Source organism: Pleurodeles waltl, chromosome 1_2 (assembly GCF_031143425.1).
Source record: "Pleurodeles waltl isolate 20211129_DDA chromosome 1_2, aPleWal1.hap1.20221129, whole genome shotgun sequence".
Taxonomy (NCBI): domain Eukaryota; kingdom Metazoa; phylum Chordata; class Amphibia; order Caudata; family Salamandridae; genus Pleurodeles; species Pleurodeles waltl.
Window position 1 is genome coordinate 1,317,900,091 of NC_090437.1, and position 144,179 is coordinate 1,318,044,269.

The window sequence follows — 144,179 nt, forward strand, 5'->3', positions numbered from 1 at the left end:
TGCGCAAAATGACGCCTAAATGTTTAAATTATTGCATTGCCCTTTTAACCACCTTACATCAAGCAATAAAACATTGAATTTTGCTCTTACTTCTGCTGTGTACATTGCTTTGTGGGTGGAAACATTGCAACTGGTATCATTTGCCACTATAATCCCATTCATTTTTTATGTTATAGAACAATTATGACTTTTCAATGATTTATTTTCTAATGAAAAACTCGAAAAGAACAATCGGGTTTACAGTTAAAAAAAATTCAGTTTATTACTGCTGCTCAGATACTCGAGAAATCAAACACAAATATGCAGGTAAAAGGATCTTAGGAAGGACGTTTAAAGAGTAATTTCTTTATCGAAACAAACAATATCAAACCGTTAATTTTTGTCTCATGCTTTACTCCTATAAAACAGTTAAGATGTTACAAAAGTTGGAGGATAAAGATACAGAATCATGTTTACATTTTATCTCAGCCATAGTTCTTTCACTAAAATTGAACCACTTTAGTACGCTAAACTCTACTCATGAATAAAATCAGCGGTGTGACCATGGATGCAAACCCTACATGGAACATGTACAAGTTATGTCCCACTACATGAAACTTTGATCATGCAAGTAACATTAAAAACTAAATTTTAAAAGATGGTGTTATCAATCAAACCAAGAGGAAGTCGCAGGAACTTAATTTATGTTGCACTTACATATTTGTTTGGAAGTAGGACATTAAAAAAAATGCATGCATGAACGGTAGAAATTGTACTTACCTTTTATGTCAGCTCTGGTACCCTTCCCAAATGTAAATCACAGTTTGTGCTGCTGACTCACTATTCCTAAAAAGAAAACTCCAGGTATCCTACCATGCATTGCATGTAGGCTTCTATTACTTAAAGAATATATAGACACATCTTAGATGAGACATTGAAACACAATCCATACTCTTTGCTATATATTAAACCAATCTATGTTTCATGTTTTCAGTTATACTTATGAGCTCGCCTGTTTGGTGACAATTCCAGCTGAATAACGTATTAATCATTGGCATTTGCATCTCAGTAGCATATATGTCTAGCAGATACAATAACTGCTGTGTAACGTTTTAGCAGGTTCTAGCCTGTATCAGTTTCTTATGCTTTGTATTTATTTTAATTACTTTGTTTCCAGCCAGTACAACTTTCCATGTCTTTTTGATGTGACACATTTATACATTTACAAATCAATCTTTATGTACAACTGTCTACATTAAAAATAAACCATTTACAACAGGTCAGCTGGAAATTCCAGTGGAGATATCTTCCAGAGGACGTGTGTCTTAAAAATATTTTATTTTAAGTCATAGCGTCATTTTTTTCCTTGTCAGTGATAACTTTGAAGTATGACTGGGGACAGGCAAAGAGAGAGCTGAAAGTGACCTTTACTTGTAAATGTAAACATATCTTTGAGCCAGCATTCGCATGCTGTACTGGTCAAAAAAGCATAACTTTCCATTCGTCTTGCTACCTTAATTTATACAAAACTTCATTGTATTCTCTAATGATTCTTCTTTTACCTTTTTAAGCTTTCTGCTACAGGTAGGCTTCACCATTGGTTAATTAGTACAAAAAAACATGCCGGTGCCCAAAGCTCTCTGGTGAACACACAGCTGCATCATTTAGATGTGCGAGAACAGAAAACTGATGCAGCATAATCCTAAAGCCATCTCGGGCCACTTTAATCCATTTATAATCACTCCCTGTCCCTTCAGCTCACTCTTGCAGCTTTCTGCTTGCTCCTTTTGTGACGCTTTCCCATCTTTCTCTGCTTATTTATTTCTCACTTGGGCCTTTTGCTTGCAGTAATTGCCTGATGCAGAAAAATAAGTGCCCCTCCACCCACTGGCAACCACAGGCTCAAATTAAGCATTGGAATTCACTAAATGTACATTCACTAGAAATTCAAAGAAACTTCTGCTAAATTCATAATTTATTAAAATACCAAAGATATTCAGTTGATAATTTAAACATTCCAAGGAAGCTGTACACTGAACAACTTAGAGGATCAAATTAAATGTGCTCATGTTTGATTTTTACCCTGGTTCCTTTGTCAAAAGTCCACATCAAAGGTTTCTCTTATGCCCTAGTCATAGCAGTGATGATGAACCCAGCCATCAGATCTAATTCAAGGTAGTCAGCAGTTCATACGGGATAGATAATCCTTCCAGGGACATCAGTGTTTAGATTACCAGGTTAGTGTATATACATATATATATATATTCATAAAGCTTTATCCAATTCTTTTAAATAAAAATCCTAACTGCACAATCATTAAAAGAATTACATGAAACTGGTTACAGATGCCCAATAAAACAATTCCTAAAAATACAATACAAACACATATTATTTACTGGTCATTATTCATTCTTCATTTTACTGGTTAATCATCTGTTTCAATCATGTCCACCTTCAATTAATTTAATCTCTTTCTAGTGTTGAATACAGTACATAGAAAATTTGAGAGACCGCAGCAAATTTCAATGGTCGGGAGAGTTTGTAATTATAAGTAAGCGGGGCAGCATTGGCATAAGTGGGAGGATCTTAATAATGGGATTACAAAGCGCTTCCTCTGACTGACCTACAGTTTCCAAAATAAGACTACATGCATTGTACTTTGTGGTGAAAGAATAATGTGATTAATGTTGCCTTCCAATCGTTCATACAGGAAAGCTACTCAAGCGGTGGAACGTATCCAATCTTAATCGAGTAAGAACCAACGGATGCCAGGTATTCATTACATGCAGTAAGTAGGGCTGCTTGTCATACATGGTCAACATAAGTTGATTCCTTAAGACAGGAGGGGCCATATGTATCAAAGATCTGGTTTGCATTACTTAAATAGCAAATTTTAAGAAATTGCTACTTAGGAAATGCAAAATGGGATGTAAGATTTTTGCAATTCAGTAATAGCGATTTCTTAAAATTTGCAAATGCTATTACTGAATCGCAAATGGAGAATCCGACCCCATTTGCACCTATGGGCCTGATGCGAATGGTTTTGCATTTCCCATATTGCAAATTCCAGTTAGGAATTTGCAATTTAGGAAATGTAAATCCCAGGTTGCTGGGGGCCTAAGGCCCCCTCTGTTGCACCCCAAAAATATTTTTACGGACATGTTAAGCACACACGTACCTTGGGGGCATGTGTGCGCTACATGTCAATTTTAAAAATGCATTTAAAATGCATCTTTAAAATGTACACATGGTTACCACCAAACTTTAGTTTGTGGTAATTACATTTCCTAATTGCCCAATTCGCATTTAGGAAATGCTTGATACATGTGCTTAAGAAATCGCACATATGGATTCCTTATTTGCGATTTCCCATTTACAGAATCGCAATTTGCGATTCTCCAAATGGGGTCACAATTTTAAGGAATCGCTATTTACTGATTCCCTAAAATTGCGCTGCGAATGCCTTTCATACATTCTGAAAGGCGTTTTTGCATTCGCAAACGGCTGAATTTTGCGATTCTCAACAATTCCTCAAAATGGCACGATTTAGACCCGCATACTCTGATGTCCAAACTTTCTACCATAAAGGAACTGGCTATACCAATATTAAGTCAGTTAAAAAGGTAAACCCCATTTCTGTGTGGCAAACAAACAATGAGGTATCTTTTGGTACAGATAAAAGAAATTTCAGGAAATCGTTTTTCACTATTTGTAGCACATTACACTTGATATATCCCTAGTCCCCCCCATATGTGGCAATGGGCACACATTTTGCTCTATAGATTTTTAACAAATCTTTGGGGAAATTTATCCCCAACCATTTGGCAAAGTTCTTTATAGCAATGTTAGCCCTTATCAGCTGTAGTTCTCTGGTATCCACACACTGCGACCAGATGCCTTCCCTATCAAACAAAATTCCCAAAATGAGAAAGTTGCTGTGATGTCAATTTTTCCATTGTTTATTATTATATCATGAGCACTTAGCTATCTTACTACCACATTTCATGACGTAAGTTTTGGATCGATTGACTCTAAGACCTAGATTCAGCATGTGAGTAACAAAGCCTGTAAAAAGTCGCTGGAGGGCCATTGGAGTCCATGCCATAAGAACCAGGTCATCTGCATAGAGGAGAGGTGGGATTGTGCGACGCTCAATTTAGGGGAGATCCTTGCACTTCTTTACAAACTGTATCCCTAGACAATTTATGTATAGTAAGAATAAGAAGGGAGCTAATACGCAGTCTTGTCGTACCCTTCTCTCTACACTAAATATTCTTGTACACTCCCCACTTGCCCCTTATCTAACCTTTGCTCTACATCCAGGATACAACTCCCTTATGAAATGGATTAATGTCAGGTCTACCCCTAGATCTGCCAAGATACTCCATAGGTTGCCATGAACAACACAGCCGAATGCTGATGACAAGTAAACAAAGGGCAGATACAGATTCCCTTTCTTAATCTTAGTATACTTTCCAATAAGGATGCTCAGGTTCAGACCCTGTTCCACCACCCCTAGCACAGGGCGAAAGCCATATTGCAGATCCGACAGAATGTCATTCATTACCACCCAATCCTGTAATCTATTCAGGATAATTCGTCCAGCTATTTTAGCTAGTGAGTCAAGGAGCGAAATGGGTCTGTAGCCAGCAGGGTTGAGGTAGTCACCCTTTTTACATTTAGCAACAATGATAGATTCTGCTCAAGTCGATATAAACCCTGAGGTGAAACATGACCTCAAGACCAAGGTCAACAAAGGGCCCTATAGTGGTATGTTGGTCTTACACACATCCACTGGGACTCCATCCTGGCCTGGGGCTTTCCCACTTTTACTTGCGTTAATGGCCCCAACAACTTCCTCCAAGCTGAAAGATTAGTAGTGAAAGAAATATATATGTCGGAGAAGTGGTCAACCCACTCTCCCTCTGTAATGGCAATCTCCATTCTAGGGGATTCCATCTCCCCCAGCGGTAGTGAATTGACTACCTTCCAAAATACTGTGTTGTCGTTTCTAAGACACGCATCATGCAACAGTTCTCATGCTTCTTCTCTTAAGCATTCTTTTCTTTTTTTACAGCCCTCATACACTCTCACCTAAGTGCACCGACCTCATCCTTACATCTATGTGGTTTACTTAAGTCCTCCTTACAGCTTTTGTGGGCCGTCGTACATGCAGAGTCAAACCATCCTTTCATTTTGGGATGCCCAGAGCTTCGCCCGGTCAAACTGAGACCCTCTTTCACCCCTTTCGTAATCACGGTAAAGGCCCTGATGCACATAGATGGATCTACAGCTGTTTCAAGAAGCCTTGGGGTTCAATCTGGGACCAACGTAAAGAATATCTATTTTGAGATGCCAGTTTAATGTTATTAACCAACTCAGGGCTTTTCTTATGGCACCGCTTACCTGGGAATAAAGAGAGCTGTAAACTCTGAGGGTAATAATCGCTTATCACTATATCATGTATTTGATGGTTACACACACTGTGGGAGAAATGGTTAGACATTATGGCAAAATCTATTACAGTACAGGCACCTCTACTATTGAAGGTGGGTTTAAATTGTGGATTAGTAGTACACATTTCATTAATAAATGACAAGTCAAATGTATGCATTAATTCGTTCATGGCATTGTCATATTGGTTATGTATAAAGAGGTATTGTGCCCCCTTCAAGTAGACCACAGACTTTTTTCGGAAGGTATGTTACATAAATGAATATTAAAATCACCACCCCATAAGATAATCGACTCTCTCCTAGTGCTGCCGTAGACATTCGATAAGTCGTTTCTTATAATGCTAGGGGCCTCACACAGAGAAGCATTGTTATAAAACTTAATGATTACTAGCTCGATCGATCTTCGTGTATTACAAACACTTGTTTGGTAACATGGATCACAAGTTATCATATTTATTTTAGTTAATGGAAGGTTATTTGAGATGTATGTCCATAGCCCCCCTTTGGCCCACCATGTCTAGAAGCAATAGCTGGTGTCTGATATGTTCTGAATCCATTAATATGTATGGGGTTCAGGACAGCAAGAATCTCCTATAAATTGCACCCACCCTGTGTTGGTAATCTTATTACAGAGTCCTGCCACATTCCAGTATAGAAAACGGGATTCTGTTATTGCTAATCTCTCTGTTTAAGTGTTAAAAGTAGCCATCTTTGCCTCATCATATACAGTGGGGTGGATACAATAGAGGGGCAACCAGCTTTACCCTCTGCCCATCCTTCAAGTACCCTGTCATTCCTGCCATGCATGATCGTCCTAGTTACATTTTTGTTACAAATCCCTGGCTTATCACCACTCAGTCAATCCAGTCCTTCTAAGGATGATAATAATGTTTGATATCTATTATAAGTAGGTATTGGCTATTAATAACATTCCTTTCCCCAGTTAATAACTGTGGCCGGGATCTAGGCTGGTCTCCCCCTGCATTTGCTTGATAGAACTATCCTAGCAGGAGTAATGAGATGTTATATGAAGATACTTGCCCAACACCAACTTTATGCAGAATTTGTTCTACCAAGCTTGGGGTTTCAACAGAAAGCAGCTCACAATCTCCCAGTAAAGATTTCTGACTCTTGCAAACCCACTTGATTCTACTCACCATCTTCATATCTTTAAAGAGGGGAGCGACTATGCCAGTTTACATTCTGGATCTAATCCAGTTCAGGGACTTGTTCCTCAATGCAGTCCATGTTTACCTGTTATGGTCAGGTAGAGTAGGAACGTTAGCCAAGATCACTACATAAGGTGTTGCTGCGAGAGGGAGATGTAAGAGATCAGCTGGCGAAATTAGTGTATTCAAGGGTGAATGCATCATGTTTTCCCTACCAGGATTACTCAAGCTATTATTTAAGCTAGTGGGCAGATATAGCGTGCTTAGGAATACCTCCTTGATGCTGTATCGGCCTGGGGTTGCCTCAATAGGTTGGATGTTGGCAAGGGTTGTATGTCAACTGTATGCGTTGACTTTGAATGCCCTTTGAATGCTTGTACCATTGTCTTGTGCAGATGTCTTTAAAGTCCCTACTGACAAGATCTTTAATAAGTCCAGGCCTTTTGCAACATTGCGCTTCTACCTGATTTAGTCGGTTGGACAAATAGTCCAATGTCGATTTGACCGACAATTCCAGGGCTCTAACCATATTAAAAATGTTTGCGAGGAATGCTGGTGTGCTTTTAGTTGTTCTTTGCGAATTTTCCTTGTAATATTTTTAGTTAGAGCTGCTGGGTGATTTGTTTGTTTCACTCTTCTTCTTAATCTGGACTACCCCTAGATCTGCCAAGATACTCCGTAGTTTGCCATGAACAACACAGTTGCAACCAAGGCTTTCTGGTGGTTTAGATGGGGTGATGAATCTATATCAGAAACTGAGATTGTATCTGTAGTGATTGTACACACCCATTGATATCTTTGTCGATGATCGTTCTCTCAGTTACCTCAACCGGGCAGCTCTGCGCTATTGGAACCGATAAGCAATCCCCACACATCAACAGCCTTTCTTCCACACATGGTATTTGCTTATCAACAGCCCCCATAGCCCCTCAGATGTATTTTAATATAGATGAGTGTGCTTTAAAGAGAGTTAGTATATGGATGCTTTCTCTTGCTCATCCTTGGTTTTCAAGCTTGGGGACGTTTAGCAGATATATATAAGTATTGCATGTACGACCATACACACTCAAGCCTGTTCCTGCGCCAGGCCTGGGAAATTCTCCCTATTAATTTGCCAGGTCAGGTATACCAGTAGTGCTTCCTAGGACACCATGAGATAAGTATACATCAGTAGGCAATGAATAAACTCCGCAAATCAAGTCTGCAGTAGTCTCTAAATTTGTGAGGCAGTCAGTGCAGCATTCTGCTGGCCCGTTTTCCTAAGTCCAACTATACCTTTAACAGTAGCAGAAGATCTTAAGGGGGTGGCCCAGCCTAGTCTTCTCCAGGCTCTGACAGGCGTAGATGGGCCTGCCTTTGGCCCGGGTTCTGCCCGAGCACGGCCCGCACTGCAGTGGTTCTGTTTGCGCTTTGAAGCGCCTGTCGAGCAACTCCTCCCCCTCAGGCAACACTTCCTGGTGCTTCCTGGTTTGGGACCGGGAGTCCCCTTCTGGTCCTTTGGCAGCAGTGGTGGGAAGCATCCTGTGCTGTGGTAGTCCTGTTCACGCTTTGAAGCACGTGTCAAGCAGCTCCTTCCCCTCAGGCAACGCCTCCTGGCACTGTGAGGTCTGGGGCTAGGAGTCCCGTTGCTGGTCCTCTGGCAGCCGCAGCGGAAAGCGTCTCGCACTGCGGTGGTCCTGTTTGTGCTTTGAAGCGCGTGTCAAGCGGCAGAAAGCATCCCCACCGATTACCAGGTTAGTGAATCATCACTTAGGGTTTCCATCAATAATTATATTGTTCTAAATAGGATTGCTAATGTCACTATAGATTTGAAATTTTAGCAAGCAAGCCAGAATGCCAAACACCTGGTGAACTGCAGTTGAAAGGGTTTTTGATTATTTCCTTGGAAAGAAAGAAGCCAACGCTTTTATTTGTAATTTTTACAAAAGCCACTTCATTGTACCTCTTCTCTTTCTTCTGTGGAAAAGCACTAGGAAATCTACACCTTGATGTTTGGGGATTGTAAACAGAAATACCTAGGAAGAGTAAATCCTGGATCTCTGGTAGCATTCTGTCGTTCTTCAATGGAAGATACTTTGAGACAGTTTGCAAATAATCCCATATCTAAGCTAAGGAGTTTTCTGCCAAGTCATCTTGATGCATTCAATGTGGACATGGCTGGGATGCTGCAGTGACAGCCTTCAATGGAACTCACTACTTTACTAATGTACAACTGGGGTTGAATGCTGCTGAAATGGCCAAGTTGATGGAAATTAAATAAATGTGTATTCTAGGATTGTTGTTACATAAATGCTACTTATGATATCCAAATGTTATGGAAAGACAGGGTACACACAACCGATTTGGATGTTTGTAGCTTTTGAAACAATTTGTTTAGTAATCAAAAATATTCAAATAACGTTCTTCTTTTGTGAATGTGCGTCTAATGATGGTCGAGTAGCAAGGTGGAGTGTGGTTAGAGGACAAGGTTGAATAACCTGCTACGGCCGGATTGTGAGGTATGGAAGGCCCAGAAGCCTGACTCTTTCTTGATGCTTGTGCCGAGGATTGGTAAAATGTAACAGATATTTAGGCCCATATTTATACTTTTTTAGCACCGCATTTGTGTAATTTTTTTACGCAAAAGCAGCGCAAACTTACAAAATACAATTGTATTTTGTAAGTTTGTGCCGATTTTGCATCAAAAAACGACGCAAATGTGGCACACAAAAAGTATAAATATGGGCCTTAATCTATTATCCAGCATGGAATTTAATATGCATCTCTGGTGTGTATGGGATACTTGTGCCCAAGGTCTGTCCAACTGAGATAGAAATATATGGGTTTTTCAGAAAGATCAGTTTTTTATCATTTGATGCTTTACAATTTTTTAACGTGTTAGTTATGCATATAGGATTTAAAAACAATATATATTTTTATTGAAGATATTTATAGGGCATTGACATGGCATCTGAGGATAGCTGAGAGCTTTAAACAAAAGCTGAACATATGTGCCAGGCACAGACAGGGTTGGAAAGAAAAATAGTGCTCATGGCAGTGATTTTCAGAATACTGATTATTGGAAATGACAGGCTAAAACATGCCTCAAGAGGTGTGATGCAACCCAGTTCCTGAATTGCCACAACCAACCAGTGCTGACCTAATCTGCATTTCCCTGGACTTCCTAACAGTCCGGTTGGACAGCAAGTAGATTAGATGATCACAGCACCCACTACACAGAATTACATGCCTTACATTTGCAAAAAAGTGTCGCAAATTGAGCACTGACGTTTCACACATGCAACATGATTTTGCAAATTGACCTCTGAACCAATAGGTTAGTTCACAACCTGCCAGGGGTCACAGAATGGCTTTTCTAATTAATAATATTTAGGAGCATACAGCTTGACACTCACTGTGATTTGCTACAATCACAGGGATGGTAGCTTCCATTGGAAAGCAGCCCACTATCCCTGTGATTCCTTTCCAAAATGGAAAAAACTTTTTCTTTTTCTTTTAGAGCAGCACAGGTTCTTTAAGGGTACCAGGGCTGCTTTAAAAAGAAAAACATGTTTTTTTTTTAAAAAGCTTCGGTAGAGCAGGCGGTGCCCCCTTGGACCACTGCCTCTTCCACTTGAAGCTGCCAAACCAATTTCCAAAAGGGGAAAGGGTGGGTCCAAATGGAGCCTTTTCCCTTTTTTACTTAAGTCTGTTGCTTGAATGTGGAGTTTGGCAAAACAGGAACAGTTTGTTTAATTAAACATTACAGCCAGAAGAACAGTTACAGAACCGGGGTGTGAGTGTTGTATTAAAGAACATTTGTTCTGAGCAGAGTTTTATACATTTCTCTGAGTACCATAAAGTAATTTAAACATTCTTTTCTTGGTCAACAATGTGAGTGGTTGTCTAGGAGTCATAAACAAGGTCCTGATAACAAATGCAGGTTGGCCTCGACATTGCGTGGACGCCATGAAGCCCAGTGGATAACGTGTCCAGATGTCTGGCATGAGGTGCGCATGATCGCTGCGTGTTACTGTGCGTGCTGTGTTCTGATTGGCCAAGTGCTCCTAACTACATGTGGCTTCGGACTTTTATGGTGTTTGGGGATGCACGCACCTCTCTGGTCATGTGTATTTTATTGGGGCCAATCTCCTGGGACCATTGTGGTGTTGCTGCACCTATCTGCGGGACTGACCTGAGTTTCCCGTTTGCATGTTTGTCTGCCATCTAAGTGCTGCCCCACCTCTGATCCCCAATCAGTAGCTTAGCCATAGGTCTCAGAGCCTTCTTGACCACGTAGCTTGGAGTCGGAGTTGACAGAGAGGTTCTGATGGGTGAATTTGACAATAGCAATGTGATTTTGCTATTATGTGTAAACGTATCATGGTATACATCAACATCAATTTTTCCAATATTAACAAGTTTCCACCCCAAATTGGGAGTTAGTAACAGATCAATAGTTTGTGACTGGAATTACGGTTGCAAACCATGTGTCCTTTGCTGGTTACAACATAGAATGGATCGGCATCAAATGGAGCATCACACTTACGTCTTCTCAGCTGACGGATGAGCACCGGATCTCCTCTTGTGAAGACAATGGGGCTCATTATGAGTTCAGCGGATTATGAGTTCGCCAAACTTGAGACGGGGGGGGTTACCGGCCCCCTTGAGAGTTTCCCGCTAGGTCAAGGGCGGAAACCTGAGTTTCCGCCCGATGGCCTAGTGGGAAACAGCCTACAGCACTGTCTCCAGCTCGAAATTGAGCTGGCAGCAATGCTGTAGCACACAGGGTGCACACGCACCCTTGCAATGTTCACTGTCAGACAGTGAACACTGCAAGGGTGCTGGGCAGGGGGGCCACTGCACTGCCCATGACAAGTGAATGGGCTGTGCAGGGGCCCCCCTGGGCACCCCTACACCCGTTCTACACCAGCCTTTTGATGGTGATGGTACTGCCATGGAACCGCTGTAGAGAAAGGGGTTGCAATCCCCAGGGTAGTGCTACTTGCAGTGCTGCTGTGGCAGATTAGGACCACTGCCACCTCCAGACCCCCGGGATCTCTGATTCTGGCAGAGCTGGTGGTTCCATGGTGGCCCGACCGCAATGGCTGTGATGGGGTGCTCAGACCGCCGCATTGGCAGCGGTCCGACCGCCATCCATGAGTCTGGTGGTATAGTGACCGCCATACTCGTAATGAGACTCAATGTATTTTGCATGTTGTCTCTTATCTGCATAGACCTTCATTTTCCTTAAACAATCCAAGTCTTTTGTATTGGTCTCTTAATCAGTTCTTGATCTTGTGTTTGTCCATTAAGGTAATTTGGTCATCATTGATCTCCTAAACATCAAAGTTTCAAGGCTTTCATCGGAGGTCGAGCGAGGAGTCGAAAGGTAAGCTCATATGATAGAATTCAAATCAATCTTGAGGTTGAGCTTTTCCAATGTAGCACATTGAATAGCCTTCTTTAATGCACCCATGAAAGGTTCAATAAGGCTATTAGCCTGTGGCCAAAGAGGTGTGCTCTTCTGATGCTTCAAATTAAGCAGGTATAGAAAATATCTGAATACTCGGCTATTGAAAGGGGGGCCATTATCAGATTTTAAAATCGCACGAATGTCCCTCGTCACAAATATGCCATCTAATCACTCAATGACTTTCTCCTGAGTGATAGATGAGAGATCTTCTATTAATGGAAAACGGGAATATTCATCCAGACTCACGATCAGTTGATGTCTATTGCCAAGTGGCCTGAAAAAGTCAACAGCAATTCTTTCTTATGTATGTTTTGGCAGCTCTGACATACTGAAGGGGTGTTGAGTGGTTTTCAATGACAGGCAGTTGCATAGATGACAGGCCTTCAACTCTCTTCCAGCTCTTTCATCAAGATGAGGAAACCAGACTCCATCTCAGAGAACTTGTTTTGTGGCAGCGAGTCCACGATGTCATTAATGGACAACTTCAATTATCTGTGTCACAGGCTCTCGGGAATGACAAATCTCAAACCTCTCATGATAATAGCTTCCTCTGTCATGGACAGTTCCTCTTTGACATTTGCAAATTTCTGGTATTCACTGTCACTGGTAAGAGATGGAGTATGTGGGTTCCATGACTGATGTGTAATAATTTCTTTCAGGGTTAACATGTCACTATCTTGACTCATGGCAGTGATAATTTGTTCCAACAAAATGGCAGCTGGTATGTTTGATTTCACAATGAAGTTTATGTAGGCTTCAGCTGTCTTAGACGGGGTACCTTGACACTGTAAAGGCACTCTGGAAAAGTAATCTGGAGATGTAGTCCACAAGGTTTTGATCTTTCCCTGGACAATCAACAATTGTGTAGTTATACTCTTGTAATCATACACTCTATTACTCAGTACATGGAAGCATCTTGGCCCTTGGATTGCCAATCAGCAATGCTTGATGATCTGTCCCAAGCATAAAAGTTGTGCCATATAGATACAATTTGAAATGTTAACAAGTCCACACCACTAGTAGGCTTTCTTTTTCATGGGTGTGAATAAGCTTGTTCAGTCTAGGACAAACTTTTTCTTACATATGCCACAAAATGTCTTTGAGGATTTGGGTGTCCATTGTGTTGTGCAAGGATTGCACCTACCCCAACTAGGCTAGCGTCAACAACAGCTGTATGGAGCTTTGGATCAAAATATGCCAATTCAGTACCATTTTCAATAGCTTGTTTGATTCTCATAAAACTTTGCTCGCATACATGTGACCAGTGAAATAAAAAAATCTTTTTCATAAACCTATCTCAATGAAGCAATTACAACAGCAAAGTCTTGTATGTTACTGAAACAGTAACTGACCATGCCAAGGAATGATAATAACATGAATACATCTTGTCGGGACTGGCAGTTGAGAGCACTTGAGATTTAGCTAAATCCTGGGTCATGCCACCATTAGAAAAGATATCGCCAACAAATTTTAGCTTTGTCTTATTAAATTCACATTTCTCAGCACTCGGCATTAAACCTGCATCAACAAGTAAAAAAACATACTTTCTTGAAAGCTTTATCGTGTTCCTTCTGTGTAGCTCCAAAACCTAATAAGGCATTGCTGTAGTTGAAAGCATTCATGACAGACTGTATGATACGTCTGATGACATCTTGAACAATCTCTGCAGCAGATGATGCACTGAAACCTAGTCTTTTATAAAGAAACAGACCGATAAGTATAGAAAAGGTTGTAATGTACCAGCAAGTTCCAAATGATAGCCTTTATTTAAGTCAAGGAGAGAGATGATTTTTGCACCATTCAATTGGGTTATCATGTCAGCAATGTGTAAACCTGGATGTTGTTCTCTTTCAATTACCTTCTTCGCTTGACGTATATATACACATATGCTTGCAGCTACGTCAATGTCCTTTTTGAACACTACTAGCATGGGAGAAATCTAAGGCGTCAGACCAGTAAAATGCTCAAAGATATCTTGCTTAAGCACTGATTCAAGTTCTTTTTCAACAGCTTCTTGTAAATGAAATGCAATTATTCTGTGTCTTTGAACAGGACGGACATGCTCGATAATATGCAATTGTACTTTCATAGTCTTAAATTTTCCTAACCCATGAAACACTGGGGGTAACTGACTTACTTTTTTGTGATGAACATTCATGTTTTAGTTCAGTGTTCACTGTTGTCCTAGATCAGAAACTGTGCTGAAAGTGAGTAAACAGGCAAACCTTGAAGCACATGGATTGGCGCTTGCACTTTTGTTTTCTTGTGAATCATAGTTGCTACAAATGAACCTTTACGTTTCAAGGGTGTTGATGCAGTCCATGTATATACTTTGGTTTACGATGGCGTCAATCGTGGCAATAGAGATAGTTCATTATATTTCTCCTCTTGCATAATATACATGAACACTACCCTGTCGATGATGAAAGGTATAGAACAACCGTTTATTTTCAGTGTAATCTTCATACAATGTTTGAATGACTTTGGTGCTTTTTCATGTCGACTCTTCTTTGACTAGTATTTCTCCTCATCTGCTGTCAGTTGAAATTTGTTTCAGAAAAATGATGACATTGCACAATCATCTTCTTCACTTTCACTTGATACTGATGAACTTTTCGATAATGTTTTAGATGATGATCAATTTCGTTTGGTGTCGATTTGTCCCAACTGATGTTGTCGCTTGGCCTTGTGGGCGTGTCAAGCATTGCTTCTTGAATAGTTGGTCAGCCATTTTGTTGTCTCGCCATGGAAGACTTACTTTCCCCTTCGCCTTGCATACCGTTACAAAATTTGCAACGGTTTGCATATCTGCCCCATTGCTGGACACTTACCTTCATGTGTAAACGACAATCCACATTGGAAACATCTGAAACACAACCTTTTTTTCTGTGTAGACATCACATTGTGTACTTCAGCTTTGGGTTTCTGCTTGCTTTTTATGTTCATGGCTCTCTGATTTTGGTCATCTCCCTTCTCCATGTCAGCAGATTGCCGATCAGCATTCTCTCCATCAGCCATGAGAACTCACTCCAGAATAAGTTTCTCTCAGCATCCGTCATCTGAATGAATCTGACAGGCATCCATCAATAACTCTGAGACATATTGCTTCTTCATCATTAAATTCATTGAATCTAAAGTGTTTGATGAGAATATCCAGTCTCTCAACAATTTTGTCTATGGTTTCACTAACTCTTTGCCGTTCTTGACTGAAGATTTGCCTTTCGTAAAATACATTCAACATTGGATTGACCTTGAGATTCAAGGCTTCTTCAATTTGACAGTAAGTAACTTCATCAGCTCACACCATTCTCTTTATAACGTCTTTTACACTCTGGTCACTGGTGTGGTTTTCTTGTGTCATTACTGTTCTCATTCTGATTATAATTTGGCTAGCATGTTCTTGCAAGGGCTGAAAAAGGAAGGGCCTGCAGAGGAAGGAGTTGCTTTGAGAGCCATTATTCAACCTATAAATAATTTTGAGGCTCCATTTTCTCATCCCAGGAATTGTTTCCATATTATGACAACATTTTTCCTTAAAAGAGGCAGGAAGCTGAAACACATTGGGGAATCCTAGCACTTAAGTAGGAGCAGCGTAGTCAAACTTAGGGTTAAATTAGTGAAGCCTATTCCAAGAGCTACGTCTTCAGCTTCTTGCAGAATTTGAGAATTAAGTGGAGGTACTAATGTACATTGGCAGGATATTCCAGACTTTAAGAGCAATGTAGAAGAAAGACCACCCACTGGCTCCCATTCTACATATGTGTAAGGTGTGTGCATGAAGGGGCTCAGGCTGAGCAGAGGTTTATGTTACGTTTATTGTGATTTGGTCATTGAGGCAAGCTCTGCCTGATGATATGGAAGGCCCTGAAGGTATGTGTAAGGAGTTTTTGTAAGGGGAGCCAGTGGAGCTATGACAGATGTGATCCGATGTGCTTCTGAAATGGAAGTTTAAGTGTGATCTTGGCTGCTGAGTTCTGAAAGGGTTGGGCAGTTGCATTGGGTTCCAGGACAGAGGATGTTTCTGTAGTCCAGGGTGCTAGTGATGAGGGCTAGAATAAGTTGCGCTTGTGGGGAATGATTTGAAAATCTTGTTCAGCACACAGCACCTTCAGGGTGTGGAAGCAGGAGGTTTGACAACATTGTCTTGGGCTTTCATTGTGAGTTGATTGTTGATGACAATGCTGAATTCTTGGCATGGGTGGTGGAAGTGTGACCAAGTTATGCTGGTCATCAGGTGGTGCCCCACACTGATGTTTTTGTGCTGAAGATCACAACTTTTGTCTTGCTGCCTCAAGTTGGTACAGTTGATTTCCATCCAGTCAGCGATGTCGGTCAAGCAGAAGGCAAACTTGGTCTTGGTTTAGGTGTTGTGGCCTAGTCATAAACCTCAAACATTTCAATTTGTTGCCTACCATCAATTCAACATGGACACTATCATTCACTTAAAGGATTTCTTATTACAATGAGACTGGATGGTCCTTCTAGATCTTCAGGGTGCTTATCTTGGTTACAGTTCATCCAAAGTATAGAACATTCCTTCAGTTCCTATGGCACAAATTAACTTATCAATTTATCTGTCTTCCTTTATATTTTTCTTCAGCACTATGGTGCTTATAAAGCTAATGATATTGGTGGTTAGAGTGCTCATGTTCCATTGAATACATTTAATATCTTCAGTGCAATGGATGTGCTGGAAATGCCCATAGCACCGCCTCTCAGGTGCTATGGGCATGTCTAGCGCATCCTGGCACTAGACGCAGCAAATTTGTTTGGTGCTCATATGATTTGCTTCTTTTTTTTTGATTTTTCTATTTTTTTCTTTTAAATAACAATCATTTCTCATGGTGCACTGATGTCAGTACATAGAAAGTTAAAGTTAAATGAGCTGAATAGATCATTTACTTTCACATACATAATTGCTCAGAGTATGTCTCAGCCCAGAGCACCTATTTAGATGGGGGAGGTATCATTGGAAAGGGGAGAATCTCCCCTTTCCATTGTATCTTTCTCTTGTGGATGCCTACTTAGAGACCACTGAAGGAAGGCTCCCATTGACCCTTGTTTGATCTGTGCCTGTCCAGTGTCAAGTGTCCTCTGCCACTGGAACCAAACTAACACCAACTGATAAGCCATAATAAGGGATAAACCAGTCTTGGGTTGCTTGTGCTTAGGTTCACTGAGAACCTGGCCTGGCACGTCAAACTGGACTGTTCCTATTGGTGCAGGGTCAAGAACGATTTGTAAATGGCTGGGTCTAAACTGAGGCGGCATGGTGTGCAAAATAACAATGAACTAAAAAGCAGCCCTAGTAATTACCAGTATCTGAGATTCATTCAAACATTCCATCCATCTCTTTTTTGTATACTTCAGTGCCTGCTACAGTGGTGTCATCAGTAGTATACTGCAGAATAGATATGTCACACTCTATGACTCTATAGGACGTGGCTACACAATTGGCTGAGGGCCAAACCAAAGGCATTTTCAGATTGTAATAGAACACAATTCCCAAGCAGCAATGATTACAAATAATCATCAAATTCAGGACTTAGCTATTGTATTACTTAATAATGTAATAGCTGGCACTAGGGTACACCCAAATGTCCTGAGTTCTGTTTTAAATACCCTCCCAAGAGCTGGAGTCAACATCTAACATGTCTTGTACCTGAAGATGTCCAAGCTGCATATTGGGCTGCTACCCTAAGGGAAATATATAATATACCATAATTAAGAAATATGTCTTAGATAAAATAAGATGGGATACAAAAACTTATAGAGTGAAGTTTTGGGGAGAGAAATTAACATTTGTCAGAAAGTTCTCAAACCGTCCATTACAGCTTAAAGGATTGGCGGGATTATTGGCTTCAATCAACAATCAGCATTACCAATGTTGTAGATAATATATATTTAGAACTTCTCACCCACACACTGCCCAAATTGACCCAGAAATTGATAAAATAACCGCTGCCATATAATGGTCATGTACATTTCATAGGTCATCAATTCCAAATCGAGATAGAGATGTAGTCCTCTCTCTAACCCATCCATAATTATTTAAAATATGGTGCTAAAATAACTCCCCCCATGCTTTTATGCTTACTAGGAGTTGGCAGTAAACTCTGCTTTGCTGACAGACTTGACAGAGCTTTTGCTACTGCATGCTCTGCTTGGAGTTTGACAAAAACTCCGCAAAGCACCATGTTGCGGAGTTTACCGTCCATGAGGAGAAGTGTCCCATCAATGTAACTGACCAGACCCTGTCATCCCGACCTGCATTTCAAGCCTCACTCTGTCATTGGATGAGAGGCTCAATGATAGGGTAGTGTTTCACATGCAAGGAGTGGGATGCTATTGGGCAGGCAGACTAGAGGGCTCGATCTGGGAGGATGGCAAACTTACCAGAGCTGTGGTGGAAATGGCAGGAAGAGAGGAGGCGGAACCAAGCAGTGAAAGTACTTGTCCGATTCATCATGAGGGAAGGTGGCAAGACTTGTTGCCGCCTTGTGTTGTGACCGGGTCTGCCTTCACATGAGGCGGCAGACCCGGTGGAATGCAGGGTGGTGAAGCACTATGGGGTATGTAGTTCAGTTATTTCAAAATTATCAGGATAACCAGGACATTACGACTACATACATTTTTTGAGGATGGCAGTACATCAAAAAGTGTTGGTCGTCCTCCTGTGGCTAAATGGTGTATTTTTTTTAATGTTTTTGCTGTCCCGCTTAATGTCCTATCTAGCATGGCAATGCAGTATATAGTGCATCTTTACACAATGTGATATTGCATGTTCACACCGTATAATTTCACAATCTGAACATAATGCATGTTCACTCTGTCCAATCTGACAATCTCACCAAATGAAATATCTACATTGCTGTCTCTATTCCAAAGGAGGAGAATGTTGTTTAGTTTAATTAAATGTAATTACATGAGTTCAGTAGTAGTCACACTTAATGAGACAGGGTTGTGCAGCTGCTCACGCTTCCTGTGCTTCAGTTGCCTTTTCCTCAAGCCTGTTGTTCCTTGTAAGTAGCTTTTGCTCCTGTTCATACTCCTTCTTCTCCATGATAAAGTCTTGGTGCTCGCAATAATCCCTAGCATGCCACTAATGTTTGCATGCTAGAAAGTTTGGCCAGTTGTCTCTCTTCATTAGGTGGTGGGCACAGTAATCCTGCTGCCCTAACGGGAGCTGAACAGCATCCATCTCTGCTTGGGTAGGTATCATCACTCGCTCCTTACACTCCTCTGGGAAGCCCAGCTCAGAACTAAAGATAGGCATGTTTAGTGGACTAGGTTAATATGGGTATCAATATAATATCTAATGACAATGGATGGAGAAATAACAATTGTACTGCGACGGGGCTAGGTCTCATGCTAGCGCAAGCCAACAATCCAAAGATAGCATTGTAAGGTTATTGTATCTTTGTTTTAAAAAAGTAGATTCTCCTGCATCAGCTATTAGACTAATGCTTTTCGGTGTGGTGGTCCGCATCACTGCACTGAAATGCAAAGTGATGCCTTATAGTGCCTCCTCAGCTGTCAAGCCCAAGCGCTGCTATAACAGCCATAACACTTATACCTCATTCATACTCAGTTAAACCAGACTCAACCCTACAATCCTAAAAACCTATATATGATATAAATTCTAATATGAAATTCATCCCTGAAACAAATACATATATACACATAAAAAATAGATTACAATAGATTCACTGATTCTATATAGTAGAGAACACACAATATGATAGAACAGTGTTAATAAAATCAATACAGCAGGCTGTCAGAACCCAACAGCCAATGCACGTTTTGGTATTCCTCTCATTAGGTGTTATGGCTGTTTATAATCTCACGTGGGGTGCTATATTGGTTTGTATTGTTTTGCATTGCCTTTAGCTATTCCTTGGATGGTATTGTGTTTGATTTATTAATGTCACTTGTGATAATATATAATAAACATATCAATGAAATATAAGATTGATCTAATGATATATTGTCTAATTCACTGCACTAATAGAAATATAGTGCCATCTTGCACATCCTAAGTTGGGATTTGTGAGATAATGAGTGTTTGTCATACATTTTAAATATATATTGACTATACTTATATCTTTGCGGTTTTCTATATACATCCTTTGAGTGTTGTTCAATAGTAGCTCTATATATATTTTTTGGTTTCCTAGTGTTTACTTTCCTGGATGAGCTACTTTACCAAAAACCTCTATGGTCTTGTCTGCTTCTGAATCCTGACTGAGAGGGGTCCAGGATGTTGTTGATTTCCAGGGAGGTGGTGAGTTGTTTGATGACTGCCTTCTCGATGACTTTGGCCGGAAAGGGGAGCAAGGAGATGGGCTGGTAGTTCAATAGGGCTGTCGGGTCGGCGGTGGGTTTCTTCAGTAGAGGCTTGATCTCGGAGTGTTTCCAACTCTCTGGGAAGGTGGCAGATTCGAAGGAGCGGTTGATGGTATGCCGGAGTTTGGGTGTGATGATGTTGCTGGCTCTGTGGAAGATGTGGTAAGGGCAGGGTTCGGGGGGAGCTCCTCAGTGGATGGTTGCCACGATGTTGCGGGTCTCTGTGTTGGTGATGATGTTCCAGCGGAGGAGGGTAGGTCGGTGGTGATGCTTGGGGGGGTGTCAGGGAGTTGGTGAACTCTTTGATGATGGAAAAAAGTTCCTTGCTGTTGTGGGCATTTTTATTGATGTGTTGTTGCAGGGCCAGTCTCTTGGTGGTCCTAATGAGCTGGTGGTGATGTTTGATGGTGTTCTTGAAGTTTTTGTGATTTGCAGGGGTCTTGTCGGTGAGCCACTTCCTCTCCAGACATCTGCAGACCTGTTCTGATTCTTTGAGCCAGGGGTGAACCTGTTTGCTTTCTTAGCTGTGCTTCTGTGGTGGGGCGTCTCAAGCGGGGTGAGGGTGTTGGCGCAGTCGGTGATCCATGCATGGAGGTTGTGTGTGGCGGTGTTGGTGTCGTCGTCGGCTTCGGGGGGTGTTCCGTTGAGGCTGGCAGTGAGCTGGGCTTCAGTGACTTTGTTCCAATTTCTGCGGGAAAGTTGGACAGTGTGGTGTCGACCGATGGGTTTGTTGAAGGTGAAATGAATGCAGAGGGGGTCGGTCCATTGGAGTTCGGTGGTGTGGATGACGGAGACATGGTTGCTGGGGGAGAAAATGGGGTCCAGAGTGGGACCGGCTGAGTGGGTGGGCGTGGTGACGAGTTGCTTGAGTCTGAGGTTGGCGAGGTTTTCGATCATGGCACAGAATGGGGGGGCACGGCGGCCTGTAGATGAGGGTGCCCCGCAGAGTGGTGTTAGGGTTGGTTCTAACCTGGAAGTGGAGGAGTTCCATGTTGGTTGCGGAGTCTTCGGTGCTGGTGGACAGGCGTAGGGACTCTTTGTGGATGAGGGCGATGCCTCCCCCGGGGCGGTTCGTGTGGTGTCTGCGGATGAACTTGCAGTTGTCTGGGATGGCGATGTCAGGCGATGTCAGGAGCCAAGGAGGGGTTAAGCCATGTTTCTGTGAGGAATGCGACGTTCATGGATGTGGTGCTGATGAGGTTCCAGAGTTTGATGGCGTGCCTGTGGATGGAGCGAGTGTAGATCAGGATGCATCTGAGGCTGTGATCTGCTTTGTGGGTCCTCAGGGGTGGGCTTGAGTGACGGAGACTGGTGAATCTGCAGTGGCGACAGGTGAAGGGTCCATTTGTTTTGCTTGGAGATGCCTTCTTGCAGTTGTTGTTGTGTCCTGGGCTGAGTGCTGGAGTGTAGTGGTGGTGGGTGGGAGGTCCAGGGGTCCTGGCACTGGTCGCAGATGGGTGCAGATGGCCTTGCCTTTGATGCACCAGCAGCGCGGCCGCACAGTGGCCCCCATTAAGTAGAGAGGTGGGGAGGAGAGGACAGCTGGGAGGCGGGAGAGGGAAAATGGGGCGGGCCACGAGGGCAGCAGCGGCGGGGATAGCGCACGAGAGAGAGGAGTGGAGCAGGCGGCAGGGGAGAGAGGTGGGGAGCGAGAGTGGGGAGAGAAAGAGCAGAGTGAGGGGATAAAATATAGAAGAGGAAAATAGGTGCAAAAAGCAAGAGGAACAGCATACAGAGAGTTAAAAAAGGCAAAAGAGGAAATAAGAGAAGAGCGTCAGAGGGCAGCCTAGCAGAGGAGCAGAGCTCTCCCGCTAGACACCAGGGATGAGGCACAGGCAGAAGCCTGTGATTGTATGAGGGCCTCGAACTCCTGACAGAGGTCAGAGTTCAGAGGAACAAAGGGCTCTACTTGCCCGTGGAGCTACGAGGAGGCAGAGCTGTTCACTGACTAGGTCAGTGATGATTCTCATCCTACCACACAGCGGCCGCCATTAAGTAGGGAGGGAGGAGGACAGGACAGCTGGGAGGCGGGAGTGAGAAACAGCGTAAAAAAAGGGGGCGGGGCAGCAGAGGCGAGGTTAGAGTGTGAGAGAGAGGAGAGGTGGGGCCACAGGGGCAGTAGCGGCAGGAGAGAGAGAGGGGGGAGCAAGAGTGGAGAGAGAGAGAGAGCAGAGTGAGGGGAGAAATCGCAGAAGAGAGAAATAGACACAGGTAGCAAAAGGAACAGTACACAGAGAGTGAAAAGAGGCAAAAGAGGAAATAAGAGAAGAGAGGCAGAGGGCAGCCTAGCAGAGGAGCAGAGCTCTCCCACTACACCCCAGGGATGAGACGCAGGCAGAAGCCTGCGGGTGGAGGAGGGCCTCAAACTCCTGACAGAGGAACGTAAGGGCTCTACTTGCCGGTGGAGCTACAAGGAGGCAGAGCAGTTTACTGACTAGGCTGCTAAGCAGACATTGACTCCAGTTAGTGCTCTCAAGTCAGGGTTATGGCAGGCACAAATCATGCACTATGAGTATGTGCCAACAATCCTAGATTTGCCAAGCTCACAACCTTGAGGCTTGTGATATCATCAGCTGGGCAAAGCCGTTGCATTTCTTCCTGAAGGACCTCCCACACCCACAAAGTTATTATGGGGCACTGTGGAGTTCAGCTCTTCAGCAACGAGGGATACACATTAATCACAGTTAACCCCACCCTACCCTGTGATGAACCAAACAAGAACAGGGTTAATGTTAAAAGAATGAAACTGCACTCGCTGTTTATGCACCTCAGGTAAGAGAATTTGAAATTTAGATATTTCCAAAATAAACTGCTCAAAATGCATGTACCTGTTTCATCTCTCAGCCGGTCATAAAAGTGTTTAGCAGTGATCAACTGTGTGAGTGCCATTGTGCTGTGCATCAGTTGCTGTAAAATGGTAGTCGCTGACGTTCAGATGGATTGATAATAAATGTTAGTTTATATTAACTACTAGCATAGTGTGCACCTTAAAATTAAGTGTTTCACATGTGCTTTCAATTTGGCTGTTATTAAGAAAGTAACTGCCACAGTTTATGGCTCCTTAAGGTCGAAAGAAGCAATCATGCACTTCAGGATTTAGTACTCGGTGTCAAAAGGGAAGATACAGCATGGGATGGGCACCAGAGATGCCCTGACTGTTGACCCCTGGAGAGTAAAAAAGGGGCATGTGGTGGTGGGAGGGAGACAGCAGTCTGAACTAAACAGCTGCTATGAGTTGCCTTGAGAGTTCCAATTCATATCCACCAATGACATGTAAAGATAAAGTAGGGCAAAATTCCTTTCTTATTTGGGGTTATACTACTTACACCTGAAGTGGCACCTAAGCTAACATTGATCAGCATTACATGAACCGGACTGGTGCAAACAAGGAAAGTGACATGCACGCATCAGGATGTTGAGGTTAGGGTATGTGCAAACCACTGAAGTCCTTACTTGAAGATGCAATAATGATTATAATACCTTCAGCGGCTTCATCCCAGTTTTTTTCAGGGAGAAAAAATTGAAGTACTCTCGAGGCCAGGCTTACATCACCCCACCCGAAAGAAAAGTGGCATAATGTGGAGCTGAGGGCAATGGCCAATAGGTCAAGGGAGACACGGGCTGAAAATTTTAGGCAGAGAGCCTGATAATAAAATGTTGCGGGATTCTGAATCCTGCTACTCTGTCGCCAATAGTGGGTAAGGGAACCAATAAGATTGTGAGGGGAACCACAATTGTCTTGATGTTACTGAAGTGTGCACCAAGCTGAGACTCGATATACGAGATTAACCATTACCTGAATCCGATTTTGTTCTTTATGTTGATGTTTCATGTTTGAGAGTCAGTGGAGGAAACGTAAGAGCAGCCTATGCTGTGTGTTCCCTTTCTGGAGTTGTTTAAGCTTCCTGGCTTCAAGTAATATTCTCTGTCCAAGTGGCCAAGTCGATTGCTCTTACCAGTCTTTACCAATAGTCAATACGGCTTTGGTGTTGTTCATGAGTTTGGAAAACTGCAGTCTGAGTAAGGGTTAATTAATTCCTCTGGATCTCTGAGCAGTGAGAAACCCCCTCAATGCACTACAACTGCCTGAACAAGCAGCAGTGGTGAAGTTCCCTGCCCATTGTTCTGGAGGTGATCATGTGAATTTGGGCAATAGGTACGCCGACGAGGTTGTCATGTATTGCGCTCATAATGTTTTTACATTTGATGGTGAATTCACAAATGATTGAATGGATGAGACTACCTTTAACATCTTGTGGACAACAGCTGATACCTGGGATGAGATGAAAAGGCTTCAAGAGTAAGTGTCTGAAGTGTATGATGAGGAACAACAGAGTTGATTTAGATCAGGTAGTGTCAAAAGAGTTGACAATATTTGGGTTTCAATGGATGGGCGAACAGTGTTACCAAATAGCTTGTTATCTCTCATGGCTAGACATTTCCATGATCCAGCTCATATTGGTAGAGGTGCAATGGTGAGGTTGTTCAGTCAGACCTGGTTCAATTCGAAATTCAGATTGATGGCTGAGGCATTATGTCACAAGTGTGTTGTGTGTCAACAGAACAATGTTGAAAAAAGAACTGCAGTCACATTGAGTCAGATAGGAACGTCAGAAGGGCCTTTTAATAGGACACAGATGGATTTTATTGGGATGTGTTGGACCTGGCCCTTTTTGCAGGGTCATCCCCAAACATTTTACTTCCGTCCTCCTATTATTTCTGACCTGTTTTTGTTGGCTTTAGGACTCTGGACACTTAATCACTGCTACCAGTGCTAAAGTGCATATGCTCTCTGTCTAATTTGTATTAGCGATTGGTTTATCCATGACTGGCATATTTGATTTAATATTAAGTCCCTAGTAAAGTGCACTAGAGGTGTCCAGAGCCTGTAAATCAAATGCTACTAGTGTGCCTGCAGCACTGATTGTGCCACCCACATGAGTAGCCCTGTAAACATGTCTCAGACCAGACACAGCAGTGTCTGTGTGAGCAGTGTGTAATTGCCAGATCGATCTAGCAAGTGTACCCATTTGCCAGGCCTAAACCTTCTCTTTTACTACATGTAAAGGGGGCCCAAGGCAACAAAGCAACCCCCATGCATTGTATTTAAAAGGTAGGACATGTACTAGTGTGTTTTACATGTCCTGATAGTGAAATACTGCTAAATACATTTTTCACTATTGCAAGGCCTATCTCTCCCATAGGGTATCATGGGGATTGTCTTTAAATATCTTTTAAGTGCAGTTTTCCATTGGAGAAGATAGAGATATGGAGTTTGCGGTCTCTGAACTCAACTTTTGGTGAAGTTGGTTTTCAGATTGTAAGTTTGAAAATGTCACTTTTAGAAAGTGGGCATTGTCTTGCTTAACCATTCTGTGCCTCTGCCTGCCTGCTGAATATATCCCTAGGTCAGACTGACAGTTGGACTGTTTGTGAATTCCCTGTAGACAGTAACACAAAGGCAGCTGAGGTGTGTCCTGCATTTCCTGATGAGTCTCCTGGGCTATAGTGGGGAGGGAGGAGTTGACACTTATACCTGAGAGGGCTGTGCCTGTCCTCACACAATGGAGTCTCCAAACCCTTGGTATGTGTCTGGGGCCAGACCTGGGCAAGGCAGAATCTTGTGTACAACAGAGACTTTCTTTTTAAGTTTGCCTACTTCAAAGGCAGAAATGAGTATAAGTAATGAACCCAAAACCCCGGACTTTTAGAATACTTCTGGATCAAGAGGAACTTCCGCCAAGGAGAAGAGCTGAAGAGCTGGAGGAGTACTGCCCATTTGCTTGCCCAGCGTCGAAATAATCACCGCACGATCTCACCTGCGAGTAAGGAATCGACGCTGCTTGACTTTCTGATGCACGCTCGCTAGTGTGGCTTTATTTTTGACGCATACCAGGTACTTTATGCTAAAACAACACATCCATTGTTTTTTATGGATTAAGACTCATTTTACTTTAGAAATTCATATCTTTGCTTGTGTATGTTGTTTTTTTTTGTTTTGGTCTTGTTTGATTTAGATTAATATTGGCTATTTTTCTAAACTGGTACTGAGTCCGTTTATGGTGTTTTCACTGTGTTACTGTGTGTTTTGTTACAAATACTTTACACATTGCCTCTGAGATAAGCCTGACTGCTTCTGCCAAGCTACCAAGAGGGCAAGCAGGGGTTATCCTAGGTATGTATCTCCCTTACCCTGACTACAGTGAGGTTCCCTAGTTGGACAGAGTACAAAGTGACTGCCAACCAGAGACCCCATTTCTAACAGCAATGATTCTAGTGACTACTTAACATGGAGGTATGTAACATAGGGGATGATAATCTGAGTCCCTGATAACAAAAACCAGTTTTGCCTGATTGTCTGGGATATATTTCTCACTGTGTAGCTAAGTACAAGCAATCAAGATGGTAATGTCGCTACATTGTTCTAAAATCACTACTGAATAGAGATCATCAAACTGAATCAGCCCTTCACTTCAGCAGATCGCAGGCCAGAACTCAAAGTGACTAATCGCCATGCAGTTACATCTACAAGTTGACTTAGATTTCTGGGCATTGAACTGTACTTTCTCAGCAACCAAAAATCCAAGGTAAGATATTTCTTGACACCAATAAACTCAGATACATTTATTACAGATTTCTTGAAATACAAATCACTTGTTGTATTTCTAGAAGATACAGGCATATTAGTTTAATCCAATCATAAATTACATGTGGTTTACTGTGGCTAAAGCTTGCATAAAGACAAGAGTCTCTAGACTGGTACATGCTGGAGTGCCTCTGTGAATCATCACCATCATCTGTGAATCAATTTCAGTCTCAGAAATGGAAGGCAAAAAATATTTTGGCTCTTCGCTGGCCCACAAAGGCAGCATCACACTATGGCCCTCAATATGAACACGGCGGTAACAATCGCCGTGTTCATAATGGCCGTCAAAACACTGACCGCCAGCGTCCTCAGATCCCCGCCAGCCAAATAATGAACCTTCCTCTAGGCCGGCAGGTGGAACCATTGTTTCCGCCCGCCGGCCCACAGGAAGGCCTGGCCGGGACATTGACCGTGGCTCGACATGGCGTCGCCGCCAATGCCTCTGTGCGGCGGGTGCAGCTGCACCCGTCGCGCAGATCACTGCCAGAAAATCGGGCAGTGACCTGCGTGACGGGGCACTGCACCGGGGCCCCTGCACTGCCCATGCAAAGTGCATGGGCAGTATGGGGGCCCCCAGTGGTTCCCCGGGGTACCCCCTCCGCCAGCCTTTCCCTGGCGGGGAAATCCACCAGGGAAAGGCTCGAGGATTCTGAAACATTATCCGAGGGGTAGCACGGCTGCTCTGTCTGATGATGTTTCCACCCGCCGCCAGGCTGCCTAACGGAGGAAGCCTGGTGGTGAGTGAGGGCTGCTGACAGCGGCCCTCACCGTTTTCATTATGTGGCAGGTTGGCCCGCCATGCCGGCTGGCAGTTTCACCCGCCAACTCCGGCATTGCGGGCCAACCCACCATGTTCATAATGACCACCTATATCCTAAATATACCGTTGCATCTAAAACTTGTAATTGTATTTATATCTTTTCTTTTTCTTGTGTTGAGAGTATCTACAGTCTATGCATTATTTTAACTTAGATATATTGCACTGTATTATCATAATTTTTCCATTGCTTATTTGTAGAATTTACTCATCTTCTCTTTTATTTTTTCTTTCTTCCTCAGTAGCCACTGAGGACAGGGAGGACCAATAGTCTCAGAAGCCCAAACCTCTGATCCTGCTACATCAGTTCCTCTTGACACCTCAGTGGTAGGTTCTATCCTTCCTCCTTCAAATAATTTAAACGTGCCTGCTGTATAGTATGTACAGCCATATTCACAAAGAGGTAATTCTCTCCTATAACTCCCCTACCTTACTGTATTTGTCATAATAATAACCTCTTGATTTCTTAATACAAATTCTACCAGAAATTACTGACCTTATACTAGATTCAGCTGATACCATGTTTGAAACTGAAATCTATGTGCGTTAAGGGTCTTAGCAAGATATTGCCATAACAGTCCCACTTTCTCATAAAATACTTACCTCAACCACCCCCGGACTATGATGGCTGGGATGTAGCAATTGTCTAGATTGACCTTTATCTGTGAAGCATACCTTAGCTAACTCCACAAGGTTTGCTGACATTCTTCTTTTCTGTATTTAACTCTAACCTGCGTTGTCCTTGAGATTTCTGGGCATTAAACTGTACTTTCTCAGCAACCACAAATCCCAGGTAAGATATTTTTGACACCAATAGACTCAGATACATTTATTACAGATTGCTTGAAATACAAATCCCTTGTTGTGTTTACAGGAGATACAGGCATATTAATTTAATCCTATCATAAATTACATGTGGTTGACTGTGGCTAAAGCTTGCATTAAGACAAGAGTCTCTAGACTGGTACATGCTGACATTCTTCTTTTCTGTATTTAACTCTAACCTGCTCTGTCCTTGATATTGATTTTTTAGGTTGATGTATATGGACTGCTTATGGGAAAAATAAGAAGTGCACACTTATTGTCTATTTACAGAATATTACATAAGCTATTCCTTTGAGTTCATACATGTTGTTTATGTGTTGTATTGGGACCTCACCTTCATTTTCACATGGACTGTGCCATTTTCCACAATGTGGAACACACCTTTGTGATCCATTGTTTGCCTTGGCTAATACAATGCGCTTCTCTTAATGTGTTGGATGGTCAATGCGGAAATTGTGAGAGGGATTCCTGGTGCTCTCCTTCTTTTCCGATTTCAGAAACCCTTTTTTCAAAACTAATTGGTTCCCGGACAGAATCACTTTGGAAAAGTATATATGCTGAATAGCAGCATCTTAGCTTACCACTCTCTAGGCATAGACAACAAGTGTGGCTTCCATTTGGTCAAATATTTGGCTCCTTGTGTCATATTTCTTTTTACAAAAATCCTCAATATTTGGATTGATCATCTCCAGAAGTGTGGTATGGCCTCACTACCTAAATTCTCACAGATCCTTGGACTTACTTGGACAAACTCTGACCCATTTGCTACACATATCTTAGATTCTATTTCCACTTCTAACAATTTTATTAAGTTTTGTCTTTTCTCAGACCCTCACCTGATGAGACCAGTTTTGGGTCCCCTCATTTCAGTTCTCATCCTGAGTCTCACACAGTTAGGCAAAAAACTTCCCCCCAAGTTGGTCTTCTTAGATCTTGAACTAAAATAATCACAGAGGCTTTCACCTCTTCTTTAGCTAATTGCTTCTCTAATCTTGAAAAGTCTCTCAATTCTTATTCAACACACTCAGCCAATTAGCATTTCTCCCTTCAAAGCACTTAGCTGCCAAATGCCACAGGGATCTAGCTTGACAATTGGAACTCTGCTAGCTGTCCTTGTTTAATCTTTGGGCCTAGCTCCGATGATGTATATAGATGACACCCCAATCATTATTGGCCTAGTTTGCAACTCCAGCTTTGCTCAGTCAAACTTTCCTGCTTTTAGCTCTAGGTTTGCATCCTCAATGAAAGCAAACACAAAGCTCAGTTCCGAGAAGAGTGAGCAGCTCATCACAGGGTGCTCTAACTCATTCTGGTCCCCTTATTGGTGGCCCACTGAACTTTCCAAGCCCTTTACAAGTGTATCAAATATACAGGCTATTTCCTTGACAAGTCTCTTTCCTTTCCCAAAGGTATTTCTTACAATATGCATACTGGGTTTTCTTCTATTCAGTCGTTTCACATTACATTGTCTCCCAACTTGAAATGGCTCAGAATGATACATGGACAGCCTCTCCAATCCTCTGTTTTTATCATTTGTATACTTTCCATTCTCTGCCTACTCAAAATTATATTCTTTTCAAAACTCTTAGGTCTACCTTATTTAGCTGTTTTAATCTTTCCCACTCTATCCTCAATGAATTATCATTTCTTATAATTCTTTCATACTCTTCATTAATTTCAGCTTAATCTGAAGAGCCCTCTGACCACATGAAGGGTGCAAGTGCATTGCTTTGTATTTGTTCCTCTGGGGCAAAACATTGCAATATTCTACCCCCACTGTTAGCCTTCAACCTTATCATGTTTTTTTGTTAGACCTTAAACACTTGGATATTCCCCTGCACTATTTATTAGTTCTGCTTTCTTTTTTTTCCCATCTTTTTCCTAGGAATCCCTCTATTGTAATAGTGCACTCTATAAGTTTTATGAATAGATTAGAAGCTGGTATGATAATTGGAGATCGGTTAAAGATGTTTGCTGAATTGCAGTCAATGTAAAAAAGTAAGAATGGTCCCGTATTCAGGTCACACGTCATCTGAAGTGTGTGTGTTGGGGCATGTGATGTATGCTCCTCAGGACTCACTGATTCAGTCAGACCTGGGACTGCAAACAGAGCTCTGATGGCTGGGCTGTGTGGAGTTTTGATCTCTGTGCTACACCCCGTTATGGAAAGCACCACACTGTGGATGAACAAGCTGTCTGTTTAACAATCCCAGCTGTTGCTGTTTTTTCCATATGAATGTGGACTCTGAGAGTCTAGACCAAAATTTGGTCATTTTAAAGTAAAACATCGTTGGTACTGGACTCTGTCTCACCTGTACTCTGCAAATTTCCTCCGGGTTCACCCTGTAGGCATAGAACATTGAACTGTGACCTGGTGCATATTTTCTGGGTTTGTCCCAGACTAGACACATTTTGTTCATCCGTGTGCCTCACTATGCCAGATATTAGTGTCTCTGTATTACAGCCACCTGGCATGCTTGTACTTTTACACAATACATATACTGTTCCTGGGTAACACCACAAAAAAGGGGGATCTCCACTTCATTGGCCATCTATAAATTATGTTTTCCGGGGCTCTGGAGAACACCTCACATACCCTGGCATGAGGAATGGTTAACTGAAGTTACTAAGATGGCAAGATAGATGAGACTTACACAGAAGCTGCAACACCCATTACTTGTCTTTCAAATGACATGGAACAGGTCTCCGGACCCTTAATGCTCAGGCTTATTGTAGATGATGTTCATGTACACCCCTGTATGTTGTAAAAATCTTCATTCCAAGATGAAATGCTGAAAAAGGTTTATTTTGAGCAGCACAGCGGTCTGCTTCGGCACAGGTCAGGTTAAACTCAAGGGCCTCCTGCATTCCATAGATAACATTGTCAATGGAAGGCAAAACACCATCCAAAAAAAACACTACACATGCACAGAAGGTGCAACAAAGACAGTGCAAATGAAAACAAAATAGACAGATAAAACACATCTCCCTTAGTGAAAAAACAAAACATAGGTTAGGGAAAAGTATAAAAAAATAAAACCGAACAATATACAAAACAAACAGCCACATGTATGAAGATACATAGTACTACTTGACAAATTCGGTAAACCTTCTATGACCCTGTCTAATCTTGTTAGTTCTTTTAACTCTTGAGGCAACAGAATTACTTTTCTTCTTCACCCTCTCATTTGACCCTGTCCCTTCATTGTACCTTACACTTTCATTTTTGGGCTACCTCTTGTTAACAAACCTCACTACAAAACTGTCATCATCATACTATGCATCAGGATTGTCATTGTTTATGTCATTGCCAATTCCTTAGCAAAGCATTTGGCAACCTTTTAACATTCCACACTTTGCAGTCTTGGGTGACTATGCAGTTGGTGAACACTTTGATAACTTTCATGGCTTTCCTAAATTTGGAAAACCCTTTGTTGATAAACCCTGGTTTTAGGATTCTCACCAATTCCCAACCTTGATCTCATACGCTTTAGTTTTCCCTTTGGCATCATACCACTCTTTGAACTTGTTCTGCTTCCTTTTCTCTCTTTCAGCAACTTTTATCACATCACTCTTCCCTTCCACAGATCCCCATTTTTCCTTGAACCACCAAGGACACAGACTGAATGCAGGTTCTCGCCCTTTCAACAGTTTGAACGGACTCACTTCTGTGATAGTATGGAGTGTTATCCAATCCATCCACAACCTTTCACTCAACATGTTTTTCCAATCACCACCTTGCTTGTGTGCTTCTGTGACATACCCTTTTAAAACACGGTTGAACTTTTCTATCAAACCATTTTCAGGTGGTTCATACAATGCTGTGGTTACATGTTTAATCTTTTTCCACTGCCTTTTTTAACATTTTGCGCCTGTGTCCTTTAAGAGTTAAACTATGTTCTCCCAAACTTATAGTAGTTCTTCTTCATATTTAGAAAATATCAGGATGTCGTCCTGAGAGCGTTTCACATAGTCATAAATATCTCTAAATATATGAAACATCAATCTCTGAAAAACAGAAGCCACTGAGGCTAAACCAAGCGGCATTCTGGTAACTCGGCATAAACCTTGAAGCGTGAAAAATGCTGTCATTTGTTTGGAACCATCAGCTAGTACAATTTAATAGTGTTCTGACATGATATCCAGCGTGGAAAACACTTTAGCTCCACTCAACATACATACCACTTCAAGTATGTTGGAATTTAAGGCCCTTAAATGTACACATAGCCTCAATTTTGATCAGCGTTATGTGCTAAAACAATGGGAGGGACCCCCCTCTCCTTCCAGAAACCAGGTTCAAAGAAGGCTCCCTGCCAGATGTGATTCAGGCTTTACCTGCAGGCTGAAGTATCAGGAGGAATGATTGGAAAGGTAAGCTTGGAGGATTGATATTGTCTATAAAGAAACATTAACATTTACCTATGCACCACTAATGTTACCAGACTGTGAACATTTCTCATTCTCTATTAACTTTGTTCCCACATTCTTTGGTGTGGTGACCTATTGACCGCCTGCTCCAACTACTAAGTTTCTTCATGCTTTCTCTGATGCTATGGCCATTCAGGCTCTTAATGAAGCCAGCCTCACCTTATTGGGACATTTGAATATCTAATTTGACAATGCCAGTAACACCGGGCCGATCAACTTAACACATGTTCTAACAAGCATACAGCTTACGCAACGGGTGGATAGCCCAATGTACAAGAAAGGTCAGCACCATGATCTTGCTTTTAGTAATATCTCGAACATGCTCGTATTAAAACCGCTTTCGGTTATCTGATCTAACACCAATCATCTTTCCAGATCAAGCTAATGGCAGCCTGCCTCTACAGGCAGTGAGGACAGACTGTACCTGGGCTAAGTTGGACCCCATTAAATGGGATTCCATGCTTAGCAGTCCCACTCTGCCCAGCCCTACCGTATGTTCTGAAGCAAGGGATGAATGAAATCCTCCCCGTACTGCAATAACTGTCTAATCTTTCATTAAGGAGTGCAATTTTACCCCCTTCTCCCCACCCCAGGAAACATGCAGTGACAATGCCTCTATAAAAAAACACTTTAGGTCCACTACTATTGGAGAACTACAGACTAATCTCACTGATACTTACAAAATAATCTGTGTCTTGCAACCTGTCTCCAATCAACATCTGGGCTGGTTGACAGCTTCCTTGTGCATTTCACCCAGACAACCACAAACACAGGACACTCAGGCCCTCATTCCAAGTTTGGCGGTAACCTGACTGCCACGCAGGTGGCAGTGATTTGACCACCGCCAGGGTGGCAGTGCAGACCACCATATAACGAGTAAGGCGGTGAACCCAACGCAACACAGACAACTCACGCCAGCACCGCCACCGCCAATAAGCAGCATCCAGTGGCAGAAGCCAACTTCAGGCAGGCGGAAGCCAATGTCCCACTCACCATATTCCGAGTCACCACACCACCAGAATATTAGGGCTGGGCTGTCTGCAATGAAAAATCTGGTGGAAACTGTAGGAAAGTACCATCTTGCCTGGCTTGTTACCCCCATATTTCCCTCTATATATGTTGTTTTAGTTGTATGTGTCACTGGGACCCTGCCAGCCAGGGCCCCAGTGCTCATAAGTGTGCCCTGTATGTGTTCCCTGTGTTATGACTAACTGTCTCACTGAGGCTCTGCTATCCAGAACCTCAGTGGTTATGCTCTCTCATTTCTTTCCAAATTGTCACTAACAGGCTAGTGACCAATTTCACCAATCTACATTGGCATACTGGAACACCCTTATAATTCCCTAGTATATGGTACTGAGGTACCCAGGGTACTGGGGTTCCAGCAGACCCCTATGGGCTGCAGCATTTCTTATGGTACCCATAGGGAGATCTGACAATTCTTACAATTGGGGCACATAGGGATAGGGGCAACACAAACCATATACTCTATAAGTGGAATGCGAACCACGAATGGACCCCAAACCTATGTGACCTTGTAGAGGGTTGCTGGGACTGTAAGGAAACAGTGAGGGTTAGAAAAATAGCCTACCCAAGACCCTGAAAAGTGGGTGCAAAGTGCACCTAAGTTCCCCAAAGAGCACAGAAGTCGTGATAGGGGAATTCTGCAGGAAAGACCAACACCAGTGCAACAACAATGGATTTCCAGACGAGAGTACCTGTGGAACAAGGGGACCAAGTCCAAAAGTCACGATCAAGTCGGGAGTGGGCAGATGCCCAGGAAATGCCAGCTGTGGGTGCAAAGAAGCTGCCACCGGATGGTAGAAGCTGTGGATTCTGCAAGAACGACAAGGGCTAGAAACTTCCCCTTTGGAGAATGCATGTCCCACGTCGTGAAGAGTTGTGCAGAGGTGTTTTCATGCAGAGGTGTTTTCGTGCAGAAAGACCGCCAACAAGCCTTGCTGGCTGCAAAGGTCGCGGTTAGGGTTTTTGGATGCTGCTGTGGCCCAGGAGGGACCAGGATGTTGTGAATTGCGTGAGGAGACAGAGTTGGCATCCAGCAAGACAAAGAGCCCACTCAGAAGCAAGCAGCACCCCCAGAAGTGCCGGAACAGGCACTACGAAGTGGAGTGAACCAGAGCTCACCCAAAGTCACAAATGAGAGTCCCACGATGCCGGAGGACAACTCAGGAGGTTGTGCACTGCAGGTTAGAGTGCCGGGGACCCAGGCTTGGCTCTGCACAAAGGAAATACTGGAAGAGTGCACAGGAGCCGGAGTAGCTGCAAAACACGCGGTTCCCAGCAATGCAGTCTAGCGTGGGGAGGCAAGGACTTACCTCCACCAAACTTGGACTGAAGAGTCACTGGAATGTGGGAGTCACTTGGACAGAGTTGCTGAGTTCAAGGAACCTCGCTCGTCGTGCTGAGAGAAGACCCAGAGGACCGGTGATGCAGTTCTTTGGTGCCTGCGGTTGCAGAGGGAAGATTCCGTCGACCCACAGCAGATTTCTTCGGAGCTTCTAGTGCAGAGAGGAGGCAGACTACCCCCACAGCATGCACCACCAGGAAAACAGTCGAGAAGGCGGCAGGATCAGCGTTACAGAATTGCAGTAGTCATCTTTGCTACTTTGTTGCAGTTTTGCAGGCTTCCAGCGCGGTCAGCAGTCGATTCCTTGGCAGAAGGTGAAGAGAGAGATGCAGAGGAACTCGGATGAGCTCTTGCATTCGTTATCTAAAGTTTCCCCAGAGACAGAGACCCTAAATAGCCAGAAAAGAGGGTTTGGCTACCTAGGAGAGAGGATAGGCTAGCAACACCTGAAGGAGCCTATCAGAAGGAGTCTCTGACGTCACCTGGTGGCACTGGCCACTCAGAGCAGTCCAGTGTGCCAGCAGCACCTCTGTTTCTAAGATAGCAGAGGTCTGGAGCACACTGGAGGAGCTCTGGACACCTCCCAGGGGAGGTGCAGGTCAGGGGAGTGGTCACTTCCCTTTCCTTTGTCCAGTTTCGCGCCAGAGCAGGGCTAAGGGGTCCCTGAACCGGTGTAGACTGGCTTATGCAGAAATGGGCACCAAAAGTGCCCATGAAAGCATTTCCAGAGGCTGGGGGAGGCTACTCCTCCCCTGCCTTCACACCATTTTCCAAAGGGAGAGGGTGTAACACCCTCTCTCAGAGGAAGTCCTTTGTTCTGCCATCCTGGGACAAGCCTGGCTTGACCCTAGGAGGGCAGAAACCTGTCTGAGGGGTTGGCAGCAGCAGCAGCTGCAGTGAAACCCCAGGAAAGGCAGTTTGGCAGTACCAGGGTCTGTGCTACAGACCGCTGGGATCATGGGATTGTGCCAACTATGCCAGGATGGCATAGAGGGGGAAATTCCATGATTATAGACATGTTACATGGCCATATTCGGAGTTTCCATTGTGACGCTACATATAGGTCGTGACCTATATGTAGTGCACGCGTGTAATGGTGTCCCCGCACTCACAAAGTCCGGGGCATTGGCCCTGAACAATGTGGGGGCACCTTGGCTAGTGCCAGGGTGCCCTCACACTAAGTAACTTTGCACCTAACCTTTACCAGGTAAAGGTTAGACATATAGGTGACTTATAAGTTACTTAAGTGCAGTGTAAATTGGCTGTGAAATAACGTGGACGTTATTTCACTCAGGCTGCAGTGGCAGGCCTGTGTAAGAATTGTCAGAGCTCCCAATGGGTGGCAAAAGAAATGCTGCAGCCCATAGGGATCTCCTGGAACCCCAATACCCTGGGTACCTCAGTACCATATACTAGGGAATTATAAGGGTGTTCCAGTAAGCCAATGTAAATTGGTAAAATTGGTCACTAGCCTGTTAGTGACAATTTAAAAGAAATGAGAGAGCATAACCACTGAGGTTCTGATTAGCAGAGCCTCAGTGAGACAGTTAGTCACTACACAGGTAACACATTCAGGCACACTTATGAGCACTGGGGCCCTGGATACCAGGGTTCCAGTGACACATACAACTAAAACAACATATATACAGTGAAAAATGGGGGTAACATGCCAGGCAAGATGGTACTTTCCTACACCCTCTCCCTGATCTCTTCTCTTCCACAGAACAAGATGCTCTAGTGGAAGGTGTAGTTCTGGCAGATTGTCTTACTGCTGAGCAGAAAGACCACTGCATACATCTCCTGGGTCAGTTTTCTGAACTCTTTTCTACTGTGCCAGGCACCACTTCTTGGTGTGAGCACACTATAGATACTGGAGACAGCTTGCCTGTCAGAAGTAAGATCTATAGCCAGCCTGACCATGTCAGAGACTGCATAAAACAAGAGGTGCAGAAAATGCTTGAACTGGGAGTGGTTGAGCACTCTGAAAGTCCATGGGCCTCTCCTGTGGTACTTGTACCAAAACCTCATTCCAAAGATGGTAAAAGGGAAATGAGATTTTGTGTTAACTACAGAGGTCTCAACCAGGTAACAAAACTGATGCTCACCCTATATCCAGGGCAGATGAGCTCATAGATACACTGGCATGTGCCAAGTATCTAAGCACCTTTGATTTGACTGCAGGGTATTGGCAGATCAAGTTATCAGAGGATGCAAAAGCAAAAACTGCATTTTCAACCATTGGAGGCCATTACCAATTCACAGTAATGCCTTTTGGATTGAAAAATGCACCTGCCATTTTTCAAAGGTTGGTGAACACAGTCCTGCAAGGGCTGGAAGCTTTTAGTGCAGCATATCTAGATAATATAGCTGTCTTTAGCTCCAGCTGGGATGATCACCTGGTCCACCTATGGAAAGTTTTGGAGGCCCTGCATAAGGCAGGCCTCACTATCAAGGCTTCAAAGTGCCAGATAGGGCAGGTGAAAGTGGTTTATCTGGGACACCTAGTAGGTGGAGAACAGATTGCACCACTTCAGGGGAAAATCCAAACTATTATATATTGGGTTCCCCCTACAACTCAGACTCAGGTGAGAGCCTTTTTAGGCCTCACTGTGTACTACAGGAGGTTCATAAAGAACTATGGCTCCATTGCAGCCCCTCTTAATGACCTCACATCTAAAATAATGCCTAAAAAGGTATTATGGACAGCAAACTGTCAGAAAGCTTTTGAGGAGCTGAAGCAGGCCATGTGCTCTGCACCTGTCCTGAAAAGCCCCAGTTACTCCAAAAAATTAATTGTCCAAACTGATGCATCTGAATTAGGGGTAGGGTCAGTCTTATCACAACTTAATTCTGAGGGCCAGGTTCAACCTGTTGCTTTTATCAGCAGGAGGTTGACCCCTAGAGAAAAGCGTTGGTCTGCCATAGAGAGGGAGGCCTTTGCTGTGGTCTGGGCACTGAAGAAGTTGAGGCCATACCTGTTTGGCACTCACTTCATTGTTCAGACAGACCACAAACCTCTACTTTGGCTAAAACAAATGAAAGGTGAAAACCCTAAATTGTTGAGGTGGTCAATATCCCTACAGGGAATGGACTGTACAGTGGAACATAGACCTGGGAATACCCACTCCAATGCAGATGGACTCTCCAGATATTTCCACTTAGACAATGAAGACTCATCAGGTCATGGCTAGTCTTATTGTCCTTGGTTTGGGGGGTGGGGGGGTTGTGTAGGAAAATGCCATCTTGCCTGGCATGTTACCCCCATATTTCACTGTATATATGTTGTTTTAGTTGTATGTGTCACTGGGACCCTGCCAGCCATGGCCCCAGTGCTCATAAGTGTGCCCTGTATGTGTTACCTGTGTTATGACTAACTGTCTCACTGAGGCTCTGCTATCCAGAACCTCAGTGGTTATGCTCTCTCATTTTTTTCCAAATTCTCACTAACAGGCTAGTGACCAATTTCACCAATTCACATTGGCATACTGGAACACCCTTATAATTCCCTAGTATATAGTACTGAGGTACCCAGGGGATTGGGGTTCCAGGAGACCCCTATGGGCTGCAGCATTTCTTATGCCACCCATAGGGAGATCTGACAATTCTTACACAGGCCTGCCAGTGCAGCCTGAGTGAAATAACGTCCATGTTATTTCACAGCCATTTACCACTGCACTTAAGTAACTTATAAGTCACCTATATGTCTAACCTTCACCTGGTAAAGGTTGGGTGCTAAGTTACTTAGTGTGTGGGCACCCTGGGACTACCCAAGGTGCTCCCACATTGTTTAGGGCAAATTCACCGGACTTTGTGAGTGCAGGGACATCATTACATGCGTGCACTATACATATGTCACGACATATGTATAGCGTCACAATGGTAACTCCGAACATGGCCATGTAACATCTCTAAGGTCATGGAATTGTCACCCCAATGCCATCCCCCGAGTCTCTAGCTCAGACCCGGGTACTGCCAAACTACCTTTCCCGGGGTTTCACTGCAGCTGCTGCTGCTGCCAACCCGTCAGAGAGGTTTCTGCCCTCCTGGGGTCCAGCCAGGCCTGGCCCAGGAAGGCAGAACAAAGGACTTCCTCAGAGAGAGGGTGTTACACCCTCTCCCTTTGGAAAAAGGTGTCAGGGCTGGGGAGGAGTAGCCTCCCCCAGCCTCTGGAAATGCTTTGATGGGCACAGATGGTGCCCATATCTGCATAAGCCAGTCTGCACCAGGTCAGTGATCCCTCAGCCCTGCTCTGGCCCAAAACTGGACAAAGGAAAGGGGAGTGACCACACCCCTGACCTGGACCTCCCCTGGGAGGTGCCCAGAGCTCCAAGCCCAGTCCAAGTTTGGTGGAGGTAAGTCCTTGCCTCCCCACGCTAGACTGCATTGCTGGGAACCACGTGTTTTGCAGCTACTCCGGCTCCTGTGCACTCTTCTAGGATTTCCTTTGTGCACAGCCAAGCCTGGGTCCCCGGCACTCTAATCTGCAGTGCACAACCTCCTGAGTTGTCCTCCGGCGTCATGGGACTCTCATTTGTGACTTCGGGTGAGCTCCGGTTCACTCCACTTCGTAGTGCCTGTTCCAGCACTTCTGCAGGTGCTGCTTGCTTCTGAGTGGGTTCTTTGTCTTGCTGGACGCCCCCTCTGTCTCCTCACACAATTGGTGACATCCTGGTCCCTCCTGGGCCACAGCAGCATCCAAAAACCCTAACCACAACCTTTGCAGCTAGCAAGGCTTGTTGGCGGTCTTTCTGCATGGAAACACCTCTGCACGACTCTTCACGACGTGGGACATCCATCCTCTAAAGGGGAAGTTTCTAGCCCTTGTCGTTCTTGCAGAATCCACAGCTTCTACCATCCGGTGGCAGCTTCTTTGCACCCACAGCTGGCATTTGCTGGGCATCTGCCCACTCCCGACATGATCGTGACTTTTGGACTTGGTCCCCTTGTTCCACAGGTACTCTCGTCTGGAAATCCATTGTTGTTGCATTGCTGGTGTTGGTCTTTCCTGCAGAATTCCCCTATCACGACTTCTGTGCTCTTTGGGGAACTTAGGTGCACTTTGCACCCACTTTTCAGCGTCTTGGGGTGGGCTATTTTTCTAACCCTCACTGGTTCCTTACAGTCCCTGCGACCCTCTACAAGTTCACATAGGTTTGGGGTCCATTCGTAGTTCGCATTCCACTTCTAGAGTATATGGTTTGTGTTGCCCCTATCCCTATGTGCCCCCATTGCATTCTATTGTGACTATACATTGTTTGCACTGTTTTCTATTGCTATTACTGCAAATTTTGTTATTGTGTACATATATCTTGTGTATATTTGCTATCCTCATACTGAGGGTACTCACTGAGATACTTTGGCATATTGTCATAAAAATAAAGTACCTTTATTTTTAGTATATCTGTGTATTGTGTTTTCTTATGATATTGTGCATATGACACTAGTGGTACTGTAGGAGCTTCACTCGTCTCCTAGTTCAGCCTAAGCTGCTCTGCTAAGCTACCTTTTCTATCAGCCTAAGCTGCTAGACACCCCTCTACACTAATAAGGGATACCTGGGCCTGGTGCAAGGTGTAAGTACCTCTTTGTACCCACTACAAGCCAGTCCAGCCTCCTACAGAAACAAAAGTACAAAAGGAAACACCCACCTCCATTCACAGAGACGCATCTGCGGCCGCCATGGCAAATTAACTGCTAGTCTTCCCAGCGTTGTATCTCACCATACACCTTCATGGTCACTGACAACGACAAAGATGACAACCGTAAGCACACCTAGCACAGAGTGAAGGAAATGGCAGTGATACACACCCACACATAACCCACTTTACTCACACTGACAGCGAAGCCCACACTCAGGCACACACAAAATAAGTCAATGCCAAGTACCCAATACACACACAAAGCCTAGCAGATATGTGCCAAACATAAAGCCTAACGCACACAAACCACCAACACACCCCATAACCATACAACGACAACTAGACCACAAACACCTCAATGCAGGCATAGACAGGCACGTTGCTCAAGACCACGCATACACACACATACCATGAAGCAATGACACACAATCAATAGTAGTGAACACACATCCAAACAATGACACAGGTGATACATCACGTACAACCAACAATCAAGGAAATCCACACATGCCGGCCCAAACACACGGACGCACACTACACCCCATACAATCCTACAAGCAAACAGTCAGACACATTACAAGATGCCCATGGCACTTCCTTGGCGATGGCTCTCCTTACCCATTTTGTCTGGTGGGTGCTGACCTGCATGGGAAACATTTTGAAAATGGGGGACATGATGTAATTAATACCAATACAGCTGTAACCTTTGGCGACACACAACAAACACAGACCATGAACACTGCCAAATATACCACACATATCATGTGCATGCAAAACACCTGATCAGTCATGACATGGCAATGTGCACACACATACATCATCAAACACCACCCGACATATGGGACAAAGGGGTAGGACCCCTTCCACCAGTTCCTCCAGCTCCTCGCTTATGAAGGCAGGGGCCTTCTCCCCTGCAGTGTGTGCCATCGTTGCTCCAAGATACAGGACACAGCAGCACACGAAGTGGAGATCTGTTGTGCCCGAATGCCAGAAGTCAAGTGAGCTGGCCCATACAAAATCGCAGTTTTTACTGCAGCTGTCATTACCATCACCGCCTGCAGCGGTCGTCATTGGTCCCAGTCTCCCATAGACCTCAATGTTAATCAACGAGGAGTTGCACTGTGGTTCAGACCGCCTTCCGCCATGATGACTTCCGACAGTGGAACGAGGTCACTTCCAGCAGTCCAAAGCATGCCGGACATGCGGATGCCATATTAGTCTGTAACATGACTGTGCTGGGTTCACACTCCGTAATTACCTGCATGTCATCACAAATTGAAACATTGGGTCTCACATAGTGGAGAATGACATATGTAGTGAGTGCCTGGTGACATCACCAGAGGTATCAGTATATATGATCCGTATAGTGGAACACATGGAAGGTGCATGTTTACATGTCCTATATGCGTCCATTGTCACAGGGATCATGTGCCATTGTCTTGTGAGGAATGGAGTGTGGAGTAATGTGTCTTCCCACAACATGACAGCCAACTTGCATGAACAAAACTTTGTGACTGTCGTATGTCATACTTGGTGCACTACATTGTGAGAGGTTCCCAGATTGTTGTTTGTGTCCCCGCACAGATATCACCACAATGGAGTGATGAGGTATGCACGGGTTTACTTGCCACTTGTAGGTAGATCTTGATACCATGGAAGAGTGCCACATCATCCAGACCTATCGACGGAACTGTTTGTGCATCAGGGAACTGGTCGCCCAGTTGAAGCCAGACCTCCTGCCGGTTTGAGAAATCCCCATGCCGTTTCTCCAACAGTCCAGGTGTTGTCAGTCCTGCATTTTATGGCAAGTGGCTCTTTTTAGGTTACAGTGGGACCAGCTGCAGGGTTTTCACAGCCCCAGTTCAGTAAGGCATTGCAGGATGTGCTGGATGCCCTACTCAAGCATGTGCACAGGTACATTAGGTTCCCACAACGTCCTGAATTGCACACTATAAAAGCAGCCTTCTACAACATATCAAATGTCCCACATGTAATTGGGGCCATTGATGGGACTCACATCGCCTTGGTACCTTCGAGGACCAATGAACAGGTCTACAGAAACCGGAAGAGCACATATTCGCTCAATGTACAAGTGGTGTGTCTTGCAGACGAGTACATAACATGTGTAAACACAAACTTCCCAGGATCTGTACATGATTCCTATATCGTGAGGAACAGCAGTGTCCTTGCAATTATGTTACTACAGGGAGAAAGGTCCTGGCTCATAAGTATATGTACTGCTCTCTATGTCAGACATTTGTACCCCTCCAAACAGTCAGCACTCTGCCTAGCATTGTTACCTATAGTCATGTTCCCTTTTCCACACAGGTGACTCCAGATACCCCAACCTGCCCTGGCTCCTGACACCTGTGAGACATCCAACTGCAGGAGGGAAGAACAGGTACAATGAGGCACATGGCCGGACGAGGCGCGTGATTGAGCGAACTTTCAGTCTCTTGAAAGCTAAATTTTGTTGCCTTCATGTGTCCGGTGAAGCCCTACAGTACCGACCAGGTAAAGTCTGCAAGATCATTGTTGCATGATGCATGCTGCATTCTCCATACTCTGGCCCTCAGAAGGCACATCCTACTGTTGGAGAAGGGGGACATTGGTGCTGGAGCAGTGTTTGGGGCCAGTGACTCTGATGCTGAGGGGGAGGCAGACAAGGATGAGGCATATTACAACAGGACTGACATGATTTGTCACTACTTTCAATGATGTACAGGTAGGTGTGCCATCTGCATGTGGAGGTTGTATTGTTGAAGCCAGTCTGTAGCCAGTATTTGCATCCATCAAGATGTGTGTGGGGACTATAGCATTCCATCTTAATTTCTGACCCTGAAAGGTAGCTGACTTACCATGAGGAGTAGTGGAAATGCACTGCTGCTAAGGACAGGTGTGGAATGCTGATGCCATTGCGGTATAGCCTTATAGTTCTACCAAAGGTTTCGAGTCCTCAGTCTGCCAGTTTGGGTAAATGTACGGGGAACTTATCAGTCTTGTCCTGCTGCATAAGCATGTTATTTTGCATTGTCAGCTGCTGTGTGCCAAGTACGTGTTCCTGACTACTCAGGGAGGTGAACAATAGAGGATGTTACCTATGTTACATCTTTCCTGTCCCACACATGTGTAAGTGCCTACGCAGTCCCTTACATATGTGGTATCATAGCTGCTGGGCCAGTCATGCTGTGTATGTGTTCAGATACTGTCGATCTATGACATGCCTTACAACATTGTGCCTGATTCCATTTCATTTTTCCTCTTCAGGTCACATCTCTGTCTGCAAGCTGATTACTGTATTGTCTGTTGCCATTGTTGACACTGAATATCATTACAATTTGGATGTACTTACACACCTGCTGGAGTGTCTCACTAAATCTGTCACTTCAACATAATTGTGGGGCTGACATGTGTATGGATTTGCTGTTTGGAAACAGGAGTGGGGTAATGGTCTGGGTGCTGATCAGAGTGGGTGGTACAGCTGTTAGTCTTACTAGTCCTGTATCCATTTGGCCGGTATAATGTGAAGTTGGTTTTGGACAGCCAACAGGGTGTAACAGTGTCAAACAAGGGTGACAGTCATAAGAGGGAATTGGTCTTGGCCTCAGATCCTGCAGGATGTCTGGATGGGTGACCTCTTTAACTGGAGGGGTTCCTCAGCTGCTGGGGTAGGGTTGCTGGTGGCCTGTGAATCCTCCTGCTGGGCCTCCATTCCAGTAGCAGGTACTGATGTTGATGGCAGTGGAGTTGCCTGTCTACTGGATGGGGCCTGCTGTCTGGCAGAGGATGTACCCTGTATATTGTTCAATTCACTGAACTCCCCTAATATGGAGACCATGGTGGCACTGAGTGCCTGCCACTGCTGCATGGCCTCCTGATGGTATTCCCCCTGCAGCCTTTGCTTGTGTTGCAAGGTGGTGAGTATCTGGCCCATCTTGTCCTGAGTTTGCTGGTAGGCTCCCTGGACTCTGGAGTCGACATCCAAGCCAGTCGTGTCCTGTACCAGCCTCGTCCATTGGCCCACGATAGTCCTCCCACTGGCCCTTGCCCCCCGTGCCTGTGCCCCTGGTGCAGTGTGCCCCTCCCACTTACACCAGGAGCGTCATTGTCTTTGGTTTGCACCGTTGACTCCTGCCCCTGTCCTGTGGGGCAAACTGATGTTTGATGTGACCTAGGGACACTGGTATGGGAAGGTGTGCGCTCCTGTGCATTGGCTGCCACAGGGGAGGTTGTTTCAGTTGTAGGGCTTGGTGAGGCTGGTGGTGGTGGACTGAGCACTCATGCTTGATGGGCCAGGATTGTCATCCATATCCATACTTCCAAGGGAGTCCTCCCCTATTGGAGCTGCTTCCAGACCTGGGCTTTCTGTCACTGTGCTCCTCTGCTGTGTGGCATTACTTGGGAGACCTGTGGAATGAGAGGTATTGTGTCAGATGATGATATTGCAGCAGTGATACACATGGTTGTATGCCATGACTGACTGGATTTGCAGGGCAGTAATGGCATTGACAGTTACTAGTCCACTACTTGTGTTACTATCAGTGGAATGTTGCAATGGGCCTATTTTGGAGAACAGTTAATGTTTGTCTTGCTACTGTCATTGCCATGTACTGATGTGCATTCCTTATACTAATTGGTGATGGGGAGTGACATGGTTTAATGTGCAAGTGTAGAGATGTGAAATGGATGTAGCAGTCATGCAAGGGTAGGGAGTGTTGCATTGTGGTAGTTGTGGTACTTGCTGCAGTGTGGAGTATCAATGAACCAGGTTGGCCTGTGAGGGAATGGTATTAGTAGGGGGCTGTGGCATGCAGGGGTGGGTATTGGGTCCATGGTGGGCTTGTGCACGTTAGGGTGGTGTGAGTGGGTGAGAGGGTGGTAGAGGGTACATGCTGTGCACGGGGATATGTTGGCCAGGGAGTGCATTTGACTTATCAGTGTCCAGTCCACTAGGTATTCCCGTCAGCCCTTCTGGATGTAGAATGTCCAGGACCTTCTCCTCCAACGATGACAGTTCTGGGGGAGGCGGTGGGGACCCAGCGATTTGGTGCCTGGAAGCCATTGCCTGTACCTTCACCCGTATGTTGTTCCACCTCTTCCTAATATCTTCCCTTGTGCCTAAGTGGTTCCCCACTGTATTCACCCTGATAACTGTCCTCTGCCATAAGTTGTTCTTCCGGGCTATGGATGTCTGCTGGAACTGTGGTCCAAACAGTCGTGGCTCCACTCTGACAATTTCATCAACCATGACCCTCAGCTCCTCGTCTGTGAATTGTGTTTTTTTTTTGTGGTGCCATGGTGGTTGGGTTGTGGGTGGGGGTGTATGTTGTGCAGGGATGCTGGGTGTGCTGTTTGATGGTGTGAGTTTGGTAGTGGTATGTGCGTGAGCTCTGTGGTGTTTGTGTGCAGTGGTGTGTTGTGTGATGCGTGTTCATTGCGATGGTGCTTGTGATATCTAGGTGCAGTGCCTCCTTTCAGTGTGCTCTTGCCTCGCTCTATCAAAGTTCCTGGTTGTAAAGGGTTCTGGGTTCAGACCGCCAATGGATTGCCGGCTTGTTGGGACCCTGGTTCTGATTAGTGAATTGTGACTTGGTGGGTGGGTTGTTCTCGGCTTGGTGGTGCTAGTAGTGCAGCCGCCTCCTTCACGCCGTCATTTCCTCCGATGGTGTAGTTTTTTGGGTGTATTTTGGGCAGTGTTGCTTGGGTGCCTCGTAATGCTGCGGTCTTCACACCTCCATCACTGGTGGTCTTTCGGCGGCCGCTTGCACAGCGGTCTTTGGCAAAGACCTCCAATCTCAGAATGATCACCTCAGTCACACCTGCACTCATCTGCATATTGAATGGGTCTTCCTGGGCTGGAAGGGTGGAGGGCCTGACGCTTACATTACAAAGGCCAATAGCCTGCCCTCACACAATGGACTGCCAAACCCCCTACCGGGACCCTGGCAGAGAGCATTGCACTGAAAGGGGAACTTTTGCACTTCAAACCACTCTTTGAATTCTCCCCCACTTCAAAGGCATTTTTGGGTATATCAACTGGGTCTCTGATCCCACCGACTCAGACACTTCTGGATCTGAACCTGCAACCTGTCAAGAGGAACTGCCTGGCTGCCCAAAGGACTCCTCTTAACTGCTTTGCTGAGAAGGACTGCTACCCTGCTGTTGCCCTGCTGCCTGCTGACCTCTGACTTTGCTAAGAAGTGCTCTCCAAGGGCTTGGATTGAGCTTGCCTCCTGTTTTCTGAAGTCACAGGGCCAAAAAGACTCTTCATCTCTTCAGGAAACTCCTTCTGCACCAAAACTAGATGCACAGCCTGCCGGAAATTACTAACAGCTTGCCTTGTGACTGAGAAATCGCCGCATAGCCGAACCGGAATGATGCAGCCCGACTCCAGAGTGGAAATTCAATACAGCACCTGCCTTGCGACTGAAAATGAGACGCATCACCTGTGACTTCTTCTAGAATACCCAGGATTTCCCCACATCATTCCTGGGCGTCAAAAAGATTCCCTCATTGTAGTAAGAAACCAAGACTGAGCGCTGAGAAATGACGAAAGCCCCTTGTAGCATGGAAAGAAACGACGCATCATCTGTGTAGCGTTGGAAAATCTGACGCACACCATATTTTTCCACACATCTCCTCCTCTGCGGTCTCCTCAGCGATCTCTGTGCGTGTTATTTTTGACGCAATCCAGATACTTTGTGTAACCAAGAGACAACTGTTGATTTCTAAGATTTAAGACTCTTTTAACACTTATAAAAGTGATATTTCAACTTGTGCTTAATGAATCTTTTTCGTTTTGACCTTTTTTTATTCAGATAAATAATATCAATTTTTATAAACTTATGTGGTGTATTTTTGTGGTGTTTTCACTCTGTTACTGTAGGAGGCTGACCTGGTTTGTAGTGGTACCAAGGGGTACTTACACTCTGCACCTGGGTCAAGTTATCCCATATTAGTGTAGAAGAGGTGTCTAGCAGCTTAGGCTGATAGAAAAGGTAGCTTAGCAGAGCAGTTTAGGCTGAACTCGGAGACGTGTAAAGCTCCTACTATACCACTGGTGTCATGTGCACAATATCATAAGAAAACACAATACACAGATATACTAAAAATAAAGGTACTTTATTTTTATGACAATATGCCAAAAGTATCTCAGTGAGTACCCTCAGTATGAGGATAGTAAATATACACAAGATATATGTAGACAATACCAAAAATATGCAGTAATAGCAATAGTAAGCAATGCAAGCAATGTACAGTCACAATAGATTGCAATGCGAGCACATAGGTATAGGGGCAACACAAAACATATACTCTAGAAGAGGAATGCGAACCACGAATGGACCCCAAACCTATGTGAGCTTGTAGAGGGTCGCTGGGACTGTAAGAAAACATTGAGGGTTAGAAAAATAGCCCACCCCAAGACCCTGGAAAGTGGGTGCAAAGTGCACCTAAGTTACCCAGAGACCACAGAAGTCGTGATAGGGGAATTCTGCAAGGAAGACCAACACCAGCAATGCAACACCGATGGATTTCCAGACAAGAGTACCTGTGGAACAAGGGGACCAAGTCCAAGAGTCACACTCAAGTCGGGAGTGGGCAGATGCCCAGGGAATGCCAGCTGTGGGTGCAAAGAAGCTGCCACTGGATGGTAGAAGCTGTGGATTCTGCAAGAACGAAGAGGACTAGGAACTTCCCCTTTGGAGGATAGATGTCCCACGTCATGAAGAAGCTTGCAGAGGTGTTTTTGTGCAGAAAGACCGCAAAAAAGCCTTGCTAGCTGCAAGTTAGGGATTTTGGATGGTGCTGTGGCCCAGAAGGAACCAAGATATCGCCAATTGAGTAAGGAGACAGAGGGGGTGTCCAGCAAGACAAAGAGCCCACTCAGAAGCAAGCAGCACCCGCAGAAGTGCCGGAACAGGCACTACGAAGAAGAGTGAACCAGAGCTCACCCGAAGTCACAAAAGAAAGTCCCACGACGCCGGAGCACAACTCAGGAGGTCGTGCACTGCAGGTTAGAGTGTTGGGGACCCAGGCTTGGCTGTGCACAAAGGAAAACCTGGAAGAGTTCACAGAAGCCGGAGCAGCTGCAAATCACGCTGTACCCAGCAATGCAGTCTAGCGTGGGGAGGCAAGGACTTACCTCCACCAAACTTGGACTGAAGAGTCACTGGACTGTGGGAGTCACATGGACAGAGTTGCTGAGTTCCAGGGACCACGCTCGTCGTGCTGAGAGGGGACCCAGAGGACCGGTGATGCAGTCTTTTGGTGTCTGCGGTTGCAGGGGGAGTATACCGTCGTTCCACAGGAGATTTCTTTGGAGCTTCTAGTGCAGAAAGGAGGCAGACTACCCCCACAGCATGCAGACTGTGTCTGGTAAGTGTTCTATCAGTCTTCACCAGTGTATAAGTGTCCTCCTTTGTACTGGGGTTGGCTCCTGGTTTCAAGGAGGCAATTCCAGACCCCATCCTTGTCTAGTGTTATACGTTGTCTTTCGTGCCTAACAGTGACAGTGTGCTATTGCTTTTTTCTCAGGAATCGCCACTGTATTTCCAGCTGGACCCACAAGAGCGTGTCCTGTGTATGTAAGTACTATCCTTGTTAGTGCTCTAGGGTCCAGAGACAGAATCACTTCTGCTGCCTCCTTTCTATGGGGCTGGCAGGGTAACTATCTGTAAGAGCAAACTGCACAGAGGCATTGAGATTCCCTGTCACTGTGGGAGGTTCTGCGCCTTACTCTATGTACAACCCCAGCGTGATTGTCCACTAGTAATCCGTATCCTATTTGTTCACACAAGGGTTGCTCTGCTTTTACTTTCCTGTTTCCTGTGTCTGTCCATAGCTGTCCTTTTCGTGTATGCCTTTAGCTGCTCTTCTGCCCCAGTACACTACCTCTTTAGGATATTCGGTGACCTCAAGGGGTGTCCCAACCAGAGTCCTGATCAGACCCGCCCAAAACCGTGGCAGGAGCAGGTCTTGGCTATACTGCATCCTGAGGGCCTCGCAGGAGTAGCTGGAGGAATGGACTCTGGTAAGTCGAACATTTAATTACTTCATCCCCCACCCTACCTGCCTGCTATCACATATTCCCACCCTCGCCCTCACCCCCATCACTCCAACTCCTCACACATGTCCCACTATCACAAACCACACATCCCAACACCAATCCCTGCATGTAACACCAAAGCATGGACTCCCATCACCAAAGCATGTCCACTGCACATACCCATACACCCCCCTAAAACCATTATCACACAAGGTCCCACACAAGAATGCAAGCACTGGGGTACAGGGTCACCCACCCATTGCACACCATGGCACACACAGCTGCAATAATCATGCCTTTACACCCCTTCAGGACCCCTACCCAACGTCACCGGACAGGAGGGTCCAGACATGTCCACCTCCACCCCCCACCGAAGAGGCCCACAGTGATGACAGCAGCTCTGTCCAACTGGATCTAGATGACCAGCCCGGCCCACCTGAGACCTCGGGACAGTCGTTGGTTCCCGTCACACTGGCACAGGCCAATACAGAGCTTCCCCCCCTTGAAACATCAGCACAACACCCCCCAGCGGGCCCATACCTCTGTCCCCAGGACACATCAAGCAGCAGTGTGTCGACCACTACAGGGAACCCAGGCTAACCCACCACCCCAACAACACCAGGGACCTGGGGGCAGTGGTAGTGGGCACACGGTTCAGGGGACAGAGGCACAAAGAAACAGGGGAAATGGGAGGGCTGCTGTGCGACAGGGGGAGGACAGGCCCAAGGAACCCACTCTCCACGAGGCCCTCTCCAACATCATGGGAGCCTACCACCATTCCCAGGAGATGATGGCAACGGTACTGGCCAAGTTTCACGAGACCCAGCGGCTGCAGGAGGAACAGTATTTGGGCTTCAGGGAGGAACTCAGATCCATCAATTCCACCCTGGGCACCATTGTAGGGGTGCTGAAGAAACTCGTCAACACCAGGAGGGACACTGTGGCACAACAAGGGGCCCCTGACACTAGCCTGGACGATGAACTGCCCACCACCTCTGCTGGCGCTAGTGGACAGGAGGCACCGCCACAGGACCACGACACCAGCACCCCACCCCCTGCAGATGGAGAACCACCCAGCAAGCGGTCCCTGAGATCCAGGACAAAGATAGAGAACAATATCAAGACCCCTGCCAAGAAATGAGACCACCCTTATTGTCATCCTTCTGTCCCACTTTGTCACCCTGTCCATACTCAAACTGCCCTAGCTCCACTTCCTATGCCCCTTTGGACAATACACCTGTGAGACTAATAGACTGGACACTGCCATGTACATTCCTCCACCATCACCACTGACCATTTTACAACCCCCTCCACTATTTAGCACTTAAATAAACACCCTTAAATCACAAAACAAACTGGAGTCAGTCTGTGCTTTAGAAAATGTGTATTAGCAATAACTGTGGCAAAATGCTATATCCAATGTAATGTCAACATACCTATGTCACACAGCTCTAGTCCATGCGGAAACAAAGCAGAGGTCACACAGTGGGACACACATCTTTGAATTCGAAAGGGAAAGTGACAACTCAGTGTCCATACACTGGGTGAAAATGACAGACAGATGAGAGGTAGAAGAATTAAATCAGATGTAGCAGGCAGTGTTGTCTTCTTGCCTGTGTCTCATTGGAAATATTGATGGATCACCGTGTTCCTGTTGTTCATGTCCTCTTCTTCTGCTTCCTCGTCTTCCCTGTCCACAGGCTCCACAGCTGCCACAACACATCCATCTGGACCAACCTCCTACAGAAAAGGCACCTGTCATCGCAAAGTCAAGTTGTGAAGCATACAGCAGGCCACGATGATCTGGCACACCTTCTTTGGTGAGTAAAATAGGGATCTACCTGTCATATGGAGGCACTGGAACCTGGCCTTCAGGAGGCCAAAGGTCCTCTCTATAACCCTCCTAGTTCTCCCATGTGCCTCATTGTAGCATTCCTCTGCCCTTGTCCTGGGATTCCTCACTGGGGTCAGTAGCCATGACAGATTGGGGTAACCAGAGTCACCTGCAAATGTCGAGGAAAATCTGTTAGACACACACTAACTCTTAGGGACATCCCCAGACCCAAACACCTAGTCACATTGTATAGGGTCCATGTCCTCACCTATTAGCCACACACGGTGCCTTTGGAGTTGCCCCATCACATAAGGAAGGGATGCTGCTATTCCTCAGAATGTAAGCATCATGCACTGAGCCAGGAAACTTGGCGTTCACATGGGAGATGTAATGGTCGGCCAAACACACCATCTGCACATTCATTGAATGGTAACTCTTCCGGTTTCTGTACACCTGTTCACTCCTACATGGGGGGACCAAGGCCACATGTGTCACATCAATGGCACCTATGATGTTGTGGATGTCGCAGGGCATAGAAGTCATCTTTCACTGTAGGCAAATCCTTTACCTGAGGGAAAACGTTGTAGCTGTGCATGTGTTTCAGCAGGGCAGACAACACTCTGGACAACACGTTGGAGAACATAGGCTGAGAGATCCCTGATGCAATGGCCACTGTTGTTTGAAAAGACCCACTTGCTAGGAAATGTACTGACAGCACCTGCACTAGAGGGGGGATTCCTGTGGGAGGGCAGATAGTTGACATCAGGTCTGGCTCCAACTGTGCACACAGTTCCAGGATTGTGGTATGATCAAGTCTGTAGGTAATAATTACATGTCGCTCCACCATTGTCGACAGGTCCACCAGCGGTCTGTACACCGGAGGATGCCGCCATCTCCTCACCTGCCCCAGCGGACGTGCTCTATGGAGGAGAACAGTGAGCAGAGAGTCAACCAACAGTGAGATACGTAAACACAACTTTATCTGAAAATGATTGAAAATCGACATATGGCTGTATTAGTGTTTAAGCAAGGCCTAGATATGTGTGACGCAGTCAAAAATAATGCCATGTGGCCCCCTGAAATGGCAGCTGCCTGACCTGTAATGTGGGACAAGGGGATATGTGGTACCTGCATTGGCGTTGTACACCGCCACAGTAGGCGGTCGAAGACCGCAGCGCAATCCTGCATTGGTTAACATTGGACCCTATGGGTCCCAGGAGCCAATGACGATGTACGCCTGCGGTGACGGTACGCACCGCCGCAGGCGTCACCGCCATTTTCTCTCTGTTTAATCACTTGATACCTAATCTTCGACAGGAGAGGACCTACACTGCAAGTGTTGCTGTGACCTCAGTCTGGAAGAGACAATGGCTTGTGTGTCTGGGGAAAGGGCCCCTGCCTTTAGCACGGAGGAGCTGGAGAAACTAGTGGATGGGGTCCTCCCCCAGTACATGCTACTCTTCGGTCCTCCAGACAAACAGGTGAGTACACTGTGAGCATGCTGTATGGGCAATGGCTGTCAGGAGTGGTGTTGATGAAAGATGGGGAGAATGAGGCTTGCATGATGCGATGGTGAATGAATGTGCGTCATGGCAAGGGTAGGGATGCGGGCCAATGACGGCGACGGTGCGGACGGTTATATCTTTTCCTTTTCCCCTGTACTATTCCTGTAGGTTAGCGCCCACCAGAAGAAGGATATTTGGCGTGCCATCGCTGTAGGAGGCTGGACTGGCTTGTAGTGAGTACCAAGGGGTACTTGCACCTTGCACCAGGCCCAGTTATCCCTTATTAGTGTATAGGGTGTCTAGCAGCTTAGGCTGATAGATAATGGTAGCTTAGCAGAGCAGCTTAGGCTGAACTAGGAGACGTGTGAAGCTACTACAGAACCACTTAGTGTCATATGCACAATATCATAAGAAAACACAATACACAGTTATACTAAAAATAAAGGTACTTTATTTTTATGACAATATGCCAAAGTATCTTAGAGTGTACCCTCAGTGAGAGGATAGGAAATATACACAGGATATTTATACACACTAGCAAAAATATGCAGTATAGTCTTAGAAAACAGTGCAAACAATGTATAGTTACAATAGGATGCAATGGGGAAACATAGGGATAGGGGCAACACAAACCATATACTCCAAAAGTGGAATGCGAACCACGAATGGACCCCAAACCTATGTGACCTTGTAGAGGGTCGCTGGGACTATTAGAAAATAGTGAGAGTTAGAAAAATAACCCTCCCCAATACCCTGAAAAGTGAGTGCAATGTGCACTAAAGTTCCCCTAAGGACAAAGAAGTCGTGTTAGAGGAATAATGCAGGAAAGACACAAACCAGCAATGCAACAACTGTGGATTTCCAATCTAGGGTACCTGTGGAACAAGGGGACCAAGTCCAAAAGTCACAAGCAAGTCGGAGATGGGCAGATGCCCAGGAAATGCCAGCTGCGGGTGCAAAGAAGCTTCTACTGGACAGAAGAAGCTGAGGTTTCTGCAGGAACGAAAAGGGCTAGAGACTTCCCCTTTGGTGGACGGATCCCACTCGCCGTGGAGAGTCGTGCAGAAGTGTTTTCCCGCCGACAGAACGCCAACAAGCCTTGCTAGCTGCAAATCGTGCGGTTAACGTTTTTGGACGCTGCTGAGGCCCAGGAGGGACCAGGAGGTCGCAAATTAGACCAGCAGAGAGAGGGGACGTCGAGCAAGACAAGGAGCCCTCTCTGAAGCAGATAGCACCCGGAGAAGTGCCAGAAACAGGCACTACGAGGATGCGTGAAACGGTGCTCGCCGAAGTTGCACAAAGGAGTCCCACGTCGCCGGAGACCAACTTAGAAAGTCGTGCAATGCAGGTTAGAGTGCCGTGGACCCAGGCTTGGCTGTGTACAAAGGATTTCCACCGGAAGTGCACAGGGGCCGGAGTAGCTGCAAAGTCGCGGTTCCCAGCAATGCAGCCCAGCGAGGTGAGGCAAGGACTTACCTCCACCAAACTTGGACTGAAGAGTCACTGGACTGTGGGGGTCACTTGGACAGAGTCGCTGGATTCGAGGGACCTCGCTCGTCGTGCTGAGAGGAGACCCAAGGGACCGGTAATGCAGCTTTTTGGTGCCTGCGGTTGCAGGGGGAAGATTCCGTCGACCCACGGGAGATTTCTTCTGAGCTTCTGGTGCAGAGAGGAGGCAGACTACCCCCACAGCATGCACAAGCAGGAAAACAGTCGAGAAGGCGGCAGGATCAGCGTTACAGAGTTGCAGTAGTCGTCTTTGCTACTATGTTGCAGGTTTGCAGGCTTCCAGCGCGGTCAGCAGTCGATTCCTTGGCAGAAGGTGAAGAGAGAGATGCAGAGGAACTCGGATGAGTCTACATAACGTGGACGTTATTTCACTCAGGCTGCAGTGGCAGGCCTGTGTAAGAATTGTCAGAGCTCCCTATGGGTGGCAAAAGAAATGCTGCAGCCCATAGGGATCTCCTGGAACCCCAATACCCTGGGTACCTCAGTACCATATACTAGGGAATTATAAGGGTGTTCCAGTAAGCCAATGTAAATTGGTAAAAATGGTCACTAGCCTGTTAGTGACAATTTGGAAAGAAATGAGAGAGCATAACCACTGAGGTTCTGATTAGCAGAGCCTCAGTGAGACAGTTAGGCACCACACAGGGAACACATACATATAGGCCACAAACTTATGAGCACTGGGGTCCTGACTAGCAGGGACCCAGTGACACATAACAAACATACTGAAAACATAGGGTTTTCACTATGAGCACTGGGCCCTGGCTAGCAGGATCCCAGTGAGACAGTGAAAACACCCTGACATACACTCACAAACAGGCCAAAAGTGGGGGTAACAAGGCTAGAAAGAGGCTACTTTCTCACAATCGCCAAGGAAGTCCGGACCCTGGGGGTCCACCACAGACAGAGCACTCACAGCCGTAAAAGATGGGAGGACATTCACCGCTGGAGGAAGAAGACGGCCGAGGCCGAGCTGGGGATGGCCTCTCAACGTGGGAGGGGTGCCCGTCGCACCATGACCCCCCTGATGTTCCGGATCCTGGAGGTGGCGTATCCAGAGTTGGATAGGCGCTTGAGGGCATCACAGCAGCCACAAGAGGGTGAGTACACTCTCATTCAGCTGATTCAGCGCGCAGTGGAGGTGTCTGGGTGGGGGAGGTGGGCTGTGGGTTCCCCTAGGCCAGTGCAAGTTTAGTAGGAAAGGTCCCTCCGTAAGGCAGGCCCTGTGGCACCCCACCCCACCTGTGTTCAGAGCCAACTACACCTAGTCAGGCTCCTGTGACTTCCATGTGTGCAGCAATCGGGCATAGGCCTTGTAACCCATGTTCCTGTGATTGATTGGGGAACTCTAAGTGCACGGCGTAGTGCAGGGGGCTTCCGTGTCTGTAGTGTCCGCCAACAGTAGCAGTGTTGGATGCACTCAACATGTCTTTCTTCTGTCCCCCCCCTCCTTTTTGTGGTCTCCCTGTTCTTGTGTGCATTAGCATCATCAGGCCGAGGAGCAGTGGCACCGGAGCAGGAGGGAGCTGCATCCCACATGGCCCTGGAGGGCGACACAACGGAGTCTGAAGCCACCAGTGGGACGGAGGGCGAGGGGAGCTCCACGGCGGGGACAGGAGCTGAGACCAGCGACACGGACTCCTCCTCTGATGGGAGCTCCCATGTGGTGGCGGGCCCCTCTGTGCCCCCCGCATCTACAGGTACAGCCGCCACCCCCCTACCAGCACCGCCCTCGCAGCAGCCCCTCAGCGTGTGCCCCGTGGCTGCTCACCCAGGGGGGTGGGCATCTCCTTCGCCCCAGGCCCCTATGGCCCTGCCCCAGTCAGCCCTGCTTCCCTCAGTGAGGAGGCCATTGACCCCCTCAGGTCCCTCACTGTAGGGCAGTCTACCATTTTGAATGCCATCCAGGGTGTAGAGAGGCAGTTGCAACAGACCAATGCATACCTGGAGGGCATTCATTCTGGTCAGGCAGCCCATCAGCGAGCTTTTCAGAATCTGGCCTCAGCACTGATGGCAGCCATTGTCCCTGTCTCTAGCCTCCCCCCTCCAACTTCCTCCACCCAGACCCAAACCCCTGTACCTCAGCCTTTCCCAAGCACACCATCAGACCAACATGCACACACGTCAACACACAAGGGAAGCTCAGGCAAACATAAGCACCACACATCCCACAGCCACTCACGCAAGCATCATACGCATGCAGACATACCAACAGCCTCTCCCTCCACTGTGTCCCCCTCCACCTCGTCTCCCTCCTCCCTCCCAGTCTCGACTCCACTCACACCTGCATGCACTACATCATCAGCCACTACCTCCATCACCGGCACACTCACCACCACACCCCGCTCACGTGCACTACCATTCACATATTCCCTGTGTCCTCTCCCAGTGTGTCTGTGAGCCCAACTCCCAAGGTGCACAAACTCAGCCACACACCCACCCAACAGCCATCCACCTCACAACAGCCTCCAGCCCATTCACCTTCACCCAAAGTCACCAAACGGACACCTCCTACAACCACTACCTCGTCCTCCACTCCCAAACCCCCTCCATCTACCCGTCCCAGTGTGTCCAAACAACTTTTCCTGTCCAACCTTGACCTCTTCCCCTCACCTCCCCCACCTCTTCAGTCTCCTAGGGCCCGCCTTTCCAGGTCCCAACCCAGCGCTTTCAGCCACAACATCTGCGGGAACAGTGGTGCCAGTAGTAACCGGCTTCTGGAGTGCGCCAGGCAGCAGGGCAGCCAGTGTGCCAAGGAGCCAGACCACGGACAGTCCCCCACCTCAAAAGGTTTGCCAGTGCCCGGTGGGAGAGAGGAAAAAAATCTTCCACCAAAGCCTCTCCCAGGGGTACAGTTGGGAGTGTGGAGACAGCTGCGCCACCATCCAAGGTGGGGAAGGGGCACAGTAAAACAGGCAAGTCTGGGAATACCTGCACGGCGGACAAGACCGACACAAGCATCGCTGCCAAGGACACCGCCGAAACAAGCACCGCTGGCAAGGACACCGCCGCCACCAGCACCGCTGAAAAGGACACCGCCGCCAGCAGCACCGCTGAACAGGACACCTCCGCAACAAGCACTGCAGGCCAGTGAGTGCCAAAGATTCCAGCGCTACTGAGGCCACCACGAGCAGGTTGAAGCACTCTGGGCACAAAGCCCCCTCCAGAACTAGTGGAGATTTACATCCACTACCTCTGTCCTTGGCAGGATGAAGCACTCTGGGCACAAAGCCCCCGCCAGAACCAGTGGAGACTGTTATCCACTTGAGAGACTGTGGCTTTGCACTCCCGAGGATAAAGCAGTGGGCAAACCACCCACTGGAGAGACTTGAGAGACTGTGGCTTTGCACTCCCCAGGATAAAGCAGTGGGCAAACCACCCACTGGAGAGACTTGAGAGACTGTGGCTTTGCACTCCCCAGGATAATGCAGTGGGCAAACCACCCACTGGAGAGACTTGATAGATGGTGGCTTTGCACTCCCAGGATAAAGATAAAGCAGTGGGCATGGAGCCCCCTCGTGGATCTGGCGTTGTGCACTCATCCGGCTGAGGTGCCCCTCCTTCCCTTCCCCCCGAGGTGCCTGTTGTATTTCTATCAGATGCCCCAGCAGTGTTCTCTCCGTTTTGATTGGGTATTGATTTTGGGCCCAGTGGTCCACGGACTATGATGGTGGAATACCTTGGACTTGTATTCTTGGTGTATATATTTGTTTCTAGTGTAAATATATGTATATAAATATATATTTTTTTGAGTACTGTATTTGAATAGATTACAAACGTTCGACTCATTTCCTTTTGTCCTTGCATTCCTCCAGGGGCAGTTGGGGGTTGGTAATGTAATGTGTCAACATGTACTTGTGTGTGTGTTGTAGTGAGTGGGTGTGGGAATGTTGCGTGTGTGTATCACTCTTTTTTCTCTCCCTCCTCCCCTGTGTCGTAGGTGCAGTACTCACCGTGGTCTTCACCGCCGTCTTTGTTGTTCCTGGTAGAGAAGCAGGAAGATAAATGCTGGGAGTATGTGGAGCTTGGGTTCCATGGTGTCCTCATTCCTCGTGGGGTGTGTAGAGGTGAGCATTTTCCCTTCCAAGTCCTGTTTTCGCCGTGTTTTTGTTCGCGGTGAAAACGCCCCGGAGAAGGTGGCAGATTGGACTGTTGTAATCCAACTGTAAGACACTTGGACTTGTCTTCCGCCTGTCTGTTGGCGGTGACCGCCGCGGTGATGGTTTGTACCGCCGTGGCGGTCGGAGTGTTAAAGTGGCTGTCTATGTAGGTGGTTTCCGCCACGGTCGAGATTCCATTTTTTTTTACCGCCGCCCTGTTGGCGGTTTTACCTCTGCTTTAACATCGACCGCCAGGGTTGTAAAGACCATCTAGATCTCCTACAGTTTTCCTCTGAAAGGCTAATTGTACAGACTCTTATCATTTCCCCCCCTTGACTATGGAAATTCCCTCTATCTAGCTTCTCCTTGCTTCTCCTAGCTTCTCCTTGATGTGTAATCAAAATACTGCCTTCTTTTAAAAGTGTCTAGGCATCAATCAGTGTCATACTCATGCTTCCCTACACTGGATACCAACTCATCAGAGAATCTAACTTAATGCCCTCTGTATTACTCTTAGGGCCTATTATAAAAAAGTTCCCCAACTAGTACATTCTTTACTACAGCCCCATACTCCCAGGAGGGCTTTAAGGTCCGCCAGAGCATGGTGGTTGTCAAACTAACAAATTCATAAAGCAAGGGGTGGCGGCTGCTCTTTTTCCTACCTGACCCTTAAGCTATGCAAACTCCTTACCAGATAGGGTTACAAATGGAAAATACATATGTTTAAGGAAGCAATTAAAACCATGGCTGTTTGTAACCTAGGTGAATTTGGTTGAAACCCAGAATATGGTTTCACTGAGGAGTTGAAGTCTGCTCAGTTGTTGATAGCACTGGGAGCCTCTCTGGAGTGGCCAAGCGCTCTATACATTTCCTACAAAAGAATAGAATGGGACATTCTTACAAATTCTGGAGGTTTGCTCATTGAAGCCTTTTTTGATATTGTGTTTCATGGGAAAAAATATATTATAAAGAAATGTTCAGAAGTTGCATGTGGCAACCTGACACAGCAGAAACCATTTACAGCTAGTCAGCTGGAAATTCCACCAGAGCTATCCGTGGCTAGAATCCATCAGCACAAAGCAGATCTTTTTCTGGGACTTGCACATGAATTTCAACAGTTCATTTTCATTTGTTTCAGCAGTAGGCAGGTTTCACAATTCAGACCCACTAGAAATTCATAGAAATATAGGACAGTTTTTTCAGTTCACAGGATAAAAATCAAAATCGGTTAACCCTTTCCACTTTCCACAACAAGCAGACAGTGAAAGGAAGAGTAAATAAAATGTACTCACGTTTGATTTGTATACGGGTTCCTGCGCCGAAAATACGAGGTGAGCTCAGGCACACCATGCAGTAGTAATCTTCCTCACCCTCTAGATGAACATTAATGATTTTTAAATTAAAATCAGTTCTAGATCTATTGGCAGTGAACCCGTTGGATGCCACAGATGGCCCATTTGCATTACACGAGATACAAAGTGGAACTGTACCAGGTTTCTGCTGGAACCACTGTACACAAGAGCCAGGGTCTGAATTGTGGGCACATTGAATGTCAACCTCTTCACTGTCAAGGAATCTGAAATGTGGCCCAACACATTCTCTCCAGTAGCACCTTGGTAGAGAAAGAAGTACAGAAGAAGGGTTCAAAATGTTACTGAAATGATATGTCTGACATGAAATTATAGCGCATGTAGGATGCTTAAGAACAAAACAATCACAGGCATATGTGGCGATCCAATTTCCCAGTTGCTGACCTCGGAAAATAGTCAGTTCTCACCTTGAATCCCAAGTAGAAGAAACCAGAGAAGTTGTGCTGGTTTTATCATCTTTGTTGTTGTAAGGGGTGCGATTCTGAAGCCTGAAGCAGTCACTTCCAGGTGAGGGAACCTTTAAAGAGCAGAGGGCAGACATTTTGAGAAAACTACTACTTCTTAGCAATATAAGTTTACATTTACAAGGGTTGTGAGTGTGCTAATTTATCGTATAATGCTACTGCAGGATCATAGAGAGTACGAACTGCACCATTTCTGACCAAAGAAATATGTCATTTATGAAAATTTATATTTTTAATTGTTGATGTAATACTATTTGATTTGGATCAAATTAAATATATATATCATTTTATCTTCTAAAATATTAATTTTGTTTATAGAAGAACACTCTCTTAAAACCAAATTAGTGCTTGTATGCCTTTAGAAGCACTGTCCTTTTGTAGAGTCATTAGACATCATGTGGTACGTACACGTTTGACAACTGAGATGCCTCCTATTGACCTGATGTATAACATACCATGTGAGTATATGCATAAAATAGTTGTCTATTTAATTGCATAGTAATATAATAAACTTTATGTTTGTCGCCCACTTCATACCGCCCTTCTTCTGTTGTAAGTGCAGTAAATAAAAAAATATATAGCATGCACCTCATTTCCATGGTGACCAGTTGCCTTATCTTTACAAGCATAAAAGATAAACCATAAACAGAAACACAACACTGTAAATAAGGATGCTTTCTTTTGCAGTCCAGGGAACATGAAGAGCTGAGACAGTCCATAACAAGGCGATCAAGATGTTGCTTGAAGATATGTATTTTAACTGAGTTGGTGGTGAGATGGACCAAAGTATGATCTGTGGCGGGTCACTGTCACAATCATGTAACAGTTATCTTTATTACTCTTTCTTCCACTCTTCCATGTCACAATCCTTACAGGAGAATGCATCATTTTGTCTGAGATTCTTGACAACACCCATCTTTCAAGGTTGCCATAAAAGCAGTAGGGCCCCCAGACTCCTTCTGTACTACCCGATAACCAAGTGGTTTGAAAGCTGACAAACGAGGAGAGGTAGGAGGGATGCAAGGACGTTAGTAAGGAAAGCTAGAATGGGGAGGTTTAAAGATTACCAGTAAATAAGGGGGTCATCTTCAAATCTCTCTTCTATGTCCTCAACATTGAAGAATATCAAAGTTGACCCTATCTTCAGGTCAGTAATCCTCAGACCAGTTCTGAGAGCCGAACCACTGTACACACACTGACCTTTCTATTTAATGTCTCGAGGATACCTCCTCATGAAATGAGATGCAACACCACATCTCCCTTTGGACAGTTGCAGCTGGTGAACTTTGAAAGAAGTGGGGTACATATGTACCTGCAATCAGAGCAAAGCTGACACTCTAAAGGACAGTTCTGGGGGCTCGGGGTTCTGCAAGAACATTTTGATAATATAAGGCTAAATGGAGTATTTTACTGCACAATTTTTACATACATTGTCTAAAAAATCCAAAGATGCTGAATGAAATATCTCAGTGTTTTAGGTGGTCTGCCAGGCAGGTGCTACTCCCTATCAGGGTGTTGGAGCTCAACTTCCCTAAGACAAGTATGAAACAAATTGTAGAAAAATAGTAGGTTTTTCATCACAATTTCCCTTAAAAACTAGGTAGAGAGCTGTATTTAATACAGGGGGTAAAACATGTCTACGTCATATCACAAGACTCATCATTTATTAAAATACACATTTTTCTATCTTGCTTCTTCAAAATGTTAATCTGAGTCATATACATGAATGAATACTCAGCCAGAACAGCTGGAACTAGCCATCCTAGAAGCACGCATTGAAGTCAACAGCAACACAAATGCATGTACGAATCGACGGCAGACAAGTTGGCACAGTCACAGTACAGCAATAAAACAAAATACAATAATACTAAACAACAGACAGCAGCAGAATGCATTTTCACCTACTGTTGCAAGACACCCAGGCCCTCATTATAACATTGCCGGTATTGACCGCCTTCCGCCATGGCGACGGCCACCAACATACCGCTGCCGTGGCTACCACTCGGCAATGAGTATCATGTCCGCTGATGGTATTCCGCCAGAAATCTCGCGGAACACCGCCGCCGGTCATGGCGGCGGACGGCGGTAAGGCAGCGCTGCTGACAGCAGCACCGCTCCACCAGAAAAATACCGCCGACCGGATCATGAGCAATGATACAGCCTGGTGGTGTTTTGCTGGCAGACACTTCTGCGGACAGCAGCGCCGCAGACCGTCTCCAGCCGGAGGACCCCCTGCAAGCAGGTAATTGGGTTCTCCAACCGGAGAGACTGTGTTGTGTGTATGGGGGGGGTTTATGTTTTGGATGCATGCATGCGGGTGTGAGTCACGCTGGGTGCATGCATGAATGAGTGATTGTGAGTGTTGTGTGTTGTGGATGGATGTGTGTGACAAAGTATGTTGGTGTGTGTTGTGGTGTGTATGTATGTGTGCATGCGTGGGTGGAGGTGGGTATGCATGTATGCATGTGTGTATATGGGTGCGCGTGTGGGTGTGTATATGTGTGGGGGCAGGAGCGGGTGGTGGAGGGTGGGGGAAGACTCTGGGGAGGGGTTGGTGGGTGGGGGAGACCCCTATCAGTGCCAGGGAAGGAATTCCATGGCACTGATAGAGCCTACCGCCATGGTTTTCGTGGCAGTACAAAAACCACTAAAAACCAAGGTGGTAGCCTGGGTCATAATCCCGAGGGTGGGAATGTGATGGCTGATGGGTTGGAGACCGAAGTCTCCAGCTCAGCGGCTGTTACCACCCTAGTGGTCTGTGTGTTAAAGTGGCGATGTTGGATGGCGGTAACCGCCAGGGTCCAAATCCCATTTTTTTTACTGCCAGCCTGTTGGCGGTATCACTGCTGCTTTAACACCGACCGCCAGGGTTGTAATGAGGGCCAAAATGTTCACAAACGACCTCAAAATAATTATCAGAGCTCAAGAGGCTGTGTGTGATCTTATATATTTCCTTGCACCATTTTTCTGGCCAACCTAACAGGGGGACACCCCCTTTGCATACATTATGCCTGGCACAGGCATAATGTAGCACAAAGGAGTTACAGAGTGGAGCAATAAATCAATCAATCAATCAATCAGCGTTTGTTAAACGTAACTACTCACCTGTGAAGGTCTCAAGGCGCTGATGGTTGTATGGCGGGGGCGTTGAGCGTCCATCAGTGTGGTGGTTCTTCAAATATCCATGTCTTCAGCTTTTTTGAGAAGTTGAGGAGGGGTGTAGTCTGTCTGAGGTGGGGCGGTTGGGCGTTCCAGGCTGTGGTGGTGAGGTAGGAGAAGGAGCGTCCCTCTGTTCTTGTTTTTCTGATGCGGGGTACTTTGGGGAGAGAGAGCTGGGCTGAGCCTAGGGTCCTGTGGGGTATGTGGAAATTGAGTCACCTGTTCAGGTAGGCTGATCCGGTGTTGTGGACGGCTTTGTGTGCGTGGATGAGGATCTTGAAGGTGATTCTTTTCTCTATTGGGAGCCAGTGTAGTGTGCGCAGGTGCTTAGAGATGTGACAGTGTTGGGGCAGGTCAAGGACCAGTCTGGCGGTGGTATTCTGGATGTTCTGTAGTTTGCTGGTGAGTTTCTTGTTGATTCCGGCATAGAGCGCGTTGCCATAGTCCAGTCTGCTGGTAACGAGGGCATGTGAGATGGTCTTTCGGTGTTCGGAGGGGATCCATTTGAATGTCTTGCGTAGGAGGCGGAAGGTGAGGAAGCAGGTGGATGCGACTGATTTGATTTGGTGGTCCATGTTGAGTTTGGAGTCCAGGGTGATTCCGAGGTTGCAGGCTTGGTTCGTGGGGTGGTGGGGCTTCCAAGGGTGGAGGGCCACCAGGAGTTGTTCCACGCATTGGGTTGAGGGCCCATAATGAGTACTTCAGTTTTGTCTGTGTTGAGTTGTAGGCAGCTGCTTTTCATTCAGTCGGCGACTGCTCCCATGCCTTCCAGGAAGTTGTGTCTGACTGTGTTGGGTTCGTTGGATAGGGAGAGGATGAATTCAGTGTCGTCAGTATAGTAGGAGACGATGTTGAGTCCGTGGTTTCTGGCGATGACGGCTCTTGGGGCCATTTAGATGTTAAACAGCGTGGGGCTGAGGGAAGATCCCTGAGGGAGGATCCCTGGGGAACTCCGCATGTGGTAGGTGTGGGGTCCGAGAGGTAGGGGGGAAGTCCTACTCGTTGAGTTCTGCCGGAGAGGAAAGATTAGATCCAGTTGAGGGCCTTGTCTCTGATGCCGGCCTCGTGAAGTCTGCGTATCAGGGTGTGGTGGGAGACCGTGTCGAATGCCGCTAAGAGGTCGAGCAGGATGAGGGCCGTAGTCTCTACCTTGTCCATCAGGGAGCGGATGACGTCTGTTGTGGCCAGAAGGGCTGTTTCGGTGCTGTGGTTTTTTCTGAAGACAGATTGGGAGGCGTTGAGGATGTTGTGGTCTTCGATGAAGGTGGCAAGTTGGCTGTTGATGGCTTTTTCTATGGTCGGTGGGGTCCTCCAAGGGTTTCTTAAGGAGAGGGCTGATCTCAGCGTGTTTCCAGTCATCAGGGAAGGCGGCATCTGCTAGGGAGCGGTTGATGGTGAGGCGGAGCTTGGGAGCGATGGTTTCAGCGGCTCTGTTGAAGATGTGGTGGGGGCATGGGTCTGTGGCGGCCCCAGAGTGTATGGCCCTCCCTGTCTTCAGTGTATCTTCGGTGGTGAGGGGGGTCAAGTTGGTGATCGTTGGTTTTTTGGTGTCGGGTTCCGGTGGAGGGGGGTCGGCACGTAGGTTGTCCTCGCTGAAGTTGTCGTAGATGGCCTTGATTTCGTGGTGGAAGTATGTGTTGAGTTTGTTGCAGAGATCTTGTGCGGGTGGGATGTCCGTTGCTTCCCTGTTGGGTTGGGTGAACTCCTTGATGATGCTTGAGTTCTTTGCTGTTGTGTGCATGTGTTGAGATTCTTTCTAGTATTGCTTTCTTTCTGGTGCTTTTGATGAGATGGTGGTGTGCTGTGGTGACGGCTCTGAAGTTGATTTGGGCTTCTGTAGATTTGGTGTTTCTCCAGATTTTCTTGAGGCGTCAACATGTGCATCTGGATTCTCGGAGTTCTGCAGTGAACCAGCTTGCTTTCTTGGCATGGGTGCTGTTGTTCTTTTTGAGGGGGGCTATGGCGTTGGGGCAGTCAGCGATCCATTTGTGCAAGGTGCGGGCTTTTGTGTCTCCAGCTGAGGCTTGATTTTTACTTAAGGACTACAATTTCAGGCTTTGTTGCTATTCAACCTTGCCAACAATAAAGGCTGAAGCATAGGTTTGTTTATTACATCAATGTGGTTGTCATGGCAACATGCAGGCTGAGAACGTGAGAAGACTGGTAGGCTCTTCTCCTGGTTGAAACCAATGGGTTTGTGTGGGTGTTGGATTGCGAGAAGAAGTGAATAGTGAGGACAGATGGAATATATATCTCCACTGAAAGCTAGAGCCTGGCTCTGGCTTAACTGGAGGTCCCATTGAAACCTCAAGCCCATGACAAGCTGAGCTGTCAAGTGGATTCTGCCTGCCACGCTCCCTCTGCCCCAGGATGTGGCATTATGGCCAGAGCTGCCAGGTTTGGATTTGGAGAACCAGATTTGAGTCTCTGCATCGGCTCAACCTCCTATGATTCTGTGCAAATCACATAGACCTAGATTTACTAAGCGCACGCCCTTAGGTGAGATTTTACTATTCCTCGCAGAGCCACCTTGAGTAGCTCTTCATGGCAGAGTAAATATCCAGTGACGCAAGGCACTGTAAGTTGCTGCCTTGCATTACTCTTCCCTGGGTAGGTTCCGTGGTTAGAGTGTGGTTGTTACCATGGACCCACCCATGGTTTTTGGCGCATTCCCAGATTTACTAACAATAGCAAACCTGACAATGCATCAAAATGTTACGCGGGAGGCATAACAAGATGAAATATGTTTAATTCTCCTAATTTTTTCCTCTGTCTACGTGCCCTGCATTCTGGAGCACACATTGAAAGAGGAAAAAGCCTCAGAGGACTGTTTTTGTGTAGGAAGATGTGCACTAAAAGAATCCTGCCTGCAATGCAGGCACTTTTGCAATATTGAGCCAGTAGGATGTCAGTTCGGAAAGAGAGCAGTAATACACCATATTTTGCTAGGGATGGTACATTCCTGCCCTGTACATTTGATGCACATCAAATGTTAGTAATTCTGCCCCTGAGTCACCTTATATCTTTAAAAAAATTAATGTGACCTTGTGCGATATAAGTGATGCTCACTAAAGTGCTCCAAAACCTTTGGGTCGAGTTTGCGCTGTATAAAACCACAGAAAAAAGCACAAAGAAGTAAAAACAGCATGTTAACAAAAAAAGCAAGGCAAATAAATACGCATTGAGTGGCTGATTTGTATTCAGTGAAACAAGAAAAACCTGGATAAATCACAGCTTCTTTGCTTAAATTGTGTGATCTTGGGCACATATTTTATTTCACCAAAATTCCTCTTTATTCGTTATCGCATATGAAAACACTTTCAAGTATGTGATTTCAGGATACCAGTTATACAAAAACCTAATCTGCTTGATTTATATAATGTTTCTCTATAATAATCTGGGCCACATATAGGTTTTACATGACAACTGCCTTGCCTCTTATTTCACCAATGGTTCAGGTTTAAAAATTGTGCGTGACCTGGAAGCTAACACCAAAGCTTCTGATTTTTTTATTCATATGCTCTCTGCCCAGAAGCCAGGATAGGGTCGAAGGTCGACCCTCCTTCACTAGCCCGGCTTCTGATAGGACATATGACAGACAAGCCCCAGGTTTGTGAAGCATGTCAGCTATGGATTGTGAATGTGTGAAGCCGGGCTGTAAAAGCCAAAGCCCTCACATATGCACAACACCAATGGGCATGCTGGAGCCCTCTCTGGTGCTAACATGATGTTGCAGCTTTTTACACAAAAACAAACTATCGGAAAGATGGTTTGTTTTCCTGTAAAAGCTGCAAGATAGTGTGCAAGTATTTGGAGGAGGTGGGTAATCTATGAGGGGGGCACAGCCAAGGTGCCTCCTGTTAGCGAGCCGCTGCTGCCTTTGGGGGCTAGTCCCACAAGAACAACTGTAAGCACCCAAACATGAGATCCACAGATGTCTCCAATGAACAGTTGTCACCCTGTCTCATAAGACACTAGCATCCATATGGCAGTGCAGGCCTGAATACCAGAGTACAAGGGACATGAATAAACAAGAAGAATTCATATCATTGTAGAATCTCCCATTCATTAACCAGGGAGACTGCAGAAGATGTGATAAATGAAATCCAACCATGACCTTTGTGATTCTCTAAAGAGACTGAACAAGGAACGGCATCTAAAAAAGAGCAAGTGGTCAATAAACAATGACCCATAATGTGTTTCAAGAATTAGGCTTCCAGAAGCAGTATAGGCTCATATGTTCAAATGGCCAGCATCCTATTCCAGCAATCAACATGGATCCCTCTGACTGAGGGTCTTGACAGAAATCATCTCCCCAAGACTCAAGGAGGCAAGCAACCACTATCAGATGCTACCATCCTGCATGCCAAATACATGCCCAAATTAAAAAGAGGTGATATTGAATGCAGATGGCCTACCAATATACCCCTGAGAAATAAGAACTCTGCCCAACAAGGCAGATCTAAACAAACAGATGATGGAGTAGACTATAGTGCAGAGGGTTTTGGGAACAATTAGCACCACATGAGATACAGATGATATAGTAGAAACGTTCACCAATCAGTTGTCAAGAAATAGAGAATACCCAGGTTCCAAGGTAGGCTCAAATGTTTTAGAAAGAGCCTTAAGGGATGAATTACAGCATGAAAAAAAACATGCTGTCATGACCACACAAACCTGCCAAATCAAATCAAAGAAATGCTTGAGAGAAGCAAAGAGATATCCTCAGTGGAGACAGCAAAGCCCAAACTGGAAGAAGGTTTGCAGAGTAATCTTGCGCTTATTTCAAAGGAAGAATCAAGAAGAGAAGATTCAAGAGGGCCGTCGTGAGTCCTGAAGGTTAGTTACAGTTCTAGTCTTGCAATCGGTTGGTTGCTAGGTTGCCATTTTCCAGAGGATTGCCGCGTACATGCGGCTTTCCGCTTCTCTATGCACTCTTAAGAACATGTCTAACTCATTATTGAAATCATAAATGTTTGCCTTATCTTTAACGCCTTGAGAAAGCCCCGGCGTATATAGCCAGAGGAGGCGAAACACGTGTCGGCTGATCTTTCCTTTGTCTCTGTCATCGCTTTGGACAATACTTTTGCTTTGAACAAAAACATTTGTTGAATAAATGGAATCAACACGTTCAGTCTGCACAACAATGAAATAAAAATGTGAAAAAATTTGATAACATCAAGAACTGTTTGAGTGGGACTTTACCTATTTTTTATACCATATACTCTTTCTAGAGGACTTTGGTCCTTGTCCTCTGGTCAAGTCCCCCATTACCATGAACAAGGCATTTTTTACAGGAGAATAGTGACTTTGGACCCTCTCCAGTTTTTGGAGCTTTGGTTTTTCAAGTATTTACAAATACCAAGGTTATAAACGAAGGCCGAGTTTAACGGAGAAATTAATGTTAACAAGTAAGCATTTACAAATGCAACGGTAATAAACCAAAGTAGAGTTTAAAAGAGAAACAAACTTTAATAAACAAGCATTTACAAATACAAGTTATCAACAGATGTCGAAGTAAGAAAGGAGAAAGTAACTTTAATAAACAAGCATTTACAAATACAAGTATTGACTGAAGTCAAAATAAGACAGGAGAAACAAACTTTCACAAGCAAGAATTACCAATGCAATAAACGTAATTGAACTCTCTAATGTAAAGTAGAAACCAACTAACATCAGCTGATTTGGAGAACGCATTATCACAAACTATATATATATATATATATATATATATATATATATATAGCAACATAAAACCAATCTCTAACAAAGGTTGAGAAGTTCTTCCAGAATCAGTAATAAGCATTTTTAAGAAGAGCTTATCATTCATAGAGAGAAGCAAGGCTACAGAGAACTCAGGGTGAGTGAAGAAATAATAGAATTAAAGAGAATTAAGTGTTAAGAGTAGAAAGTGTAAAACTGATGTTGTGTGTCCCTAATAATTGCGACTGTGACTCTTGCAGGTGCTGCATCCAATCTTAAACGTGAAGAGGCAGACTGAGTACTGACGTTCATCATCTCTGTGGCAGTCTCTCTACAATCCCATTCCCCTTTCCCCCTCCGGGGTACTCAGCACGAAGGATTAAAATTAGTTGTGAGTAGCTCGGGTCGGGACTGAGCAGTTATCTTCTGCTTCTGAGGAAATCGAATTGAAGTATCCTGACACATGAAGAACACGCAAAGAGCATTTTTAACTAGTGTTACCAATGCTAAATAGATGGGAATCACGAAGTGACAAGAATTCCAAAATTCAACTTGAAATCCCTTAGACACTTGAGCAGCACCTTTGAAATAACCACATCCAGAAATGAGATAGTACTGACAACTGTGAAGGAGAGCAAGACAATGTCCTGACACCTCATTAGGTCTTCCTTGATAACCATGCCAAAGTTCTTGAACCTCAGGCATCAGGAATATGATGGAACATACCAGATGCCATCCAGTTGCTTGCACAAGAGCGAATGGTGTGAACATGAAAGTTGACAAAGCCAGCTCACAAGACATCCTGCACTGTCACTGTTTGTGTTTGAAGAACAAGAAGCAAGCAGCATAGAGTGTAGTCTGCTAACCTGGAACCACAGTCAGAAGGTCAACCAATCAGACTGTGAGGGACATCTCCATGGAAACTTTCAATCCTTGAGCCTGCAAATTAAACTGTTCTATCAACACTTCACCAGAAAGCAGGACACCATGGAATAGCCTCTAAACACCAAGGGGCAAATGTATCAACATTGTGCACCCCTGCAAAGTAGGGAAAGTGTTAATAAAGTATTTACTTTCCAGCTCAAAAATGTGGGGCAAATGTGTGCACGTGGTGCTAGGCAGCCTGTTTGTGTGCCTATTCTGTGAAACAGAGTAGCAGTACATTATTTTAGTAGATATGGCTCTGTGATTTCCTATCTAATTCTTAAGTACAATATACCAACAGTGGAAGTACATTGCTCAGTTATGAGATCATGTACAGTCCTCCCCCACTGGAGGCCAGGCATCAAACACCAGTCAAAGATATAGGCCCTGTAAAGAATATGTACCGGGGCACACTCAAAAAGTCCAAGAAGTCCAAACTTTTCTATGCTTGCAAGTCAGTGCATGATACGAGAGTATGGTACATCAAAAGGATTTTATTCATCCGTTGGCAAGAGATTTAAACCAAGGCAACGGTGGGTTCAATGGAAACAACAGCCAAACAGCCGACATGTGTTCCGTCTAACAGACTTTTTCAAGGCATCAATGAAAGGCATGAACCAATACTGTAAAGACTGTATCAAGGATCCTGTGTCCTGGACATTCCACCAAGTCCAATGGATGGTATGTATACAAAAAGCGAAGAATGCGCATTGAATCAAGTGTCGTTTTACGACCCCGATAAGTCGTACAACTGTGTCTCCTCCACTATACGTGAATGACGGCCACAGATATAGGCCCTCATTATGACATTTTTGGTAAATCCCACTTGCCGCCATACTGACTGCCGCCAACATACCGCCGCCGCCGCGGATATCCGCTAACCATATTATGACACACACACACCAATCCATCACTATTCAGCCACACACACAAATCTGCCAGCCCACAGGTCAGTGATAAAGTGGCGGTAGCAAAGCCCACACCGTTACGCCAACAGAACTATGCCCACAACATTATGACCCACAAATCACCATGGAGGACATTGAATGGCGGTAAACCACTGGCGATACATACTGCAGCGCTCAAAATACACACTGTTAGACTTTTCATCCTTGGCGTGGTCTCCCTTAACTTTTTGCCTCTGTTCCCCAGGTTGTTGATGGGTGCTGGACTCTGATTTTATTGTTTTTGTTACTCTGGGCACTTTACCACTGCTAACCAGTGCTAAAGTGCAAGTGCTCCTGTTTAAAATGTGTACGTAATTGGTTCTCCATGATTGGCATATTTGTTTTACTGTTAAGTCCCTAGTAAAGTGCACTAGAGGTGCCCAGGGCCTGTAAATCAAATGTTACTAGTGGGCCTGCAGCACTGGTTGTGCCACCCACACAAGTAACCCTGTAATCATGTCTCACACCTGCCACTGCAGTGTCTGTGTTTGTATTTTTACTCTGTAAATTCGACGTGGCACGTGTTTTCCCACTTGCCAGGACTAAACCTTCCCTTTTCTTACATGTAAGGCACCCCTAAGGTAGGCCCTAGGTAGCGCCAAGGGCAGGGTGCAGTGTATGGTTAAGGTAGGACATATAGTAATGTGGTTTATATGTCCTGACAGTGAAATATTGTTAAATTCGTTTTTCACTGTTGCAAGGACTGTCTCTCTCATAGGATAATATGGGGGCTACCTTTAAATATGATTAAAGCGTAGATTCCCCTAGAGAGTAGATGGACATGTGGAGTTTGGGGTCCCTGAACTCACAATTTAAAAATACATCTTTTAGTAAAGTTGATTTTGAGATTGTGCGTTTGAAAATGCCACTTTTAGAAAGTGAGCATTTTCTTGCTGAAACCATTTTGTGACTCTGCCTTGTTTGTGGATTCCCTGTCTGGGTCAGTTTGACAGTTGGGTTGTTTTTCACCTCACACCAGACAGTGACACAAAGGGGGCTGGGGTGTAACCTGCATTTCCTGATTAGCCATCTCTGCTAGGAGGGAGGGGTGGAGTGGTCACTCTCATCTGAAAGGACTGTGCCTGCCTCTGACAATGCCGGCTCCAACCCCCTGCTGTGTGTCTGATGACTTGCCTGGGCAAGGCAGGATTTCAGAAGTAGGTGTGAGTCCCCTTTGAAGAAAGGTGACTTCAAAGACTAAAATGGGTATAAGAAGGGCACCCAAATCTACAGACTTTAGAAACACTTCTGGAACCAAGAGGAACCTCTGCCTGGAGAAGAGCTGATAGCTGAGGAAGAAGTGCTGCTCTGCCTGTGGCTTTGCTTTGTGGAGCTTTCCTGCAGTGCTGCTTCTGCCAGAGTAAGAGGGCAAAGACTGGACTTTGTGTGCCTTCCATCTTGTGAAGTAATCTCCAATGCTTGATTTAGAGCTTGCCTCCTGTTGTTTGAAGTCTCAGGGACAGCAAAGACTTCTCTCTGCCAGCACCTGGAGTCTCTGGAGAGACTCCTGCTCTGACAAGTGGTGCCCGATCCAGTTCCTGGGCCCTTGAAAGAAAAGCTGGTGGAAATCCAAGAAAATCGACTTCGGATGACTCCGGACCACCCCCGCCGCTGCTGAATCCGGTAACGCCGCCTGCACCTGATGCCGTGACCTTCGCTGGAACGCGACGCTCTTCGCAGGCCAGACGACGCTGCAGCCCCGCTGAAGTCCGTGACTCCGTCACTCTTCACCAAAGGTACTGTACTTGGGGGTCTACACGACTCCGTGTCCGGTGCCGCTGGTGTCGGCTTGTTGGGAACGACTCCGTCACGACGCCGTGTTAACATCTCATTGAAGCATTTTTGTTTCTAAGCGCTATTTTTGAGTTTAATCTTTAAACATTAATAACTTGACTTGTGTATGTTGGATTTTTGTCGTTTTGGTCTTGTTTTGTTTAGATAAATATTTCCTATTGTTCTAAACCGGTGTTGTGTCATTTTGTAGTGTTTTCATTAAGTTACTGTGTGTGTTGGTACAAATACTTTACACCTAGCACTGAGGTTAAGCCTACTGCTCTGCCAAGCTACCAAGGGGGTAAGCAGGGGTTAGCTGAGGGTGATTCTCTTTTACCCTGACTAGAGTGAGGGTCCTTGCTTGAACAGGGGGTAACCTGACTGTCAACCAAAGACCCTATTTCTAACATTGGTGATCAGCGGTTGGGATTTGGACTTGTATTTGTGCTTGACATACAGTAATTAAGTGTACACTACTGTTTGAGTTCAGACCACTACGTGACCACATACTACTAGTCTTGTGATTTTTGTTTTTTTCTATTTGGACTGTTTTTGCTCTGCATTCAGTTTCTTTTTTCGCTGATCCGGTGATTGACTTATCTGGAAGTTCATTTGAGAACTTGCTTTTCTGCATTTGGAACTTTGCACTCTTTTAACCTTTTATCATGTCTCTACTTGGAGATGCATCAGTTGAAGCTGTTTTTGACCTGAAGCAATTGGATAGTTATAACAAGGCTCAGCTAAAGCAGTTTTGTAAAAATTTTGGTTGTCCCATTAAGAGCTCTTCCAAGAAGGATGAGCTGAAAAAGGCGCTGAGGGCCTGGGTGACAACCAGAAGCACTGGATGGCACACTGAGGATGAGGAGGAGGATGAGGATGAGGAGGGAGAGCAATCAGTACATAATGGTATAGTGGGGGGACCTGTTATTCCCAGGGAAAAAGTCTCTAGGGCAAGTAGCAGTGTATCCTCCAAGGGACTGACACCTGGAGAGTTACAGGACAGACAGGAAGAGAGGGAGTACCAATTGGAGCTGAAAAAGCTCAGTCTAGAGATGGAACAGAGAAGGCTGGCCATTGAGGAAAGGAAGTTAGCAATGGCTCATGAGCTCAGTTTAAAAGAGATAGATCAGAGGAGTCAGCCCAGTAGGGATGGTGGCAGCAATCCTACAGTGCAGCCTGAGAGAAGGGTACACATCCCAAAAGACCTTGTGAGGGATTATAAGAGGGAGGATGATATCTACTTATGGTTCAAGGGTTATGAGTCAGCTCTCCACATGAACCTGGTCCCTGAAGCTCATTGGGGGGCAGCCCTGTGGAAGCATTTTGAGGCAGAGGGGAGGGACACACTGACAGCCTTAGGGGATGCTCAGGATCTCACCTACCCTGTCATGAAGGAGGCCTTACTCACCAGGTATGGCCTCACCCCTGAGCAGTACAAGGAGAAGTTTAGATCCTACAAGAGAAAGGAATCCCAAACATGGTTGGAATGTGTTGATTCTTTTTGCAGGTCACTGGATGGTTGGGTGAAGGGCAGTAAAGTAAACACATATGAGGGGCTTTACAATTTAATTGCTTGGGAGCACTTGTACAGTTTATGTTTTCCAGAGCTGCACCAGCACCTCATTGACAGCAAGCTGACTGACCCCAGGAAGCTTGCACAGGAAGCGGACCGCTGGGAGAGCACCAGGGTCCAAAAGAGGTATGGGGGAGACCACGCCAAGGGTGGGCAGGGTCCCTCTCAGAAGAAAGGCAGGGGGGTAAGGGCAAACAGGGGGAGTTCTCTAAAGGGCCCCAAACTGATTCCCAGGGTAAGGATTCCCAACCCCCCAGTGAAAAGAAGCCATGGTTGTCCAAAGGGAAGCCAGTGGCAGGTGGTCCCCCACGTAAGTGCTATGCATGTGACCAGGTGGGTCATGTGAGGGGGGACCCCAAATGCCCCAAAAGTACACCGGCACCCACTGGTGCACCGTCCCAGGGTTTGGCCAGTGTAGCGCTTGGGGAGGAGTTGGTTTCAGGTGGGTGGGAACCAGCAGAAATGACCCTTGTCTCACTAGGGGACAGTGAGATGGTCCAGAGAAACCTAGTGCCTGATAACACTAAGAAGTACAGGCAATGGGTGACCATCAATGGACAGAGGGTGGAGGCTCTGAGAGACACACGAGCCAGTGTGACTACAGTGAGGAGTCACCTGGTGTCTGAAGAGCAGATTGATCCCCGGGTACTTCACCAAGTAGTTGCGGTAGACAACTCTGAGCGCCTCTGCAGAGTGGCGCAGGTTCCCTTTGAATGGGGGGGGGTCTCAGGTTCCTGGAAAGTAGCTGTGAGTCCAACCATGCCTGTTGATTGTTTGCTAGGTAACGACCTGGAGGATTCCCCTTGGAAGGAGGTGGAACACAGGTCTCACTTGGAGATGTTGAGTCTGCCTGGGTGGGTATGCGTATCCACCCGGTCTATGGCAGCCAATCAGGGTAGTCAAGAGCCCCTGAAGCCTGAAACAGTGGCCCAGGGGACCGCCAAGAAGAGGATGGGCAGGGGGCACGGGAAACCAGCCCCAGAAGTTCCCACGGTCCGGGAGGAGGCAGAGCCTGAGGGTGATGCCCCGGAGCCTACAGGGGAACAGGTGGCTGAACTGGGGGAGATCCCTGAGCTGTCGCAGTGGCAGCAGGAAGGGGGACCCACCAGGGAAGCATTCTGCACAGCGCAGAAGGAGTGCCCTACTCTTGAGGGGCTGCGGCAGCAGGCTGCAGCCCAGACGGCTGGCGAGGCGCCAGGTACTCACCTGATTTATTGGGAGGATGGCCTCCTGTACAGTGAGCCTAAGGTTCCTGAGCCTGGGTCAGCTCGTATGCTGGTGGTACCCCAGTGCTTCAGGGCCTTCCTACTGGGTTTGGCTCATGATGTGCCTTTGGCAGGACATCTAGGGCAGGACAAGACCTATAAGAGGCTTGTCTCCCACTTTTACTGGCCCTTGATGCACAAGCAGTCAGCTGCTTATTGTAGGTCTTGTCAGACTTGTCAGGCAAGTGGCAAGAGTGGGGGGAAATGCAAAGCTCCCCTCCAACCTTTACCTGTAGTCAGCACTCCCTTTGAAAGGGTAGGAATTGACATTGTGGGGCCTCTGGATCCCAAGACAGCCATGGGCAACAGGTTCATCCTGGTCTTGGTGGACCATGCCACACGGTACCCAGAAGCCATTCCTCTAAGGACGGTCACTGCCCCGTGGTGGGACGTGCCTTGATGGGGGTTTTTACCCGCATGGGGTTCCCCAAGGAGGTGGTATCTGATAGAGGTACAAACTTCATATCCACTTATATGAAGTCTCTGTGGAAGGTGTGTGGGGTAACCTACAAGTTCACCACCCCTTACCACCCCCAAAGTAATGGTCTGGTTGAGAGATTAAACCGCACCTTGAAAGGCATGATTCAGGGCCTGTCAGAGCCCTTGAGGCGTAAGTGGGACGTTCTCTTGCCATGCCTTCTGTTTGCTTACAGGGAGGTGCCTCAAAAGGGACTTGGCTTTAGCCCCTTTGAGCTCATCTATGGCCACCCTGTGAGGGGACCGCTCAGTCTGGTGAAGGAGGCTTTGGAGAAAGCTCCTAGTAAACCACCCCAGGATGTATTTAGCTACATGCTGGCACTAAGAAACCAGACTGCCCGCTTCAGGAGTCTCGCTCAGGAGAACCTGGAAGCAAGCCAGGAGGATATGAAACGGTGGTACGACCAGAATGCCACTCTGGTTGAGTTTCAGCCTGGACAAAAAGTGTGGGTCATGGCACCAGTGGAGCCTAGGGCTCTCCAAGATAAGTGGACTGGGCCTTTTGAGGTGGTGGAAAGAAAGAGCGAGGTCACCTATCTGGTAGACTTGCAATCCCCCAGAAACCCTTTGAGGGTCCTACATGTCAACCGCCTCAAACCACACTTTGAGCGAACTGAGCTATCCATGCTCCTAGCGACAGATGACGGGGTGGAGCAAGAGAGTGAGCCTCTTCCTGACCTCCTGTCTGCAGGAGAGAAAGATGGGTCTGTGGAGGGAGTGATCCTCTCCCCCTCCCTGACTGAGGAACAGCAGAGGGACTGTTCCCACGTGCTGGGACAGTTCGCCTCGCTGTTTTCCCTGATCCCAGGAGTCACACACCTGTGCACACATGATGTGGACACTGGGGACAGTACACCTGTTAAACATAAGGTTTACAGGGTGACTGACAGGGTCAGGGCTTGCATTAAGGAGGAAGTCTCCAAAATGTTAACCCTAGGGGTTATTGAGCACTCCAGCAGTCCTTGGGCCAGCCCAGTGGTCTTGGTCCCAAAGGCTGCTGCTCCTGGTGCCACTCCAGAACTTAGGTTCTGTGTGGACTACCGGGGTCTCAATGCGGTCAGCAAGACTGACGCACACCCCATCCCCCGAGCTGATGAGCTCATTGATCGGTTAGGAGCTGCCAAGTACCTAAGTACGTTTGATTTAACATCTGGGTACTGGCAGATTGCCTTAACTGAGGGGGAAAAAGAGAGGTCAGCATTCTCTACCCCAGATGGGCACTTCCACTTCAATGTGATGCCCTTTGGGATGAAGAATGCCCCTGCCACCGTTCAGAGGTTGGTCAACCAGGTGTTGGCAGGACTGGATGAGTTCAGTGCCGCCTACCTGGATGACATTGCTGTGTTTAGTTCCACATGGGAGGAACACCTGCAACACCTCTGGAGAGTGTTAGAGGCCCTGCAGAAGGCAGGCCTCACTATTAAGGCGAGCAAGTGCCAAATAGGGAAGGGTTCTGTGGTGTACTTAGGACACCAGGTAGGGAGTGGACAGGTGGCACCCCTACAGCCTAAGATTGACACGATTCTGCCTTGGGAGCCTCCCAAGACCCAGACTGAAGTGAGAGCCTTTTTAGGTCTCACAGGATATTACAGGAGGTTTGTTAAGGGATATGGTACCATTGTTACCCCCTAACGGAGTTGACTTCTAAGAAGCAACCCAAGAAAGTGATCTGGACAGAGGCTTGCCAGAACGCTTTTGATGCCCTGAAGGCTGCCATGTGCACAGCACCTGTGCTGCAGGCACCTGACTACTCCAAGGAGTTTGTTGTGCAAACAGACGCCTCAGAGCATGGTATTGGAGCAGTACTCTCACAGCTTAATGAAGAGGGCCTAGATCAACCCGTAGCCTTCATTAGCAGGAGGTTACTACCCAGGGAACGTAGGTGGAGTGCCATAGAACGCAAAGCGTTTGCTGTGGTCTGGGCACTGTAAAAGCTAAGACCCTACTTGTTTGGGGCTCACTTCCGAGTTCAGACCGACCACAGGCCCCTCAGATGGTTAATGCAGATGAGGGGTGAGAATCCAAAACTGTTGAGGTGGTCCATTTCCCTACAGGGGATGGACTTTACGGTGGAACATCGTCCTGGTACAGAGCACGCCAATGCTGATGGTCTGTCCAGGTTCTTCCGCCTTAGTGATGAGAACTCCCATGAGGTTGGGTATTTGCTCCCCACTTTTAGCTGGGGGGGACACGTGTTAGACTTTTCATCCTTGGCGTGGTCTCCCTTAACTTTTTGCCTCTGTTCCCCAGGTTGTTGATGGGTGCTGGACTCTGATTTTATTGTTTTTGTTACTCTGGGCACTTTACCACTGCTAACCAGTGCTAAAGTGCAAGTGCTCCTGTTTAAAATGTGTACGTAATTGGTTCTCTATGATTGGCATATTTGTTTTAATGTTAAGTCCCTAGTAAAGTGCACTAGAGGTGCCCAGGGCCTGTAAATCAAATGTTACTAGTGGGCCTGCAGCACTGGTTGTGCCACCCACACAAGTAACCCTGTAATCATGTCTCACACCTGCCACTGCAGTGTCTGTGTGTGTATTTTTACTCTGTAAATTCGACTTGGCAAGTGTACCCACTTGCCAGGCCTAAACCTTCCCTTTTCTTACATGTAAGGCACCCCTACGGTAGGCCCTAGGTAGCCCCAAGGGCAGGGTGCAGTGTATGGTTAAGGTAGGACATATAGTAATGTGGTTTATATGTCCTGACAGTGAAATATTGTTAAATTCGTTTTTCACTGTTGCAAGGACTGTCTCTCTCATAGGATAATATGGGGGCTACCTTTAAATATGATTAAAGCGTAGATTCCCCTAGAGAGTAGATGGACATGTGGAGTTTGGGGTCCCTGAACTCACAATTTAAAAATACATCTTTTAGTAAAGTTGATTTTGAGATTGTGCGTTTGAAAATGCCACTTTTAGAAAGTGAGAATTTTCTTGCTTAAACCATTTTGTGACTCTGCCTTGTTTGTGGATTCCCTGTCTGGGAAAGTTTGACAGTTGGGTTGTTTTTCACCTCACACCAGACAGTGACACAAAGGGGGCTGGGGTGTAACCTGCATTTCCTGATTAGCCATCTCTGCTAGGAGGGAGGGGTGGAGTGGTCACTCTCATCTGAAAGGACTGTGCCTGCCTCTGACAATGCCGGCTCCAACCCCCTGCTGTGTGTCTGATGACTTGCCTGGGCAAGGCAGGATTTCAGAAGTAGGTGTGAGTCCCCTTTGAAGAAAGGTGACTTCAAAGACTAAAATGGGTATAAGAAGGGCACCCAAATCTACAGACTTTAGAAACACTTCTGGAACCAAGAGGAACCTCTGCCTGGAGAAGAGCTGATAGCTGAGGAAGAAGTGCTGCCCTGCCTGTGACTGTGCTTTGTGGAGCTTTCCTGCAGTGCTGCTTCTGCCAGAGTAAGAGGGCAAAGACTGGACTTTGTGTGCCTTCCATCTTGTGAAGAAATCTCCAAGGGCTTGATTTAGAGCTTGCCTCCTGTTGTTTGAAGTCTCAGGGACAGCAAAGACTTCTCTCTGCCAGCACCTGGAGTCTCTGGAGAGACTCCTGCTCTGACAAGTGGTGCCCGATCCAGTCCCTGGGCCCTTGAAAGAAAAGCTGGTGGAAATCCAAGAAAATCGACTTCGGACGACTCCGGACCGCCGCCGCTGCTGAATCCGGTAACGCCGCCTGCACCTGACGCTGTGACCTTCGCTGGAACGCGACGCTCTTCGCAGGCCCGGCGCCGCTGCAGCCCGCTGAAGTCCGTGACTCCGTGGAAGTCACCACACCACGCCGTGACAGACGCCGCTCGAAGTGCACCGATTCAACGTTTCGCACAGACGCCGCGATCCCCGACTTCGCGCATCGGCTTGTTTTCACTCTTCACCAAAGGTACTGTACTTGGGGGTCTACACGACTCCATGTCCGGTGCCGCTGGTGTCGGCTTGTTGGGAACGACTCCGTCACGACGCCGTGTTAACATCTCATTGAAGCATTTTTGTTTCTAAGCGCTATTTTTGAGTTTAATCTTTAAACATTCATAACTTGACTTGTGTATGTTGGATTTTTGTCGTTTTGGTCTTGTTTTGTTTAGATAAATATTTCCTATTTTTCTAAACCGGTGTTGTGTCATTTTGTAGTGTTTTCATTAAGTTACTGTGTGTGTTGGTACAACTACGTTACACCTAGCACTCTGAGGTTAAGCCTACTGCTCTGCCAAGCTATCAAGGGGGTAAGCAGGGGTTAGCTGAGGGTGATTCTCTTTTACCCTGACTAGAGTGAGGGTCCTTGTTTGAACAGGGGGTAACCTGACTGTCAACCAAAGACCCCATTTCTAACACACACACATACAAAACAACACCACATTGGACAATTCAAACTACACACACCTGATACCCATACTCACACCACAACCACACCACTATAAAACACACACCCACACTACCCACAACCGCTTACTACTACAAATAATTTCCAACAGAGAGAGACAGCAAGAGCACTCACACAACCAGAGCCACATACCACCATCACCTATATACCACCCATGCACCTTACATCACATACACCAACACATCACCGTATACACCCTCACCCACACCTCTCACACTACACCCATGGCACCACAACGACACCCCAGATTCTCTGAGGAGGAGCTAAGAGTCATGGTGGAGGAAATTATCTGGGTAGAGCCACAGCTATTTGGATCACAGGTGCAGCAGATATCCATTGCTAGGAAGATGTAGCTATGGCGGGGGATCGTGGACAGGGTCAATGCCGTGGACCAGCACCCCAGAACAAGGGATGACATCAGGAAGAGGTGGAACAACCTATGCGGGAAGGTGCGTTCCATAACAGCAAGACACCAACTCGCTGTACAGAGGTCTGGCGGTGGACCCCTACCTTCTCCCCAACAACTAACAACATGGGAGGAGCAATTCTTGGCAATCATGCATCCTGAGGGCCTGGCAGGAGTAGCAGGAGGACTGGACTCTGATAAGTCAACTCTCTATTACTATGACCCCCCCCACCTGCATGCCATCACATACCCCTATCCCTACCCTCACTCCCATCACTCCACCACTTCCCACATGCACCACTATCACAACCCACTTATCCCAATGCCAAGCCCTGCATGCTCTACCAATGCATGGACACCCTTCACAGACTTGCATGGACACCTATCACCACAGCATGCACACTAGAGAGAATCACCTAGCCCACCAAATAACAACTCACACAAGGCAAAGCTGCCAGGGCAATAAGAACCATAGAGGGTAACCTACCCATGCACAATATGGAAACAATAACACTGCATTTACATCCCCAGGGGTACCCCACCCAATGTCACCGGAGAAGAGGTGCCAGCAACATCCAATCTCCACCACAGACGAGGTCCACAGTGGTGACAGCAGCTCTGGTCGCCTGGATCTGGATGACCAACCCGGCCCATCTGGAACCTCCGGACAGTCGGTTACCCAGGCACAGTCTCACAGCACCAGAGAGCCTTCCCCCTCAGGAAACACCACCAGAGCACTCACGCAGCGGGCCCATACCTCTCTCTCCAGGACACTTCAATCAGCAGTGTGCACACTACTACAGGGACCCCAGGCCACCCCACAAACCCAGGACAATCAGGGTCCTGGGGTCAGTGGCAGTGTGTACACGGTTCAGGGGACAGAGGCACAGGACAAGAGGGAAGCTGGGAGGGCATCTGTGTGACAGGGGGATGACAGGCCCAGGGAACCGGCCCTCCAGGAGGCACTTACCATGATCCCCGGAGCATACCAACATTTCCACGATGCCCTGGGCCAGATCCTGGACAAGATGCAGGAGAACATGCGGCTGCAGGAGGGACAGTACCTGAGGATCAGGGAGGACTTGAAGGCCAGTAACACCACCCTGGTCTCCATTGTAGGGGTGCTGGCAGACATGGCCAACAGTATGAGGGAGGCAGTGGCACAACAGTGGCCCCCTGACACTAGCCAGACTACTGAACAGCCCTCCACCTCTGCTGCCACTAGTGGACAGGAGGCCCCACCAAAGGACCAACAGGCCACCAGCACCCCCCCTCCTGTAGAAGGAGAACCACCCCGCAAATGTTCCCTGCGATCCAGGTAGAAGCCAGAGACTATTGCCAAGACCCCCACCAGGAAATAAGACTCTCCTGATTGTCACTCTTGTGTCACTCTTGTGTCCCACTCTTCCACCCTGTCCACCTTCAACTGCCATTGCTCCCCTTCCTATGCCCCCTTGGACACTGCACCTGTGCTACAAATAGACTGGACTCTAACCTGGACTTTACTCCATCATCACCCCAGCCCATTGCACTTTCCCCTTGTTATCAGAGCACTGCAATAAACACACTTTGAAAAAATACAAGTATGGAGTATGTCAAATGATTTCAAAATGTATTTGTTTAACAAGGTTCAAACATTGCAATTCAACACTACAGTAATGTTTACATAGGAAAGACCTGTAGTAGGCTGCACTGAACACAGCAGGAGCAATAGTGGGGCACCAACATCTGCAAAAAGAGATGCCAATGGGTACAGTGAGTGGGCATAGGAGTAGGAATTCACAGCCTGCCAGTGACAATGACACACATCAAACTGTCAAGGAAATGTGAATTAACACTGTCTTACCTGTGTGTCATTGGAAGTATTGACGAATAACTGCACTTCTGTTGTCCTCATCCTCATCCTCTGCCTCCTCATCTTCACTGTCCAAAGGGTCCACTGCTGCCACATGGCCATCTCCAGCCTCCTCCTCCTGAAGAAAAGGCACATGGCGTTGCAAGGCAAGGTTGTGCAACATACAGCATGCCACGATGACCTGGCAGACCTTAGACGAAACGAAACCTGGCCTTCAGGAGGCCAAAGGTCCTTTCTATTATCCTTCTTGTTCGCCCATGTGCCTCATTGTAACATTCCTCTGCCCGTATGCTGGGATTCCTGACAGGGGTCAGTAGCCATGAGAGGTTGGAGTAACCAGAGTCACCTGCAAATATCGAGGGACAACTGTTAGCCACACACTAACCCTTATGGTTCACAACATACCCATACACCAATATCAACTGGGTGGGAACCAGGGCTCACCTATTAGCCACACCCTGTGCCTCTGGAGTTGGCCCATCACATTTGGGATGCTGCCATTCCTCAGGATAAAAGGCATCATGCACCAGGCCTGGGTACTTAGCATTGACATGGGAGATGTACTGGTCCGCCAAACACACCATCTGCACATTCATCAAGTGATAATTTTTACAGTTTCTAAAGACCTGTTCATTTTGCCGGGGGGAGGCGGGGAGCAAATGCAATATGTCTCCCATTAATCTCACCTATGATATTGGGGATATGTCACATTGCATAGAAGTCAGCCTTCACTGTGGCCAAATCCTCCTCCTGGGGGAAAACGATGTAGCTGCACGTGTTTTATCAGGGCAGACAACACTCTGGTCAGCACGTTTGAGAAAATTGGCTGTGGCATTCCTGCTGCCAATCCCACTGTCACTTGGAAAGAACCAGTTGCCAAGAAATGGAGCACAGATAGGACTTGCACAAGAGGGGGGATCCCAGTGGGGTGACGGATAGCAGATATTAGGTCAGGCTCCAATTGGGCACACAGCTGTGTGATTGTGGCCCTGTCCAGTCTATAGGTGAGGAAAATGTGCCTGTCCTCCATTGTTGCCAAGTCCTCCAGGGGTCTGTACACGGGGGTATGTCTCCATCTCCTATTCATCCGCAGCAGTTGCATTCTATGGGGTAAAAGAGTGAGCAGCTGGTCATTATCTGTTCATTGTAACAACTACAGTTCAATGCATATTGTGATTGTTACAACATTTTGGTGGCATATGTCCAGAATGTGAAATTGTGAACTGTGACGCAGTTAGGATCCATGGCCTGCCCCCCCCATGAAATGGCGTCCACCTGTCCAGTATGGAGGGACAGGTGGAAATAAGGTAATTCCGCTGACGTTGTGCACCGTTGAGGGAGGTGGTCAAGAACTGCTGTGCAACTCCTCATTGGTTATCATTGGACCCATGCGGTACGGTGGCCATTGGTGATGTACGCCGTCGGTGACAGTACGCCCGCTGCGGACTTGACCGCCATTTTCTATCTGTTCACTCACTTGCTACCTGACCTTCAACAGGAAAGGACCTACACTGCATGTGCTGCTGTGACCTGTGTCTGGAACCTACCATGGCGCATGTGACTGGGGAAAGAGCCCCTGCCTTCACCTCGGCGGACTTGGAGCGATTGGTGGATGGGGTCCTACTCCAGTAACGACTGCTGTATGGTCCTCCAGACCAACAGGTGAATACACTGTGAGTAAGATGCATGGGGCATGAACGCATGGAGTGGTGTGTGTGAAGGCCTCGTCAGGGGGGTTGGTGGATGGGCCCTGGGCAGCGTGCAGCATGTATGCTGGGTCATGTCTGTGCTAATGGGGATGGGAAGGGGCATGGTGGGCCATGAGTGTAACAGGCAGGACGGTCAGACTAATACCTTTCCCTGTGTGTATTTCCCTCAAGTCAGCGCCCATCAAAAGAAGGGAATATGGCATGCCATCGCCAAGGATGTGTGGACCCTGGGTGTCTATGGCAGGCGGAGCACCCACTGTCGGAAACATTGGGAGGACCTGAGACGCTGGGCATGGAAGATGGAGGAGGCCCAGCTGGGGATGGCCTCCCAACGAGGAAGGAGTGCCCGTCGAACCCTGACCCGCTGATGGCCCGCATACTGGCAGTGGCCTATCCGATGCTAGATGGGCGCTTGGGGGCATCACAGTAGCAACAAGGGGGTGAGTGTAGTGCCCATCATTACTACTTATGCCTGGTGGAGTGGTATCCGAGTGGGGGAGGTGGCTAGGCCTGACATTGCAGAGTAGGTCCCATGTTGGGCAGGGTTCTGGTGTGAAAGTCCCCAACCAAGCCAGTAGGCATCCAATACTGGGCAGGGGTCTGTGGGTCTCAGGTATGCTGCAATTGGCGTTATGTGTCCCTATCCATGGGCTGGTGACTAGCATTGTGACTGGTAGTATATTGAATAATGCGTAGGGTTGTTCCCTGTGTGAGTGTGTTGTGAACGCTATTGGTGGTGTAGGTGCCGCCATTGACCAAGTGTATCCTTTGTCTCTTACCCCCCCCTTTTTGTTTTGTCACCCTGTCCTTATGTGCATTAGCATCATCTGGCGGAGGAGCAGTGGCACCGGCGACGGAGGGAGCTGCATCCCACAGGACCCAGGAGGCCGAGACCACCGACGGTGAGGGCACCAGTGGACGGAGGACGAGAGGAGCACCACAACGGAGACTGGAGGGGACAGTTCAGACGCAGATACCTCCTCCGATGGAAGCTCCCTGGTGGTGGCGGACACCTCTGTGCCCACCCCAGCCACAGGTACAGCTGCTACCCCCGTACCAGCACCACCTTCCCAGCATCCCCTCAGCGAGTTTTTCTGTGCCCGCTCAACCAGGAGGGTGGGCATCTCCTTCGCCCCAGGCACCTCAGGCTCTGCCCCAGTTAGCCCTGCTGCCCTGAGTGAGGAGGCTATTGACCTCCTGTGATCCATCTCTGTTGGGCAGTCAACCATTGTGAATGCCATCCAGGGGCTGGCAGCCAAATGCAGCAGTCCAACGCATTTCTGGATGCCATTTACACTGGCTTGGCGGCCCAACAGAAATCAATCCAGGCTCTGACCTCCTCTCTGATGGCAGCCTTTGTCCCTGTTTCCACCCTCCCCCTTCCAACTTCCTCTTCTCAATCCCATTCCCCTCAACCCCAACCTATCCAAAGCACACAGGCAGATGAGCAGGCACCCAGAACAACACAAGAGTGGACATGGCAAACACAAGCACCACACTTCATCCCACAGGCACTCACACAAACACCATCCAGATGCAGACATACCAACATCCACTGCCTCCACTGTGGCCCCCTCCTCCTCATCCTCCACCTCCTTCCCAGTAGCATCTCCAATCACACCTGCATGCACTACATCCTCATCCACTACCACCATCACCATCAGACCCCTCACTGGCAGTCACCACCCCTACATCCATGCACACGTCCCCTGTGTCCTCTCCCACCGTGTCTGTGCCCCTTCCTCCTAAAGTACACAAATGCAAGCACTCAGACACCCAACAGCCATCTACCTCACAAAAGCATCCAGCCCATGCACCTGCACCCAAACACAGCAAACTGACACCTCCTACCACCACTCCCTCTTCCTCCACTCCCATACCATCTCCCTCTTCTCACCCCAATGTCCCTAAGAAGCTTATCCTCGTTACCATTGACCTCTTCTCTGTCTCCCCCGTCCCTGACATCAGGCCAGGGTGGTCAGAAACCAGGCAAGCACCTCAGACACCCAGTCCACAGGCACAGTAGTGGCCCCAGCAACTCCAGGTGCGAAGGCATCCCGGCCACCAGCCAGCCATATGGAAAGGGGCCTGCCCCAAGTGCTTCAAGGAAGGGCAAAGAGCCAGCCTCAGCTGCAGGAAGGAAGGGCAAGGGACCAGCCCCAGCTGCAGGAAGGAAGGGCAAGGAGCCAGCCTTAGCTACAGGAGGGGAGGGCAAGGGGCCAGACCCAGCTGCAAGAAGGAAGGGAAAGGAGTCACCCTCAGCTGCAGGAGGGAAGGACAAGGGGCCAGACCCAGCTGCAGGAGGGAAGGGCAAGGGGCCAGACCCAGCTGCAGGAAGGGAGGGTAAGGAGCCAGCTCCAGGAAGGAAGGGCAAGGGTCCTGCAACAGCAGGCAGTAGAGACAAGGGGCCTGGTGCTGGGAATCAGTCGGAACCCCCACCACCAACCATGGTGGTGCAGCATCCGAGGCTGCAGGGGATGGGATGGAGCCTCCCCCCACCTCCACCACCACCAGCTCCACCAGCAGCACCGTCACCAGCACCACCTCCAGCACTGCCACCTGCCCCAGTGGGCAGCCGTCCGAGGCTGTAGGGGATGAGCTGGAGCCTCTCCCCATCACTACCAGCTCCACCAGCAGCACCGCCACCAGCACCACCACCAGCACCACCACCTGCCCCAGTGGAACGCCGTCCGAGGCTGCAGGGGATGGGCTGGAGCCTCCCCCCTCCACTACCAGCTCCACCAGCAGCATGGCCTCCATTACCACCACCAGCACCGCCACCTGCCCCAGTTGGCAGCCGTCTGAGGCTGCAGGGGATGGGCTGGAGCCTCTCCCCTCCACTACCAGCTCCACCAGCAGGAACCACCACCAGCACCATCACCAGCACCGCCACCTGCCCCAGTTGGCAGCCATCCGAGGCTGCAGGGAATGGGCTGGAGCCTCCCCCACCACTACCAGCTCCATCAGCAGCACCGCCACCAGCACCACTGTCAGCACCGCCACCTGCCCCGGTGGGCAGCCGTCCGAGGCTGCAGGGGATGGGCTGAAGCCTCCCCCTCGACTACCAGCAGCAGCACCACCACCACCACTGCCACCACTGAGCATCACCGCCAGCGGACAGTGTGTAGTCCTGCATCCATGGGCTGTTGTGCGGCCAGGTACCTGCAAATCCTGTGGGTATGACACCCATCTGAGAGACTGTGACCTTGCACTCCCCAAGATCTGCATCACAGGGCACAATGCCCCCTCCAGAACCAGTGGAGATGCCATCCACTCACCCCATCCTCCCCAGGATGAAGCTCAATGGGCACGATGCCCCCTCCAGAACCACTGGAGAAGCCATCCAGTCACCCCATCCTCCCCAGGATGAAGCTCACTGGGCATGATGCCCTCTCCAGAACCAGTGGAGAAGCCATCCACTCACCCCATGCTCCCAAGGATGAAGCTCACTGGGCACCAGCTCCACCAGCAGCACCATCACCAGCACCGCCACCAGCACCACCACCAGCACCGTCACCTGCCCCAGTGGGCAGCCGTCCGAGGCTGCAGGGGATGGGCTGGATCCTTCCCCCTCCACTACCAGCTCCACCAGCAGCACCGCCACCAGCACCTCCACTAGCACTGCCACCTGCCCCAGTGGGAAGCTGTCTGAGGCTGTAGGGGATGGGCTGGATCCTCCCCCCTTCACTACCAGCTCCACCAACAGCAGCGCCACCAGCACCATCACCAGCACCACCACCTGCCCCAGTTGCCAGCCATCCGAGACTGCAGGGGATGGGCTGGAGCCTCTCCCACCACTACCAGCTCCACCAGCAGCACCGTCACCAGCACCATCACCAGCACTGCCACCTGCCCCAGTGGGCTGCCTGTCCGAGGCTGCAGGGAATGGGCTGGAGCCTCCACCCACCACTACCAGCTTGACCAGCAGCACCACCACCAGCACCAGCACCACCATCAGCACCGCCACCTGCCCCAGTGGGCAGGCGTCCGAGGCTGCATGGGATGGGCTGGAGCCTCCCCCCTCCACTACCAGCAGCACCGCCACCATTGAGCAGCCATAACTGCCAGCGGACAGTGTGTAGTCCTGCATCCATGGGCTGTTGTGCGGCCTGGCCCCTGCAAATCCTGTGGGTATGACACCCACCTGACAGACTGTGACCTTGCACTCCCCAGGATCTGCATCACAGGGTACGATGCCCCCTCCAGAACCAGTGGAGATGTCACCCACTCACCCCATCCTCCCCAGGATGAAGCTCATTGGGCATGATGCCCCCTCCAGAACCACTGGAGAAGCAATCCACTCACCCCATCCTCCCCAGGATGAAGCTCACTGGGCACAATGCCCTCTCCAGAACCAGTGGAGAAGCCATCCACTCACCCCATCCTCCCCAGGATGAAGCTCACTGGGCACGATGCCCTCTCCAGAACCAGTGGAGAAGCCATCCACCCACCCCATCCTCCCCAGGATGAAGCTCACTGGGCACGATGCCCCCTCCAGAACCAGTGGAGAAGAAATCCACTCACCCCATCCTCCCCTCCAGAACCAGTGGAGATGTCACCCACTCACCCCATCCTCCCCAGGATGAAGCTCATTGGGCATGATGCCCCCTCCAGAACCACTGGAGAAGCAATCCACTCACCCCATCCTCCCCAGGATGAAGCTCACTGGGCACAATGCCCTCTCCAGAACCAGTGGAGAAGCCATCCACTCACCCCATCCTCCCCAGGATAAAGCTCACTGGGCACGATGCCCTCTCCAGAACCAGTGGAGAAGCCATCCACCCACCCCATCCTCCCCAGGATGAAGCTCACTGGGCACGATGCCCCCTCCAGAACCAGTGGAGAAGACATCCACTCACCCCATCCTCCCCAAGATGAAGATCACAGGGCATGTTGCCCCCTCCGGGACCAGTGGCACTGTACCTTCTTCCGGCAGAGGTGCCCCCCATTCCCTGTCCCCCTGAGGTGCCTGGCTATTTTCGAACTGATGACCCTGCAGTGTTCTCTCCGTGTTGTTGCAGGAGTGAGGTGGGGCCTTGGACTTTGTGATGTGTCCCTATGGCCCACGAACATTGAGGACTGGGCAGTGTCCCTTGATTTGTAAATATGTATATACTTTTTGATTTGGATGCATGTATTTCTACTATATTTATCTTATTACACTCTTTTTACTCTATAGTAGTTGTCCTTGCATTCTTCCTGAGGGGTACGGGGTGAATATGTTATGTTACTGCATCTGGTTGTGTGTATGGTGTTGGGGGTGTTGCTCGTTATATGTGTGTGTCACTCTCTTTTTCCTCCCCCCTCCCCTGTGTGCTAGGCGGCAGTACTCACCGTGGAGGTCTCCGCTGTCATTGGTGTTCGTAGTGGAGCAGGACATAAAACAGCATTGGGAATATCTGCAGCTCGGGCTCCATGGTGGCGTGGTTCTTCCCTGAGTCTCCACAGGTGAGTTGTTTCCCTTCTGTGCAGTGTTTCCGCCAGTCTTTTGATGTCGTTGGTACCACCCCAGAAAAGGTGGCGGTTTCCTTCTCATAATACAGTGGGCAGAACATTGTTTTCTACCTGGCTGTAGGCTGTTGCCGCCGTGGTGCCTGTTGATTTCGCGGGTATTACCGCCAGCCTGTTGGCGGTATTAACGCCACTTTATCACCGGCTGCCAGGGTTGTAATGAGGGCTTTATTCTTTTGAAAATTCATATTTTAACTTGTGTATGTTGGATATTTGTCATTTTGGTCTTGTTTGATTTAGATAAATATTGCCTATTTTTCTAAATTGTGTGGTGTCCATTTTGTAGTGTTTTTACAGTGTTACTGTAGGTGTTGGTACAAATACTTTACACATTGCTTCTGAGTTAAGACTGCCTGCTCGTGCCAAGCTACCAAAGCGGTGAGTGGGGGTTAAGCAGGTGTTTTTCTCCTTTGCCCTGACTAGAGTGACGGTCCTTGCTTGGACAGGGGGTAACCTGACTGTCAACCGAAGACCCATTTTCTAACAGTGGTTCACGTTCTTTGGAGTCTGTTTGATTCATTGGGAACTTGGGAACTACTTTGTGACCATTTCACTCCTGCAGAAAGGTACAAGCCTGACACAAAGCAACACACTAGCAAGCTGTTTGCAACACATGTTATAGTTACGTTTTGATGCACAGCAAAATAGAGTAACCTCTGGCCTGTTGGTAAAGCTCTGCGTCTGTCACTAAGTAAGTTGAAGTTACAAATCCTGATATCTTATGGCAGTGTGTCTGTCTATTTATCTGTATTTTGAATGTAAAACATCTCTAGTGATGGAACATTTACGTCTTTAACTGTCTCTCAATACAATGACTTCATAGCATCAAACTAGCAAGATGTTTGCTGCGAATGTTATAGTTATGTTTTGGTGCACAGCAGAACAGAGTCACCTCTGGCATAGTGGTAAAGGTCTTGCACTGTCAGTAGGTTTAAGGTTCAAATACTGGTATCGCATTGCAGTGTTTCTATTTACTCATATTTTGAATGTTAAACATTCCTAGTGATGGAACATTTACATCTTTTCCCATCACCATCTTTTGGTTGAATGTCATAGGGAGGTCTGGAAGATTCATAGTAAGGAGTCACCTGCAGCCTAGTGGTTAAGCTCTGAGACTCTCCCACAGATGGTTGAGGGTTCCAGTCTAGGGGCCTGATTCAGACCTTGGCGGACGGCGGAGGCCGTCCGCCAAGGTACCGCCGACAAATGACCGCACCGCGGTCAAAAGACCGCGGCGGCCATTCATACATTTCCGCTGGGCCGGCGGGCGCTCTCCAAAAGAGCGCCCGCCGGCCCAGCGGAAATGCCCCTGCAACGAGGATGCCGGCTCAGAATTGAGCCGGCGGAGTTGCAGGGGTGCGACGGGTGCAGTTGCACCTGTCGCGTATTTCAGTGTCTGCTTTGCAGACACTGAAATACTTTGTGGGGCCCTCTTACGGGGGCCCCTGCAGTGCCCATGCCATTGGTATGGGCACTGCAGGGGCCCCCAGGGGCCCCGCGGCACCCCCTACCGCCATCCTGTTCCTGGCGGGAGACCTGCCAGGAACAGGATGGCGGTAGGGGGTGTCAGAATCCCCATGGCGGTGGAGCGCGCTCCGCCGCCATGGAGGATTCTCCCGAGCAGCGGAAAGTCGGCGGGAGACCGCCGACTTTCCGTTTCTGACCGCGGCGGAACTGCCACGGTCAGAATGCTCGAGGGAGCACCGCCAGCCTGTTGGCGGTGCTCCCGTGGTCGGTGACCCTGGCGGTCACCGGCCGCCAGGGTCAGAATGACCCCCTAGGTGTGTCAGTTGTCATTTCTCAACTTGACATATTTAAGGTATATCCAGAAAGGTGATCCCACTGTTCGTGCTTCTGAAATATATTTTTTTTCAATTTATCAGACTTTATTTTCATTGGCGCATGGTTGGGTGGTCATAGGGGGTAGGCTGCAGGGCCTTGCCAAACCCCAGGCCCTGTGGTTAGCCTCTTCAGCATGAAGCAGGTTTGGATGGTTATTGTGTGTTGACTGCAGGTCTTGCGGCCAGCCCCCACCAGTCGCGCATGGCACGGAAGAGGGTGGTTATAGGGGATTGGCTGCAGTCCCCGCTCCTGCTGCCAACCTCCGCAGTGCACAGCCCAAAAATGTGCGCCTTGGTGGTTGGATGAATGTATAGTTATTATAATTACTTTACTTTAAAAAAACATTGAAATTCACTGATAAAAACAAAGGTTATAGGGACACTATAGGTAGGTTCTGCATTTACTTGCACAAAACCATAGAAATTCAGCAGTTATTGTTAGAGTAACTAAAACTCACATCAACAGGTTAATTTCTATAGTTTTGTACGTTTAAAATGTGCACCTTACTATAACATCCCTGTAACCTTTGTTTTTTTAAATGAATTTCTGTGTTTTTTTTTAATTCTATTTCCTAACTATAACATCTGTGGAACCTTTTTTTTAGAATTTGTTTTAACGTAAAGTAATTTTCACTACAATACATTGATATTTTCACTACAATACATTGTATTGCCTTCAGCTGTGCATGGTGGTAGTTGGTCGCAGGGCCTGGCTTGTAGAAGTTTGCCTGTGGCCAACCCCTATAACAACCCAACCTCATGCTGCGCATGACCTTAGGCCTGGCCCAAGCAAGCCAACCCCTACAACCACCTAACCCTACCAACCCAACCCAACTCGGCCATTCTCAGTGAGGTTGGCTGCAAGACCTGTCCTGCAGCCAGGCCCTGTGGCCAAACCCTGATAACCACCCAAACCCACACCTCCTTTGGCCGTGCACAGCAGGGGTTGGCTGCTGGGCCTGGAGCGAACCCCCATAACCAACCATCCCGCAACATGCACAGCCTATCATTCTGTCTCTTTATGTGTGAGAAGAGGTGAGAGAGGGTGTCTCTGGGTGTGGGATTGTTTGGCTGGGTGTGAAAATGGGTGCATGAGAGTCTGAGTGGTTCTGTGAGTGGGTGCATGAGAGTCTGAGTGGGTCTGAGACTGGATGGGTCAGTGTCTGAGTGGGTCTGTGAGTGGGTGCATCAGTGTCTGAGTGGGTTCATGATGGTCTAAGTGAATGTGAATGGGTGCATCAGTGTCTGAGTGGGTCTGTGTGTGGGTGCATGAGGGCCTGAGTGGGTCTGTGAGTGGGTGTATCTGTGTGTGAGTGGGTCATGTGAGTGGGTGCGTAAGGGTCTGATTGAGTCTGTAAGTGTGTGTGAGTATCTAAGTGATTCTGTGACTGGATAGGTGAGGGGCTGAGTGGGTCTGTGAGTGGGTGCATCAATGTCTGAGTACCTCTGTGGGTGTGTCAGTGTCTGAGTGGGTCTGTGTGTGGGTGCGTGAGGGTTTGAGGTGGTCTGTGAGTGGGTGTATGTGTGTGAGAGGGTCTGTGAGTGGGTATGTAAGGGTCTGAGTGAGTCTGTGAGTGGGTGCATGAGGGTGTGAGTGGGTATATGAGTGTCTGCATGAGGGTCTGAGTGGGTCTGTGAGAAGGTGCAGGAGTGCCTGAGTGGGTCTGAAAGTGGGTGTGGGATTCTATAGGTGAGTCTGAGTGGGTGCATGAGTGTCTGGCTGGCTGTGTGAGTGGGTGCACGAGTCTCTGAACGCATTTATGTGTGAATAAAATGTGGTATGAATGAGTCTGTGAATGTTTTATTATACTATATTTTTTTGCTTATTTGCAATTAATCTCGATTATTCGTGAATATCACGCATGGTGAAGAAAAATCATTTTATACCCATAATTTGATCCCTCAAACATGCCTATATCACACTCCTGGAGTCAGGGTACTTCCACCCTGACCCCTTATGCTACTTCTCATTTTGTTTTTCAGCTCCAGGGACCTTATCCTGAGACCTTCAAATGGTGGCCACAACTTTCTGTTCAGGTTGTCACCAGCCAATTGCAGCGTTTCTATTGATGTGCGCATTCACAAATATTTGCGAATATTCACAAATTATTCATGACCTCAGATATACAAAATTGTATTTTCTTAAATTTATCAAAAACTACTGAACGGATTTACACCAAATATGCAAAAGCATAATCTGCATTCCAAAACCAACCTTTCTGTTAAATTTGGTATAATTCTGTCCATTGGTTAGGGCTCTAGTCTTTTTCAAACGTTCTATGGGAATTAACATGGGAAACACAACTTTTTTGATCCCCTCCCTTTTCTCAGCTCCCGCTTGACCGATCACCCGAAACTTTCCGTGCACAAAAAGAATCACCTGGGAATGTTTTGTGACCGCCAGTTGGTTTGTATATATATATATATATATATATATATTTAGAGAGATAGATAGGTAGAGAGATAGACAGATAGATAGATAGATAGATAGATAGATAGATAGATAGATAGATAGATAGATAGATAGATAGATAGATAGACATTAGGGTGGGTAAATGTTTCTGGGTGGCAAAGGTCTTTTTTTAGGGTTTAGGGTGGGTATAGGTTTCTGGGTGGTGAGGACATTTTTTAGGGTTTATGGTAGGTATGGGTTTTTGGTGGGAAGGATAATTTTAAGTTTTAGAGTGGGTGTGGGTTTTTGGGTGGCAAGATATTTTTAGGGTTTAGGGAGGGTATAGTTTTTAGGGTAGCAAGGGCATTTTTAGGTTTTAAGGTGAGTATGGGTTTGTGGCTGGTAAGGGGTTTTTAGGGTTTAGAGTGGGCATGGCTTGCCGGGTGCCAAGAAAATATTTTGGGATTACGGTGGGTATGAGTTTCTAGGTGGCAATGTCATTTTAGGGTTTATGGTGGGTATGGGGTTTTGGGTGGCATATGCATTTGTAGTTTTTAGAGTGAGGGTAGGTGCAGGAGGCTGGCCTGGTTTGTAGTGGGTACCTAAGGTACTTTTACCTTAAATCAGATCCAGTTATATCTTATTAGTGAAATTTAGGCAGGGTTTAGAAGCCAGGCTCTCTAGAGGTATCTGTAGCTGAGCAGCCAAGGCTTATCTAGGAGACATGCAAAGTTCATTCAATACCACTGTAGTCACACACTAATTACACACATGAAAGGTACTTTATTGTGGTGACACAAATATCAAAAATACCATAGAGACTATAATCCCTTAGGAGGTAAGTAATACACAAATGGTATACACTAGTATGCAGAAATGTGCATAAAAACTGTTAGAAAACAGTGCAAATAGTGAAAATCACAATAGTTAGAAATGGGACTATGGGTAACACAAACCATATACTAAGAAAGTGGAATGTGAATGTCAGTTTCCCACCCAGGCAAGTGTAGTGTGTAGAGGGTCACTGGGAGTACTAGAAAACACCAAAGTTCAGTACTAGAACGCACCCCAGAGCCCAGGAAAGTAGGAGTAAAACACAGCAACTTTCCCAGAACACACAGAAACATTAGAAAGAAGATTATGCAAGAACCAGAAGAGACTGCAAGACACCAACAGTGGATTCCTGGACCTGAAGACCTGTGGAAAAGGGGGACAAAGTCCAAGAAGCACTGAGGAGTCCAGGGAGAACAGGGGCCCCTGCTAACCCGGATGAAGGTGCAAAAGAAGAACTACTGGTAAAGAACAACAATCAGTACTGCACCCAAGAAGACGGATTTAGGTTCCTGGTTGGTGCAGATGATGTCCCATGCCGGATGGAGAATTTCAGTCTGGTTTGCGTCACTGGAGTCCGCCAACAAGCCTTGGCACATGCAAAGTATACGGTTAGCGGAAAATGGTGCAGCCCGGGACCAGGAGGGAACTGGTGGACTCTACCTAGGAGGGGGAGTCAGAGAGGGCTCTCAGCAACTCAGAGGGACCGCAGAAGACCAGACAGCATGCACAGGAGTCGCACAGCAAGGGGGCAGAGAAGGTGCAAAAGGAGGCCCAAGCAGCAGTATGACAAAGGATGTGCGTCGCAGGATAGAGTGCTGGGTGGCCGGAGCTGCAGGGTGCATGAAGGACTTCATGGAAGGATGCCTTGGCAACTGCAAAACACGTGGTGCAAGGGGGTACCGTCTTTCATGGGGAGGCAAGCTCTTATCTCCACCAAAGTTTGAATGTAGGACATCAGGACCATCGAAACCTCTTCAGTCCACCACCTGTGATGCAGGATCCACAAAGCTCATCAGGAGAGGGGATCTACGCCACTGGTCATCATCGCAGTATGTGCCTGCAGAAGCAGGGGAGTGACTCCTTCACCCCAAGGGAGATTCCTTTGCTCTTCTGGTGCAGGCTGAAGACAGGCTGTCCTCTGAGGATGCATGACCTGGAAACAGTTGCAGTTGCTGGCAGGAGCTGGAGATACAATGTTGCAGAAGTCGTCTTTGCTTCTTTGTTGCAGTTTGTAGAGTTGGAGGTGTGTCATTGGGTCTGGCTGTGACTTCCGGTTGTGGAGATATCGGCAACTTAGTGAAGTGACACTCACTGGTTTGATGGTCCTTTGCCGGTTTCTTGCGTTTCTTGAGTGGTGCCCCCACCCAGGAGGGAGATTTAGGCTATTTGTGAAGCCTGGAGGTCCTCTGGGGCTTTTGAGGTCAATCCAGTGGTTAGCTCCACCGCAGCAGCGTTTGTTGGGGATCTGGAGCAGCAGGCAGGGGTTCTGGAGCCTCTTCTGGTGCAGCAGGTCCTTGGTTCTTGTCTTGGTGGGTTCTTTGGTGCTGTCTTCTTTCTTCCTGTTCAATCTAAAATCCTGGCCCAAGGGAGCCTACTAAATACTGAATTTAGTGGGTGTTTTAGGGGGAACCTGGTAGTGTCCAATGGGACACTTACCCTTGGGTGGCTACACCCACTATAGTGACCACTTCCTGTAGGAAGGATCACTTTTCTAAACCTGGTTGGCTACTTTCCTCCATTCCAAGATGGAGAAAAATGAGATAGAGGGTCCATTTTGCATGCAAGCCCTTAGGGGTTGTGCATGCTCAGTGAGGCCACTCCTCCTACCCTTTGTCTGGTTTTCACCTTTGCTCCCGCCCAAAGTGGGGGTTTGCAAGGAGGGGAGCCCTCTGCTGCTCGCAGCAGGCCTGGGGGCTCGAGTTTCAGGGGCTGTAGCCCTTTGAAGCTCACCGCCAGGGTGTTGGCCATTCCTGAGGTTGGTGGCGTTAGCTCATCCACCCAGGAAGAGCATTGTCTTACAAACCAGAGAGCCATGGCTGTCTCCCAGGTTTGTATATTTACCGTCTAGAGCGGCAGCTGGATGGAACCAGTCAGCAACTCTGCCAGTTAGGGTTAGCTTTTGTAGGGGGCACCTCTAAGGTGGCCCCTGGGTACATATAGAGTTAAATCCAACACTGGTAGCAGTTTGGATTTACTATTCTGAGTTGTTTGATAGCAAACAACCCAGGGTGCAGAGTAGCCATTGTGTAGCTGGGAAACTCATGTTTTACCAGTGCCCAGTACATGTATGTAAAATGGCTGCTCTGCTCACTTTCTATATCTTGGGTTTATCAAGGACACAGTGGGGGCATATTGCTCATGCAGCTATGCCCTCACACATAATATGTTGCACCCTGCCTTAGGACTGGAAGGCCTGCCAGAGGGGTGACTTACCCATATTATATGCAGTGTAGGGTGGACAGGGCACATAGAGAGTGTGCCATGTCAAATTTGTCTTTTTACATCTGCCCCAGTACACTCAGACTCCACTGGCAGTGCTGAGTGCATCTGGATGCAGCACCCTGGGGGTGGCACAATCAGTGCTGCTGCCCCCAGGGGGTTACTCATAATATCCCTTGCCCTGGGTACTGGGGTACCCATTTACAAGGGACCTATAGGGGTATTTAAGAGTGTATCCAATTGCACCAAGCATCAACATATTTTGGAAAGGAGCTCTGGCCCAGGGAACCTGATTATCAGGAGCCCTGGGTACTACCAACTTCTAGAACACATCAACATCAGGCAAATAGTGGGGGCAAACCATGCAAAAAGAGGCCTCCTCTCACAGTGGTCTTCTGCCCACCATAATATAGCTACTGCAGGATTTCTGCAACAATAAGGGTGGAAATCCGGCAGTAACCATGCTGGCGGTCCAAGCGCTGGGCGATGCTACCACCTGCACCTCCCCACCAGTAGGATGCTGTCAGCCATATTTTGACCAAAAAGACGGCCTGACGGTGTGCTACTGGCAGGGCGCTGCTGACGGTAGCAGCGCCCCTTTCCTTTCCCTGCAGGACGACCACCTCGTCGGACAAGGTAAGTTGGGTGTCCGTCAGGAGAGGGGGGTGGAGGACGAGGGGTGTTGTGTGTGAGCGTGTGTGCATGCATGTGTGTGTGTATGAGTTGTGAGTATTGTGGTGTATGCATGGTTGTATGCATGTGAGTGAATGTGTGTATGAATGTTAAGGTGAGTGCATGTCTGCATGTCAGTGTGTATGCGTGTGAGCATGTGTGACCACAAGTAACTATAACTTGTGCCCTAAGGTAACTTGCGCCCCCTGCCATGCACAGTTTTTTTGTCAAAAAGTAGACTACAGTAAATTACCTTGATATTATCAATGATATTATCAAAGATGTCATGAGTGCCATAATTTGAGGGGTAACCAGCAGTGCATGGTGGGGGTGCAAGTTATAGTTACCTTAGGGCACAAATCATAGTTACTTCAGGTAACTCTAGCTATAACAGGTGTATTTCTATGGTTTCATACATTTGAAATGTGGACCTAACTATAACATCCCTGTAACCTTTGTTTTTTAAGTGAATTTATACATTTTAAAAACAAATTCTATTTCTTAACTATAACATCCCTGTTACCTTTGTTTTCTTCAGTGAATTTCTATTGTTTTTTTTAACGTATATTAATTTTTATTAATAAGATATTCTAATCCAACCACCGCTGTGCGCAGCAGTATTTGGCCACAAGACCTGGCCAACCCCCTATATGCACCCAACCTTGCACCGCACACGGCCTTCGCCCGAGTGCAGCAGAGGTTGCCTGCAAGAGCTGTCCTGCAGTCAGACCCTGCAGCCAACCCCCCTACCCACCCAACACCATGCTGTGCATGGCAGAGGCCGCGGCCTCTCTGGGTGTCAGAATAGGTGTGAGATGGTGTATCTGGGTGTGAGAGTGGCTGTGAGGATGTCTGTCTGGGTGTGAGAGTGCATACATCTGGGTTTTAGTGAATGCGTCAGTGTGTGCGTGGGTCTATGAGTGGGTGCATGAGGGTCTGACTTGGGCTGTGAGTAGGTGCATGAGGCTCTGAGTGGGCCTGTGAATGGGTGCATGAGTGTCTGAGTGGGTGTGTGAGTGGGAGAAATTGATTGAAAGAGAGACAGAGGGAAGAGAGAGAAAATGAGAGAGAGAGAGAGAGAGAGAGGGAGAGACTGCAAGTTTTTTAGGCTTTCATGTATGATCTACTTAGAATGAGATATTTCTGCACAATTGAAATTAAAACATGTATGTGTCATTTTTAAAATAATTTGGACTTTAAAAAAAAGAGGGAAGCAAGTCTGGCTGGACTTAAACCCTGAATGATCAGTGTGAAAGTCGGCAACCTTCCTTCACACTGAGCTATGCCTATCTTTTTTTTCATGTTTCTTTAGCCCTTTATGGGCTATCTGGGACTGAGAGTCCATATATTTTTTTATTTATTTATTTTTTAAGCATGGCCTTTACACACTATCTGGCACTGTTGGGGAACTTCTTCAGCAAGCATGGAGCTGCTTGGGAAGCATTTCATCTCTGCTTGCTGAAGCATTTCATCCCTGCTTGCTGAAGCATTTCATCTCTGTCCCCTGCACGCGTGTAGGGGACAGAGATGAAAGCTTCAGTTTTTGACAGCGTGACCTGCTTGACAGTTCCTACTGCCAAAATCTGAAGTGTTTGCTGTGGCTTGGCTGCAGAGCTGCAGCCAAGCCACAGTAATCAGCTACGTCCCTGGGGTGGGCACCCTTGGACATAGCAGGAGCCAGCCCTGGGGCAGTGGGGGTCCCAATGCCCAATGCTGTGGGGGGGCACGCGGCAACCAACATATCATTTACACGATGCGCCGGGGAGGTGGTGGTCCCCGGGACTGTGGGGGTGGCTCCCAGGGCAGTGGGGAGCATGCAGCTCACTGCATATGAATCATAAGACCCGGGGAGGTGACAGTCCCACACAGTTTTAAGCAAATGCCCCCAGGACTCGGTCCAGCCGGGGGCTTTATAATAACAAAGCGCGGGAGCCCATGCTTCATTATTTTTATTAACTTTAGTGCAAATCCCTGGATCCAGCCGCAAAATTACAAGAAATGCTTTTTAGCTCTGGGCGGGTCCACCAGACCTAAGGGGTCAGGGTGTTTGTACCCTGGCCCTTTTTCTTTATTTTTTACTTTTTTGGGGGGCTCGGCTGCATTCGAGTTTTAATGTGGCTGATAACACTTAAAAGGCTTCTATTCTTGAAGTGTCATCCGCCAATCAGGTCTTAGCATGAAATTGGGAAGGGTGGAGAATCCTTTGTGTCCCTATATATAAAAATTTGTTTTCCCCCTAAGTTCTCAAATACTACTGGAGTTACAGCAAAACAAAAAAAGGTCGCTTTCTGGACCCGGATCTACCTTTCTGCTAAATTGAGTGTAATCTGTACATCAATTTTGGCTCCATCGCTGTTCAAAATCCCAATGGAAAAATGAAAGGGGAAAACGTGTTTTGGGTCCTCCCCTTTGTCCCTCTCCCCCCCCTTATTTTTAATTGTTTGTTGGCCCTCCTCAGAATGTGATTGGATAAGAAGGACCACTTGGCCATGAAAAGATGACCTGAAAAATAGCTATATTTTACATGGAATAAGTTGATGAAGCAGTAGAAAATTTGGAAGAAAAAACTATTAATTTCATTTATGTTTTATTTTTCATCGAATCCCTATCCTATATTTCATATCTTTTTTTTTATTATTAAGGGGATGATTAGCTTAAAATTTAGACATTGACTGAAAGAAGGTTAGTATAGATCAAATGTGGGTTTATGTTGCTTACTTCATCTGTAGCGTATTTCTTCTATGTTTAGTATATGGAAAGGTTTATTTTCTATGGAATGATTGAGGCTATTGAAGAAGACCGCAATGGTCGAAACGCGTAGTCGTTGAAGCAAGTTCTTTTGTTTTACCACCTGTAATGATTTTGAAAGCCGAAAATTAAGACTACGGTTGTTCTGGAGTGCCAGTTTGATTTTCTTTTGCTGACAATATATATATATATATATATATATATATATATATATATATATATATATATATATATATATATATACTCATACACACACAAACGGTAAGGTATGCATGGTTAAGGCAGCAAAAATTGCATGCATGGTAAAGGATGTGTGGTAGAGGCACTGCATGGTAAAAATATTGGTGTAAAGGATGTTTACCATCTGTAAACCCCCTTTCCCACGCCATGTGCTCTCTTGAAAACGTCCCTTTGGCTGCAGTTGTGATAGTTTAATTATTGCTGCCCAAAGCCCCAAGAGAATCTTCATGTAAAATCTAAGAGATTAGAAGTGACATTGCAACAGTGAGAGGTCATCTTCTACAAGGAGGAGGGTGGGTGATGTGGGAGGGAGGAACAGACCACAACCAGGAAGGGGCTACAGGCAAGAGGCAGAGGGGAGGGAAAACTTATCTTGTTATTTTCTGCAATATAGCCTGTCACAGCAAGGAACGGAAGGTGTTTTCGGCTTAAAGCTTTCTGATTCAACTATCATAGCTGCCAAAATTTTAGTTGGTTTATGCGAGACATTTCAAAGCCATAAGTGCAACACTTTGAGTGACACTTTATCGTAAATGGAACAGTGCAGTTATAAGTATGAAATACGATGAACATGAGATACCAGTCATATTGTACAGTGATATGGTTTAAACATTGCTTTAAAACAGGGAATTTAGCAAAGTCTTCTATAAAAAACAAGATATGAAGGTGTCAGTCATCCAAAGGCACAGGGCTACTTGTCAACTATGGCATGACTTGTCACTTTCCCATCATGCCCGCTGTGCACAACATCAAACACACACACTTTCAAATATTGCAAGTTGTTATATTTAGTTTACTTTTGCATAATAATTATTCAGAGCCTGTAAACATCAATTTATTATCAGCGAAACCACTATAATCTACTACTTTAATAGCGCATTAGAAGTAAACAAACACTACAATTCCCATAATGAATTATGTTGGCAAATCACTCCTCTGGACTGGGATAGCATTTCAAAATAACATCACACTGCAGCTCATTATCATAAGTACTCATTCTTTTCAGTTTGGATGGCTGAGGGTTACAGTAGCTCCTGCCAGGAACCTGTACATTTCTGATTATGAACAGCTTTTGCCAGTAAGAACTTCATCTACCGAGCTACCTTGTGTCATTAAATGTGAAACAATATTGTGTCATTAAATGTAAAACAAGGTATAATCCCCAAAGATTCCACTCAGGCGACTAGAATTAAAGACAATCTCTCTGAACCAGGGCGGTACTGGGATGAAGGAATCCAGACATGGGGGCGCATTTTGCTTTCCGAGAAACATCATGTACAGGGCAACCTTCACTTTTAATGAAAACTCTATACATTCAGCCATCGTCTTGGCTTTACATCCCACGCAAGTAAAAAAAAAAACAACACCTAAATACACCGAATAACCATCAAGGGTTTTTTCAACCTGCCTGACAAATGACATTAATATATTAATTTCATTAATTACATTTGACCTTTTATGAAGAACGTAGGCTTAGCTGGGCAGAATGCAGTGTAGTTTTGAGGACGGAGGTTGTTGACAGGAGGGCTGCTGCTCGCACAGAGGAGCGTCGAGACTAGTTTAATGCAGCTGCTGCCAGGCAGGTTGTAAACTGCTTGCCCTGCAGGCGGGGCATTAAGTGAGATGAAAAAAGAGAGGAGGGGGTCCCATAAATGGGCATGGCCTGTACAACTGAGGGCATGGCTTAAACATGTAAACTGAAAGTCCGATATCTTGCCTCCCTACCCACACATTTCCACAGAATCACATCTGCAACTGGCTTATGTGGCTAGAGCCATGAGAGCTTTGCAGAGAGGCCAAGGATCGGATGGCCATGTATTTTGAACTCTTTTTTTGACCCACTGACAGAAGAGTCCACCCCTACGGAGGTGAAAGACTCTTTTTACTTTCTGAACAGACTACAAAGTCTATTGCATTTACCATGATGCATTGGGGTTGGACTTTGTTGCTGGAGTGTAGGCAGTGTGCTCCCTTTCTTTGTAATTTTGTCTTTAAGACGGCTCCCTTGAGCCACGGCTGACGAGCATTGGGAGGCACCTGTGCACCATGAGTGGTACTTAAACCCGAGAAGACATTTGGCGGCATTTCAAGCAAGCCTTTATACCATGCTGCTCTCTGCTGATGACGGGCTAAACCCAGAAACACCTGTACAGGGATATACATCACTTGCTGCACCTTTGGAGATGAAAGACCTTTTTACTTTCTGAATGGACTACGAATTTCACTGCATTTACCATGATGCACTGGGGTTGGACTTTGTTGCTGGAGTGTAGGCAGCATGCTTCCTTTGTACTTTTACCTTAATATTTGTACACTCTTCAAAACATTGTCAGTGTTTTTGTCTGTAAAGTTAAAGCATTAAGGACATGAATACAGAGCTGAGACCCAGAGGGACCGGCCAACTTAAAGCCCTGCCTGCAGGTTAAATTGGAAAACAATGCTATTCAGGGTTCTTTCTGCTCAGTACAGCGTAATTGCCCCCCACCTCATGACTCATTGTGAGCTTCAGCAGACCTAGGTAGAGTGAGGCACAGAGCTCACAAGACCCTGGATGCTGCCAAACATTCTGTTTTCCAAACTCACTCATTTCAAGTGTGACACCGCCAGCAGCTAGCCTGGAACAGGTCTGTCCAGCGGCGCCGGATCCACATCCTGCCGGGTCCACATCCTGCTAACGTGTGAAGCTGGATTCACTTGGCGTCAAGTGTTGCCTGAAGGCTGCAGTTAAATTCAATTATGTAAAAGTGTAACAGTCTCTTTATAAATTATGCTGCAGAGGAGAATCATATTATGATGCAATGCTGACTGAATTATGCAGCAGGAAAAGACAAATTATGTGACATAATGTGGCAATTTGTAGGTATTATTTTTGTGTTCTTTGTCCTCAAGGTAACACTGTCTGGACACAGCTTCAAGTTTAGGCTGACCATGATGGCACGCAGGCCTGCTACAGGGACCCAGTTATGCCCAATTTTAGGTACTGGGTTTCTGGTTGGCAGAGGTTTGTACTCTGTCCAAGCATGAATCACAATCCTAGTCGGGGTAAGTCACAAACACACCGTAGGTTAACATGTGATCAGCCTCTGGTAGCCTTGTACAGAGCAGTCAGACTTAACTCAAGAGTCAATGTGTTAAGTATTTGTGCAACACTTCAAACAGTAAAACAGCAAAAACATCACACAAAAAGATACCACACCTAGTTAGAAATATAGGGCCAGATGTATGAAAAAAGCCTTTTGCGATTCGGAAATAGCGATTTTTAAGAAATCGCTATTTCTGAGTCGCAAAATGCCATGTATCAAAATTGCGAGTCGGAAATAGCGATTTCTTAAAAATCGCTAATGCAAATTGCGAGGACCAAATACTGAATCGCAAAAATATTTGCGCTTCGGTATTTGAAAATCTCAATTTGCGAAAACGAACACCTGGCACAGCCTGATGACATCACAAGCAGGAAGTGAGTCAGCCCAGGCTGTTTCCAGGTACCACACCCACAGGAGCAGTCAGAGAGTCACAGACCAGCCCCAGGGAACCAGCCCCAGGGAGCAAGTTTGTGAGCAAGCCAGGACCTGACATCAACATGGCCAATGCTGGTAATGGGAAGGAGAAGGGAGAGAGGAAGAGGAAGCTGACATTCAGTGAGAAAGAATTGGAGGTGCTCACTGAGGAGGTGGTGAGGAGCCATTACCGGCTATTTGGGAAGAGCTCACTCCCGGTACCAGAGAGTGAGAAGCGAAAACTCTGGGCTGACATCCAGACCAAAATCTGCACAGTGGGGTTTGCGCAGCGCTCAGTGGAAGAGATACGCAGGAGGTGGCACCACCTGCGTTCCCGTGCCAAGGAGAGGGTGGCCAGCAGGCTAAAGGAGGCAAGGAGCATAGAAGGTGGACCATCCACCCAGACACCCTCCACCCCCATGGAAGACCTGGTGGAGTCGACACTGCTTCCAAAAGCTGTCAGTGGGGTCACTGACATTGACACGTCCGGCACACCCAGCACCAGTACAGGTAAGTCCAATAATGGTATGTAACCCCACATGTGCATGTACAAATGCCCCTTAGGAAATAGCAATTGGTGCAAAGCATTGTGATAAGTAGTCCATTCCACATCTTACATGTGGCACAACAATGCCTTATGGGAGTGGTAGTCCACAACCCTGAGCTGAAACTAGCACAGAGAATGCAATGTAGTAGAGCGACACCCAGAAGAACAAAACACCCAGTACATAGTGATACAATGGAAGTGTACATTTATTACCATTGTGCCACATTTGGTGATACATACATAAATGACACGCAGCACATTGTCGTTGCATATGGCTCAGGCCCAGCAGCAGCAGAATGTGCCAATGTGGGTGATGCAGAAACACAGTCTCTGTCTGACTCCAACACCAGCGAGTCATTGTGTATAGCACCAATCAGACGCAGAGCAAGGGTGAACCTGGACTCCGATGACATGCGTGTTGAAGGCCACACTCCATCCCCAGAAGCTAGATCCACCGGAAGGCAGCAGTCTCTGCCCCAGCGCCACTCAACTCCCCGCTGGAGGCCTCACGATGCACAGCACACAGCACACAGCACACAGATGTAGGTGAGGGCCCATCATTTTTCGTGGGCCTGGAAGCATCCATGCTCAAAGTGCAGTGCCTGCAAAACAAAAACATGAGGGCAATGCACAGGCAGTTGCAGTCACACAATGCCAATATGGGGGGCTGCACAAGCAGTTGGAGTGTCTGAATACAAACATCTGCAAGCTGCATGACGGACAGCAAACAGCTGCGGAGAACTTCAAGGAACTGACTGGCAATTAAGGAACTCTGTACTGAGATCAGGCATGAGCGAGTTAGCCACCGCAGGCGCGAAAGGCAATTCATGGGTATGTTCAGTGGCTTCTGCAGATCAGTAAATCATCTAGCTACATCTACTGCCCTGATATCACGGCGTGCTGTGGCCGCACATAGCAGTCGGGATGTAGCCCAGGGATTGATGCAAATTATGCTGACAGCACGCAATGCTACACCCAGCGAACTGGGAGTTGGGGATACTGAGGAGTCATCTAGCCTCAGCAGTCTTGCAGTGCCTGTGATGGATCCTAGGCGTCGCAGTGCCAGACACAGTACTGCCTGTGAGCCTGAAACAAGAGGTGCCGGCGATGCCACTGCGCACACAAGTGGGATGCGTGGTCGTAAAAAGTGACATTGAGGGCCACAGGGGACTACCTTCACATGTAGAATTACAGTAAACTATGATGACAATAGTGCGACACTGTTAATGGCTCATGTCTGACTCATGTGTATTGCTATGTCCTAGTGACACGTATGTTACCTGAAGTCAAGGTAATAAAGGTGGTAACTACCAGAATACATGTCAGTGAGGTTGTGTTGTCATAAATTACATCTGAAATGGTTGTGCGTGATGTCAGCACGCCTTTGCCTGCCCTCTGCTGCACTGGTTCTGTCTGCTGGCTGTAGGGTTGGTATGGGATCATCATCCTCATCTGAGTCTGGCTCCGATATTTCCACAGGTGTGCCCCTGGTGGTAGCTATATTGTACAAGATCACAGATGTGGCCACTATTCTACAGGTCGTGTCCAGGCTGTACTGTAGTGCCCCTCCAATTTTGTGGATGCATCGGAATGGACTCTTCAGCAGGCCAAAGGTGCGCTCCACAACATTACGGGTTGCCTTGTGTGCTGAATTGTATCTCCGCTCTGCTGGTGTTGCAGGATTTAGGTAGGGCGTCATCATGTAGGTGCACACTGCTTAGGCACTGTCTCTTGGAAGGAACAGAGGGTATAATGAGCAGCTGGGCCATCTGACGTCACGCTGCCATCAATGCACCATTGTAAAGAGGGAAAATACCTAGTAGATAACCTTCACCAAATTCACCAGCTAGCAGTCTTGTGTGAATCCTGCTGTGGCAAAAGATGTACGAATCATGTGTGCTCCCTGGGTACCTGGCCACAATATCAGTTATGATGTAGGAGGCATTGCATATCACCTGTATGTTCATTGAATGTTGGTATTTACGGTTGCGGTACACATACTCTGTAACCGATGGTGTACAGATTGCAACATGTGTCCCATCTATGGCACCTAGGACATGGGGGAACTGTGCTTTCTGGTAGAAATCTATTTTTGTCTGCTGTATTTCCTGTGGGGTGTGGGGGAATCTGATGTACTGGTGTATCCTGCTCAGCATGGCGTTTAGAAATGCATTGACAAATCTAGAGAGGGCACTCTGTGATACCCCTCCAGCTGCTGCTATGACCCCTTGATAGCTCCCTGAGGCTAGTAGGTGCAGGGAGCATAATACCTGCACATGGGTGGGTATGCTATTGGTCCTGTGTGTTATGCGCTGCAGTATGGGTTGTAGCTCAGCTATCAGGTCAAGTATCATGGCTGAGCTTAACCTGTATTTCTCTAATATTTTCTCCTCAGTCTGGTCAAAAAGGGTTATGCGCACTCTGAAAGTGTGCTCCTGTCTCCTCCTCCCTCTCCTCAAACCTGCCAAGATCCTCATTCTCCTCACCATGATGTAGAGTGCAGCCATTGTGGAAAAGAGGCTGATGCGTTCTGGGTCTCTTTATATAGGTTGCAACTGGTTACATTTACCACCTGGTTTCAATCCGTGGTAATTTGCATGTGCAAAAGGGCACTCTGCGAAATTCGCAATTTGTGAATTTTTGATGCATCGAATTACAACATAGTTTTGCGTGTCGCAATTTGAGAAATACTGAATCTGTATTTGAGAGTCGGTGTTCGGATTCGCAATTTGCGATATGCAAATAGTGATTCAGTATTTCATGTCGCAAAATGCGATACGCACATTGCGACACGCAAAACAATGTTGCTTCGCAAAAAATCGCAATTTTTGTGATTCCTTGTTTTTGGTCTGCGAATGCCTTTCATACATCGCAAATCACGTTTTTGCATTCGCAAACGGCTGATTTCTGCAAATTGCACCATTTGCGAATGCAAAAACGTTTGAAACATCTGGCCCATAGAGCGGAATTTATCTAACAAAAAAAGAGCAAAACTACGAAAATCCAATAAGTAGAAGTTGAGATGCAAACTTTTAAATAATACCTTAAGCTTTAGTTCTTAGAAACTTAAAGCACCAACTGGGCCTATCTGGTCGCTCTAGTCCAGGGTAAATCTAAAAGTTCAAGCTGACCACGATGGAACACTTGCTGTCTACAGGGACCAACCTTATCCCACTGAAAAAGTACCTTGTTAAAGGGTTGCATTGACTTCTAGGGCAAGATGCATAGTGCAGAGTTGTGATGAGTTGGTTCCCATCCTACAGGATTCATAGGCAATGCTTTGTCGTCAAGTCGGCACTTGGGGATGCGTCATCAAGCAGCCCTAATTATAGGTTATATGTTGTTGTCAAGCCATGCAGTGGGCAATGCAATGTCCTCGTTCTCCACTGTAGCCGCGATGCATTGGCATAAAGGGGAGATGCGCCAGTCCCAATTGACAAGTGCAGGCTCCTGCAGTTGCACCATTTTGAACTCACTTCTAAGGACTCAGAACAGGATTGACACCTTTTGGCAGGCCAAGAATTGCAGCAAGTAAAGTCGGAGTGCTGTTGCAGGTTGAAGAGAAGTATTTGAGGTCACTGAGACTTCAGAATAGGAGGGAAGCCAGCAAGGCCTAGAGACACTCTGGTTCTGGGTTCAGAGGAGATGGGCCAGTCCATCCTCAGCAGGGCAGAGGGCAGCACTGCAGAAAAGCAGTTCTTCCAGAGCAGCAGTCCATATTTTCAGTCTTTGTAGTAGCACATCTGTCCTTTTTCCTGGCAGAGTAGCCACAGGTTCAGAAGTGTACTGAGTTGGTAGGGTTAGAAGTTCAGTTCTTATGCGCAGTGGTGCCTTTGAATTTGGGGGATTTCAAAGAAGGGCTTTGATGTGCATAGAGGTCCTCCCTTCTTTGTTTGATTCCAGACTCGCTACAGGGAGTGGGTTAAGCAGTCCTTTGTGGAGGAGCATGACATTCAGGTGTAAGTGTCAGATCCTTCCTCCCATCCTGTTCAAGATGTCCTTTCAACATGCAGATGACCAACCAGTCACACCTACCCTTCCTTTGTTTGAGGCTGTCTAGAGGGAATGCAGGAAACCAGCTGTCACTCCCTACCCAGATGTGTATCGGAGACAGTCTACAGGCACATGGGCTAAGAGCAGGAAAATGCCAACTTTCTAAAAGTCTCACTTAAAAATCCACCTCGAGAAATTGTTTAGATATAATTTGTGCACACATGATCCAGTCTTCAATTAATGAATAAGACAACTCTGTACTGTTCAAATCCAATATATTGATCAATAGAATTAAGGAAGTTCAAATAATGTACAACAAGTACAACAAATGTCCATCTCATAAACAACAACACTGTGTCTAACCCCCCTAGATCACACAAGTGAATCGCACCAGAAGATCCAGGAAGGGGTTATAACCCTCCTCTTGACACAGTCCTGCAGAATGATTGCTTGATTTTCAGCCCAAGTTCAAGCAATATCATGGTCTTTCAATTCAGCTTGTCGAATGAGAAGGTAATGTTGATGTTTCGGTCTGTGGTAGTAGTCAGAGGTCCATCAGACAATCATCAAGACTCAGTGTTTTAAAATAATACCTACACATAGGAAAAATTAATTATAAAAATAGTATGTGCAATCTGCCAAATCACACCATATGTACTGCCTGTTGAACCTAACAAAACACTACAAACACAGGTGTGGATACTAATATAAGCCACCACCTACATGACAAAGAAAGTTAACCCACTTTGTGAGAGTTTTTATTAAATTTCATATAATGCCTGCTGAATCTTTAGAACGCTTGATTTGTTCTTTGGCTCATAGAACTACACTTGAGCCTTTCAGGTGCTGCTGCTCTCCCTTTGAATTGTCTGGCTATCCCAATTATAACAGACAGTCTCAACTATTTAATCACCTCTGTGACACCACAAAAGCTGACTGGGTGCACTCACAGCCCTGGCAAAGATCATGTCTCACTGCTTCATCCACCAGAGCCCATCACTTTGGCCTCTCTGATGGTTTTCGGGTTACAACATAGCAGCTTTTTGACACCTAATGCCTCTGTGCTACTGTTATGTATAGAACACCTTTTGTCTATGGAAAAGTGAAATTAAGGAGACCGAGAACAGGCTCAAAGCTCCAAGTCACCACAGTCAGCGCACTGAATTTCTCCCTGGAGAGGTAGCGTAAAATCACCATGTTGACCGAGGCACGCAAGCCACTCACAATACTGCTGATTTGCCCTCTATTTACTATATGCAGGAACGGGAAGAGAAAGGAGAAAGTGACACCGTGTATAGATGTTAAACCATCGAACCATGCATGCTCTAAGTCACATAGCTTAAGCATTGAGATCCAGAGCACATGACTGAACTGCGGAGCTGAATATGGTGCACAATGTGCTATTACCAAAATGATTATTTTTTTACTACACTAACATGGCGGACACCTATTCAACAGGAGGGTTCAGCACCGTCCAGTGACACATCGGGGCACTATCCAGTCGCCTAAATGTAAACACTGCTGCAGCCATCTTGAAATATGTGGCCACTACTATCACTCAATTGGACCATCAAAACATATGCTATTTAACAATGACAATAAGACCCGGCATTTGATCTATTGATGAAGTTGCAGTAAATAGCCATCAGAAGAGAGAAATCATATCATAGGCTCAGCAGACTTTGACCCCACAACACACTCATACAGGGTGACTATCTTGGAATGACATTACAGCGACCTTCAGCAGTTGCTGGCCTGGCTTGTAGTGGGTACCAGTGGTACGTACACCTTACACCAGGTCCAATTATCCCTTATTAGTAGACTGTAGTAGTGCTCTAGCAGCTTAGGCTGATAGAGGTAGCTATAGCAGAGCAGCCATGGCTGAACTAGGAGGCATGCAAAGCTCATGTAATACCACTTATATCATATAGGTACTGTATCATAAGAACGACAATACTCATAGTTACTAAAGATAAGGGTACTTTATTTTTGTGAAAATGTGCCAAAAATATCTCAGAGGATATACTACCTTAGAAGGTAAGTAACGTACACAAAATATACACAACTAACCAAATCAGGTAAGTAAAACAGTCAGAAAGTAGTGCAAACTGTAAAATACAATGCAGGGGCAACATGAACCATATACTAAGAAAGTGGAATGCGAACCACAAATGCACCCCTAGGCAAGTGTAGTGTGTAGAGGGTCGCTGGGAGTGTGAGACAACACTAAGGGGGTAAAGGAGACCCCACCCCAAGACCCTGGAAAGTAGGAGTAAAGTACTACTATTTCAATAAAAACACACTAAAGTTGTGATACAGGATTTTGCAAGGACCACAACAGACTGCAAAGCACTGAAGACGGATTCCTGTACCTGAAGACCTGCAAAGGAAGGGGACCAAGTCCAAGAGTCGCTAAAGTGTCCAGGGGGGCAGGCTCCCACTAAACCCCGGATGACGGTGCAAAATGGCTGCCTGTGATTGGAAGAAGCTGCAGGATTTGCAACAACGAAAGGAGGTAGGAAGTTCTTCTTCGTGCAGAAGATGTCCCACGGCATGCTGGAGGATGCAAAATCAAATCAAATCATTAACATTTATAAAGCGCGCTACTCACCCGTGCGGGTCTCAAGGCGCTAGGGGAAAGAGGGGGTTACTGCTGCTCGAAAAGCCAGGTCTTTAGGAGTCTCCGGAAAGCGGAGTGGTCCTGGGTGGTCCTGAGGCTGGTGGGGCGGGAGTTCCAGGTCCTGGCCGCCAGGAAGGAGAAAGATCTCCCACCCGCCGTGGAGCGGCGGATGCGAGGGATGGAAGCGATTTCGGGGCCAGAGGAACGGAGGAGGCGGGTGGGGATGTAGAAGCTGAGGCGTCGGTTGAGGTATTCCGGTCCCTTGTCGTGGAGGGCTTTGTGTGCGTGGGTGAGAAGTCGAAAGGTGATCCTTTTGCTGACTGGGAGCCAATGCAGGTGTCTCAGGTGTGCGGAGATGTGGCTGTTGCGGGGTACGTCGAGGATGAGGCGGGCCGAGGCGTTTTTAATGCGTTGCAGGCGATTTTGGAGTTTGGCTGTGGTCCCAGCGTAGAGGGTGTTGCCGTAGTCCAGGCAGGTCGTGACGAGGGCGTGGGTCACGGTTTTTCTAGTGTCGGCGGGGATCCAGTGGAAGATCTTGCGGAGCATGCGGAGGGTGAGGAAGCAGGCGGAGGACACGGCGTTGACTTGCTTGGTCATGGTGAGAAGAGGGTCCAAGATGAAGCCGAGGTTGCAGGCGTGGTCTGCGGGGGCCGGTGCGGTGCCGAGGGCCGTGGGCCACCAGGAGTTGTCACAGGCGGACGGGGTGTTGCAGAGGATGAGGACTTCAGTTTTTTCAGAGTTCAGCTTTAGGCGGCTGAGCCTCATCCAATCTGTGACGTCCTTCATACCCTTTTGTAGGTTGGTCTTGGCGCTGGCGGGGTCCTTGGTAAGGGAGAGTATAAGTTGGGTGTCGTCGGCGTAGGAGGTGATGATGATGTCGTGCTTGCGTACGATGTTGGCGAGGGGGCTCATGTAGACATTGAAGAGTGTCGGGCTGAGTGATGAGCCTTGAGGTACGCCGCAGATGATCTCGGTGGGTACTGAGCGAAACGGAGGGAGGTAAACTCTTTGGGAACGGTTTGAGAGGAAGGAGGCGATCCAGTCCAGGGCCTGGCCTTGGATCCCGGTGGAGCGGAGGCGGGTGATTAGGGTGCGGTGGCAGACGGTGTCGAAGGCAGCCGAAAGGTCGAGGAGAATGAGGGCGACTGTTTCACCGTTGTCCATCAGGGTTCTGATGTCGTCTGTGACTGAGATGAGGGCAGTTTCCGTGCTGTGGTTGGTTCGGAATCCGGTTTGTGAGGGGTCGAGCAGGTTGTTGTTTTCCAGGAAGGTGGTCAGCTGTTTGTTGACGGTCTTCTCTATTACCTTGGCTGGGAAAGGCAGGAGAGAGATGGGGCGGAAGTTTTTCAGGTCGCTCGGGTCAGCCGTAGGTTTCTTTAGTAGGGCGTTGACTTCGGCGTGTTTCCAGCATTCGGGGAAGGTAGCAGAAGAAAAAGAAGAGTTGATGACGGCCTGGAGGTGCGGGGCGATGATGTCGTCGGCTTTGTTAAAGATGAAGTGAGGGCAGGGGTCCGAAGTGGCGCCGGAGTGGATAGAGTTCATGGTGGATTTGGTTTCTTCAGTGTTGATGTGGGTCCAGTTGTTGAGGGTGATGGTCGGGGGTGCGGGTTCGGTGGTGTTTGGTTGGGTCTGGTGTCCGAAGCTGTCATGGAGGTCACTGATCTTGCGGTGGAAGAAGGTGGCGAGGGATTCGCACAAATCCTGTGAGGGCGTGACGGCATTGGCGTTGGGGTTGGAGAACTCCTTGACGATGCTGAAGAGTTCTCTGCTGTTGTGGCTGTTTTTGTCCAGTCTGTCGGTGAAAAAGTTCCTTTTAGCAGCGCGAATCAGGTGGTGGTGTTCGCGGGTAGCGTTCTTGAGGGCGGTCATGTTGTCAGCGGTGTGGTCCTTGCACCAGGCCTTCTCGAGAGCGCGACAAGTTTTCTTTGATTCTTTGAGGGTGTCAGAGAACCAGAGAGGTTTTTTGGTGTTGGTCTGTCGATGCGTGCGTTTGAGGGGAGCAAGGTTGTCTGCGCAGTTGGAGATCCAGTTTGTGAGGCTGAGGGCTGCGTCGTTGGGGTCGGTGGTGAGGGTGGGTTGGTTGGCGGCGAGTGCGGAGAAGAGTTGCTCTTCGGGGATCTTGTTCCACTGTCGACGAGGGATGGGTTGAGTGCGGAGGTGGTGGGTCTCGCGTCGGAATGTGAAGTGGACACAGCTGTGGTCGGTCCAGTGTAGAGCGGAGGTGTGGCTGAAGAAGATGTGTTTGCTGGCGGAGAAGATAGGGTCGAGCGTGTGTCCGGCAATGTGGGTGGCGGTGTTCACCAGTTGTTTGAGGCCGATGTTGGCGAGGTTGTCGAGCAGGGTGGTGGTGTTGGGGTCGTTGTTTTGTTCCAGATGAAAGTTGAGGTCGCCTAGGAGGATGTAGTCCGGTGAGGCGAGGGCGTGCGGGGAGATCAAGTCGGCGATGGCGTCGCTGAATGGGGCGCGCGGTCCGGGAGGACGGTAGACGAGGGATCCTCTGAGGGTGGTCCTCGGGTCGGTGCGAATCTGAAAATGCAGGTGTTCAGCAGCAAGAGGGGTGTCTTCGGTGGAGGTGGTGACGCTGATGGAGTCTTTGAAGACGATGGCGATACCTCCTCCTACTTGGTTGGTGCGGTCTTTTCTGGAGATCTTGTAGCCTTCGGGGATGGCGGTGGCGATGTCTGGAGCAGAGGAGGCGTTCATCCAGGTCTCCGTGATGAAGGTGACGTCCGGGGCTGTGGAGTCCAGGAGGTCCCAGAGTTCAACGGCGTGCTTGTGGACGGAACGAGCGTTGACCAGGATGCACTTGAGGTGGTTGATGGCGCGTCGGCTTGTGGTCATGGTAGTTGCGTGGTGTAAGATGCGTTTGCAGGAGTTGCAGGCGAAGGGTCCATGGGTGCGTTTGGGGTGAGCTTGGAAGCAGGTGTTGGAGCGTCCTGGGTTGAGGGCGTGGAGGGTTGTGGGGTCGTAGCGGATCAGCGGGGCTTGGGAGAGCTGGGGACCAGGGGTCGTGGCGCTGGGCGCTGGCCAGGCGCGGACGGGCGCGGCGCCAGCGGCGCGGTCACGCATCGGCCGCCATATGAGGTAGGAGGGGGGGAGGGGTCAGCTGGGGGCGAATGGGAGCTGGGTGGCGGGGGCGTGCAGGAGGTTGCGGCGGGAAAGCGCGAGGGGGGGACAGGTAGAGTGAGAAGAGCTGGGGGAGGGGGGTTTAAGGGTCGAGGGGGGTGAGTGTTAGGAGGTTTAGGAGATTAGGGAGAAAGACAGGAGTAGGGTTGTGAAGATAGGGGAGGGGGGGTTGTAGAGGTGGGTGAGGGTGAGAGGTAGAGTGAGAGGATAGGAAGATAGGTGATAGAGGGGGTGGCGGGAAGGGGGGGAGAGATAGAGAAATAGATAGAGAAAATAGATAGATAGAGAAATCGATAGATAGAGAAATAGATAGATAGAGAGATAGGTAGATAGGAGGGGGTGGAGAGTGAGGGAGTTAGATGGTGGGATAGAGAGATAGAGAGATAGGTAGATAGGAGGAGTGAGGGAGGTAGATAGCGAACGGGTTAGATAGGGGTGATAGAGAGGGGGGAGGCGAGTGAGGGAGGGGGATGAGGCAGGAGCAGGAGGGCAGGCGTGGGGAGAAGAAGACAGAGGAGGCAGAAGTGCCGAAGGCAGAAGATAGAAGACAGAAGACAGAAGAGCAGAAGACCGGAAGAACAGAAGAACAGAAGAACAGAAGAACAGAAGACCGGAAGAACAGACGACCAGAAGAACAGAAGAAAGGAAGACCGGAAGAACAGAAGAGCAGGAGACCAGAACAGAAGAACAAAAGAACAGAAGAACACAGAAGAACACAGAAGAACACAGAAGAAGATACAGAAAACGAAGAACAGAAGGCAGAAGACCACAGAAGAAGATGAGGAAGAAGAGAAGAAGAGAGAAGACGGGGAAAAGAAGAGTACAGCAGAGGATTACAGACGAGGAGCGAGGAGGAAGAACAGAGAAGAAGAAAAGAAGAAAAGAAGCAGGAGCAGGAGAGAGGGTGAGTAGCGCGGGGCAGGGCGAGGGGCTGGGAGGTGAGGGGTACTTACTGTGAGGTGGGTCTCAGGAACTCAGGAACCTGGAGGAGCTGGAGGAGCTGCAGCGGCAGGGGGAGCGACCTACCCTTGGGTCAAGAGTCGCTACCACTGTCGCGCAGCGGCCGCCATATGAGGTAGGAGGGGGGAGGGGTCAGCTGGGGGCGAATGGGAGCTGGGGGGCGGGGGCGTGCAGGAGGTCGCGGCGGGAAAGCGCGAGGGGGGGGACAGGTAGAGTGAGAAGAGCTGGGAGAGGGGGGTTTAAGGGTGGAGGGGGGTGGGGGTGAGTGTTAGGAGGTTTAGGAGATTAGGGAGAAAGATAGGAGTAGGGTTGTGAAGATAGGGGAGGGGGGGTTGTAGAGGTGGGTGAGGGTGAGAGGTAGAGTGAGAGGATAAGAAGATAGGTGATAGAGGGGGTGGCGGGAAGGGGGGGAGAGATAGAGAAATAGATAGAGAAAATAGATAGATAGAGAAATTGATAGATAGAGAAATAGATAGATAGAGAGATAGGTAGATAGGAGGGGGTGGAGAGTGAGGGAGTTAGATAGTGGATAGAGAGATAGAGAGATAGGTAGATAGGAGGAGTGAGGGAGGTAGATAGCGAACGGGTTAGATAGGGGTGATAGAGAGGGGGGGAGGCGAGTGAGGGAGAGGGATGAGGCAGGAGCAGGAGGGCAGGCGCGGGGAGAAGAAGACGGAGGAGGCAGAAGAGCCGAAGGCAGAAGATAGAAGACAGAAGACAGAAGAGCAGAAGACCGGAAGAACAGAAGAACAGAAGAACAGAAGAACAGAAGACCGGAAGAACAGAAGAAAGGAAGACCGGAAGAACAGAAGAGCAGGAGACCAGAAGAACAGAAGAACACAGAAGAACACAGCAGATTTGTTTCCTTGGCAACATACTGCAAACAAGCCTTGCTACCTTCAAGAGTCATGGTTGAGGAAAAGGGTGCTGCCTGGGCCCAGAAAGCACCAGGATCTCGCCACTTGGGAGAGAAGACAGAGGGGGCCCTCAGCAATACAGAGAGCCCATGGACAGGAAGGAAGCACCCACAGAAGTCCTTGAACACAGGTTCAAGAAGACTGAACATGGCGTCATCTCAATAGTGCAAAGAGAGGTCCCACGACACCAGAGGCCAACTTAGGGAGCTTAGCATCGCAGGACAGAGTCCTGGGGACCTAGGCTCAGCTGTGGATACAGGATTTCTTGGAAATGTGCACAGAAGCCATTGTAGCTGCAGATCACACAGTGCACAGGATTACTGTCTGGGGAGGGGAGGCAAGGACTTACCTCCTCCAAATTAGGACAGTTGGACCACTGGACAGTCTGGGTCACTTGGGTCCACCACCTGTGTTCCAGGGGCCACGCTCGTCAGGATAAAAGGGGACCCAGAGTACCAGTGAAGCTGAAGTTTGGTGCCTGCTGGAGCAGGGGAAAGATTCCGTCGACCCACTGGAGATTTCTTTGTGGCTTCCAGTGCAGGGTGAAGGCAGGCAGCCCCCGGAGCATGCACCACCAGGAAACAGTCAAGAAAGCCAGCAGGATTAGGTGCTACAATGTCATTGGTACTTTCAGGCTACTTTGTTGCAGTTTTGCAGATGTCCCGGAGCAGTGAGCGGTCAACCCTTGGCAGAAGTAGAAGAGAGAAGTGCAGAGGAACCCTGATGAATTCTTGCAAGCTGTAAGCTGAGGAAAAGCCCACTGGAGAGACCCTAAATAGCCCTCAGAGGAGGATTGGCCACCTAGTCAGGTATGCACCTATCAGGAGGGGTCTCTGACGTCACCTGCTGGCACTGGCTACTCCGAGGCCTCCAGAATGCCCCCATACCTCTGAAAACAAGATGACAGAGGTCTGAGACACACTGGAGGAGCTCTGGGCACCACCCCTGGGGTGGTGATGGACAGGGGAGGGGTCACTCACCTTTCCTTTGTCAAGTTTCACGCCAGAGCAGGGACTGGAGGTTCCCTAAACCAGTGTAGACTGGCTTATGCAAGGAGGGCACCATCTGTACTCTTCAAAGCATTTCCAGAGGCTGGGAGAGGCTACCCTTCCCCAGCCTTTAACACCTATTTCCAAAGAGAGAGGGTGTAACACCCTGCTCTCAGAGGAAATGCTTTGTTCTGCCTTCCTGGGACTGGGCTGCCCAGATCCCAGGAGGGCAGAACCCTGTCTGTGGGGTGACAGCAACTGTAGCTGCAGAGAAAACCCCAGAGAGCTGGTTTGGCAGTACTGGGGGTGCATAGTGGAGCCCCCAGGATGCATAGAATTCGCTCCCCAATACCAGATTTGGATTGGGAGGACAATTCCATGATTTTAGACATGTTACATGGCCATGTTAGGAGTTACCATTGTGAAGCTACAAATAGGTATTGACCTATATGTAGTGCACATGTGTAATGGTGTCCCTGCATTCACAAAGTCCGAGGAAATGGCCCTGAACTATGTGGGGCATCTTTGCTAGTGCAAGGGTGCCCTCATACTTAGTAACTTTGCATCTAACCTTCAGCAAGTGAAGGTTAGACATATAGGCGACTTATAAGTTACTTAAGTGCAGTGAAAAATGGCTTTGAAATAACACGTGCGTTATTTCACTCAGGCTGCAATGGCAGTCCTGTGTAATGGTTTGTCTGAGCTCCCTATGGGTGTCAAAAGAAATGCTGCAGCCCATATGGATCTCCTGGAACCCCAATGCCCTGGGTTTCTAGGTACCATATACTAGGGACTTATAAGGGGGGGTCCAGTATGCCAATTGAAATTGGTAAATGTAGTCACTAGCCTATAGTGACAAATTTAAAGGCAGAGAGCATGAGCACTGAGGTTCTTATTAGCAGAGCCTCAGTGACCCAGTTAGGCACTACACAGACACACAAATTTAGGCCACAAACTCTGAGCACTGGGGTCCTGGCTAGCAGGATCCCAGTGAGACAGGCAAAAACATACTGACATACATGTAAAATTGGGGGTAAGATGCCAAGAAAGATGATACTTGCCTACACAGAGAACAATTGAAATCAAAGCACTCCGATAGCTTTGTGTCGAATTTTGTAAAAACAAATAAAAAACAGATCTGTCTCGCACCAGGCTAGAAGCTGCTGCCGCACAAGGGTTTCCACTGCAGATGATATGTGACCCTTAGCACAGTCGACAAGCATGCTTTCAAAGCATGGGAAGATTAGGTAATTAGGTAAGGGAAGGAGGAGAAACAAAAAAAAAAAAAAAAATGAATGAAAATACTACTTGGGCCTCTGGACACTGATAAGAGCCAACACACAAGGAAGAACAGGAAAGAGCATGCTTGAGCCAATAGAAATGGAGGAAAGTAAGTGGCAAGCACAGGAACCAATGAAAAGCAAAGAGACGACATGTAAGCATTTTAGGATATATATTAGCAATAGATTTCACAAGCACAGCACAAGTGCTGTGCAGGCAACACCTCAAAAGTTTGGGGGTGTGACGTGAGCTAAAAAAAAACATCAGGAATGCAGGTTTCGGTCGAGGAGGTTTACTAAATAAATATAATCTCAGTAAAGCACCCCAGCGCAGTGTGGCCTGTTGCTCCCCTGCCTCAACCGTCGCTCATCTCCGATGTTCGGTTTTCTTGTTACGCAAACACGCGCGGCAGAATGCCGAACCTTGGAACAAAAGCCTCATGAAAGCAAAGCTTTCCGCTCCATTGCGCGTGCAGTTAAACACGGATGGAGCTCAAAATAGTACATTTAGTTTTCCCTTTTTTTTAAACATCAGACATTTTACATTACAGTTTTACACTGGTAAACGAAAACAAATGGTTTGCATGTACATTGTGGCCTTTATTACAACTTCAGCGTTTTTTTAAAAAGACTGCCGAAGCTGCGGGCGCCAGTATACCTCCAGTGCTGGCGCTATATCGGGCTCCCTATTATGACTTTTCTGCTGGGCCAGTGGATGGTAACAGTGTTTCCGTCTGCTTGCCCAGCGGAAAAGTCACATCAACATTGCAACCGCCTCGTAATAGAGCCGGCGGCAATGTTGATGTGCAGCGGGTGCAGCAGCACCCGTCGCACATTTCACTGCCCGAAATTCAGGCAGTGAGATGCGCGATGGGGCTGTGCCTGGGGGCCCCTGCACTGCCCATGCCAAGTGCATGGGCAGTGCAGGGGCCCCCAGGGGCACCCCGAGTCCCCCTTACCGCCAGCCTTTCCATGGTGGTGTTTACCGCCTTGGACAGGCTGGCGGTTGGGGATTATGGCTAATGAGTCACAGTCATAATAGCTGGCGGAACATCGTCAGCCTGTTGTTGGTGTTACCTCCAGTTTACCGCCGGCCGCCAGGGTCGTAATGAGGCCCGATGTCTTCTTTTTACCATAATATATTAAAACTTAAGCAATACAAATATTCTCACTTAACGGTACTTCAGAGGTAAATTATGAGATGTAAGACTTTTCCTAACAGGCAAAAGTTCCGACCTCGTGTCCACCACTTTGACGAAATTTTGTACACTCGAGGATTTCTTCACTTTTATATTCTGTCCTACATCAATCAGCGGATTGCCAGGTGGCAAGACATTATCACCTGCTGAAACTTTTACCATTTTTCCCACATTCCACCAAATACATCCTTTAACATGAACAGCATTACCACACACGTTGTCAACCCTTAAAGGTTTAGAAAGCTTTGAGTCACCTTTCTCGACAAAACTAGGCACTTTAACCCGTACCTGTGAGAAGGTAGCCTCTTTCTAGCCTTGTCACCCCCACTTTTGGCCTGTTTGTGAGTGTATGTCAGGGTGTTTGTCACTGTTTTCACTGTCTCACTGGGATCCTGATAGCCAGGCCTCAGTGCTCATAATGAAAACACTATGGTTTCAGTATGGTTGTTATGTGTCACTGGGATCCTGCTAGTCAGGACCCCAGTGCTCATAGGTTTGTGGCCTATATGTATGTGTCACTGGGACCCTGTCACACAGGGCCCCAGTGCTCATAGGTGTGCATGTATATGTTCCCTGTGTGGTGCCTAACTGTCCCACTGAGGCTCTGCTAACCAGAACCTCAGTGGTTATGCTCTCTCATTACTTTCAAATTGTCACTAACAGGCTAGTGACCATTTTTACCAATTTACATTGGCTTACTGGAACACCCTTATAATTCCCTAGTATATGGTACTAAGGTACCCAGGGTATTGGGGTTCCAGGAGATCCCTATGGGCTGCAGCATTTCTTTTGCCACCCATAGGGAGCTCTGACAATTCTTACACAGGCCTGCCACTGCAGCCTGAGTGAAATAACGTCCACGTTATTTCACAGCCATTTTACACTGCACTTAAGTAACTTATAAGTCACCTATATGTCTAACCTTTACCTGGTAAAGGTTAGGTGCAAAGTTACTTAGTGTGAGGGCACCCTGGCACTAGCCAAGGTGCCCCCACATTGTTCAGAGCCAATTCACTGAACTTTGTGAGTGCGGGGACACCATTACACGCGTGCACTACATATAGGTCACTACCTATATGTAGCTTCACCATGGTAACTCCGAATATGGCCATGTAACATGTCTATGATCATGGAATTGCCCCCTCTATGCCATCCTGGCATTGTTGGTACAATTCCATGATCCCAGTGGTCTGTAGCACAGACCCTGGTACTGCCAGACTGCCCTTCCAGGGGTTTCACTGCAGCTGCTGCTGCTGCCAACCCCTCAGACAGGCAGCTGCCCTCCTGGGGTCCAGCCAGGCCTGGCCCAGGATGGCAGAACAAAGAACTTCCTCTGAGAGAGGGTGTGACACCCTCTCCCTTTGGAAAATGGTGTGAAGGCAGGGGAGGAGTAGCCTCTCCCAGCCTCTGGAAATGCTTTGTTGGGCACAGATGTGCCCAATTCTGCATAAGCCAGTCTACACCGGTTCAGGGACCCCTTAGCCCCTGCTCTGGCGCGAAACTGGACAAAGGAAAGGGGAGTGACCACTCCCCTGACCTGCACCTCCCCTGGGAGGTGTCCAGAGCTCCTCCAGTGTGCTCCAGACCTCTGCCATCTTGGAAACAGAGGTGCTGCTGGCACACTGGACTGCTCTGAGTGGCCAGTGCCACCAGGTGACGTCAGAGACTCCTGCTGATAGGCTCCTTCAGGTGTTAGTAGCCTATCCTCTCTCCTAGGTAGCCAAACCCTCTTTTCTGGCTATTTAGGGTCTCTGTCTCTGGGGAAACTTTAGATAACGAATGCATGAGCTCAGCCGAGTTCCTCTGCATCTCCCTCTTCACCTTCTGATAAGGAATCGACCGCTGACCGCGCTGGAAGCCTGCAAACCTGCAACATAGTAGCAAAGACGACTACTGCAACTCTGTAACGCTGATCCTGCCGCCTTCTCGACTGTTTTCCTGCTTGTGCATGCTGTGGGGGTAGTCTGCCTCCTCTCTGCACCAGAAGCTCCGAAGAAATCTCCCGTGGGTCGACGGAATCTTCCCCCTGCAACCGCAGGCACCAAAAAGCTGCATTACCGGTCCCTTGGGTCTCCTCTCAGCACAACGAGCGAGGTCCCTCGAATCCAGCGACGCTGTCCAAGTGACCCCCACAGTCCAGTGACTCTTCAGCCCAAGTTTGGTGGAGGTAAGTCCTTGCCTCACCTCGCTGGGCTGCATTGCTGGGAACCGCGACTTTGCAAGCTACTCCGGCCCCTGTGCACTTCCGGCGGAAATCCTTCGTGCACAGCCAAGCCTGGGTCCACGGCACTCTAACCTGCATTGCACGACTTTCTAAGTTGGTCTCCGGCGACGTGGGACTCCTTTGTGCAACTTCGGCGAGCACCGTTTCACGCATCCTCGTAGTGCCTGTTTCTGGCACTTCTCCGGGTGCTACCTGCTTCAGTGAGGGCTCTTTGTCTTGCTCGACGTCCCTTCTCTCTTCAGGTCCAATTTGCGACCTCCTGGTCCCTCCTGGGCCCCAGCAGCGTCCAAAAACGCCAAACGCACGATTTGCGTGTAGCAAGGCTTGTTGGCGTCCATCCGGCGGGAAAACACTTTTGCACGACTCTCCAAGGCGTGGGGGATCCATCCTCCAAAGGGGAAGTCTCTAGCCCTTGTCGTTCCTGCAGTATTCACAGTTCTTCAGCCTAGTAAGATCTTCTTTGCACCAACCGCTGGCATTTCTTGGGCATCTGCCCATCTCCGAGTTGCTTGTGACTTTTGGACTTGGTCCCCTTGTTCCACAGGTACCCTCAGTCAGGAATCCATCGTTGTTGCATTGCTGATTTGTGTTTTCCTTGCATTTTCCCTCTAACACGACTATTTTGTCCTTAGGGGAACTTTAGTGCACTTTGCACTCACTTTTCAGGGTCTTGGGGAGGGTTATTTTTCTAACTCTCACTATTTTCTAATAGTCCCAGCGACCCTCTACAAGGTCACATAGGTTTGGGGTCCATTCGTGGTTCGCATTCCACTTCTGGAGTATATGGTTTGTGTTGCCCCTATCCCTATGTTTCCCCATTGCATCCTATTGTAACTATACATTGTTTGCACTGTTTTCTAAGACTATACTGCATATTTTTGCTATTGTGTATATATATCTTGTGTATATTTCCTATCCTCTCACTGAGGGTACACTCTAAGATACTTTGGCATATTGCCATAAAAATAAAGTACCTTTATTTTTAGTATAACTGTGTATTGTGTTTTCTTATGATATTGTGCATATGACACTAAGTGGTACTGTAGTAGCTTCACACGTCTCCTAGTTCAGCCTAAGCTGCTCTGCTAAGCTACCATTATCTATCAGCCTAAGCTGCTAGACACCCTATACACTAATAAGGGATAACTGGGCCTGGTGCAAGGTGCAAGTACCCCTTGGTACTCACTACAAGCCAGTCCAGCCTCCTACAGTACCCAATCACCAATCGTGAATTGAACTTCCTTCACACATCTATTCTTGTCATAATATGTTTTTTGTTTTGCTTGAGCTTTCCCCATATTAGAACGAACCTTAAGGTCAATGTCTTCCTTACATGTAGAATGTTTCAAAAATGTGGACAAAAAAGCTGGTCTAAATAGAGTGGCAGGTTTCCTCCCTCTAAGTGCTTCAAATGGAGACACCCCGTGCTTGAGTGGGGCATTGTTCAGTAGAACCAGAGCATATTTTTCACAGCCGCGTCAACCACACACCCATTTGCCAAATCCCATTGCACACATTTACCAACCACTCAGTTAAAACGTTCAACCAAACCGTTAGTTTGTGGTTAGAAAGAGAACTCTTCAAATGTTTGACTTCACATTCATTCAGAAAGCACTCAATTTCAGTTGAAACAAACTGCACTCCATTATCAGAAACAAGCTCCTTGGGAAACCCCTCCTCCAAAAGAATATCTTTAAGAAAAGACACAACCGACTGAGAAATAACATCACCTACAAACTTCACATGAGGCCACTTGGAAAAGTAATCAACTACCACATAAGCATATCGTAATATAGGTGGAAGTGAATTAAAAGGCCCTAATAGATCAATACCAATCTTTTCCCACAGACCCGATGGACACTTAATAGGTTTTAGCAGAGGTGTTGACATCTTCTGCGTCTTTTTACTGGTCGAACAGATATGACAATACTTTGCTAATGCTTTAATGTCTTTGTCTATTTGAGGCCACCAATAGTATTCTCTCACCCTTTTTTTGGTAAGTATGGAACTCAAATGACCCTTGTGTGCTTTTTCCAAAACGACAGATCTAATAACTTCAGGAGGCACAATCATGTCATTCCTCAATAGAACGCCATATTCAATAGATAGTTCATCTGACACCTTGAAAAAAGGTTGAGCACACAACTCCAAAGTTTTCTCACAAGGCCATCCTTCCTCAACGTACGTCAAGACTTTAGAGATTAAGGGATCACTTGTAGATGCTTCTTTCCAATCCACTTCAGAATAGGACCCAGTATGTTCCAATTCAATTGCAGCAATGAAACAAATTTCATCCTGAATGTCATCTTTTTCACCAATTTCTCTAGTAATCGGATTCCTAGAAAGATAATCTGCTCTCACATTTTTTCCCCCAGAAACGTGTACAACAGGGAAATCAAATTGCAATAACCTGGCCGCAAATCTTGCGATTCTTGGTGTGCTACTCTTGACATTAGTACCATTTAAAATAGTAACCAATGGTTTATGGTCTGTTTGGAGTACAAAATGTCTTCCCCACAGATAAGATGTGAATTTCTCAATAGCCCACAAACAAGCTAACAGTTCTACAGAATAGTGTACTTCATTCGGTCTAACAACTCTTGACGCAAAACCAGTAGTATATTCCTGTTTCCACTGACTTGCGTCAAGACAGCCCCAACACCGAATTTGCTGGCATCAACGGTCAAACAACACTTTAAATTATGATCATAAGATCGTAGAACACTCACACTACCCAATTTTTGTTTGATTGTGATGAAAGCTTCCACACACTCAGCATCCCACACAAAATCTGCTTCTGTTTTCAGTAAGTTCGATATGGGTCTGACTAAAGTAGCAAATGTTTAATAAACCTAAAATAGAACTCACAAAGTGCTAGAAACGATTTGACACCCACTTTGTCCTGAGGTGCAGGTGCTCCTACGATCGCTTCTACAAGATCAGGTTTGGGATAAACACCTTCTGCTGTCATGACATGCCCCAAATATTCTACAGACGTTTGCAAAAACTGACACTTATCTCCTTTCAATACAACACCAGCATTATCAAACACTTTCAGGACTTGCCTCAAAATCTAATCATGTTCATGATGATCACTTGCATGAATTAATACGTCATCTTGAAAAACACACACTTTATTTATGCCTTTAAGTAAAGTAGACATTATTCTTTGAAACACCGACGCAGCCGACGGCATTCAGCAGTATTGATAAGTGCCCTACGGGGAAACAAAAGCAGTGAAATGACGAGAATCTGGTGTCAATTCTACCTGGTGGTAAGCAGTGGCTAAGTCAAGTTTCATAAACAGTTTCGCTCCAGTTATTCCAGAAAGCATCTTACCAATCTTTGACAGAGGATGAGAGTCTAACCAAATCTCTCTGTTAAAGGCCGTCAAGGCGACACATGCTCACAGTTCTCCATTTTATTTCTTAGCTGCTACTAAAGGAGCCAACCATAAAGAAGAATCAACAGGTCAAATGATTCCCTTCATTCGTAAACTCTCCAATTCCCTTTCTAATTCATCTCTGAGATTAAATGGTACACCTCTCAATTTATGCTTTATAGGAATGGCATTGTCTTCAACTTTTATTTTATGTTTAAAGTCTCTTATCTTGCCTAGTTCTTCAGAAAAAACTTTGGGAAACTCATTAAACAAATTCTCTATATCAGAGGAATCCCTTATAACTGTTATCTGGTCACCCGTGCCTGAATGCAATGCCATGACAAACAACCCTTGATGAAGCCAACCTAAAATGTTCAATCCTTTGACAGCCACATAGACCTTCCCACAAGTCCATCGCCCTTTGAAAACAATGACATCCTCAAAGAAACCCACCAATTCAATCCTCCTCCCTTCATATGAAACCGGTGACCTGTCTGGTGGGTTCACTTTCCGTGTACCCCATTTTTGCTCAAATAACTCCTGGGTAATCTTAATGATCCTGGCACCTGAATCAGCTAACAATCTTAAATGTTTATCACCTACCTGAACTAAAATGTAAGGGTCAATACAGTGATCAGGATTACCACTTCTTATGTCATGTTCACCCACCGCCAGAATAATTTCCTTCGTCTCACACATTAATTCATCCATTCTGTCATCACTCTCATCTACGACAACATTGACATTAGTGTTACTACTTTTGACACTTTGACACACTTTTGCAAAATGTGCAGATTTGCCACAAGATCTGCTTTGAACATTCTTTGCTGGACAACTCTTCCCTCCTTTCAGATGTGGTGGATAACCACACCAGAAACATATGTTTGTTTGATTGAATTTTTTTTAATGTGAGGCACCATTTCCTTTGCCGGATAAAGAATTGTTCATTTTACGTCTGTCGTCTGATCTCTGAACCACATTAATTTGTTCCACCTGTGGAGGTTCCAACTCATTAGCTGATTTAATCACTGTTTCAATACTTTTGGCAATTCTGATCGAATCTGATAAACATGGATCTCCCACGGACAATAACTTTTGCTTGATAGATTTATATGAATTGATCACGTGATAACTGATCGGCAAATGCTTCAAAATGACACTCGGAAGAAAGTTTCCTTAAAGCAGATATGTAAGTATTGACATCTTCTCTACTTCTCTGTTCCCACCTAAAAAACTTGTGTCTCACTACAACCAAACTAGGTGGGGCATCAAATCTGGTAACTCATTTCTTAAGAGCTTCTTCAAATTCCTCAAGTTCTTCACCGTCCTCCAACTGAATATCAGGTATATGTTTTAAAACAGATCTTCCTTCGAATCCTAAGGAATGCAACAACAAACATTTTTTTACTTTCAGGTCTAAACCTTGATGCACCAATAGCACCCAACTACGGTTCAAAGGCATCATACCACTGTTTCCATGGTATAGCTGGCTCCCCAGGTGTTTCCCAAATTGGTGGCGGGGGTTAACAGATTGCATGACAGCTTGAATAAGTAAAAATGTCACTTAGAAATACAACAAATATATAATTTTCAATGTTTTTACCAACACATGAAACTCACAGTAAGCATTTTCCTGGAAATAGCCATTGAAACATTAGAAAGGCTTACTGTTAAAGATGGCCCCCACTCTTCCCTATGAACAAAGTCTTTTGTAGACACACTGCAGGAAAGTACCATCTTGCCTGGCATGTTACCCCCATATTTCACTGTATATATGTTGTTTTAGTGTATGTGTCACTGGGACCCTGCCAGCCAGGGCCCCAGTGCCCATAAGTGTGCCCTGTATGTGTTCCCTGTTTGATGACTAACTGTCTCACTGAGGCTCTGCTAACCAGAACCTCAGTGATTATGCTCTCTCTTTGCTTTCCAAATTGTCACTAACAGGCTAGTGACCAATTTCACCAATTCACATTGGCATACTGGAACACCCTTATAATTCCATAGTATATGGTACTGAGGTACCAAGGGTATTGGGGTTCCAGGAGTTCCCTGTGGGCTGCAGCATTTCTTTTGCCACCCATAGGGAGCTCTGACAATTCTTACACAGGCCTGCCACTGCAGCCTGAGTGAAATAACGTCCATGTTATTTCACAGCCATTTACCACTGCACTTAAGTAACTTATAAGTCACCTATACATCTAACCTTTACCTGGTAAAGGTTGGGTGCTAAGTTACTTAGTGTGTGGGCACCCTGGCACTAGCCAAGGTGCCCCCACATTGTTCAGGGCAAATTCCCCGGACTTTGTGAGTGCGGGGACACCATTACACGCGTGCACTATACATAGGTCACTACCTATGTAGAGCGTCACAATGGTAACTCCGAACATGGCCATGTAACATGTCTAAGATCATGGAATTGTCACCCCAATGCCATTCTGGCATTGGGGGGACAATTTCATGATCCCCTGAATCTTTAGCACAGACCCGGGTACTGCCAAAGTACCTTTCCCGGGGTTTCACTGCAGCTGCTGCTGCTGCCAACCCCTCAGACAGGTTTCTGCCCTCCTGGGGTCCAGCCAGGCTTGGCCCAGGAAAGGCAGAACAAAGGACTTCCTCAGAGAGAGGGTGTTACACCCTCTCCCTTTCTAAAAAGGTGTCAGGGCTGGGGAGGAGTAGCCTCCCCCAGCCTCTGGAAATGTTTTGATGGGCACAGATGGTGCCCATCTCTACATAAGCCAGTCTACACCGGTTCAGGGATCCCCCAGGCCTGCTCTGGCACGAAACTGGACAAAGGAAAGGGGAGCGACCACTCCCCTGACCTGCACCTTCCAGGGGAGGTGCCCAGAGCTCCTCCAGTGTGCTCCAGACCTCTGCCATCTTGGAAACAGAGGTGCTGCTGGCACACTGGACTGCTCTGAGTTGCCAGTGCCAGCAGGTGACGTCAGAGACTCCTTCTGATAGGCTCTTACCTGTGTTGCTAGCCTATCCTCCTTCCTAGGTAGCCAAACCTCCTTTTCTGGCTATTTAGGGTCTCTGCTTTGGGGAATTCTTTAGATAACGAATGCAAGAGCTCATCAGAGTTCCTCTGCATCTCTCTCTTCACCTTCTGCCAAAGTATCGACCGCTGACTGCTCAGGATGCCTGCAAAACCGCAACAAATTAGCGAAGACGACTACTGCAAGCTTGAATCGCTGATCCTGCCGCTTTCTCCTCTGTTTCCTGGTGGTGCATGCTCTGGGGGTAGCCTGCCTCCTTCTTGCACCAGGAGCTCTGAAGAAATCTCCTGTGGGACGACGGAATCCTCCCCCTGCAACTGCAGGCAACAAAAGACTGCATCACCGGTCCTCTGGGTCCCGTCTCAGCATGATGAGTGTGGTCCCTGGAACTCAGCAACTCTGTCCAAGTGACTCCCACAGTCCAGTGACTCTTCAGTCCAAGTTTGGTGGAGGTAAGTCCTTGCCTCCCCACACTAGACTGCATTGCTGGGTACCGCGTGATTTGCAGCTGCTCCGGCTCCTGTGCACTCTTCCAGGATTTCCTTTGTGCACAGCCAAGCCTGGGTCCCCGACACTCTAACCTGCAGTGCACAATCTCCTGAGTTGTCCTCCGGCGTCGTGGGACTCCCTTTTGTGTCTTCGGGTGAGCTCCGGTTCACTCCTCTTCCAATTGCCTGTACCAGTACTTCTGCGGGTGCTGCCTGCTTCTGTGAGGGCTCCCTGACTTGCTGGGCGCCCCCTCTGTCTCCTCATCCAAGTGGCGACATCCTGGTCCCTCCTGGGCCACAGCAGCATCCAAAAACCCTAACCGCGACCCTTGCAGCTAGCAAGGCTTGTTGGTGGTCTTTCTGCGTGAGAACACCTCTGCAAGCTTCTTCACGACGTGAGACATCCATCCTCCAAAGGGGAAGTTCCTAGTCCTCTTCGTTCTTGCATTATCCACAGCTTCTACTATCCAGTGGCAGCTTCTTTGCACCCTCAGCTGGCATTTCCTGGGCATCTGCCCAATCTCGACTTTGTCTCAACTCTTGGACTTGGTCCCCTTGTTCCACAGGTACTCAGGTCCGGAAATCCACTTGCTGGTGTTGGTCTTCCTTGCAGAATTCCCCTATCACGACTTCTGTGCTCTCTGGGGAATATAGGTGCCATTTATACCTACTTTTCAGGGTCTTGGGGTGGGCTATTTTTCTATCCCTCACTGTTTTCTTACAGTCCCAGCGTCCCTCTACAAGCTCACATAGGTTTGGGCTCCATTCGTGGTTCGCATTCCACTTTTGGAGTATATGGTTTGTGTTGCCCCTATACCTATGTGCTCCTATTGCAATCTACTGTAACTTTACATTGCTTGCATTACTTCCTTTTGCTATTACTGCATATTTTTGGTATTGTGTACATATATCTTGTGTATATTTGGCACCCTCATACTGAGGGTACTCACTGAGATACTTTTGGCATATTGTCATAAAAATAAAGTACCTTTATTTTTAGTATATCTGTGTATTGTGTTTTCTTATGATATTGTGCATATGACACCAGTGATATAGTAGGAGCTTTGCATGTCTCCTAGTTCAGCCTAAGCTGCTCTGCTATAGCTACCTTCTATCAGCCTAAGCTGCTAGAAACACCTCTTCTACACTAATAAGGGATAACTGGACCTGGTACAGAGTGTAAGTACCCCTTGGTGCCCCCTGCAAGCCAGGCCAGCCTCCTACACACACCCTCTGACAAGTTCCTCATGGGAAAGAAAGCAGGTGAGCAAGAAGAATTTCCGTTTTGCCTCATCGTGATTCAGTTCATCCAGAGGCTCCTAGAGATTGCTGATGACGGGCACCATCAACAGCGTGTGGGCATATCATTATAAAGGTGAGCGCTTGGGGTGATGTAACTCCACAGCTCGTCGCCAAAATGAAGTAAGCTAAAAAAAGTCAGGAGTGCAGGTTCAGATAGAAATTGGTAGTTTAGGGAATCTGAACTCACAATTTAAAAATAAATCTGTTAGTGTTTTTAGATTGTTAGTTTGAAAATGCCACTTTTAGAAAGTAGGCATTTTCTTGCTTAAACCATTCTGTGACTGCCTGTCTGTGGATTCCCTGTCTGGGTCAGACTGACAGTTGGGCTGTTTGTGAATCTCCTCTAGATAGTGACTTAAAGGGAGCTGGGGTGCATATCCTGATGAGACATCTGAGCTAAAGTAGAGGAGAGAGTAGTCAGTTACACCTGAGTGTGCTGTGCCTGCCCTCGCACAATGCAGTCTCCAACCCCCTGGTGTGTGTCTGGGGCCTGGCCTGGGCAAGGTAGGTTCCTGTAAACAACAGAGACTTTTCTTTGAAGTTGGGCAACTTCAAAGGTAGAAAGGGGTATAAGTAGTGGACCCAAAACCCCAGACTTTAGATTTCTTCAAGATTTGCTTCTGGTACCAAGAAGAACCTCTACCTAGGAGAGGAGCTGAAGAGCTGAGGAGAAGTGCTGCCCTGCATGTGACTGTGCTTTGTTTGGCTATCCTGCAGTTTCTGCTTCTGCCTATGAAAGGGGACAAAGACTGGACTTGGTGGTATATTCCTGCTTGAGAAGAAACTCCAAGAGCTTGGATTGAGCTTTCCCCCTGTTCTGAAGTCTCAGGGCCATCAAAGACTTCCTCTACCAGCACTTGGACTCACTGCTGAGACTCCTGCCCTGCCAAGTGGTGCCTAATCCAGTCCCTGGGCCCTTGAAAGGAGAAGCTGGTGGAAAAACGAAGAAAAACCAAGCAAACTGACTTAGGCTGACTCCGTACCAATGCCCCTGCTAAATCCCGTGACGCCGCCTGCAACCAAAACTGTGGTCCTCGGTGGAATGCGACGACCCCACAGGACCGACACAGCTGCATCCTCACTGAAGTCTGCGACTACGTGGAAGTCACCGAACCACGTCATGACTGCTGGATATTGACTCCGCCAGAAGTACACAGATTTAATGCTTCACATCGATGCTGCCTCACCTCCACTGCTATGAGGCAAGGAAACAATGCCTCTTCCTGGTGCCTCCCCTCCTTCGCTCCAAAGCACCGGAACCGATGCAGACTCAGATTCTGTGACGCTGCAAGCCACAACTCCGTGCACCAGCTTAAATTCCTCATTTTCACAAGGTACTGTACCTGGGGGTCCGTGTGACTCCGTGACTGGCACCATTGGCATTGGATTGTTGGGAAACACTCAGTCACGATGCCGTGATATCTCCTAATCAAAGCATTTGTTTTTCTAGGAGTTGTTTTTGTATTTAATCTTACAAAGTTTGTTGTTTTGGTCTTGTCTTGTTTAGATAAATATTGGCTATTTTTCTAAACTTGTGTGGTGTCCATCTTGGAGTATTTCACTGCATTACTGTGTGTGTTGGTACAAAAACTTTGCACATTGTCTCTGGGTTAAGGCTTTCGGCTTGTGCCAAGCTACCACAGGGTGAGGGAAGGTTAACCATGTGTGTTTCTCCTTTGCCCGGACTAGAGTTAACTAACCAAAGAACCCATTTCTAACAGAGGGCATGAGCTAAGAGCTTTTTAAATGTTTGACCTTTGATGCCCCTGCTCAAAGATGGCGTGTGGGTCTCTGCTGCACTTTTGAAATCTACCCCTGGAGTGAGCCAGTGCCTTGTAGTCAATGCCAGCTTCTTCCATAATTAACAAACTCAGGAGGAAGTGTGCATGGGGCACCCTCTCAAGAACTCCATGAGGCCTAGAGTTGCCAACCCCTGGCTGGCATATATAGCTAGAGTCCCCCGATGCCACCCTTGTGCCTCTAACACAACAAGAACAGCAAGTGCCATTGTGTCTCCACCTCAACATGAGAAATGGGCCCACGGCCTCATCTCTTGGACCTCTGCAAATGAGCAGGAAGGGGAAGTGCAAATGCGCACCATTCAAAACTTGGTGGGGTCACCCCCACTCAACACGTATGTGGTGAGTGGGGTGGCCACCATGAGAAATTCCCTGCCCGCATGAAGTGGGCTGGGGAGAATCCAGCTACCTGCTCCTATGCCAGCAGTCAAAGGAGCTGGATGGTCAGGGATGTGGCTGGAGAAGTGCAGGAATGGGCTCCCTCTGCTTCCTGCAGTGAAAGCACATGACAGGGTGCCTAGGTGGGACCAGGTAACCCTAGCTCAAGAGGAAATAAAAGGTCTGGAACAGGAAAGAGGCCAGGGCCACTAATCAAATATCTATAACTCTGCAGAGGAAGCGTCCAATAATGCCAAATGGGGATTAGAAAAGTGCTAATTTTGTGGTGGCCCTGGAAAGCTGCAGCACCACCAATGGATGTTGCAGGGGCCACGTTATGCCCAGCAGCTACCCCACCAAAATATTTAAGAGGGTACCCTATCCCTCCCAGGTCAAAGGAGGTAGGCTTGGGAAGACTCTAACACTGATATTTCAAGCATTCCAAAGGCTAAAGCTTTTCCTCTTCAGTTGGGAGTGCAGAAACTTCTCTGTGTTGATGCTATGGCTGTGATGTATGTGGCCTAAATGTGTAAAGGAAAGGCACAACACGTTATTTGCATTTAATTTGCTTTATTAACAATATTTACCTGGCAGTGTTTTTTATAAACATTTATACACATTGAAAAGCTTTATTGGCAATAGTGATTGTATTTAACCATGGTTATGGATGATGGTGACATGATGGGGTTGTTAGCATGTGGTTATTAGTTTTTCAAATGCGGTAACTCTTGATAAACCCAATAGGATTGTCTTATGTTATGGATTGGTGTTCTCTGCCAAAGCCAACAGGCTTGCCTTATATGTTGTTGTGATGACCCATTGACAAAGTCAATAGGACTGTTTTATTTAGAGTGATACCTCCTAGATTGTGATTTTCTGTCTGGAATGGGGGGGGCACACTGTGATTTTGGACTTTCTCAACCTTTCAGGGTTTTTAGACCTCAAAGCCTACTTCCTCCACTTTGCAGACCTTGTTTTTGTTGGATTTAGGACTCTGTGCAATTTACCACTGCTAACTAGTGCTGAAATGCTTGTGTTCTCACTCCTAAACATGATAATATTGACATAGCCCCACATAGTATATTTAATTTACTTATAAGTCCCCAGTAAAGTGTAACTACATTTACCTAAGGCCTGTAAATTAAATGCTACTACTGGGCCTGCAGCACTGATTGTGCTACCCTCTTAAATAGATCGTTTTGCCGCCCAGGCTGCATGTGCAGTTTGACGCTGCCATGTTGCCCTTTTGCCAGGCCAAAACCATCCCTTTTTAAACATATAGGTAACCCTTAAGGTAAGCCCTAAAGAACCCAGAGGGAAGGGTGCTATGTATTTAAAAGGCAGAGCAGGTACTTTTAAGTTTTATATGTCCAGATAGTGAAAATCTCACCAAAGTTGTTTTTCACTACTGCAAGGCCTATCTCTTCCATTGGATAACATTAGGATTACCCGATTACATCATATGAGTATAATTCACAATCTGGAAGAGATTAACTTTTTCATTTTGGTGTCTTTCGTATCACAATTTAAAATCACAACTCATGGTGAAGTTGGATTTTAAATTGTAATAATGAAAGTTACACTTTTAGAAAGTTGGCAGTTTTTTTATTTTAGCTACTTGGTGCCTGCTGCTTGTCTCTGATCGCTTGTCTGGGGTGGGTGACAGCTAGTCTTTGATTATTTCTCCTTGACAGCCACACACAATGGGAGCTTATCTGTGACTTGCTCTGTCATCCTCACAGGATGGAAGTTAGGAGCTGGTCAAAGCCTCATTCACTCCTGAATTGTTTGAGAACTGCCCCCACACAAAGGGCTGCAAAACCTCCTGTAGTGAGTCTTGAGATAGGGCAGGCGGGCAGAACCTCTGTGCTCTTCAAAGGCCTGTCTTTCAAGTCTCTCCCATTTCAAAGGCCCAACTGAGTATAAGTAGTGGACCTCCGACACCACCACCACTTCAGTACACATCTGGACCTGTTGATACTCTGGGGAAAAGGAAAATATTTACCTGTCCGGACCGTCATACTCATTGGCCCACGTTCCCACCCTTGCCTTGACGCACATATACCCACCGTCCACTCATGCAGGCCTCAGCCCCCCCCATGTATCTTCCATCCACACCACTCCAAACAGGCATTGCCCATACAGCATGCTCACAGTGTACTCACCTGTTTGTCTGGAGGACTGTAGAGTAGCGTGTACTGGGGGAGGACCCCATCCACTAGTTTCTCCAACTCCTCTGAAGTGAAGGCAGGGGCCCTTTCCCCAGACACACGAGCCATTGTTTCATTGTGGCACACTCCAATAGCCCACAGTTGCTGGCACCACTGTGCCTTGGGATGTGGTGCCTGAGGTGCTGGGTTGGGACCTGGAAAGCCTGGCCCTAGGGGAAGGACGGGGGGAGGTGTAGGAAAGAGGTCAAAATTATCCAGGAACATTTTTTAGACACACTGGGACGGGTAGATGGAGGGGGTTTGGGAGTGGAGGAAGAGGTAGTGGTTGTAGGAGGTGTACGTATGCTGGATTTGGGTGAAGGTGCATGGGCCGGAGGCTGTTGTGACGTGGATGGCTGTTGGGTGGGTGTGTGCGGTGGGTGTGTGCCTGCGTTTCTGTAATTTGGGAGGACGACTCACTGACACACTGGGAGAGGACACTGGTGATGTGTGCATGGTAGTGGGGGTGGTGAGTGTACGTGAGTGGTGTGTGGTGATGGGCGTGCTGGTGATGGAGGTAGTGGCTGAAGATGTAGAGCATCCAGGTGTGAGTGTAGACGAGACTGGGAGGGAGGAGGGAGACGTGGAGGAAGGGGACACAGTGGATGTTGGTATGTCAGCATGGGTATGATACTTGTGTGAATGCCTATGGGATGTGTGGTGCTTATGTTTGCCTGAGCCACCCTTGTGTGTTGAGGTGTGTGCATGCTGGTCTGATGGTGTGCTTGGGATAGGCTGAGGTACAGGGGATTGGGTCTGGGTAGTGGGTGTTGGATGGGGGAGGCTGGACACAGGGACAATGGCTGCCATCAGTGCTGAGGCCAGAGCCTGAAATGCTCTCTGTTGGACTGCCTGGCCAGAATGAATGCACTCCAGGTATGCATTTGTATGTTGCAAATGCCTCTCAACACCCTGGATGGCATTAACAATGGTAGACTGCCCAAAAGTGAGGGATCTCAGGAGCAGCAGGCCTCAGGTGCCTGGGGCAAAGGAGATGCCCACCCTCCTGGGTGAGCGAGCATGGGAAACTAGCTGAGGGGCTGCTGGGAAGGCGATGCTGGTATGGGGGGTGGCGGCTGTACCTGTTGATGCGGGGGGCACTGAGGGGTCCGCCACCGCAAGGGAGCTCCCATCAGAGGAGGAGTCCCTGTCACTCCTGTCACCTCCTGTCCCCGCCATGGAGCTCCCGTCGCCCTCTGTCCCACTGGTGGCTTCAGACTCCGTTGTTCCGCCCTCCAGGGCCGAGTGGGATGCAGTTCCCTCCTGCTCCGGTGCCACTGCTCCTCAGCCTGATGATGCTATTGCACACAAGAACAGAGAGACCACAAAAAGGGGGGGGGAGACAGAAGAAAGACATGTTCAGCGCATGCAACACCACTACCGTTGGCGGACACTACAGACACAGCAGCCCTCTGCACTACGCCTGGCACTTATAGTTCCTAGCTTATTCACATGCCCATGGGGTACAAGGCCTAAGCCCGATTGCTGCACACATGGAAGTCACAGGAGCCTGACTAGGTGTAGATGGCACTAACCACTAGTGGGGTTGGGGTTCCACTGAACCTGCCTCACAAGGGACCTTGCCTACCAAGCTCGCCCTGGCCTCGGGGAACCCACTGCCCCCCTCTCCCACCCAGACACCTCGAAATGCGCGCAGAGTCAGATGAATGTGACTCTACTCACCCCCTTGTGGCTGCTGTGATGCCCTCAAGCGCCCATCCAACTCCGGATATGCCACCGCCAGGATCCGGAACATCAGGGGGGTCATGGTGCGATGGGCACCCCTCCCACATTGGGAGACCATCCCCAGCTGGGCCTCCGCCGTCTTCTTGCTCCAGCGGCAAAGGTCCTCCCATCTTTTCTGGCAGTGGGTGCTCCGTCTGTGGTGTACCCCCAGGGTCCGGACGTCCTTGGCGATGGCACGCCAAATATCCTTCTTCTGGTGGGCGTTGACCTAGAGGAATAGTACAGGGGAAAACGAAAACCTTTACCCGTCCGGACCGTCATACTCATTGGCCCACATTCCCACCCTTGCCCTGACGCACATATACCCACCGTCCGCTCATGCAGGCCTCAGCCCCCCCATGTATCTTCCATCCATACCACTCCAAACAGGCATTGCCCATGCAGCATGCTCACAGTGTACTCACTTGTTTGTCTGGAGGACCGTACAGTTGTGTGTACTGGGGGAGGACCCCATCCACTAGTTTCTCCAACTCCTCCGAAGTGAAGGCAGGGGCCCTTTCCCCAGACACATGAGCCATTGCCGCTTCCAGACTGAGGTCACAGCAGCACTTGCAGTGTAGGTCCTCTCCTGTTGAAGGTCAGGTATCAAGTGAGTGAACAGACAGAAAATGGCGGTCACGTCCGCGGCGGTGCGTACCGTCACCGCCGGCGTACATCGTCATTGGCCCCTGGGACCCATAGGGTCTAATGTTAACCAATGAAGGATTGCGCCGCGGTCTTCTACCGCCTATCGCAAAGGTGTAGAACGCCAGCGCAGTTACTTCATACCCCATTGTCCCACCTTACAGGTCAGGCAGCTGCCATTTCAGGGGGCCACATGGCATTGATTATAGCTACGTCACACCAATCTAGGTCTTGCATACACACAGTAACAGGCACATTGCGGATTAATAAATGTGTGCAAATGACATTTTGTGATACCTCAGTGTTGGCTGACTCTCTGCTCGCTGTTCTCCTCCATAGGGCACGTCCGCTGGGGCAGGTGATGAGATGGTTGCATCCTCCAGTGTACCGACCACTGGTGGACCTTTCGACAATGGAAGAGAGACATGTAATAGTCACCTACAGACTTGATCGCGCAACAATCCTTGAACTGTGTGCCCAGTTGGAGCCAGACCTAATGTCAGCTACCCCCCATCCCACAGGGATCCCCCCTCTAGTGCAGGTCCTGTCAGTACTCCATTTCCTGGCAAGTGGGTCTTTTCAAACAACAGTGGCCATTGCATCAGGGATGTCCCAGCCAATGTTCTCTAACGTGCTGTCCAGAGTGTTGTCTGCCCTGTTGAAACACATGCGCAGCTACATCGTTTTCCCTCAGGTGGAGGATTTGCCTACAGTGAAAGGTGACTTCTATGCCCTGGGACATATCCCCAACATCATAGGGGCCATTGATGGGACACATGTGGTCTTGGTACTCCCCGCAGGAGTGAACAGGTGTACAGAAACCGGAAGAGCTACCATTTGATGAATGTGCAGATGGTGTGTTTGGCCGACCAGTACATCTCCCATGTGAATGCCAAATTTCCTGGCTCAGTGCATGACGCATACATTCTGAGGAATAGCAGCATCCCTTATGTGATGCAGGTGACTCTGGTTACCCCAACCTATCATGGCTACTGACCCCAGTGAGGAATCCCAGGACAAGAGCAGAGGAACGCTACAATGAGGCACATGGGCGAACTAGGAGGGTGATAGAAAGGACCTTCAGCCTTCTGAAGGCCAGGTTCCGGTGCCTCCATATGACAGGTGGTTCTCTCTACTACTCACCAAAGAAGGTGTGCCAGATCATCGTGGCCTGCTCTATGCTGCACAACCTGGCTTTGCGAAGCCAGGTGCCTTTTCTGCAGGAGGATGGTCCAGCTGGAGGTCTTGTGGCAGCTGTGGAGCCTGTGGATCTCATACTATTGTTTGAGCTATCATAAGTCTGGCATTTTCACTCAGTGTATGGACCCTGACTTGTCACTTTGCCTTCCCATTTAACAGATGTGGGTCCCACTTTGTGACCTCATCTATATTTCCTCCAGCCCTTCGGCTGTGTTTCATCGGTATGTGGACAATTAAATTGATATATTCCATAGTTATTGCAGTTACACATTTGTGAAAGCACAGACTGACTCAAGATTGTTTTGTGATTGATGTGTGTTTATTTCTGTGCAAATAAGTGGAGGGGGTTTTAAAATGGGCAGGGGTAATGGTGGAGGAATGTCCATGGCAGAGTCCAGTCTATTTGTTTTACAGGTGCATTGTCCAAAGGTGCATAGGAAGTGGAGCTATGGCAGTTTAAGGAGGGACAGGGTGACCACGTGGGACAGAAGGGTGATATTCAGGGGGGTCTCATTACCTGGCGGGGGTCTTGGCAATTTTCTCTGTCTTGTTCCTGGACCTCAGGGACCGTTTGCGGGGTGGTTCTCCATCTGCAGGGGGTGGGGTGCTGGTGTTGTGGTCCTGTGGCGGTGCCTCCTGTCCACTAGCGCCAGCAGAGGTGGAGGGCTGTTCATCATCCAGGCTAGTGTCAGGGGCCCCTTGTTGTGCCACAGTGTCCCTCCTGGTGTTGACAAGGTCCTGCAGCACCCCTACAATGGTGACCAGGGTGGTTTTGACACCCCTACAATGGTGACCTTACATTACATAAGGATTGGCTTTTTGCATTATGTCACCCGTAGAGCGCGCACTGTCCTGATGTTGACAGAAGCAGATCTTCTCCCACTGTAGCTCTGGATCGTATGTCCTCCTATGATCACCATATATGGCAGGCAGTGTCACTAGCCAAAGGAACCCTCCAAGCTCCTGGGCACTCATGCCTTTCGCCCTTCCCTTCCCCAACATATCCCACCCCAAACACATGATTAGCAACCCACAAAAAAAAAACAACACTACCCTCAACTACCCCTAAGAACTCTAAAACCCCAAAGACAAACACCAAACATACATAGTACAATACAATACAAAGGATAATTGACAGAAGAGGGACAGAACAAGGACAGCAGACAGCACAACCGACTCTTCAAACAGTACTACTCTCTCCACCAACAACACAACACAACCACTCCCAAGCACAGACAGAAGGACTGTGAGTTCAAAAGAAAGTGAAAGTAACTTCACAGTTTCTTATTTGTAGCATGGCTGATCAATTGCATCACTTCCTGTGCAAATGCGTCATGTTTTCAGCCGATGCGTCTTTTTTCTGACGCTTCAGTGCAAGTGTGGTTTATACAGAAGGACGGTCAAAGCAAAATGAGGCAATTTTTGCCAATGCGATGGCTGAAAAAACATGCATTGGTCTCATGCATTTTTTTTTAACGCAATGAGGAAAACATGTCTATTTATGTATAGTGTGATGTGGATTGTATGCAAAAAGTCAGAGGGATTGCCTGTTGCCTGTGAAAAGTTGCGTTTATGTGGTTCCCATGGGGTATTTGACCATGCACATATATTCAGCAATATGCAGCACACTAGTATTAGGTCGGTAACCATTTGTGGTGAGTTGAGTGATTGACCGCCACACAAATCCTGACTCCTGAAGTCCTGATTGTGTAGTCTGTGAGTCCCCTCCACAATGTGCCCAGTCTGTTAAGGAAATGAGTGTGCCTCTGCTGGCCTTCCGTATGGGTTTATTTGTGATGAGTACTCACCCACAGCTTCAGACTATGGCCCTCATTACGACTTCAGCAGCCTTTACCGTAGACTGCCGAAGCCGCGGCCGACATTTGACCACCAGTGCTGGCGGTCTGCAGACCGCCACGTTATGACTGATGGCAGCTTTCTGCCACTATTTGGGTGGATAACCACCAGCAGTCATAATGGCGGTCGGTGGTCTAGTGGCGGTTGCCATTCTGACACCGCCACACCAACAAAACACCGCCCGCTGTATTCCAAGTTGGAAAACAGCGTGGCGGTGTTGTGTTGGCGGGGCGCTGCCAGCAGTGCCAGCGCCGTGGACCCCGTTGACTCCCAGACAACCACCTTGACGACCAGGTAAGGTGATTGTCCAACAGGGTGGGGGGGGGAGGCAGTGGGTGGTGTTTTATGTTGGGTTCGTGACTGTGTGTGTGTATGGGTGTGTGTGTGGCTGTGGGGGGTTTGGTGTGGTGGGTATGTGTCTGCGTGTGAATGAATGTGTGTTGGAAGTGTGAGTGTGTGTATGTCTGCATGTGTGTGTGTGAATGCGTGTGTGTGCATGCGTACGTGTATGGCTGTGGAGGGTGAGTGTGTGTGTGTGCATGTGAGTGCAAGGGTTGAGTCAGTGTGAGTGAGTGCGTATTTGTGGGTACGTGAATGAACGGGTGAGTGGTGGGAGTATGAATAAATGGGTGAGTGGTGGGAGCGTGAATGAATGGGTGAGTGGTATGTGCGTGCATAAAGAGGGTGTGTAGAAGTATGGATGCGGTGCAGGGGGTGAGTACAGGGATTGGGAGGGTGAGTACGGGGATCGCTTGGAAGAGGGGTGAGTATGGGATCTGGGGAAGAGGTATGGAAGCTTCCATGTTTGGGGGTGGGGGCTTCAGTGTTTGGGGGTGGGGGCTTCGGTATTTGGGGGGTGGGGGATACGTTGTTTGGGGGCAGGGGTTCCTTGTATGGGGGTGAGGGTGGGGGGTTAGTGATGGGGTCAGGGGTGTGGGGCCTCCTACATGGTGGGGAAGGGGTGCAGGAGTTGTCTACTGGCAACAGGAATGGGAATTCCTGTCACCAGTAGCCTTTCCACCACTGCACAAAATCCCTGGCGGAAAGGTGACTCGCAATACCACCAGCGGTCGGAGGTGGACCGCCGGGTCGGAGGTGCTCATCCTCAAGCCCGGCGGTCCGACTGCCCTGGCGGTACAGGTGGTGAACTGGCTGTGGTGCAGTCAGTTCACCACTGAGGTCGTAATACGTAGGTCTGTACCGCCGGCCTGTCTGCGGTCGGACAGCCACCGCAGGTCTGGCGGTCCATGGACCGCCAGACTCGTAATGAAGCCCTATATCCTTTGTCAGATGCACAATGATATGGGTTGATTGGGTAAATAGTCATGACAGCTAATGGCCCCACGTCCATATACAAATTGTTCTGTTTCCTGATTGACTCATACAGTTTGCCAACAGTATGAGATGTGCTATGACATTGTTTGCCATACATGCAAGATGATTACTAGGCTATACGTACAGGTGCACTATCCTCTGTAATACACGTACTATTTGTGATACATGTGAGTGCAACTGAGGTGGATGTGGTGAGTTGTCACATGTGGATTTGTAATTTGGCCATAGAGTTGCCACATATCTCACACTGATGTATTGTTGGAGGTTGTGACTGTTATTTTACCACGTAAGCATCACATTTGGACGGAATTCATTACATGGAGTTCTGATCTGTCTGTTCTACTTTTTTTTCAAACACATAATTGGCTGATATGTGTGTTTTCAGTTCAGCATGATTGTTCAACAGGCAATGTAAACATTACAGACCACACTTACCATTGATCAGTGCATAGTGTCTAGTACTTTGGGGATCATGACCATGTTCACACTTGATTGCTGGACTACGTATGGTTTCCTGGATGTGGGTGAGATGTTTTTGAGTTAAACTGTGACATGAAGTCCAAAACATATGTTGCAAAAAAATGTATTTACATGTTGAAGCACTATCATTCATTCACTGACATCCTTTTGTAATGAAATTCTGCACAATGTGTGTGCGTCTATGTGCACCAGCAGCTGTTTTGAATTTCGCCACCATGTGCTGGTGCATTGTCCTAATCCTCTCTTGGGTCCTCCAGTTGTTCATCCCATGGGACATTAGTGCGCACACATGTATGGTACAGTTTGGCACAAACCAAAATAATTTTACAGAAGGAGGGTGAATATAACAGTTTACCCCCAGAAACATCCTGCACTGTATAACATCTTTGAGAAGGAGAAAAGGTACACAATATTTGTCGCCTCCTCCCCTTGTGGGTAGTTCCAACTAGACTTGCACACAAGTTGCCTAGCAATTACACATTCACACTTGCATCAGGAGTTGTAAGGGTTCTTCTTTGCTTCCAGGATTGCATTTGTCTGTGCAATTGCATCTTCCAGCCAAGGCTGCTGCCTCAGAGGCATGGTGATTGAAGAATGTGACTAGCATTACACATCACAAGTGAGATGTAAGTGATTTTGCACAGTTACATGTCATGTGTCCATGAGCCATGCTTTGGCATCTTGCACCTAGTTCCTGGTGTGTGAGCATGACATGGCTGATGGCCTATGTGTGTTGTGTGTGAACACCCCCAGTAGATATGGTACACCTCTCTTGCACACAGTGATATAGGTCAGATTTTCTGTGTGCCGTTACATCATGCAACATCTGCAAAACTGGCTTGAGATGTATTCACATGTATGTCAGAGTGATGTGCATTGCATGTGTGGACTGATGCATGTTGCATGTATATGAAACAGACCTCATACTGGAGTCCCTATCTGTATAGTCAGACTGTGAGCTGTGTCCCCTGTATCTATTTGTTATTGTGTCTGTTTGATACTTGCTGCTTGCTTACCTACAAGTAGGCCATTCCCATTTTATCCATCCTGACATTGATGGTGAATGATGGGGTGCTGGAATATGCACACTGCCGAGGTATTTAGCCAGCACATTTCTGATCAACTCACGATGGTCAACAATAGCCTGGACATTGATGAAGTGTGTGTGTTTGCAGTTCCTGTATAGATGGGCAGTCGCAGCAGGAGGAATGAGTTGCACATGCATGAAAT

The 144,179-nt window shown here is 47.4% G+C and overlaps 1 long non-coding RNA gene across 1 annotated transcript; it reads right to left on the reverse strand.

The window, feature by feature from the left end:
• Positions 1 to 19,212: 19,212 nt before the first annotated feature.
• On the reverse strand, positions 19,213 to 103,321 carry LOC138296265 (uncharacterized). Its single transcript, XR_011203801.1, has 3 exons — positions 103,254 to 103,321; positions 60,900 to 61,009; positions 19,213 to 19,321 (listed from the first exon to the last, which is right to left on the reverse strand). It is a non-coding gene; the product is annotated as an uncharacterized lncRNA (long non-coding RNA).
• Between the last annotated feature and the right edge of the window lie 40,858 nt (positions 103,322 to 144,179).